The 140,915-nt window shown below is 44.1% G+C and overlaps 6 protein-coding genes across 11 annotated transcripts in view; 2 read left to right on the top strand and 4 right to left on the bottom strand.

Moving 5' to 3' along the window:
- Positions 1-85,304: 85,304 nt before the first annotated feature.
- hscb (HscB mitochondrial iron-sulfur cluster cochaperone) lies at positions 85,305-88,824 on the bottom strand. The gene is made up of 6 exons (XM_035379962.1): positions 88,208-88,824; positions 87,891-87,987; positions 86,685-86,774; positions 86,189-86,333; positions 85,833-85,880; positions 85,305-85,626 (listed from the first exon to the last, which is right to left on the bottom strand). The coding sequence occupies exons 1-6, from the start codon at positions 88,576-88,578 to the stop codon at positions 85,529-85,531; spliced, it is 849 nt and encodes a 282-aa protein (XP_035235853.1). The 5' UTR covers positions 88,579-88,824; the 3' UTR covers positions 85,305-85,528.
- Positions 88,825-88,905: 81 nt separating this feature from the next.
- On the top strand, positions 88,906-100,267 carry chek2 (checkpoint kinase 2). The gene is made up of 15 exons (XM_035379961.1): positions 88,906-89,056; positions 89,831-90,072; positions 90,872-90,996; positions 91,226-91,358; positions 91,471-91,561; positions 91,679-91,775; positions 91,879-91,932; positions 92,813-92,877; positions 93,999-94,098; positions 94,324-94,410; positions 94,700-94,863; positions 96,069-96,184; positions 96,591-96,676; positions 99,515-99,574; positions 100,047-100,267. The coding sequence occupies exons 2-15, from the start codon at positions 89,835-89,837 to the stop codon at positions 100,134-100,136; spliced, it is 1,506 nt and encodes a 501-aa protein (XP_035235852.1). The 5' UTR covers positions 88,906-89,056; positions 89,831-89,834; the 3' UTR covers positions 100,137-100,267.
- Positions 100,268-100,422: 155 nt separating this feature from the next.
- gstt2 (glutathione S-transferase theta 2) lies at positions 100,423-103,607 on the bottom strand. Its single transcript, XM_035379963.1, has 5 exons — positions 103,382-103,607; positions 102,676-102,763; positions 101,834-101,984; positions 101,146-101,322; positions 100,423-100,972 (listed from the first exon to the last, which is right to left on the bottom strand). The coding sequence occupies exons 1-5, from the start codon at positions 103,503-103,505 to the stop codon at positions 100,826-100,828; spliced, it is 687 nt and encodes a 228-aa protein (XP_035235854.1). The 5' UTR covers positions 103,506-103,607; the 3' UTR covers positions 100,423-100,825.
- A 792-nt stretch (positions 103,608-104,399) lies between these two features.
- slc2a11b (solute carrier family 2 member 11b) lies at positions 104,400-120,273 on the bottom strand. Of its 6 annotated transcripts, XM_035379822.1 has the most exons (14): positions 119,827-119,907; positions 119,091-119,093; positions 115,772-115,828; positions 113,698-113,796; positions 112,728-112,888; positions 111,041-111,165; positions 110,648-110,777; positions 109,852-110,000; positions 108,309-108,496; positions 107,641-107,751; positions 107,210-107,311; positions 106,764-106,839; positions 106,120-106,247; positions 104,400-105,827 (listed from the first exon to the last, which is right to left on the bottom strand). In XM_035379822.1, the coding sequence occupies exons 3-14, from the start codon at positions 115,817-115,819 to the stop codon at positions 105,624-105,626; spliced, it is 1,521 nt and encodes a 506-aa protein (XP_035235713.1). In that variant the 5' UTR covers positions 115,820-115,828; positions 119,091-119,093; positions 119,827-119,907; the 3' UTR covers positions 104,400-105,623. The 6 variants fall into 6 exon arrangements, with proteins under 6 accessions (XP_035235713.1, XP_035235716.1, XP_035235715.1 ...); XM_035379825.1 differs by lacking the exons at positions 119,091-119,093; positions 119,827-119,907 and adding an exon at positions 120,224-120,273; XM_035379824.1 differs by lacking the exons at positions 119,091-119,093; positions 119,827-119,907 and adding an exon at positions 120,251-120,261.
- Positions 118,353-132,448, top strand: si:dkey-98f17.5 (uncharacterized protein LOC569123 homolog). The gene is made up of 12 exons (XM_035379826.1): positions 118,353-118,525; positions 120,585-120,696; positions 121,573-121,666; positions 122,821-122,875; positions 125,912-126,052; positions 127,625-127,785; positions 128,104-128,202; positions 129,726-129,871; positions 130,336-130,507; positions 131,043-131,155; positions 131,253-131,340; positions 132,051-132,448. The coding sequence occupies exons 1-12, from the start codon at positions 118,411-118,413 to the stop codon at positions 132,102-132,104; spliced, it is 1,350 nt and encodes a 449-aa protein (XP_035235717.1). The 5' UTR covers positions 118,353-118,410; the 3' UTR covers positions 132,105-132,448.
- A 4,989-nt stretch (positions 132,449-137,437) lies between these two features.
- The window catches only part of LOC118207005 (apoptosis-inducing factor 3), a 17,798-nt gene continuing 14,320 nt past the window's right edge, over positions 137,438-140,915 (bottom strand). Inside the window, exons 17-19 of the mRNA XM_035380247.1 lie at positions 140,752-140,827; positions 139,082-139,186; positions 137,438-137,551 (exon numbers count right to left, since the gene is read on the bottom strand). Coding sequence (XP_035236138.1) covers positions 137,509-137,551; positions 139,082-139,186; positions 140,752-140,827 — 224 coding nt within the window. The 3' untranslated portion in view covers positions 137,438-137,508. The remainder of the gene's footprint in view (positions 137,552-139,081; positions 139,187-140,751; positions 140,828-140,915) is intronic.

Below are 140,915 nucleotides of genomic sequence, written 5' to 3'. Positions count from 1 at the left end.
GGTGGTTTAAGATGCGTTTTTGACACTTCTAGCTGGTCACAGCCGGTCTCCGTGAATAATGAAAGCTGGTCTCTGGCTGGACAAAACTGGTCAAAGCTGGTTGAGCTGTCAGAGTAAGCTGGCGGTCAAACTGGTGGACTGGCTGACTGTACAGGCTGGTCGGTTTGTCAACAGGCTGGTCGGCCAGCTGAAAGCGTCAAAAACACAGCTTAAACCAGCTTGGCCAGGCTTAGGCTCGTTTTTGATACAACATGTATTTGTTTTCAGTGCCACGAGCAACCAGAAGGGTGAAACAACGAAGAACACGGGCAGTACTGTATATGCCAATGGGTTAACCTATCCCCTGGCTATGGACATAATTCGTTCCATGCTTATGCCAATTCTGGTACAAAATGGAGGTATTTTTCACAAGGGTACGCTGCACCAGGAATGTAAGCACGTGTGCGTCTTGTATAAATGATTGTGAGAAATACAGCATTAAACAGTTTTTTTTTTCTGTCGCGGTTCCCAAAAATGATGGGGAGACAACCCAGCCTCCCTTTTGGTGTGACTCACTGTGTCTGCAGCGACTGTGGAACAGGTTACCCTACAGGGCTGGAGTCCTGATCTATGTGGTCACTTCTGGCACCACGATCTTTACTTCACTCTAGTGTGTTCTTCTGCACCTCTGCACCTTGAACTGTTGTACGTCGCTCTGGATAAGAGCGTCTGCTAAATGCCTGTAATGTAATGTAATGTAATGTAATGTAATGTGCTCAAAAATCAGGCAGGCTATTGGGCTATTTGAAGTCATTATAAGAGGAACGTGCAATGAGCGAAGCAGCATGCTAAGAGGACAGACTGTTCTACAGCTGAATGCAACAGAATGAAAAGGAGTACACGCTGTGTTTTGTACTCGTTCCAGGCCGATGATGGGGGTGTCACGTGATGTTGTTGTTCACGTAATGACACGTCGGTCTTTCTTGCTCTTGACAGGTGCCAGCAGCTCTACCACATCCAGAAACTGAATTAACTTAATGAAGATGGTAGGCTGTCGCCTCACAGCGAGAAAGGTCCTGGAGTTTGTGGAGTCTGCGTGTTCTCCCCGCGTCCGTGTGGGTTTCCTCCCACAGTCCAAAGACTAATTGGAGACTCTAAATTGCCCGTAGGTATGATCGTGTGAGCGAATGGTGAGTGAATGGTGTGCGTGCCCTGCGATAGACTGTCCAGGTTGTGTTTCTGCCTCTCACTCAATGCATGCTGGGATAGGACCCAGCATACCCCCTGACCAGGATAAGCAGGTATAGATAATGGATGGATGAATGAAGTTAAAAACAGTGCTTATGAACCAATCATTTAAATGGTGATAAAAGTATGTAAAAGTTTCTGGGAAGGGGGCAGATTTCAAGAGTGCAGTTTATTTATTTTTTGCATTTATTTAGAGTGGCACCAGGTAGAGCACTTACCAGCGTCTGCCAATCACAAAGATCTAACTGCCACATGACGGGCAGGAAGTTCTGCCACGCATGAGAGCACTTCCTCATTTTAGGGCTCATATATTGCGATTGCCCCCGTTTAATTCTGTTTAGCAGGCAGCCGATGCGATGGTTTTTAAAAACAGTTTTTGCGGAGATAATGAAACTCTGCCCTTGTGTGAACGGAACGGCTTCGAAAAAAGATCCGGTTCAGATCGGATCGTATTTTGTCGTGGACTTTAGAGGAAATGACTATCTCCGAGACGAGAAGTTATTGGATTTTTCAGCAACCGCTATCCAAAATACGTAATGCTCTGGGGGAAGGTATGTGCGCTCCTTGCTGCCACAGTAGTTTAAAAATAAATAAAATAAAATAAAATAAATAAAATAAAAACCGTGCACTCAAGTGCTCTTGTTTCAGCGGAGCGCATAGTTATCCCGAAACAGCCGAATGGAAGTCGGTGGAATTTTCAAGAAATCGATAGAAACATCTTCTTCGGAGAAGCAAAAGAAATAAACGCCAGGAGCACCTTTCACATTACAGTGACATATGAAATACACTTTCATTGCTTTAAAAATTGGAACAGAACTATCATATAAATATTGTAATAGTATTTATTGTTTGATTTTTTTTTACAACCAGTGTTCACAATGTTGCCCCATGTAAAATGTTCTTTAATGGGTTATTTGAAGTTGTGTATAAACCAACATGGAGTGTAATATGCTGGTTCCTCAACATGCAAGGATCCTTTCTGACAAGTTCATTCAAAAAATCTACATATTTCACTATCCATATTTTTATGGAGATGGACCAAAAGCAGTAACCGCTGGAAAACTGTGCAAAAAGTACAAAAAAGTAAAAGTTTTCTTGAATTTTTTATTTTTATTTTCTTGAAAGCAATAATCAAACCACACGTCACAGTGAAAGTGACACAACCTTAAAAGGAAGACATTCAAAGGGGTTCTTTTTTTTCTGCAGATAAAAATACTCCAAGGACATTACAAGATAATTACACGTGTTGAATTTCTCCATGATAAGCTGAAGGCTATCAAACAACAGCATAAAATCAACTAATGATCTGCCTTCACAGCCATCAGAGAGATGGAAATAATAAATGCTCAGAATCAGTACTGCTGCTACATTGTCGACGCCATTGACGGGCGTCTACGTGGTTATCAAGAACAGAACAGAAAGTCTAATCTACGCTTTGATTAGTCGGCTTCAGTGAAAATGCTATTTCACGGTGGTATTGTGATTACATTACCAAAGTTTTTTTTTTTTTTTTTTTTTTTTGAAAATGCATTTGAACATGATAAAAGTCAACATTTGCATTTAAATTGACGCGATGATCTCGGCAAATTAAATGAGATTCTGAAGAGACTGCTCAGAAGTGCGAGTAAATGGGCTTGTTATTCTCTTCACCGGATGAAAGCAGAGGCTTCATTAATGATGGCTGCACAGGCGAACTAGCGGGCAACCAGTGTATCTACTGTATACGGAGATAACAAGAATAAGAATCACTAATGACAGTAATTAATTCATTTGTTTGAAAAGCCTCAATAGTCAAAATTGTATTTGCATTTTGATGAAACATACTTTTGTTTCACATACAATGAAAGCATTATAAATCCAGAGCTCAATACTGCATTATTTTTAGATGTTACATGTTCCAGTGACTCTCAATGAAACCTCTATGTTCACAATTCGAATACCGTATGTATTGCAATGTGGTTTAAAGGCTCACTTGGGATGACAAATCACAGATAATTGACTTGTCTACATTTTGTACGACATTACAGGTACACTCTCCCAAAAAGGATATGTTAATATCCAACACACTTCTTGGTATTACTACTTTTGCGTTACAGATTCACAATGGTTTATGCCCCTTTGTTGACACCCCCCACCCCCCCTCCCCCAAATCTGGTATGACCGATCATATCATCGTATTCCTGTGACTTCTTCGATTCATGAGAGCTCAGACTACAGTAGTACCGACAGACTGAAACTCTCCATCCCTGGATGATACTGCAGATTCTGTAGACCAGAGGTATCCTGTCTGATTTCATTTGAAAAGGGCCGGCGTGGGCGTACATTTCTTGTTTTAGCCCACCACTAGCTCACCACATTCACCTAATCATGGCCTTCAGTCAACACCTCGATAAGTAGAATCGGATGCCTCATGTTATTGCGGGGCTAAAACAGAAAACCCTGCACCCACACTGGCCCCTTTTCAGATGAGATTTGACACTCCTGTTATAGAACCGCCGGTCCGCACCCTTAACTCTGAAAGTTCTAGCTATCGATCATTGAAGCTGAAACGTTTAGCGCCATGGCAACCAATGTTCTCTGCCGCAACACAAGGTAAGAAACTCCTATTATTGGAATGTCCTACCGGTAATAAGTCCGGAGAGTGGAAGGAAGTCCACAGAATCTGGTGATACAGTGGCCAGCAGCACTTTAACCATATGTATTCCCAGACACGGTCAGTACTGGTAGTCGGGTTCCAATCCCTGACTGTGGGGCACAGCACCGCATCTTGGACATTTTTTTTTTTTTTTTTTCACTTGGCTGTGCCACCCGAGGGCCCCGGAAAAGAGCCCGATTAGGGCTCTCAGTATTCACCCGGTGTCGGTTGGAAACCAGTGTCAAATTTCTGAAGAGTCGGGAGCTATCGAAATTAAATTGCTCCCGACTTGATTGTGGAATTTTTATCTGCACTTGTAATGTCACGGCCTGTCACATTTTTATATTCCGCATTATGAACTGTATAATTCTCAAAACGAGGGCACGTCGAGGAAATGTACTGTCAAACATACGGATGCCTTTTTTTTCTTTTCTTTTTTTTTCCCAGAGAGCGCCAACAACGTTTTTTCTCCGTACGGGCGGCTGCGTGGACGGAATGAAATCGCGTTTGAAGAGCGCTGAGGGTAGCGCGTTTTTTTTTTTTTTTTGCTTAGGGATCCGTGACGTGATGTAAATTACGTTAGCCGCGAATTGCGGTGATGTGGTAAGAAAAGTGCAGAGGGGTGTTTGATTTAATCAGATCAGTATACCAGTAATAGCACAGGGGCTTTTTTTATGATGGGCCTCATGAGCACATTGATAGGCTGTAAAATGTTTGCCTGAAACAATTTGTGTCTGGCCTTTTATATTTCCGCTTCAACTCATGAACACAGGAAAGAATAAGGGGGGGGGGGAGGTGGGGGGGAGGGGGCCGTGCGGGGTGTATGATTTGAAGCAGTGGCATTGACTGGCGGTTCTATGGGAGTCCGCTGCTTTTCATGTCGGAGTCACAACCATCAAAGCTACACCTCAATGGGAAGACCCACCAGGGGTCCTGTGCCCCGTTGCCCCCCCCTCGCCCCCCCCCCCCCCCCCCCCCCCCCCCCCCATTTTCTCTGGGAATGCTTTCCACTACAGGTGACAGGGTCACCCATGATCCTCCTCCCTCAGAATATCACTGAATTCTCACTGGATTTCAGTCATACTTTTGGATGTGGGGGGCGGGGTGGGGGCTGGCAGCATGGCGGGTGGGGGGGGGCGGGTGGTGGGGGCGGGGGGGGTGTGGGGGGGGACAGGTTGTGGGGGTATTGCAGGGACCTCATCATGATCAAATAGCTCACATGGTCTCTTTCAACCAGCCCGGTTGTGACAGAATTGTTGATGCCGCAGTAGAAACAGTAAACTTGTTGCCAGGCAGCTGTGTTTCAACGAAGAGCTTCAGGGAACCAGAGATACTGATGAATGAATCAGGGTAAAATGTCTAGTGTTAATTCAGCTCTAACAGTGTTAAGTCAACATTTAAAAGATAACATTTTATCTGTTACGAGCTGAATTAACACGGTTACCGGTCAATTAACACTGGATATTTTACTGTAATTAAATGAAATTTGCAGCAGCAATTGAATCCGTAAGTGCATATTAGATCCAAGACAGACAATGAGTCATGGATATGTATATTTTACCTTCGCTATTATATTTTATATTTAGACAAATTTACATAACAGGCTTCTATAAATTTAGATAAGGCAAATCGAGTAAGTCTTCAGCAAACATATGCTTGTGTAATTCAACTTGATTTAGTATCTTGATTTTCAGATGCCATGTGCAAACTTCTTTAGATTCTTTAAACACCTTTTCAAGAATCGCTATCTAAAAGAAAAATAAATAACAGCAATTGCTTTCATGGAACATTCGCAGAATGTTGAATGAAATATTTTCAATTATTTTAGTATACAGAATGCTTAGAAATGTCATTGTGTACTTCAGTGTATATAAATTGGCTACCCAACCTTGGCTTTTTGACTACGAACTGAGGGGTTAACATCATTTCCATCTCTGTATAAGTTCTGTATTTTCAGAGATAATTTTCGTTTTTTATTCCAGATCCATCCCGACTCTTTTGAGTGTCGCATACAGTATGACAGCACAGACAGTCTGACTCACGTCAAACCTTTGTTGTTGCATTCTTCGCCTCAGCCATGAGAACTCAATCACCAGCTTTAAGTCTGCGATTGTTATCTCCTTTCCCCCCCAAAGGGAATGAGCAGGCAAGAAATGAGACGGTTCTCTGATATTTCTTTCACTTCAGTCTGAGCCCGTGGTGTCAATTTGATCAAAACGATGGCGGGGAATCGCATCCGGCAGATTCCACAGCGCGTTTCCCGATGCCCTTTTCGTCTCTGCATTATCGCCGAGGTTTACACAGGCTGTGAGGTCACAGAATCTTTCGTGCGCACACATTTCTCTCTTTACTGGCGGTGATAACGCTCCTGATCACGGAAAGGCAGGGGGAGTTAACCCCACACATCCTCCGACAAGAAGCCACTTCGTAATCGCCTCAATTCATTTCAATGGGAGCTGAGGTTTATCGTCTGCAAGGCATGCTGGGATAGCTGGCGATGTGGGGCAAGTGGGCTGAACAGCCAGAAAAGAAGGGAGAACGTGGTGCGATAACCAATCAGATTAAAGATCCGACGCGTGAACTGTCTCCGATTTCAATTTTATTTCCCCATTCCGTACGTTCTGTCGAAGAGGGCTCGCTAAATATTGCTGTGTGTGGATTTCACAAATATATGATCAATGTACATTTAGGGAACACGGTTTAAAAAATATAAAACACACCCACGAGGCATGGGAGGCAAGTGCGATGTAGGGTAAATGGTAAATGGACTGCATTTATATAGTGCTTTTATCCAAAGCGCTTTACAATTGATGCCTCTCAATCACCAGAGCAGTTAGGGGTTAGGTGTCTTGCTCAGGGACACTTCGACACGCCCAGGGTGGGGATCGACCCGGCAACCCTCCAACTGCCAGACAACCGCTCTTACCTCCTGAGCTATGTCGCCCCATAGGGTGATATCGTCGGAGGATGTGTGGCTTCACCCTTGTCCAAAAAGGGCCGGTGTGGGTGCAGGTTCCTCTTGTCACCCAGCACTCTGAGACCTGATTCAACTAAATTGCTAATCAAGGTCTTCAATCAAGACCTTGATAAGTATAATCCGGTGTCTCAGTGCTGGGCTAAAACAAACCCACACCGGCCCCTTTTCTGAATAAGATTGAACGCCCCTGGGGTAAACCTATCCAGGGTGTGTTCCTGCCTCTCGCCCAATGCACGCTGGGATAGGTTCCAGCACCCCCCCCAACGACCCTGACCGGGATAAGCCGGCATAGATAATGGATGGATGAGTGGACCCCTGGGGTAAGGCCTTCAGGGTTGGGCTGTCATTGGATCACTTTGTGTCAGTCCAAACATAACCCCAGCTGGGCCAGTGCATATCAATCTGTTGCCGTTAAACACAATTTACAAGTCAGATACCCTCCGATGTACACACGTTGCACGCTTATTAGAAATTAATAATTAATCCCATTCATTGAACTCCAGTAAACTCTAGTGTTTTGTTGTGCGTGGGGTTTTTTAATTTTTTTTTTTTTACTGTTTCATGAGAGCACAAATTATCCAGCGTACTCAAATATTGATTTTACAGTTTAAAAGCAATGAAAAGGTTTTAAGTAACAACGAATCATCTAAGATTAAACTGAAGGGAGGAAAGAGAAAAGCACTGCAGGAGGGCCCGCTCTCTTCCTTGATCTATGACATGACAATACTGTACAGCTTCATATTAGCACAGCGCTGCGGAGGATTTCAAATGATATGTTCTCCCCATTCAGGAGGTCAGGGAGACGATGATGAGGGTTCAAATCAAATAGGATCTCACACGTTTGATTGATCGATATACCAATCAAATGTTTACATTTAGATTGCCTTAAGAATGCTATCTTTTGCTTGATACATTTGCTTGCTGCCAGCTTATTGGCTAACCACGATGACTATAGTTTGTTCCTGTAACTGTTACTGGGGTATGTCCTCAACAGCACAGAAAGCAGAAACATTACAGAACAATGAAGAACCGCAGTCAGGTCACCTGCCTCATACTAATCCTGGCAAGCTGGGTGCCAAAAAAATGGGCGTCCCTAATGTTCCTGTGACAACCTGAAACAGTTGGAACATCTTGTAACTGCTGTTCAATCCCATTCTCAGGGCACCGAAGTGAGAATCAAGTGTTGTGTGAGCCCTGAGGACAAGGCTTCAGAGAGTATGTACTGCAGCTACCAATGAAGCTGTAACGCCCCATTGTTTTGCTAAAATTATGTGAAGCTGTATATGCATTTGTGTGTGTGTGTGCATGTGTGTATGCGTGTGTGGGTGCATTCGTTTGTGTGTGTGTGTGTGTGTGTGTGTGTGTGTGTGTGTGTTCCTGGTAAGCACTACTCTTAGGAAAACATTTAACAGAAATCTAATCTGTATCCATTTCCGTTCCTGAATGGTGGTTCAGACGAATGAGTCATCGGCTCCTTTACAAAAGAAATGTCAATTGAAGGGGTCAATCTGGCAAGTCTCCGCTTCAGGTGCCCCATCACAGAGCTTATGGAATAAGAAGATACAGTTTCTGAGATTCGCTTTCCCGCAGCTGGATTGATTCCTGAAAGATTTATCCGGTGTCATTTTATCTTTTACAATTCAGTCATTTAGCAGATGCTTTTAGCCAAAGTTACTTGGAAAAGCAGGTACAATTTTAACGGTCAATGATCGGCCCCACCAAAAGAAAAAAAAGAGGGGGAAATATATAATTGGTAAGGAGCTGGTCCTGTAACCTAAAGGTCATTGCACGTTCGATTCCCAGTTGGGACACTATTGTTGTACCCTTGAGCGAGGTACTTAACCTGCATTGCTTCAGTATATATGTCCAGCTGTATGAATGGATGCAACGTAAATGCTATGTAAAATGTTGTGTAAGTTGCACTGGATAAGAGCGTCTGCTAAATGCCTATAATGTAATGTTAATTGGCAAAGCACATCCTTGATATTTTTCCCCACAACAGTGTCGGCCTCGTCAGGCTCATCGTATTGTACGTTTATGGGCCTGACAACTGAAGATTTGGCTAAGTTCTAGAAATTCACTATGAGTACTTACCCAGCAAGACATTAATTACTGAAAAGCCTTTCTGTGGGCATAACTTGGTGGCAGCTGGGTACTTATGTTGAGATTCTCACATTCTAAAAACAGGGATTGTTTTTTTTTTAAATCATTGGCCCTGAATATTGTGTACCCAAATATATGTGCTTTACAAATACAGTACTATGATACTTTTTTTATTCTTAACGTGGAGTTTTTAAAAGTCGTGTTTTTTTTTTTTAGCCTCCAAACTTAAAGTTAGCGGACCGCTGAGGACAAAAGTAAAGAGGGAGGAGAGTGAAAGTGCTGTCTGAAGCATCTTGCTTGAAGGAGTGTGTCAACAAGTATGAGTTACCATTACCCGCGTAATTGAAAACACTCGACAGTCTAATAAAATAACAGGTTCATAGGCAAGGTCATGTCAATATGTTAAAGTAGACGGGGCAGTGGTCTAGACAAATGGCTGTTATGGGGGGGGGGGGGGTGCATGTTTGAAAGGAAGTAGGATGATGAACTCAACCTAAGGCATCCATTTTAGAACATCACAGCACCCCCAGCATTATTTAAACATGGCGCATTCTAAATATGTGCGTTGCCTTTCTGCTCTTTTTTAGACTCCGAAAGAGAGGGCTGCAATCTGGGGGTGGGGGAAAAAAACTTTTCTGTGTTGCTGTGATGACAAGACAGTCATTAAAAGGTGTTCCACTTTCATTCTCGACTATTTTTAGGCTTTTTTTTTTTTTTTCTAAACTTCCGCTTGCCGTGGCATTCGAGAATGTGATTTAACGAGCTGAGCGTTTGCTGCTCGCGACACGAACCTGAGCCTTTTGTCAGAGCGCATCAGGAAACGCACTGCAGACAAACACACTGCGTACGGAGAGATAAAGCAGTCTTCTTGCATTAGCGAATGGGGAGCAGGTGAACGCTGTTGACCCGTTATGGGCCACGTTTCCTGTTCAAAGAGGACCCACGCGTGACAGTCCACTGTAAATACACTTAGCGGAACACACTCCGTTCATTAAACATCATAGTCAGGATCAAATACACAGTAAGTACAAAATCAACATGGCTCAAAAGGTGCAAATAGCCTATGCAGGAATAACTATTAACCCTTTGACAAGTGCATATATTGTGCCACCAGTTGTGAATTTCTCTGCATGGTGAAAGCAATAGATATACAGTATATCAGGACATGGCCTAGAAATATTTATACATTTTAAAACCAAATAAGGCCATATTGTATAAGACAACAAAAACAATAAGAGGTAAAGGACTATTCTGGTTAAAAAAGAGCATTTTTTTGTCACCTGCAATTCAACAGTGAACCTGGATTAGTTCAGGTCACCAACCTTAACTTCAAGCATTCATAAAAAAAAAAAAAATAGCCCAGTAGGGCTTTATATTTTTTATTACATTTTTTTGGGAGTCAGTCAGTGCTTTGTTCGTGAACATGCCCAGACATGTACTGCTCAGCCAAAGGTCTCTGGGGCCAGTGAACCTGAAGAGAGAGTCTTTTACCTTCGGTGGTGATTTCACCCGTGCTTGCTAGCTGCTGCTGCTCCTGCTGCTGCAGAGGGTGTCTGTTTAGATAAGGAATGCTTTACATTCTGCTCAGCGTGCGTGAGATGTAAAATGCCAAGCTGCTGTTGATGCTGCCGCCTCAAACTACCTGTGCCTCCGCCAGGCTCCTGAGGTACAAGGTCTCACTTATAGAAGAGACGCCAGGATTAGGAGGCAGACACACAGATTCTCAGTCTTTGTATTTTATTGATTGTGAAACCAGACCTTTTTTTTTTTTTTATAACTATCTACCTGTTCTATGTCTGTCTTGAAGGTAAAATTGAAGGGAAAAATGACATATAAGACAGAATTATTGTGCTTTCTCTCTTATGAGTCTAGTATTTAGCAATTGTGATGCAGGGCTGGGGGTAAACACTGTATCACATGGTGGACAGACAGAAACACAAAAAGGATTACTTGGATTGGAGCCGTTTATTTATTCCTGAAACAGAAAATAACCAAAAAGCCTTTGAAAACAAAGAAAACACAAACCTGGCAAACAAATCATCCAAACCAGGCAGGCAATAATACCAAAAGAAAAGGGGGGTTACCCCAGCAACCCCAGCATATGCAAAAAAAAGTCCCAAACACAACCACACAGTCCAAAAGCCTGACACCCCAGGCCTGACAATCAGGCCCAATCATTTGACCACAGCTATAGTGATTATGATGTCTCACAGCTATAGTCACACCTCTGCATTGGGCCAGTGTTGCCCTCTGGTGGACAGCGCTGCAATTTCCTTCCTGGCACAGACAATATAAAAGTAAGTAAAAGGCTTTTATTTATAAAGGGTAAGCCTGGACTAACAACGTAAGCAACTTGATGTACAAAGGTTGTCCCGAACCACCATCAATTTGCATATTTATATTAAATGCCTGTATTTTTATGCGCAACAAAAATTAGCATTAATTTAGCCGGTAGTGCTTCTTAGAATCTGGCCACTTCAACTATCAGTTTGGAATTTTGAGTGGAGAATTACATTGATATTAGTTCAAGCTTTAATTTATGCATGTATTTTTAGCAAAATATACAACACTGTTTGGCTAATTGGTTTCTGCTCCTCAGGTTGCATACAACACTGTAATTTGACAAACTCAGTGCCTCTCGCTCCGTATGAATATGCAATCCTGACAATTAACAGCAGCCTTGCCATGTTTCACATGTTGGCTCAAAAAAATGAATATGACCTGATAACCGTGCTCTGAAGCACCGTGTTTCTGTGCTAAAGAGGGTCTTTAGGACACCGGTGTGCAGCTGTCATGCAAAACTCAGGCTATAATGACTGCCGTAGAAACAAAATGCAAGCACACGGACATAGCCTGCACGGAAGGGAGGGATTACAATCGGCCTAAGATTCAAATCGTCTCGTATTCCTCATATCAAACTCTTCATTTAATCTCCGAGATCCTCAAATCCGAAGATGCTCTCTCGCTAACCTTTTTATCAGTGGCATCCACCACACCGCCTCACCCCCCCCCCCCCCCCATCCCCCACACCCCTCCCTCAACACAACCCCAAGAGTTATGTTATCTTTTTTTAATTCCGTTTAAGCAGGCAAAGTTGTGGGAGCAATTATTAAAGTGGCACACAAGAGGATAATCTTTGCTGCTTTACCCTTATTGTGAATTTATGTTCACTTATTGTTTTTTTTTGCTTTAGGCTTCGACATTATTTAGCCACAGATATTAAATTATATATAATCACATTAAGATTATGATTGACATTGCACGCGATAAATCCAATCAGGGAATCTTTTACAAACTTAGAGGAGGCAGAAATCAGAGGCTTTACATGTATTATAATGCTGTGTATATTTCTTATCGGTAAATACTATCTAAGTCGATTTAATGGCTAAATGGGACAAATTAAGGCTATGCTTGTACACCAAGACAGGGGGTCCCAAAATAGTTAGCAGAGTCTGAGACTTATCAGTAAGTGACGACGTCACCTGAAATTTCTCTCCCTGTGAGTTAGGTTTTTTTTTGTTTTTTTTTTGTGGTGACAATTCAGTGCTGTTCTTGCACTTGTGTTTGAATCAACAAACTTAAACTGTACTTAGTCTTTCCCCGGAAGGAAGTGGGCGAGCAGGCGTTCCTTTCTTTTCCCTCAGCAATTAACTTCTTCCCTATTAATTGTCGCGGTTAATTTTTTCGGCTGCTTTACAGCCGGCTACAGGGCAAGTACTGGGCGGAGGTAAACAGCCTGGCTCACTTCAGAGTATAAGGGGACGACACGACCCGCTCTCTCTCTCTCTCTCTCTCCCTGTCTCAAGAGATCACGCAGGACAGTCGCCCACCCGACAAGGTGTTTCCGTCGGATTCGAGGTAACCGCAGGGCCGGGGGGGGGGGGGAGGTCGAGCGGTCAGTTGAAAAATGATGGGTGTCCCGGTTCAGCAGCGCCCGGAAGACCCTCTCGTCTGCCCTCGGCTAACAGGGGACGAGGCAGAGGACGCGTCCCGTACAGAATTCAATTTCCGCCTCTGTGTGATATGAATACAGCCACGGCGCCGGGCCCTAGCAACAGCATCCCGCTTCCAGATGGCAAATTTCTCTCTTTCGCGAAAAAAGATCTCTGGAGAAATGCAACGGGCAAAGTGGGTTATCTCCTCGCTCGCTACAAAACTTTATTTTTTTGCCACGCGTGTGTGATTTCGTCAGAGACGAGGGAAAGTGTTCATTTGGACGGGGAACGCGCGCCGACGTAAAAAATTGGAAAAAGACACGCCGAAAGAAAGGCACAATGTTCCGATAAAAAAGAGAAAATCTAAAACAAAAAAGGTAATAAAATCAATTTTACAGCAGAGGGTATGAGCGTGACCCCCCGTGCCAAGAGGGAAATGTAATATTTGCTTGATAATGAAGAAGCTGACTCAGGACACCTCTATCAGTCGAAACACTGCCTCTCTTGGCGGTAAATGATGGACCATGATGCACCTGTGCTGGGAGAAGACAGGTGGGCTCACCGCGCCTGTGGAATATCACCCTGCTGATTGAAAACATAATAAATTACGCACCTTTTTTATTGGAAACAAACTTTTCGCAAACGTCGTTTTCAAAGGGACGTTTTACAGCCACCCAGAATGGGTCCTCTAAATTCAGCTCCTGTTCGGTTGGATTGGGCAGCTGATATATTGAGCAAACTGCCGTTTTTAACAATGCAACTGAACGGTACAACAAGGAAGTAAACACCACTAAACCAAATAACAAACATCAATCTGTGTAAAAGTGTAGTATTCCCATGAAGGATGTAGATAATTAAGAATAGCCTCGTGCACATGGGTGAATACTTAGTTTTCTAGATGTAACGAGTCTTCTGATTGGTTGTCCTTTTCTCCCAAATACTTACATTTTCATAACATTTTCATGACAAACAGCCCTTTTTGCACACACTGCAGCTGATTGGTGGTCCAAAGTGACATAAGACAAGCTTTTTTTACCCATTCAAACAACCTGCAATTGAGCAATATAACTGAGCAATATATCCTCCTTGAACAAATTTCTGATATGATGTCAACAAAAGAAGACTGTCTGAGAAAATAAGATCTTCAAGTGTCAAGGTCACAGCGTCTGTCGGTGTAAGACTCCATTGGCTGGCAGTGATAAAGTTTTATATGACTAAAGGTTTATGGATGTCTTTCACAAAGTGTCCCAGTCGGCGCACAAATCTAGCCCGTATGGACAGGGTGGGAAGGAAGACAAAGCGCAGACACAATCCCACAGTCATGTAGCAGAAGGTTACCATGGTCACGACCGACAGAAGAGAAATAGAACTTACTTCTGGGTTTAAATTCCAACCGTCTAAATTCCGTCCTTCTGGCACAAGTTCAACACTGCTCTATGTAATGCAGACAGTTCCCTACATCAGGGGACTCTGGAGGGTGTTTGCTCTGTCTGCAGTACAAATGAAATGAAGTGCTCTCCTAGGGGGGTCACCGGCTGAAGTCACCCGGAAATTTAAAACAGGGTAAAAAAAAAAAGTACATGTCTAGCAGATGATAGCCTATATTCGGTAAATATTTTTCTCCTTAACTTACTTCGCAAGCGGATTTGTTAGTGCATTTTGATGAAGTACGAACAAGCCACAGCGCCGCTGCCAAGGAGAAAAATGAAACATATGCGGGTCATTGCGAGAACAAATGTGATTGAATCCAAGCCAATGATTGGAATTATAAGTAAAACCCCACTGGGGTGGTTTATAAAGAAAATTAATGTCCTTAAAGTGCTCCAGAGAAAGTCTGGCCCAGAATACAGTCGACTCGTAGATCTCGGTTCATCGGTGGTCCCCGAGAAATTTGAGAGAAGTGGAGCAAATTTGCAGAGAAATGGCACAAAAAATGATGACTGTCCTGCTGTCTAAACAGGCCCTGAACAAGACTCACAGCATTCATTTCTGCTTTAAATGCTTCAATTAAGTACTGGCGTAGGGAGGCAAATGCTTTTGCAAGCAGAGTTTGTTTAGACGTTTCCTATATAAATGGCTTTTGTGACCTTTGTGACCATACTCTGTCGTATGTTAGAGTGATGTTTGATGTTAAACTAATTGAATGCAATTAAAATAAAATTGTTTAAGCATTTTGTAATCAAAAAATACATACATACATACATACATACATGACTCTATGTATGTATGCATGTATGTATGTATGTATGTGTGTATGCATGCATGTATTCATGTATGTATGCATGTCAATGGTGTGGTGTATTTCAGTAGTGTAAGCAAACTGGTTTGACTGCAGCAAATTTAGGTCAACATGTTGCTAACAACATGATTTGCATGGGATCAAGATGGGAACTACAACAACCACAAGATGATCTTGTTTCCCTTAGGAAGATTGAGGATTGCGGAGGTCTTTTGAGACTTTTGCATGCTGTGTTCTAGTTAAATCCCTGCTAATACTGCACTCGTTTAGCCACAAATATGGCACCAGTTTATTACTCAATTAGATGAGGAAGGTCTGGAGTCAGTTGACCTTTAATGTCGTTTAATTGGTGTAACATTCTGCAAACTTTATATGGGCATGTGCCTATGTGCTAGATTTTAAATGTGGCCAAAGGACAACAAATATTCATTTTAAACAGTCACAGTTGCCATTTCAATGAAAGTTTATATGTTGTCACAGTTTAAAAGGCCAACAATATTTTAAGAAAAGACTTATTCCTTAAGTTTTGGTCCTCCTCTTCCAGCTCAGTGCAGAATATCAGCATCAGACAGAAAAGAAAAAAAAAATTAATTTATTTACTGGCAGATGCTTTTATTCAGAGTGACTTTCACTGCCATTCTGGCCAGATGCAAGAAGCGAACATCGTAAGCTGGCAGAAGAAGAACGGCATTGGGTGCAGAATTAATGTATAATGTAGGCCGTACCGCAGAGATTCATAAGCCCTTTTCTCATCTTAAAATGTTGACACATAATACGGGCTGATGGGTACGGTAGGCCCAGGTCATTAGCTACTCCTGTGTGATGGACAAGTCTTTAAGCCCACCACTCAGTGCGAAACGTATTCACTCCTGATTTTAATTAAGATAAGATCTTAAGCTGTTGCGTGCAGCAGTAGGTTATCGTAAGGTTAAGAGTTAAAAATGAGCCCTTTGTGTTCGTAGCTTAATCTAGTTTTGCATAAAGTCCTAATCCCTATCCACAGTGTCACCATAAGGTCACCAAATGATTCCGTCAAATAACGTGAGTGGAAAAAGCTTACGTGAAATTACAAATGAATGCAACGTTTACAGTTACCCTTTGTGCATTTAATTGCAAAGGCATTATAAAGGGGTACGCGCCTTATCAGCACGAAAAGGAGGTTTCACCAAGTACAACTGGCCAAACTGTTTAATTCTACACAGCAAATCCACGCTTCTACAATGGGAATCCAGCGAGGAGCTGCGTGCTTCAATGATCAATTTTTTAAGCACCTTGTGGTGTTGCTGGAGCTGCAGTATTTCATCATCCGTGTCATGTTTGAGCAACACCCACGATCAATTGACATAACATCAATTTTACATCAAACGCTGCTCCAAATGTGATGTACGCCACATGGCGTCCCTCAAACCAAGGTCAATCCTCTGATCAAAATCCATCTGTAAATATTTATGAATAATTTATTACGTTGTCATGTGGTAATGAAGGCGTCATACAGTGCATGCTTCATGGAGGCTTCAAGTGAACGTGTGTGTGTGTGCGTGTGTGTCTGTGTGTGCGTGTGTGTGTGTGGGTGCGTGTGCTTGTGTGTATGTGCGTGTGCTTGTGTGTGTAATAGTTCACCTTCAGTCATACTGCGCCCGCTTATTATTTTGCAAAATGGCATCGTCAGAAAATGCCGAATCAGAAAACCGGGTTTCATTTGCCGTGGCCGTTGTAGCATTTTGTCTTTTCTCTGTGCACTCGTCTTACTGTAAAAGGAGGTTTTCGTTGCACTTTCCGCATTTAATAATCGGCTAATTAGCGTGTTTGCTAAACCACCGCTGAACTGCGCGCGGCGTAGGAGGCGTAATCACTGCTGTCGTCCGGCTCTAAATTACAGAGTTATGTGTCGCACAAAGATCACGCTGGCAAGCGGTTAAGCTCTCTGAACCGGTAAATAATGACCCTTTTTTTGCTAAAATCACTTGATTAGATAGACTCACTTTTGTTTTGTTTTTTAAATGCCAGATACACATTAGTGAATATGCACAGCAGCCTGTCCATGTTAGCTACCGGATACTGTAATTGCTATTATTCCATTATTCTTTCGAGGTCACAGTGCTAGGCCTCTTGTATAACTTCAAAGGGAACTTACACCGTCACAGGTGTCAAAAGTCTCACATATTTGCCTGTGAGGGTAGCTTGTGCTACATTATTATGTGATATTATGGGCACATTCAGCTGACACCAATCCTTTTTCAGAGAAGCTCAATGCGTGTTAACCGAGGATTGTTTTGAGGTGAATAACAGAGCAATAGACTTGCAAATTCATCATTAAACTCCCATCAAAGCGGGGGGGGGGGGGGGGGGGGACAGAATGAAAATTGCAATTCAAAGCATTAGATTTTTGAACAATAGTTATCTTTTGTTATTTACAGCATTGTGCTCAGAGCAAGCATGGGCAATGGTTTAATGCTTGCTCCATTAATGTTTCAGTTGTTTATTTTTAAATCCGCTCCTCTCGGGAGACTGTTATTGAAAATACATACTGTACTTCGTACAACCGATGACCTATTTCTTTCGATTTTGCTGATGCAGTTCCAGCCAAGCAAAGAAGCGCTCCTAGCCAATTAGAGAGCGGACTGCTAACGCCGACTGAGCAAAAGGTGGCATTACACTTGAGAACAGATGCCCATTTTCCCGCTCTCTAGAGCTGCGCAACCAATGACGGGGTTTTAATAAGTCCCTTGGCAGAACCCAGCATAGATTTGTTTTGATTAGATATATTGCACCTGGGTGAAAACAAGTCACATGATTAATAGCCTTGTATTAAAACATACTGTAAATGTTACTGTTTTCAGTTCCATAGTTATTGTTTGCTTGTGATTTCATAGTTCTTTTTGGAGTGTGTGGAGAAGTAATTTTTCCTTACTCACAGTTATGCCAAGCCAATTTATGTATGCTTGTAATTTGCATAAATCTACATGAGCCTTTAAAAAGATGCCATAATTGCCATGGTAAATATATCAGCTTGATGGCACCATTTCATTTATTTATTTATTTATTTATTTTTAAATTAATATGCAAAGTTCAGCTTGATGGCACCATTTTATTTATTAATTTATTTATTTATTTATTTATTATTTATTAATTTTTAAGAAGTAATATGCAAGATGCAGAGGTCTGGCTGGCATGATAGTTACACACCCTTCACTGGCTTCCAGTGCCTTGGAAACCTGGCATTCCAAGCTAGGAATGGTCTGGCTCCTTTCTGTCTTCTGAAATCACTTGCTCCAGCCAGACCTCTTCATTCAACAGCCTCTCGTCCAGCGGGCACCCCACATCTCCCCAAACACCCAGCAACCCCCCCCCCACAGTCCTGGTCCTTCTCCCTCCTTGTGTCCTGAAGGTGGCATGGCCTACCCCAATCAGTCACAAAGGCAGATTCAATAGCTGTGTTCTACAAAAAAAAAAACCTACAAAACCCATTTTTTGTCACACTGCACTTTAAATGTTTCCATTTATTTTGCCGGCCTTGAGGCATGCATCTGGATGCTGGCACTTCATTTTGATAATTGTGACGTTGCAATTTGCAGTTTAGTCATCTGGCTGTAAAATAATGCATTGTATTTGAGCCTGGAAATAAAGTTAAAATGGCGCAGACAGACTTTACTCCCATCATCTTACCTACAGTCAAGTCTGCATTCAGATGAAGCCAGGTTCATATGTTCACATGAAAAAAAATAACTTATCAAATTTCAGGGTCATTTAACGACAGCGCATATTTTATACAGCAGTGCTGTGGAAGGAAAATAATGAGGCATGACAGCCAGCTCACAGAAATTGATGTGTCATTTGGGTCAAATGAAACATCCTACCAGTCTCCCTCCCTTTTTTTTAATGTATTTTATGTATTAAACCATTATTTAACCGGGAGGTCAACCGACATTCCAAACAGAAGACGGACTAAAAACGAACAAAAAACATTGGATGGATCCCTTCGGCGTCCCCGAGTCATTCCGCGTGTCGGAGTCGTCTGATTTATACCACACCTGTAAAATGTTGCCCCATGCATTGAGAACCAGAGGCGTTTTTTTTATTTTTTTTGTGCAATATTTCAAAGAAGCTACAGCGTGCGGCATGTTGCCTGTCAATCACGGTGAAGTTTGCGATGACGCCTCCGAGGAGTTATTGGACCGTCTGTCTCGCAGCGAATCGACACCGGGTTAGAGAAGGAAACGGTCATTTTAACCGAGAGACTCAGACCCCGAACTCGCTATGCTGTGTTTGTGAAGAAAAATTACGTTTACGTTTATTCAAGGAGAAATATTTATTCAATCCAGGGGGTTGATGTGAAAATGTAAACCTGACCGTATGTAAGTTATGGGCAAGACAATGTTGTTTCGTAGCTATTCACTAAAAGCAAGGGTTTTCTCTTAGATTTTCATGGTAGGTTTCGGGCTGAGAAAAAAGAGACAAATAGATCCTGTAGACGAGGTAAGAAAATAGATTTTGGGTTCAGTCCTCAAAAATAAGTGCTACATTTATCTGCTATAGTGTATACATTTTTTCTTGAATACACTGTGGATTTGACTCGTTTGTTATCCTGTGGGTGAATGTGAGGGTGTTGCCAGGAAAAGGGGGGTTTGGGTGGGGGGGCATTGCCGATGTTGCTTGTGTCCTGAACGGTTTTTGAGACTTGAACTACAGTGGATATGATGTATAACTCAGGAAAAATATCTTTGGGGGCCAATGTGAGTAGCACAAAAAAGGACAACACCATTACTTTTCCATTTCCAGCTATCTCTGTCTTCAGGGGTGTGAAAAATGCCTTCTGTATAGATCTCTCTTCAAACAATTAACTACACAGCCATTAGAGAGCATCTTGAACAAAAGGAACAATATTATAGACCTGAAGCTAGCTGAAGCTGAAGGTTTATTTAAAAAAAAGGCATCTTGTCTACTCTCTTGGACATAAATTTCATTAATCTGCCTCACAAAAACAGCCAAAAACAACCTGTGTTATCGAGCTGCAACTGTCCTGATTTCTGTTAAACTACAGTTACCGAATTGGATCGCATTAATTGGTAGAGGGGCGGGGGAAAGTTACACCAAAAAAACGGCCTTCTTCGATTCCCACGGTGTTCGGCACTTTAACTGTGTAACAGGGTGGAGGTGTGAGTTCTCTGTGGCTTGGCTGTGACTTTGAATTAGAATTTGAATAATTAATTAGGGTCAATTAGTTGACTCCCTCCCAGTCTATATCCCGCGCAATCAGCTCTCAGAGTGTTTTAAAGTTAGCATCTGTAATGGCTGGAGTCGATCAAGGCAAGCCTGCACAATGGACTCTGCATAGAAATGTGAGTCAGCCAGTAAAGGCCCAAGGTCTAGTGCATCTGCATCTTCCCTTAGGGCTTCATTTGTTCTTGCCGTCAATTTTTTTTTGTTTTTGTTTTCTTTTTTAAATAAATAAGTTCGTTGACTTGGTTCTCACCTTGTGCCGTCTGAAGAAGTGACAGGTAATTGCTCTGCACCACACAGCCGGGGGGGGGGGGGGGAGAGGAAGTGTTTGTGACATCACAAAAGGCTGGGTGACATTTAAGCATTTGAGTCGCGTAAAAAAGCACAAATTATAAACTGGCCACTGGTTCCCTGATAGTCACCACCCCCTCGCTCCTCACCCCCCCCCCCCCCCCCAACTCCCCCCGCCCAACTCGCCCACCCAGGAAGAAAAAGAAGGATGAAAAGAAACAATGTTGATATGTGTAAAGGAAAGGAATCGTACTACAGTTACAGGGCTGGAAGCACAGGCCTAGCAGGGGCGAACCAATAAGAGCGTGTGAGCAGAACAGGAAAAATAAAAACTGCAAACTCTTATAATGGAGACCCCCACCCCCCCCCTCCCCTGACCATACCCCACCCCTCCACCCTCCCACCCCCCGCCAAATCAAGCAGTCAGCACAGATTACACATAAAGTACAGCGCCTCTGCCAATTTGCATACGGAAATGTAGGTTTTATGCACTGAAAAAATACATTATTTTTCGGAGATATTTTTCCCGTCTAAGCACAATAAAAAGCCTAGACTAATGCAAGCCGGGAAATTAAATATTAAATATGAATCATCCGTCGCGGCATAATCCTGGGGAAAGGTATACGCACGGCCTAATAAATTTGCGGAGTCGTTCCTTTCAGAGTCGGACGTGTGCGTAACCACCTGAGAGAGTATAAATCAAAAGATGCACTTTCAAACAGTCAGCAGCAAAGTTGCTCTGGACAGTGTGCGGTGCTGCACCAAACATGGCCACTGACCACTGTGATATTTGGCCAGATGCTCCTCCTACTTTGGTCAACATCGCATTAACATTAGAGATCACATGACTGCTCATTTACATATCCTCACTTTCTTTTTACAATTAGTGCAGTGTGTAATGCTGCAGTTTATATTGCAGCTTGGCCTTTTCTTTTTTTTTAATTAGTCCTTTTAATTTGATTGGTTCAGTTTACCAGCTGTTGGTTCACATTGACCTGCTGTTTTGGTTTTTGTTTTGTTCTTTTGTTAGTTTTTTCTTTTTTTTTTGTTTATGTCATTTTTTTTTTTAAAAACTGTGAAACAAAAGGCTATACATATTTGTTAACATGCCGCAGTAACACTCTGATATTGAACGAAGCCATTAACAGTTACCACGCACCGCGCAGAGTCCAGCCATGCAGCAATATTTACTCAGAAAAGAAATTCGGTCTGCATTCTTACAAGTGCGAGGCACACGTGTATTCTCTCCCGACATCACAGGCTTTCCATCCACGTGGCTTCCTCATTACCGGGGCTATTGATCTTCCCAGCACCCCCTTGTGCCGTCAGAGTCCTCGGGAAATGTATGGCATATGACAGTGGAACAGATTGACGCCATTTGTTTCAATTATCAGGATGATGTGCAGGTGCAAGATCCCCCCCTTAGGATCGAAACCATATCAGCGAATGCCATGATGACAAAATGGGGGGAAAAAATCAATTACATCAATACTGTTGACAGTTGCCCACGGTGACAAAAAAATAAATATTGCATCCGTCAGGTGATAAATATACAACTTTTCCCCGCTTTTCTTTTCGGTGAGACTGCTGATTTTATCATTTTCGATGCAGAAATGCATAATCCTTTTATGTTTCCACGCACAGACACGGGTGATGTGAAAATCTGGCTCAGCGCACATTCCTCTGCTCTGAGCACAAAATAATGTACCGGCAAGTCGGTGTAACTGTGACATTTTATACGTGCCTGCGTAACCAAAACAAATGGTCTGAGAGCGCTTTGTGTTCTGTCAACTGTGAACAACAGGAAGTAGCAGCTTAGGTAGAGACTCACGCCTCCGCCTTATCTAGAGACTCAACGTTCGGGGATGTGGTGTCCCCATATGTGTGTGTGTGCGTGCGTGCATGCGTGCGTGCGTGTGCGGTTTACCTGGTTGTTATTGTGGGTGTCCTGACTTGCTATGAAGGCCTGAATTTCCCTGGGGAACTTCAGCAAATCACACGAGAGCATCGGACCACCTTCTTGCCCCGCTCGGGAAACATGGCCAAGACAGTGAAGAGAGGGCCTAACCTTTCCAGTCCAGGGATGACACTATTCTTATGGGGACACAAAGTGACTTTTCCCAGCCAGCATCTGTAATGAGCCACCATTGCAGTTCAATCAAGGCTCTGTGCTACTTCTTTTTTTTCTTTATTTCTTTCTTTTTCTCTCTCTCTCTCTCTCTCTCTCTCTCTCTCTCTCTCTCTCTCTCTGCGCCGGGCTTTGTTTCACAGAAACGCTCCTCCGCTGCCGCAGTCCCCGGGGAGAGAAGAGCTCCGGCAGAAACAGAATTCTTAATTCCGAGGGCCGTTCCCGGCCGCGCTCGGCGGGCTGCAGAAAGCCTCGCCACGAGAGATCGGGCGCGAGCAGGGGCACATCGGCGGGCATTTATTAAAGCGGCACAGCATGCCCGCTAATGGAAAAGACAGGAAAATGGCTAAATGGTTAAAAAAAAAAACTATATATAAAATAAATGATGTGTGTGTGTGCGCGTGCGTGCGTGCGTGTGTGTGTGGGTGTGTGCGCGTGTGTGTGTGTGTGCGGGCATGAGTGTGTGTGTTTGAAAAAGAGCTTTATGCCACCTTTGGTGTGGGTGCATTTGGTACGTGTGCACTGAGTTACAGTATAATGGTTAAGGAACTGACCTTGTAGCTGAAAGGATCATTCCCTGGTAGGACACTGCTGTTTGGACCCTTGAACAAGGCACTTATCCTGCATTGCTTCAGTGTGTGTCGGGCAGCAGTGTAGTATAATGGGTAAGGAGCTGGTCTTGTAACCTCAAGGTCTCAGGTTTGATTCCCTGGAAGGACAGTGCCGTTGTACGCTTGAGCAAAGTACTTAACCTGCATTGATTCAGTATGTATCCAGCTGCATAAATGGATGCAAATGTAAAAAGTTGTGGAAGGATAAGAGCGTCTGCTAAATGCCTGTAATATTATGTACAAATGTAAAAAGTCACCCTGGATGAGAGCGTCAGCTAAAGGCCTGAAATGTAATGCAATGCCCCTCCAGCAGGGCGGCGGTGTGGCACACAGCGGACTCAGGCATGGAGGGGTTTATCGGCGGGGGTGTCGTCTCCGAGCGACCGTGCTCCTCAGCCTTGCGTGGGGATAGTGCTGGCCCAGCATACTGGCAGAGGAGCCCAGCAGGTGGACAGACCGAGCACAGCTGGTGGGAGGCTATACTGAGGAGACAGGCCTACTTAATCAACTGGGTATTCCAAACTAGGAATGAGAATTAAATGGTTATTTTAAAAAACCAAAAAAAAAAAAAAAACTTCCAATCTGGCAGTGACACAGATGTCCTCACCAAGCGGAGTTTAGACTATGACTCACCGTCGCTGTGTTCAGTTGTACTTTTGGCTCCGAGATGCTGTTAGTTTGTTTTTTTGTCATTTTGTACCTGTGACAATGGGACCATGGTGGAATTGTGAATAAAGACTGTTTTTGGGAGGGGGGACGGGGGGGTTTACTCTAGGGACATGATTCAAACTTTTGCTGTGATCAAAGAGAGTAATTTGTCTCTGAAGTGGTTTATAAAAGACTCACAGCAGCAGGCAGTGGGTAGAACAGAAAAGGCCTCAAGCCCACGGAAAGACTTTTTTGCTCTCTCACCATATTTCTGTGATGAAAATGGCCTGATATATGTTCCCTTGCAACATTGGAAAATCATGAGAAATGTAAAACATTTAACTGTGAAGGAGAAGCCTCGATATCTGGAGTTCTTTCAACTCCCAAAAACAGAGATCATGAAAACTCAAGGACAGGCAAGTTGTTGCGTTATTATTATTATTATTATCATTATTATTATCATTATTAGTTTTCGGAGTTGAAGAATCGCCTTTGCTTAATCCAGGGTTGACCTGAACCGTGGATGGAAATTGACATGGTTCGCATTCCAGTCGGAACCGAAAAGGGCTAAATTGTAACGGGCTGTTAATTTTTAATGCCTTTTCTTAAGGTCAGAATTATGTCAGAAATTGTTACGCACGCCATGAAGAATTAACGTCCCATTTCTTACATCCCATGACTTTTAATCAGTCGGGTCAGTCCTCAGACAAATAACGCTTTAATTTTCTCTAATACGCTGTGTGGCAAATGATTCTTTTGGACAAAGGTTACAATTTGGCATTGACTCCATTACAGACTGACATCTGCACAGCGGCGGCGGTGGCTAATTTCTCAAAGTGCCGACACCTTTTCGCAGAAATCCGAGCCGTTAATGGAAAATTAACAATTGAAAGAAGAGAAAGCCGAGCGCACGGTGAGTCTATAATGGGGGGAAGAAATTACGGAGGGATTTAAAAGACGCTTTCAAAAAACCTTAAACGATGAAAGGGTTGGCTTGCAAGATAAAGAGTTTATAAAGAGGTGGTGGGGAGGGGGCAGAACCAGGTTTTGAAAGCCTTTGGCTTAACTACAGGAAGTGTACAGGAGAGTAGTGTAACTACACGTCCTGTAGTTAAGCCAAGGCGATTCAGCCAGTAGTATTTTAGTATACAAATGATGCCTCATCACAGGCCTAAGACAGAACACGCAGAGAAGTAGTCTACGTGTGAAAAATATCATGCTCTGCGCGCAATCATGAATCTTTTAGTCTTCCGTGGGCGTGAGCGTCTTGAAAGCGGCAAGACGTTTAATTGGCTGTCTTTCGTTGCTGCGACTCGCCCGGAGACGCTCGATTCATCGCCTCGCACGCTCCGACGCACGCCGAGCGAATCGCTCGCTCTCGTCTGAAGAATCTGCTTTGTTTTTTAATGAATCCTCCGAACGGCGATAACCTGATAAACACTGCATCACCGCGACACCTCCATTTCCGTGATGTAAGGCGAGAGGGGGGAAACGAAACGTCACTCCGGAGATTCGGTCGTCACGGCGCGCTTCCAGCCGACGCACTCACACAGCGAAGAAAGCTAACGGGAGTACTTCCTGTCGATTTTTTTTATCGAGCCAGCCGTTAGCCACGTGCTCAACGCGCTCCCCGCATCAGGGGCAGGTTAATACGGCCTTTCGCATTCCCGGGTCTCTCTCCCCCTTTCTCTCTCTCCCTCTCTCTCTCTCTCTCTCTCTCTCTCTCCCTCTCTCTCCCCCTTTCTCTCTCTCCCCCTTTCTCTCTCTCCCTCTCTCTCTCTCTCTCTCTCTCTCACCCTCCCTCCTCCCGGTGCATGCCACTACGTGCGGTGGAGTACAAGCCACCCTTTAGGTGGAGCTTCGCATGAACACGCTCGGGGTGGTATTGACCGTTACAGGGGAGAGGAGAGGAGAGGAGAGGAGAAGAGAGGAGAGGAGAGGAGAGGAGAGGAGAGGAGAGGAGAGGAGGGTGGGGAAGGGAGGGGAGAGGAGGGGGGAGAGGAGAGGAGAGGAGGGGAGGGGAGGGTGGGGAAGGGAGGGGAGAGGAGGGGGGAGAGGAGAGGAGAGGAGAGGAGAGGAGAGGAGAGGAGAGGAGAGGAGGGTGGGGAAGGGAGGGGAGAGGAGGGGGGAGAGGAGAGGAGAGGAGCGGGAGAGGAGCAGGAGAGGAGAGGAGAGGAGAGGAGTGGAGAGAAGCGGAGAGAGGAGCGGAGAGGAGGGGAGAGGAGAGGAGAGGAGAGGAGGGGAGGGTGGGGAAGGGAGGGGAGAGGAGGGGGGAGAGGACTTCTTCAAAGAGGCAGAATGTTCTCAGAAACAGCAGCCTAGCCTGCTATGTGAAAGCGCGCCGTTCTGCGGACTGGAAAACCCCCCCGGCTCTCGTGCGCCCGCGAGACGGCCCAGGTGCGCTCTGGGAGATCATTTTTTTTTCCAGAGGGACTCAAGCTATCCGGATCCGGAGCTTCGCCCGCCGGCGCGGAAAACCGCTTCCTTACGTTCCGGAACCCGTTGTCCTCGCACGCAATCGGTTCGCTCCCTAGCCGTCCGTCACCCGCAGGAGAGGGAACGCACATCGCCTTTTTTTCCCGCCATTCGCACACACGGGAGGGAAGAGTGCACCTGAGCGTGTGTCTGCTCTGTGAGCAATGTGCCAGGTGGTGAATGTGGTGGGACGGCCCCGAGCAGTTTTAATATTGTAAAATATGTTCTGAGACCGCTCCCCCCCCCCCCCAAACCCTTTGTTTACTCTATGTATTATTACTATCCATCACTGAACAACATGGTGAAACTGAGAAGCTTTTTTCAGCCAGTATTTCCCTTGTATCACTCTTTGATATCATGTAAAAGAAATTCCTTTTTCTTTGTAATGGAATGCCATTGCATTAGTTGTGGGCTATAAATTCAACTGCTTAATCTGAGGCAGTCTAATAATATGTCCCAATGTATATCAAACATATTCTAGAAGCCTAAAGAGATTTGAAAAATTTGATCTTAGTGCTGGTAATATTTTCTTGATTGTTTGATAAAACAATACAATACATTATGCCGGACAAGTGTTGCAATAACGATAATTGAAGTTCCAATGGTAAACATGGATTTTCTATATTCCATTTTGCTACGGTATGGTTCAGCTGCATTTAGGTGATGCAAAGGTCAATGAATAAATATCTGTTATTTGTAAGATGCCAAAACACTTTGAAAATGGAAAGAAGTGTACTTTTAAGTCGAACACCCAGACCACCAAAATATCTTCGAATGCAGTTAACTGAAATATGTTATTAATGGGCCGAGGGTAAAGATGAATCTCAATTTGAGTGTTTTAATTGCTTTAATGATTAAGAAACCCTCTTTAAAATATATATAATGTTTGTCTTGTTTTTTGAAATGCAGTGGCCACACTTAGTAGTGAATATTATAAGTTTATCTTATTCTCCAATAAGAATTTCATTGATTTACGTGGATATTACCTTTGTACTTCCCCAACACACACTTTGCTGTAAATACAAATGAAAATATTCAATGAAATGTTCAATTCACAATTTTTCCTATTACTATTCAAGACAAGTATAAAAATAAAAGAATAAAATTACTGTGGCATTCGGCACGGCGGTGAACCAGATTGGCCTCGGCGACACCGGCTGGTGGAGAGAGCACGCGCACCTGGGTCGTGTTAACCAATCAGCCCAGGTGCTTAAAGGCGTGTTCCTCTCCACAGTTTGGGGGTCCAGATCGGGAGCACACTCTGAGAGAGCGCGTTTCAGTTTCAGTTTTGTTTCTGCAAGTTAAGCCCTGTCGTACACGTGCCGGTCCACGCGTGTTTAAAACAAACTACACGTTTGGATCTTACAGTAACTTTACTTAAAGCTGCAAGAACTTCAAACCGGGCTGCAGTAAGACACCCGTGAGGTTAATCCATAAAACGGGCGCCTGCGTCGGTTGACATTAAAAAAATGCTGTAGGAAAAAAAAAAAAAATCAGATAAGACAAATCTCGTCTTGGGGAAAGCGTTAGCGAGCGCGGGCGCGGCCTGCTTAGCCTGCGTAATTAGCGCGCCGCCGCCGCGCGCCGATCGATATCTTCATTAGAGCCGCCGCCCGCGGCTCCGTTTCCCGATTTTTCGCTCCGCGGTGATTAGCTGGAAGCGTTTCTCCTGGAACGCCTCGTCGCCGCTTGGGCACCGGGGGGGATCGGCTCGCTCGCTCGCACGCAGACGGGCGTCGTGCATCATAATAAAACCATAAGCAAGACGAGGGACGTCGCGTGATCCATCAGATGCTAATTGCGTGCGGAATCATTCTTCCGCATTCTCTGGTCGCCGGTGTCGCGGAGAGGAAAAAAAAAAAAAATGGTTGTCGCAAGCGCTAGCAATTGATAGCCGCGGGCTACAACGTGCGTTGCTTTCGCAGAAGCAAATTCGGCGATACCCCTAGTGTCGCAACCAGACAAACTTTGTTTAAAAGAGTAGTTTTAAAAGGTGTCTGCCCTAAGCAGGTACAAAGTGCTTGTGCTTGGTGGTTTGTGTCAAGATGCAAGAACATGACTAATGCGTCCTTAGCGGGGTTGCCAGATTGAGTATAACAGCAAAAATCATTACAGTGCGTACAATTACAAGTACCTTCAAGGAGAGCCATGTGTAATTACTGTGAAATTAATGATACTACCACTGCGCTCCATATGCCATCTCTGGAGGGTTTCATGCTTTTTCTACCTAGTCTCAGAAGTTAGAATATGTGGTTTGTGGGGTTGTTGGTTGGCTCATCCTGTTAAGGCACTGTTCTAGTGTGTGGATGGACACCATGGTCTTGTATTGAGTGTGCAGGCACTGAATGAGCATTGTGCATGAAATGCACAGAGCAATTTCTGATCAGGAAACTCTTGCTGCAGTCGACCGTTGAGCGGCCTCAGCACTGACACATTCCCATACTGAATCAATCACATGCACGCATCACTAATAGAGTACCTTTTTAAAACTTACAGTTCGACCTTACCAGTGCTGCTCATTGTCAGTGCTTATTGTTGCATGCTATGCTCGCTGCTGCTCACAGAAGTGCACTCACCCACCATCACCCTACCTTGCACCTGTCATTTGGATCTGCCTCTAGGTATTGGGGGTTGGTTTTGATATTTCTCCCATTCTGTAGGGGTGATGTATCATGCTCCCTCTTTGATAGGTTAGCACACACTGGTGAGTGTACAGAAACACCCAAAGCAGATCCATTCAGCGCCAAACCAAAATAATTACATTGCATATTCATTTAAATCTAAATGCGTGAGCTGTCCTGACTGAACTGTATTTTGGCAGCCCCCCAGGGTGAATTGTAATTAGTTGTAGCATCCCCGGGGAGGAATGGATCTCAGCCATCAGTCTCTTTGTGCACCAGCGCCCCCTGGTGATCGGTTGGGCATCCGCGGGCTACTTGCGCGAGCTGCACATTAACTGCCTTCCTCAGACTCCGTGCCTGTGTGAGCTTACCTGCAAGACAGCGTGGTGGAGAAGAAGAAAAAAAAAAACAAGTGGATGACATATTTTGGACAGGTTTTGGGTATGGCTCTCCGAAAAAAACTGAGAGGGTGTTGTGGCAGAGAGTATAAGCAAACAAATGCGAAATAAATAAATAAAAATATGCGGTTTGAATCTAACTGTCGCAAGATGACACCGCTAAGGCAAGGAGAAGCCTGGCTGAGACAGATCTTCGCCGAGCTCAATATTAGATTAGGTTAATTCTCCATGCAAGAACAGCGTTATTGAAGGCGTAATTGTTTTATCTCCCCTCCTGAGCCCGAGACCCTTTATAGTGACAGTTATGGTGACAGCGGAGTCCTCACCATGGCTGAAACTGGCTTCAGTCATCTTCCAGTAGGGCAGGAAAGGATGGCGGTTTATTTTTTTGCGTGCGTGTGTGTGTCTGTGTGTGTGTGTGTGTGTGTGTGTGTGTGTGTGTTGTAATATCTGCAGGGTAACTGTTGAAAACTCCCTGGGGAGATGAGGGGGGTGGGTGGGTTTCACAGTATTAAAACTGTCCATCCTTAGTAGCAGTGTCAGCCTCTCTGTATTCCTCACGGACATGGTGTTGGTTGGGGGGGGGGGGGCGGGCGTTGATATTACAGCTGTCGGCCGAGTTTGCCCGATCAGAATACCAGGGGCCCAAAATGGCAGCCCCCCAGGCAGACATCTCTGGCCTCCAGTGACCGCCACGACAGGCCTGTCAACCCGCCATGCAGAGCAGGGACGTCTGGGGGGCTGGGGGGGGCGGGGGGGGGGGGGGGTTTAAAACCCCAGATGCCACCGCCAACCGCAGCCTTCCCGACAGCCAGGCTTCCGGGAACACGCAGGGATGAGAGGACCCTCCGCGAGGGGGGGGGGGGGGGGGCGGGAAGGTAGCACGAGCGCACCCTCAAACCCGCGGAGAGGACGTGTCAAAGTCAGCTTAACACGGTCGTGCGCTACAAACGAAGGACGGCTCGCAGACCCCGTGCGAGTAATTGGGCGGAAGCGTTCGCTCTAATGAGGATGTTTTTGAAGTGATAAGGAGGAACATGGAAAAAAAAAAAAAATCACACCGACGCTCTCTCTCTCCCTCTCTCTACCTGCGAGTTGCTAGCTAACTGAAATTCAATAAGGAAAATGTCAGGGCAATGTTCTTGTCAGAGAAACGACATATTAAAAAAGGTAAGGACACCGTGACTTTATCAGACATATGATTATGTGAAAGGTTAGGTGAAAGCATTACAACTCAGGACATTTTGTCAAATCTTTTTTAAGCACGAGGCGTTATCCTGTTTGTTTTTGTTTTCTCACCCTTATCCCAGACGCACATTTATTTATTTATTTATTTATTTATTAACCTTTATTTATACGAGGTAGGTTGACCGACCATGCACCCTCTTTAACACCCCCCCCCCCTTCCCCAATTACCCTAACCTCCTCATGTCTTTGGATTGTGGACGGAAACGCATGCAGACACACCTTCTTGCCGTGAGGTGACAGTGCCATCTTATTGCACCACTTCTCGCCGGCTGTAACCACACCAGTTGCATAGCCCTTCAGATCCGGTGCAGGACACGCTGAGCCCACGTACTGCGTGTAACGCCCTGCTACAGTTGTTCTGAAAGCAGAGGCGGGTTTGGTGCAGACCTGGCCCCAGGCAACTGGTTTCTCTGCTTATATTTAATTTCTCAGAGGTTCCAGAGCTCAGCGGGGGGGGGGGGGGGGGGGGGGGGGAGGCGGGAGGCGGGAGTATCGATTTTAAACTGAGCTCCTGTTGTTGTGGTTGTGGTGTTGTTACTATTGCGTCTAATTTACTTGTCTTCCTGGACGGAGATGTGTCTTTTCCCTCCAACAAGGTTCATGAAGCTCAAAGTAAGATTTGAAGTCCAAAGCTGTTCTGAATGCAGCCAGCCTCTCTGTCCAGGAATACCTGTAAGTGGTGAATCTCACTTGATTTCAGGCTAAAATCCAGGTGTCCTGAAATTTTCCACTTTGAGATAAAGATATTGTTAAAATAATCTCGAGGAGAGCCTTCCTGAGCTCTTTGTGATCTTGCAACGTTTTAAAAGGTTAGACAAGCAGGCAGTGTTTTGTCACTGCTAGTTTTAGAAAATCCCCAAATCTCCTTCTGCATCATGTTCACAGGAAACAAGCTCTTAACCTTGTGGTGTGCCTTGAACGGGTTATTTTAGTTACAACTTGAGTGCGTGACGAATATTTTTTAGTTTGTGTATGAGTTTTTCTTTTTATCACTTATCATGTGCAGTAAACATTATTTTTTTCATTCTTAGATTGAATCTGAATAAATAACATGAACACTGCTAAGAAGGTATGGATGTAAACCATTCACTCCAAGTAGGGATTAAGCCAGCGATTTATTCTGTTCAAAGTATTGCTTCCCTCAGTGATAATACTACCACACCAATGTTGCCTCTTAAAATACCTATTAAGTGTCTGAGAAGTTGTATAACCCAGAAGTAAATTCAGTAAATAACACTCTTGTTGGCTCAGAGATTTAAAAAAAAAAAAAAAAAAAAAAGGATGTGTTTGGGGAGGGGGAGGGTGAATAATTACATTTGTTACCTGATAGCCGATCTTCTTTCCCCCCCCAATTTCCCACCACCAAATTTTGAATCGCCAATTCGGCTTGCCTCAGTCCAACCCTCTAATTTATGATACCTTCCCTTCCTCTCTCACAAAAAAGGAAGCCTTCAGTAAGGCCGGTGTATATCTCAACAACACTCGCCAAAGGGATATTTTCCACGCCGCAACACCACAGAGAAGCGCACTGCTATCGGAGGGCGAGCATTGATTGGAGAAGAAGCGAGAGAGTCTCGCCCGGGGCGACTCGGAGAAGCTGGACGTGACCGGCTGGTTGCCAGGAGGAGCCGACGCCGCGGCAACCGCAGAAGCCCTCAGATGTAAAAAAAAAAAAAACCCACCCCATCTCGGCAGGACGAATCCAATTATACCCTGCCACTGCGGACTCCTGGTCACAGTCAATGAATAACACAGGCCGGGCCTCCAGTCTAGTGATGTCCTGGGCTATATATCCTGGCCTGTGCGCAGACAGGCTAGCTCTGGAGCCTGAGTTAAGTGTTTGCCCTGTGAAAACAACCGTTAGAGGATTTTGGAGTGGATTTTTTTTATTTTCAAAGGACATATGGCAAATATATATTTCTGTGTACCAGATTCTCCCCTATGAGAAACGCGAAGCCTGTATTGACATTAGGGTGGCATGGTGGTGCGGTGGATAGCGCTGCTGCCCCACGGCAAGAAGATTCTCGTTTTCAGATCTTGGCCTGGGCCTTTCTGTGCGGAGGCTGCATGTTCTCCATGTGTCCGTGAGGGTTTTCTCTGGGTACTCCTGTTTCCTCTCACAGTCCAAAGACATGCAGGTTAGGCAAATTGGAGACTAAATTGCCCATAGGTATGAGTGCGTGAGTGAATGGCGTCCGTGCCCTGTGATGGATTGGCGTCTAGTCCAGGGTGTATCCCTGCCTCTCGCCCAGTGCATGCTGGGAGAGTCTCCAGCTCCCCGATGACCCCTGACCAGGAATAACCAGGTTAGATAATAGATGAATGGATGTGTTCTTTTTAATTACCTGTTTAAAACAAAAACAGGAAAAAAAAAATATATATATATATATATATATATATATGTTTGAAAATAAACAAGACACAAAAAAACTACATTACAAACAGTGATGCTGAGTCATAGGAAACAAGTACACAGAAAAGTGCAAAATGACAAGAGAGTGGCATAAAAACCCCTTCTGCATCAAAAGAAAAATATAGCTATAAAAATAATAGAGCAAGTTGCTGGGTACTTATTTGAGTTTACGTTTGATGTGTGTAAATGCAGGAGTGAAACTTCATGAACACGTTGCCCTTTACCGGGGCAGCCAAACGGAGTGAATGGTGCGATAACCTGAACTGAACTCCTCGCCGAGGCCTTTTTTTTTTCGCTCGACGAAAAAAGATTAAAGTCAGACGCTCAATCTTTCTTTCTTTTCCTTTTTTTTTTCCCTCTTCTTCTCGAGCAATGGGAAAAATATGCAAACAGAATGGGGAAAATATGCTAACGGAACTCAACCAGAGGTGAAGCGAAAGGTACGTTTCTATTAAATTTTTAAGGAGGCTTTAAAAGAGGCATCATCTTATAGATAGCGATCGCAATTAATTAGAGCTGCCTGAATTCCACCGCACTGTGGAATGAGGATTTAAGAATCTCTCAGCGCGTTCGCTCGCGTCACACACGGTGATCACCCCTCATTGTATGTTTGTTATAAATGGCCACTGGGCACGAGTCGGATCTATTACCGACACGTTTGGGCTTTTATCCGATGTTTTTGCCGGTTTATTGGGATTACGTGGCTGTAGGCGGTCTCCTGCAGCACAGGGAAAACGCTTTCTGTAAACCTCGCTTAGTCTTCCTGGGTTTAACTGCATTATGAGGACTTTATAGCGTGTCTTTTTGGGGGTGGTTTTTTTTTTTTTTTTTTTTTTTAAACAATTTCCGAAGAGTAATGAATATCATCTGGTCCTCATCTATAACTCTCACCGCTGCCCCAAAAATGTCATCCCGCGGCATCCGCTCTCCCCCAGGGCTAGGTCCGTCGACTCCGCTGCGGTCTCAGTGTGGATTTGCCCTTCCCCCCCCCCCCCCCCCCCCCCCCCCCCCACCCTATTTCATGCTCTTACCTTGCGCAAGGATCTGCAAGCACATTAAACACCTGTTTTCTGGAGACCACAGTGCAGTTCGTTATTCTCTATGCCATTTGCAAACGTCGTGAAATTTAATCAGGTGCCCACTTGATTCGACATTAATCTAAAAGATTAAGGAACCGCTTCATGGCCTTCCGCGCCAATGCCGTATTTACATGTGTAAGTGTGTGACGTACTGCCATGTACACTTTAAAAGCAATCTGTTATTATTAACTGGTGAAATTACGAACACATTCATTCATTCATTCATTCATTCATTTTAGTCCCGGAAAAACCGCACCGAAACCGCACTCAAAAACAAGCACCAGATGCAACGCGCCGATGATGAATTGCAGGAATTAACGTTATTAATTACACTGTGATCGTGAGATTAAGCGCTTTCCTCTCTTGTGTAACGGCTCCCCGCGTACTGAGCGCGCTCTGAAGGCGCCGAGTCAGCGGCGCGCCGCTCAGCTACTCAACACGGTGTCGTTTCCCGGTCGCTATCTCCGCGCGTGCGCCGCTCCCGCCACCGCCCTCCTCCGTCTTCTCTCTTTCCTCTTCTCTTCCTTTTCATCGGCTCTGACGGGCTGCTATCTCGTCAGCTGTCAGTCGTGAAGAGCCCTATCGCAGAGCAGACCCATTTCACTCGCCCGGCCAAAAGGAGATGATAGCGAGTTATGGGACGGAGGGGATTTTATTTATCCCCCCACCCCCACCCCCCTCCCCACCCCGCGCCTAGCAGATTAGCAGATGTTTGACTGCTATCTGGAGATTCCAGGCCTTTTTACCTCTCTCCCCTTTCCATGTTATTATTTGATCTTCTCCGTGGGAAGGCAGTCTGTTTTGACTGCTGGAGGTTGGCTGCTTGCAGCTCGCGCTGAAAATGCCTACACTTAATGTTCCCTTTCCACATAATTGGATCGATATTTGTTTAACCCGCAGAAGCAATTTCTCGCACATAAGCCCAGAGATAATTTAATCGAGGGATTAAGAAGCGATGGCTTATTAGGGTGACCAGTAGTAGTTCTCTCGTCGCCCCTTGGGGAAGAGCTTGGAGCTTGATGTTTGTTATAGATAAGTTCTGGGTAAGTTCTATAAGTGCCTGCAGGGCGTCGCTGGCTTGTGGTGATGTCACCCACTGAGAGCAGGGGTCTGTAACCCTGGTCCTGGTGAGCGAACAAATTGGTTCCATCGCAGGCAACCTTGGTCTTTCTCCCAGCAGGTTTATTATGTAATTGTGTTGCAGTGTCTGGAGGAGCCAGCCGTTTAGGGACATGACTGGGGGGGACGGACGAGGTCAGCTTCAGGTGAGCGTGTCTTTATGTGAGGCTGCTCCAGTCCACAGTCCTTGTATAAGTACAAGCGACATCAGCTAAAGAAGAAAAGCAGCCCTCTTTGCTTCCTTCAACCCCCTCCTGTAACACAATGGTGCTGAAGTTTAAAACCCATACATGCACATACATTATGCCCGTGAGATCATGCATCCCTACGTATATATATGCACATACATGTACATTTTGCCTGTGAGATCATGTGTCCCTATATGCACATACACTGTACATGTACATTATGCCTGTGAGATGATGCTTCAAATTGACCTTCTGCAGTAAAGGGTTGTTTATCAGTGGTAAAAACAAGAAAAATGACATTATCTCCATATGAACATGCAAATGTATAATTAAATACACTACAAATGTTCCGTGCATTTATATTTTTTTCTTCTCATAAAATTGATGCATGTATGGGTTTTTCAGCAGTTCAAATTCTATAATAGCCTTCAAAAACCTTGACAGCAAAGGGTTTTATAACCATTTCATTACCTAAATCAATAGAGAATGTAATCATTGTATGGCATCGACAAAGTGCATCCCTATGTTTGGTTTTTATACATGGTGAATATGGTATTTGCCGGGAGACTCACAAATGTCATGGGCAGCTCTTACATACATAATTCAGTGTCCCAATAAATGTCTCCCATATATGATAATAATGCAACCAGATCCTATTCATAAAAGTTCACACACATTGCATTGGTGCACATTAATCATGGAAGTACATGGAAATGCATTGGCCTTTTGTTTAAAATAAATGGCGCATAATTAGACAAACTCTGCAATGAAGATTGGAGAATGGTGTAAAAAGGTATTTGAATAGAACCATGAACGCACTTAACTAACTAATTAATTATCATGGGCTTACCAACAAGCACCTTTTTTATTGTTCAAATAAGTTTTGCAGTTTCGTTTTTGGCTGCATGCCTTTAGTGTAACATAACATGACTGGCCATGACTTCCAGACGAAATAAGAACATTATTCTTATATGAATTAATTGCAAATATTGATCGGCAATTTTACAATTGTATAAAGGATACTGAGGTTTTCAGCTGAGAAGGTTTTTTAATTCTCTTCCTGTCACGGGAGATTTGGCCAGTGCTTTGAATTTGAATCATTCTTTTTGTGAAAAACTTTTTTTCCCCCCTCAAATAAAACTGTATTTGGACTTTTTTTTTAACAGTGTAGAACAATGCTAGACTTTGTACTTTGCTGTGTTACCCTTGAGTGTGTTCAATAATGTTTGACAGACAAGGCATTGTTCAGACATGTAAAATTATATTATATTCTTGTCTTTTTGCAATACAGCACTGCATGGTTGACTTGAAATCTTCCAAGGAAGAAGTTTACTATACCGCATACTGCCTGCACATAAAAAAAATGACATGATTAAAATCCCAATTCAAAATTTCCAGGTCAGGTTGATATATTATTTCTTTAAAAAAAATACTCAAATCAAAGTTCAAATGCACAGGTTGAAGTCATAAAGTTATACTCTGGATTCCCGAGTGGCTCAATAGGTAAAGAAACGTCTCATGAACGTAGGCGGGGCTTCAAGTCTGAGCTAAGTCTTAGCAAAATATATTAGTTGTCCACAGTGGTAGAACACATTTTCCTCCAGAAAGCCAGAGACATCCGTCCGTTATCTATACCCACTTATCCTGGTCAGGGTCGCGGGGGGTGCTGGAGCCTATCCCAGCATGCATCGGGCGAGAGGCAGGAATGCACCCTGGACAGGTTGTCAATCTATCGCAGGGCCCACACACCATTCACTCACACTCATACCAACAAGCAATTTAGACTCTCTAATTAGCCTACCATTGGGCTGTGGGAGACAGACCAGACATAGGGAGAACATGCAAACTCCGCCGGGATTTGAACCCAAGACCTTCTTGAAGTGAGACGACTATGCCTGGGAACCCACAGGCTACCAGTTGGGGGGGTATGTATCTTCTACACACAGGGCAGGATCAGGATAAAGGGGGGGTAAATAAGTCCACAAATAAGTAAAAACGACTTAAAAAAAAAAAAAAAAAAAATGGGGACGCTTCGCATGGAAGTAAACATTGGCCCGAATCATTAAGGAAAAAAAGGAATATTTCATGTTTTTGGTGTTAGCAGTCTTTCCCTTTGTCCTGTGAAAATATGGCCTTTTTATGCGTGGAACAAAGCCAGAGTAGGGATATTTATAAGCCTCTGTACACAAAAATGAGTTAGATGACTGTTAGCTTCAAACAAAGTCATTCGGTTTTGTTTTGGTCGTTCTAATTTATATTACTATGCAAATTGAGAGATATGTTTTTCGTTGGCTTTCTTGGGGATTTTCCTTCTCTTTTTCCTTTGCACAGAAAAGAGCGTCTTTGGAATAAGAATTAAGATTCGGATCACATTTGAATTCAGACTTAGCTTTCTGAGTTGTTTATCCTATACACCGAGACATGAGAAATTTGGGAACAATGAGTCGAATTCACGAAGCAGCTCGGGACAAAATGTGGAGTGATTTACAAGATGTGTACCAAAGAATGGGAGAAAGAAGAAGTCGCTTTTTTGTTGTCTTGTCGGTGTGTGCGGATTTCTGCGCCCATTCATCTGTGATGACAGCGCGTCTTCAAACCCGCCTCCTGTAAATAAATCCAGTTATTGACCGACTTTATAATTTGTGTCAGACTTGCTGATATTATGGCACTGTGCCTCAGATGCTTCTAGATAGGAGAAACATTGGCACACACTTTGCTTGTGGTTGAAAAGAAGCATTGCATGACGTTTGTATTTCAACAGTCTAATGAGCTAATGTGATACTGCACAGAAGTTAATAACAAAACTTGATTTTTTTTTTTTAATACATGACAAGAAATATTATATATATCGTGTAATAGTATGTCAAATTTATAAGCAAGCACAACGAGCAGCTACTGTAAGCTGCTCATTGAATTTAAGTATTCAAGACAAAGTTTTAGCAATGACATCTGCCTATGTTTACTATTCTGTGTCTATGTGGCTTTTTGTTCTGACTGCAGATGAAATGCAATGTGTATCCCTAACTTGTCTTGCAAGATCTCTTAGAAAATAAAGGTACTCTACCTATATAAGATATCTCCTGGTTAAATAAATTAATACATTTTTTTTTTTAATGTAATGTGAATCCTGACCACTGGTTCCATCCCTACTCCAGGCCTAAGAGATAAGGGAGTCTCCTATTGGGCCATCAGGTTGGCCCAAAACACGCTACTGCAAACCCTGTTGCCATGGTAGCACCCAGTGCTATCCATATCAGCTATATCCCTAATACCTCACTATCACTGACTTGCTTTTTTTTCCCCTCCTCCTCCTCCTCCTCCTCTTCTTTTAGGCCTCTTGAGCGCCCTAGGGTTCATCAATCCTCCCGCTCAGAGTACCATGACCCAGATCCTCTTCCTGAAGGGGGGGGGGAATTGATGGGAAGCCACTGGTTCTGGAAACGTTGCCCCGGTAACACACGTGCACCTTTTTCACTTTTTTTTTTTTTTTCGCGACTGCACCACCCAGCATCATACTAAGTGCCGCCCGCCCCCATTCCTCTGTGATGGACAAACCGGCGTCCTTGTGAGCGAACCTCCATCCGGTTCCTGGAGCCCTCCCAAAAAAACAGTACAATCGACCTTTCCCGTCCCGTTCGCCTTAATGCGGGCTACAGCGCGACCCTGTAAGGGTGATGGGACGGGACACGGTCAGTGCTAATTAGGTGATAGACGTGTCAGGTGTGTGCTTGTGTACCGCATCAAAAGAGGACGTCTCGCCCAGCAGGTGTAACTAAAATTATGTCTCCTGCATTTTGTCTACATGTAAAGAGATCACTTCCTTTGGCTTTGTTCTCCCCCTTACAAAAATATAAAAACATTAATAATTGAGTGCGTATTTTGATGATACTTGTGATCTGTAGTGCACTATCAGGGAGAGCATGAGATGCATCAGAGTGTAGTGGCTGTGTGTGTGTGTGTGTGTGTGTGTGTGCATGCGTGTGTGTGTGTGTGTGCATGTCTGTGTGTGCACCGATTTGTGTGAACAGGCGACAACTGACCCATCGACAGTCAACAGGCAATTACTGAGATGCATTATTCAACACGCAGTGTTCAGTCACAGATGCATAATTTACCTTTGCCTCCTGTCTTCCGTGTTACAGTTTTGGATCACTAATCGCATCGTACTCTTTCCAAAGACTTCCAAAATGGCAGGCAAATTTACTGCTGCTTTATTGAGCAAGGTCAGCCATTTTGTCCCCGTTCTCAGTGTATTCACGCCTATAAATACAGAGCGTGGCTCAAAATTCAGAGCTTGAAAATATGCCTTTCCTTTTGCAAGCATTCAAACATGAATAGCATTTTGATTCTTATTGCTGTTGAGTTCAGTTTGATGGGCTACATCACAATGTCGGTGTGTTAAATTTCAGAATCTCTTGCAGAGTTTCCTTTGCATTAATTTCTATTTACTCAGCAAGCTTATAGACTTGTCCCAATGTGGAATCTTTTTTACACTGTTCCTTCAAGTACTGAATGAGCTGGGGGTGTTTAACTTATCTACACAACTATATGTACGCACGGTGAAATGTCCAGTGTTAATTCAACTCCAACGTTGTTAATTCAACTAACAGACAACAGGGACCCCCACTGTGACCAAATGTTATGTGTTAAGAGCTTAATTAACACTGGACGTTTTACTGTGCAGGTTCTGTGCAGATATTTTCACAGAATTACCCATTCCTCTTTGAGCTGCATCAGACCTCTCAAATATACACATCGTACAAAATAATTACTGCAATTTCAACACCGTGTTTTACACTATAAATTGCATTTGTGTTTACCCGTTTTAAAACTTCACCACATCAAAATGTAGGTAAGATATTAGGAAAGCATCCCTCTGGGCCACAAGCCGACAAATTTCCAGTTCCTTACTAAGATGTATTAACGCAAAATTCCGCTTATCGTCATGACCCAGATAGATGAGCTTCAAGTAGCAGAGAGGTAGTTCGTATTTAATTCGACCGACTCATTCGGGTTTTGAAAAACTTATTTCATTACAAAAGGGATACATCAATCTCAAAAACAGTCCATTTACCCTAGAGACATAATCACACAAAAAAATCTAAAAGCCCTACATTACTATTTCAGCCGAGGTTAAGAAATGAGCCTTTCGAAAACATCAATTTTTGAAGGGTGTTAAAGAGCTTGAAACTAGCGCTGTTGGGGTAGACTAATTCTAATTCATATTTTAATCATGTGCTTTTAAATCTCATCTATGATTGAAGCCATTAAAATACATGCTTCAGTCAATGACAGTAAACGCTCCTAATTCCAAAAATAAATCAATCCTGTGTAATTAATCCAGTACACCACACGTGAAAAATCGAGAAGGCTATGGCTGTCGTTGTTCTTGTTGTTGTTGTTGTCTGGTTATGGTTATGTTGTTGTTGTCTGGTTATGGTTATACACTTTGTTGTACGTCGCTCTGGATAAGAGCGTCTGCCAAATGCCTGTAATGTAATGTATGTAATGTTGTTACTATCATGTCAGGAGGAGTTGTCTGACAGGTGGCTTAACCAGTCACTCAGTCTCCGGGGTCAATTGATTTGATGGGGTTTACCGTCAGACCTGGGCACATTACAATGTCCGCTCTGTCGTTTTTCTGACATTTTTTACCATTTAAGTCCATTGATTAACAGCTCGGAGGTGACAGCGTGTCCCTGCACCGGGCCGTACATCTCCATGGCTCTCTTACGCGTTGGCGAGCATCAGCAAGGCCAGACGCACGCCGTGCGACAGACAGACCTTGGGCCCGGACCCATCAATCGTGTGACTGAGGAGAACTCGCTCTTCTCGAATGCACAAGATCCACTCCGCTGCCATTAACGACGCGCGGTCTAAATGCGGCCATTTTAATCATTTTTTTACCGCGCCGCGTGTTACGAGCTGGGATTGCAGGGGAGATTTGCTGCGGGTAAACACAGCGGTGGCCAATGATCTGGTTATATTTGCAAATGGCCTCCATGTATCTCGGCGTCCGTAAACTCTGAAGGTGCTTCCGTGACAAACCTCGGCTGCTCCTCTGACCCACATTGGCTTGTTTTTTTTTTTTTGCGGGAGTGGAAAATAGCGAGGGGAACTCGGTGGAAAATGGCGTTACTGACGAGGTCAAAAATGGGTTGGGCCCGGGTCTTGCTTCTCCATCAGAAATGGAACGCATTCCACCTGTCCCGGCAACGCAACAGGTAAAGGCACACGCAGGCGGCGCCGAGAAATTTCACACGCGCGAGAGATTACGTGCGCACGTCTCGGTCACGGACGGCCTTTCGTTCGTAGCGTCTGACGCGAATTGGCACGACACGCTTGGGAGACAGCCCAGCGTTGCCCAGAGAAATGGCGGATGATGTCACACGCTTCGGAAGCGATGACGTCAATCGGTCAGTGGCATCAATGTTCAGTGACGTATGTTTCTTGCTCTCTCTGACCATGTGAAAACCCAGAACTGACTCGATGGCATTTTTTTGTGTTGTGCCAGTTGAAATTGTTGAAAGCTCTTTTCCGTCTATCATGAGACGTGGCGGAGCACAGAAGCTCTATTTACCCGTTTGATTTTAGAAGACGCTGTGATCTCCACATGCCAGCATTTTCTAACGGTTACCGAAAAGTGAGTCAAATTGTTTTCCCCCTGTCTGTGGGGAAATCAGTTCCCCTCGCTAGTCTGTTCTGCCCCATTTATGCCCTCATATCTTGGTATTTATTGCTTATTTTTGAGAGTTTACCAGACATCTTTGAAAATTTTGATTGATGACAGACGCCTGACTGAAGCGTCCCCCCCCCATCAGCATTATTGTTTGTAACAGCCACTTAACTGCTAGGTTCCTCAAGGAGGTGAGAGAACAAGCTTCCTCTTCATTAGGATCACCTGGCTCTGTCCCGTACCCTACTCCTGGCCAGGAGGACTCGACTATAATTTAAGAAGCGCATTATTTTGTTTTAATTTAAAAAGCCCCCATTTCATTTACATTTTTTTTCTGTCTTGGGCTCCAGACATTTTCCTGCAGTATCATAACAGTTTTCTCTCTCTCCACTTCGCTCGCTCCAGCTACAGTGGCCTGTCGATTAAAGAGAGTTAGCTTCAGAAGTTCTTCCACCCCCGACTGTCTCTCTCGATAGCTGCAGTATTCACTTGGACCTCCTGTGTGCACACATAGACGAGATTGACAAAAAAAAAAGTTGTGGCCGGGACATGGACAATAGTTTGCTGGAGTACTCCAGTTTCTGACTGAACTAGGTCGACTAGACACGTTTTAACAAGTAGCTGCTAGGCTACACTCTCAGTGTAGCCTTCATTTTTTTCTGAACAGTCCATCGCCTCTTTGTTGTTCTGGTCCAGCCCAATGGACAGGCTTTCTTGGTACGGGCCAAAATCACGAGTCAGTCCCTCGAAATGAAAGAGGCTGTCAAATTTTAAGAAAAGCGTACGCTGGAGTTCAGGAGAAATTCACGACTGCGCACTTCAAAGGTAAATGAGTCACGGAGACAGCGTGATTTATTATAACCGAATCATAAGGAACATGCGCATGGCCCGGAGCCAATGTGCCCCCATTTTTAAAAAATGATATCCTGTTTCTCTCTCTCTCTGTCTGTGCGCGGGGCAAGCTTGTGCAGTTTGCCCCTTAAGCGGAGACCGTTCGTTATTTTTAGCTACGCCACGTCGCTCAGCACCGCCAAGTGATGACTGTGGAGGAGCCGGGCCGCATTCGAGTGAATTATCAGTCACCTGTGGGGGGGCAGGGGGGTACGTGACTGTCCTTTACAGTACCAATCTTCTGACAGAGAGCGAAAGGATGTGACAATGAGATGCGCGTCTGGCGGGGATGACTGATTAATTCTCCCGCCGAGGAGAAGGAAAAGCGTACGAAAAAAGGCCGGCGAACCGGTCCTTCCTGTTTCCTTCCAACGTGGGCGGCGGCGGCGGCGGCGGCGGCGGCGGGGATCGTAAAGAACAATCTCTCGCTCCTTATCAAGCGAACAGGGGGGCCTGAAAAGGTTGGCCATTATTTTTAATGACCTCGAAAATCCGGCATGATGTTGAATGTAATCTGATCTGATAAAGCCAGCCTGAGTCGGGGGGGAGGTTATTAATTTATGCCTCCCCCACCCGCCCCCCCGCAACGCACTCCCCTCTCGGTCACACGATTAATTTAAATAAACCGGCGCGCCGCGGAGTCGCATTGAACGCCGCTCGGCGAAAACACAAACACGCGCACACGCGCGGAGGAACGGGCGGGGATAATGAAACAAAAACGACTGCGTATAATTCACCCAAATTGAGGCGGATTGGTGGATCCAGTCGATAAATCTCTCTCTGTCAAATCGAATAACCCTCAGTGCGCAGCAAAGCGTTTTTCTCCATTCAGTATAACTTCATCACTACCAGTACAAATATATATATATATATATATATATATATACATATATATATGTTTTGCACATGAATGCTTAAATGGCATTGCCTTCCATGACAACCCAATTTCACCGTTTCTTTGTGCTCTAACGTACAGATAATGGAGGCCTTGATACTTTAATAGCTTTGCATTCACCGCAGGTGGGTGTTCCTCTGCTAACATGATGACATGCTAATGCATGTAGCTCTCAACTGGTTTCAGCGCCTTATTATTGAAAAGCAGTGAATGATAATTATAATGCATGTACTTATACAGCACATTTTCTTACAAGAAATTGCCACCCAACGTTCCTTCACAATAAAAATGAATACAGTTTTTTTTTTTTTTAAATAAATAAATAAATAAGGGATATAAACTTTAGATGATCAATTAAGACATAAAAATAACGCTAAGGCTTATAAAGCTAAGGCTATTTCTGAACAACCCATGGGACGTTTCGTCACAGAATATAATATAGTTTTAATAATATAATTTTAAACCAACCCTTCCCTACGCCCTCACCTACCAACCTCACCTTTAATCTACATTTAAACCAGTGCTGATGTACAAGACCGATCATTGGCTAATTGGGCTGGGCTATTTGGTGGGAACGAAAGCCTACATACACACCAGCCATCCAGGAATGGCTTTTTACATCCACTTCTGTTGAGCGACTCTTCAGATTACAAAGCAGAGGATATCCATCAATGGGTAGCAATGCATGTGGCACAGGTGCATTAATTCCATGTGGGCAATTGATTTACCGAAATCACGAGATTACTAAAAATGTACCACGTAGCAGCTGAAACTTCCTTACTGTGTGTTGTTAGTCGCTCTCTGACCTCTGAGTAACATTTGCTCGCTATAATGAATGGGATGAACAGAGCATGGTATAAATTTTTCTCATTTAATCACACTTTTATTGATATTTTTTTTACCTTTATGAGCCCGGAGAAGTCAACCCAAACATTTTTTATTTTTTAAAATTTCCCCATGAAGGTGAAACACATTTTCGAGAGGCCGTTTTTTTTTTTTTTAACACTGCTGTGCTGTTGCCCTCGGACGGCCATTAGCATGGCCTGCTAATGGGCTATGAATGTTCATCTGACCTGATGATTTATGGCTAATCTGATCTAAGGGCATTTGGGCCCCGATGCATTTCCAGCAAGCTTTTGGAAATGTACAGTGTGTACAAAGTTAAATTAGGCATGAAACGCATTTTCCCAGGCATGTTTTCACATGGTGTACATTTATGCTGTTTTATTCAATGAATGAGAGTATACAAAAGATCGATTTCAGTAATAAATTGCATTTGTGGTTTCGTTCCCACCCCTCCCCCCCCCCCCCCCCCCCCCCCCCCCGCCCGCCCAACACACACACACACACACACACACACACACATACACACACACTCCCAAGCCTTCCTGTGTACGTGAGATGTTGCTGTAAGGTCTGAAACACTGGACTCCCTGGTCTTTGTTCTTGTTTTTGTTTTGTGGTTTTTACGGTCAAGTTTTCCAGGGTGTCGGTAGCGAAAGGCGCAGTGTAAAATGATGTGAGCAGTATGGCTGGCCGTCCTGTCACACACACAGGATTCGGCTGCACAGACGCGACCCTTCTCCCCGCTGCCGGTCAACGCCCGCAGTCTCCCGCCATCCCGCTCCTGAGATGATTTCATCCGACGTTGTTTCTTCGCCGCGGTATGTAAGCGTTGTGATGTTGTCTGCGCTGACAGATCGGGTGACCTTTTTTCTGGCCAGATTGTTTGCTTCCCTGCGCATTCCAGCCCAGCGGCCATCTTGTGAAGTCCCCTCTTGATTGTACGCCCGCAAGAAGGTAGAGCGACTACATATTTTTTTTTAAAAGAGGACAGGCATGGGTGAGTTCTGGGCTATTTGTTTATATACGGCCTATGGAATGAGCAAAACCTAACCGGACATTTTTAGGAATTTAGAAATCCTGCCTTGGAGGGAAATTTTCGGGTCCCAAAAACAAAACAAAAAAAAAGAAAGAAACTTCCAGGAAAGCGAGCAGGACGCCCGGTCAGCCCACGTGTGAAGGCCTTTGATTGGGCTATCGGCGGTCCGTTGGGGGCGTTTCGTCTGGGTAATGGCGGACCGCCGGAGAACGGCACGTCCCGTCCCGGTGAGTCAGCCTGACGCTCGCCGGGAGCATTCGGGTGAACGCCGCCTGACTCTTAACGCCGCGAGCGCGGAACGTGCTCCCCCCCCCCCCCCCCCCCCACCCCCCCCTCCACCGGGGAGACCGCCGAAATATGAGGACACGTTCCTGGGAAATGTACTTTTTTCCGCTGATAATTTGCGACTCGGTGCAGGAAGAGGCCATTACAGCAGCAATTTATACCTCCTAATTACCGCGTATAGTAATCTGCTACATGTAGAAAAACAGGGATATTGTGTTTATGCCCATTAAGGTGTAGGTGCAGGGTCGCACAGGGCCACCAGATTACTCCTGAAGAGTTCATTTCCGAAGTCTTTTACCGGCCTTTTATTACACTATCATTTTCCCAGACGTAATATATGTTTTTTTTTTTTGGTTTAAAATAATGCAACACTGACGTAATTATATTAGGATAATATTGTGGTAAATGGAAAGCCAAAATGGGCTTACTGGTCTGTTCTTTTTGTTATGTATTGTTACGTTCTTATCAAAATGTGACCTCATTTTGCTCTTCATAATGATAATGTGTTTTTTAATAAATTTTTGTATGCAAGAAGGATTTGGTTTGATGTTTTTTTTTTTTTTTCTGAGCCGGGCATATGGAAAGGCATATCACCAAATTTTACGTCAACAGGTAAAATTGTTTTCAGATCTAACCAGACCATAAACCTTCTGACTAAAGAGAAAGTCACTCAAAATATGGTTAATATATTGTTATATCAATAGTAAACAAATAAAAAAAAACTTTAATGAATTGTTAAGCATTGCCCTTTAAAACAAAACAAACTCATCTACATGAATTAAATGACAAAAGCCATTTTATTGCTTCCTGGCTGTTGCCACAGTTCCAATTAATATTATTACAAAGGTTATGCATGAGGCAACAATTTCAGTCGGATGCTTCACGAGAAGTTGATATGTACTGTAAGGGTTTTCCACCAGTCAAACAAGGAGGTTTAAAATGGCCACCACACCCTTTGAGTGCATCTTAGCAAAGGGCACTAATGCAGGAGGAAAGGAGGTTCAGGCTTCAGTGGAGCATGCTGTTCACCGGAAGCCATTGCGTCTCAAAGGAGCCCTTGTGTTGACTTGTGTTTTATTGCTTGTTTTCATTTGGAGGGTGGTGTCAGTAGGGGGACATTGTGTGTGTGAACTGGGGGTGGGGGGAGAGGGGAGGGTATAGGTGGTAGGTGTCAGTGTGATTACAAACTTGGGGGGGTGGGGGTGGGGGTGGGGGAGAGATTGCTGACCGAGGGGGAGTTGAACTCCCCATGGCTCCCCCTGATTTTCTGAATGAACCGTGAGTAAAACGTGATTGTTGAAACAAATCAGAGTTGAACAAAATGATCTGGCGCTTCCCCTGAGGCTGCCCCCCCATCCCCCATCCCCCATCCCCTTCAGCTACACTGCTGAGTGCATGATACACCCCAAAACTGTCTCAAGCTTAAAACAAATCACCATTTGAACGTAGCATAACATTGTTTTTACAGCAGCATTAAAAAATTTTACTTTTGGTCTTTGACCAATACTGCCTTGAGTCACTGGCATTCATCATGTTACTAATTTTCAAAATTATGCAATAATAAATTCAGACGGAACAAAAAACCCCAGATGTTACCCAGGGGTAAAGTATTTTATTTTGTGCTAATGACAAGGAAAATGTTTTAGTTTTTTTTTTTTTTTTTCCCCAATTTCCTCTCAACAATGACGCATCTGTTGCAACAGATCTCCGAGCAGAAGGTTCCTTTCCACCCACTTTGGCTGTTCATGTCCTAAAGACAAAAACATTTTCACGTCTTTATTGAATCTCCGTCGCTAATTTCGAGGCCGCGTTCACCTAAGAGTTGTCACGGCTCGTTGCCTTCTCAGGCGGCTTCGCTGTGATTTCCCGAAAGTCTGCCATTTTGCATTTCCACGCCCCGTCGACTTTCATACACTCATCCATCACATCTGTCACTTCACGGAGACGGTTTTTTTTTCCCCCGTTTGTTTTTAGCTTCCGTTAATTTAATCACTCACGTTTTTTTTGGGCCTTCTGTCATTCCCCGGGTGATTGTTTTTATTTTATTTTTTTTTTGGTGACGTAGCTTGCCGTACGGCGCGAGCCGCTGTGGGTTTTACGGGTCAGCGTGCTGTTGTGGAAAACGTCAGTTGGTGCGCGCCGCGCCCCGTCGAGGGGTCGCGCGGCGGTCTGAGGTTAGCCTTCCTCTTAGCGGTAATGAGGCGTCCTGCGCTACCGTTCCACCCTGACCCGCCATGTCTCCTCCATTAAGCGCCGACCACACTGACGGCCGCTCTCTTGCCAAACTCTCTCTCCCTTTCTCTCGCTCTCCCTTTCTCTCTCTTTCTCTCCGTCGCTCACACACTCTCTATTTCTCTCTCGCTCTCCCTCCCCTGTTTTGCTCTCTCGTCCTCTTGTCGAAGGCTGGAAATGAAAAATGCCTTCCATTTCAAGAGAGAGGGAGAGAGAGATAGAGAGAGAGAGAGGAGGAGAGAGAGAGATGGAGAGAGAGGGAGAGAGTGAGGGGGAGAGAGAGAAAGGGAAAGACTGAGAGAGTGAGAAGAGAGAAAGAGAGAGAGAGGGGGGAGAGAGGGAGGGAGGGAGAGAGAGGGGAGGGAGGGAGGCAGAGAGAGAGTGATCAGTTATTTATTTATATTGTTTTATTTATTATTTAAAGATAATGGGCGAGGCAACCGGAGGCCGCTGGGGGCTCTTAATGGGGAGAGAAGTGCATAACAAGCCGCGTAACGTGCTAACGCTAACCGCTGAGCCGGCAGACACGATAGCGATGTGCGCCGGCGTGTCTCCATCTCTGTCTCTTAAAACACCAGCCGTTAATTACGTTTTATCCTTTGTTCTGTTTCACCCTTCGTCTTCTTCTTCTTCTTTCTTTTTTTTTTTTTTTCACCCCCACCCTCTCTTTAACATTTGACTTCACAGAGTCTGGCTGCAGCCGAATGAGAAGAGAAGACATGCCGCCACTTCTCTCCCCCCCGCCGGTTTCCGAATCCGTTTCTCTCCCTCCTCCGAATTGTTTTACGATTCAAGGCGGCCGACTGCAACCGTGGAAACCGGGGGCGTCCACATAATGAGAGCGCGGACGTCTGACTGACACGGACACGAGCCTCTTAAGCCTCTGTGTGCGCTCTAAGGTTTTCGACTGCAAAGATATTGCACCACGCGTGTGTGTGTGTGTGTGTGTGTGTGTGTGGGCAAGACTGACTGCCGAATCCCAGCCGGTGTGAGGGCACAGGCGTGACTCCGCCGCATCACCCCCCACACCATGGCATACCCCCCATTTTGTTCCCACCTGCGTGTTCGACAGTAACCGAACGAAACACTGGTTTAAAATCGGACCTGTGAGATTAGACGAAATAGGTTCTCCTTTTTAAAAAAAAAAAAAACCTCAGTTTGTTTTTGTTTTTGTTTTTTTCGGGGGGGGGGGGGGGGGAGGCATTGTTTTGAAGCCCTGAAATTTCTCTGTGCTGCAGGTGCAGCATGTCTTCCTCGCTGGCAGGCTCGGCAAGAGTCTAGAGACCCTGATCTCTTTATTATCTCTGGCGGTTACTGACATCACCAGAAAAGCCAGGTCAGGGGACTTGTTTATGAAAACACGACCTTATGAATAGGTCTCAAGGTCAAATACCTATTTTTTTATTTATTTTTGGATGGATATAACCAGTGTGGATATTGCTGCTACTTATACCTACAGCGAAATTTAAGAGTCTGAAGTCAATAGCCGAATGAAAGATATATGTCTGGATCTAAAAGGGCTGGCTACAGTTTCAAAATTCAATTCCATCACGTTGCACTGCAATGCTGAGTGGGTCACGAGGAGACTGAGCACCGCAATTAATTCAGTCTTTATAAAAGCAGCATTTTTTAAAGACTGCACTTAATATTTTATCATGGTAAAATATTTAATGCAGTATCACAGAACTCTGTGTGGGTGTGTGCGTGTGTGTGTGTGTGTGTGTGTCTGTGAGTGTTTATGCCTTCAATACATTAGAAATTCCATAAAAATCTGTGTAGAGGTTATTTATTTTAAGTGGCATCCTGTTAAGTGTATGCTGGAATATATGGATTCAATTTCCTATAGGAAAGTGGCCGTTCTTCCCCCAATTTCTCATTTATATGCTCTTCTAATCACCATTGTCTTTCCTCATAGTATCCTAAAAAGTCTGAAATTGCCTCGCGCTGTGTTCTTGTGATAGGGTTTCCGGCCGCAAATCGAGGTTTCCTTTAATGCGAAAGCGCAACGAAATGCGTGTGCGATCCGCCTGACAAGGGGGGGGGGGGGGGGCTTTGTTGGAAAACAAAAAAGATGGGACAGGGGACGGGACTGATTTAAAAGGAGAGGGCGCAAAGCAGACGGTCCCACCCACTGCCCGCTGTCTCGCTACACCCCGGTAGCCCCAGCAGGGTGCTCATTTGACGTCTTTTTGGATTAGCGGGAATCCTGACTGCGCCCGTCTCTCTGCGCTCCCGCGGTAATTTCGTCCTTTTTGCATCTTATTAAATTAATAGGGGGGGGGGGGGGGGGGGGGATAAATTAATAACCCACCACTACCAACCAATTCTGGGAATCAATCCTGGCCTTTTCTACACAAGGACAGGGAGTTTATTGGATGGCCAAGGAGACCTGCTTTGATATCTTTTAGAATAAGATTTACCCAAGTACCATGAAAGACAGTTTAGGGTTTACCGATACCTTTCATCTAACTGATAAGGTCTCTGGTTAGAGGGAAAGTGGCACAGTCCTGATGTTCTCAGCAAACTGACAAATAATTTAGCAGAAGATAGTGATCACCCTAATTCATTATTTATATTCAATTCTCTATCAGTCTGCTCTTGTCACTTTTTCTGTAGTGTTTTACAAGAGAGAAAAAAAAAAGTCAGATTCAATGACTGACAGAATATCAAATATCAGCCCACACAGAAATGAGGAATTACACACGCTTTGATTGATGGCAGGTTTCCCATAAAAGCGAAAAGCCCCTGGCAGACAAAAGTGGTTTGAAATGAGTAACTGGCAAGCGAATAGGCCTTTAGAATTTAATTATGCCTTTAATCAGCTTTGTTTCCGAGTAATTATCACTTTGTGCTTATCATATACTTCAGGACTAGAAGTTCTCCATCTAGTGTGTGTACGCACACACACGCACATATACACACACTCACAGACGCATACACACATGCACACAAGCACACACACACACATATACACACACTCACAGACGCATACACACATGCCTACAAGCACACACACACACACATATACACACGCTCACAGACGCATACACACATGCCTACAAGCACACACACACACACACATACACACACTCACAGACGCATACACACATGCACACAAGCACACACGCACACATGCGCACATTCATTCATGCTTTGGATCATTAGCATAATGGAACCAAATTTCGAGCCGTCGCTTCCCAGTAGCATATTCCAAGCTTTTTATTAAAGTAAAAAAAGTTTGAGCCATTGCCCTTTGTTTTCTTCTTTTTCCTCTTGGTTTTCCTGCGTTTTTCGCGCAGCTTTCCGAGGTCAATTTTTTTGTCCTGTAAACATTGCGACAACGTCGTTAACCTTTGACTCTGTGATTATGGCTACTACGATGAAAAATGGCAGGGTCAACTTCTCGTGAAATCTTTCACAGCAGTCACCTTTCCTGTGGAGGTCAGCACCCCTGACATTTGCAAATATCTTGTTACAATATGTGTGTGCTGATTATCTGGCCAGACTTCTCAGAACATGGGCATGAGCATCCACAAATTAAATGTGAGCACTAGCCTTGCAGGTCTGCTGCCTTGTTTATTTTTTTACATTTTTTGGTCATTGTGTTGAGAAGCATCTTGGATTTTTTGACATGTGAACCATGTGATTACAAATTTAAAATAATGGTATAGACAGGACAGAACGAGACAATGTTGAAACTATGGGGTATCTCAGTCTAGAAGAAATATCATCTCGATAAATAACTTGCAACCTGAATCTAGTAATTAGTAAACATTAGAAGAGCATATAAATGCAAGTGACTTTTAAGCAAGAAGGAATTCCTGGAAAATCCACTTTGGTATTCTACCTACAGTATCTACTGTACTGTTCAGTTGTAATTTTTGTAAGAGAGGGAACAAAGGTTGAATACAGTTTTCAGGAGCCAAATTTGAGAGTGAAATATTGCCATGGGGTAATTTTCTTTCCTGATATAGAATGTGCAGACATACAGCCATAGTTATATATAGATAGCACAGCTAATGTGATAAAAACGTAATGACTGGAAATCTAAACTTAACGACGAGACGGTCTTGCCACTCTGTGCCCAGCTTTTTTTCCCCCTCGTTTTACTAGGTCAATATTCACTCCCAGAGATACGCAGGCACAAACAGAATAAATCTACCGTGCAAGAAGCAGCAGTGGCATGTCATTATGAGAAATATTTCATCCGTTTTGCGATTCTGGACAGTTTTTTTGTTTCGCTTTGAACATTTTGTTTGTTTGCCTGCATGATGTCTGTCAAGCTATTAAATTGGAACTACGGTTAGAACAAATCAATAGAAAGTAATGTACAGAAGACCAATGAAAGTCAGATCAAGCCTGATTTTGAGGCTATATTGCCTTTGCAATATGTCAGCATATCTCTCCGTCATTAAGGTCACAAAATGGTGATTATTGTTTCAGTTTAAATATTTTTTCTCTTACAGTGCCCCTGTGATCCTTACACAGCGAGACTACATTGACTTGGTGCTCCAGTAGCCTATGAGGTGCCTTTAAATGGAATATTTGGTTGGGGTGACCAACTACAAGTCCACATGCATATAAATAATGAGTAATAAAGTCCTTTTTTAATTTAAACTGGAGGTCCCCAAACTATGGTCCTGTGAGCAATATCTGTCAACAAACATAGCTTACGGCATAAACATAGATGGCTATCTAGGTTAATTAGCTATATGTCAGTGAGTAAAAAGCATGCTCATAAAGCTGAAGGTTCCAGAGAATAATTTGATCTTCTGACCTAGGAAGATGTTTCAAATGTTTCAAAAATGCTCTTGAAAGAGACCTCTGTTTCAATGCAATATATGCTTCAATATCAAAAAGAACCCATTGCTTTTATTCTTTGTATGATACTACCAGGCTGAAGTATTATTATACTTTCAATGCATTTAAAGAACAAACTGCATTGCACCATGTTGAGAGATGGAAATATTTTTGCATTGTGAACTTGGACTCCTTTGGATTTCTTTGTTGTCCTAGCTTTTCTGTATGCCAAATGTTTTTTCCCCCCCAAAAGAAAATAGATCAAATAAAAAACACCATGAAATAGTGAAGTACGGAAAGCCGCGTGTGTCTGTTTTTAAATTTGCTTTCATGTTCAGAGGGCGAAGAAAGAGGCAGAGACTAAAAGGGATGTCTGTGTGTAACTAATGTACCCCTCAGTCTTCCTGTCTTTTGAAAAGATCAGTTCAGGACTCAGATGGCCGCAGTGATATTTCAAAAAGGTTACTTCCCATCTTTCCCAGCTTGCTTTGCGTTTGTTCTCGGGGGGGGGGGGGGGGGGGGGGGGGCTTATCAGAAACGTTTGACTTCCAGCGATAACAAATGTACAGACTAATAGCCGGGCAGGGTGCCATTTGAAATTACGTGCGGTGGAAAAATAAAACCTCCTGTGCTTTCGCAACGAGCCTGAGCAGAATCTCTGGTCTGACTGGGCCAGGTTATGAGGCATAATTGGATTTAGCTACCGTGGTTACTGTTGGCATGTACAGTAATATAATTGCGCTTTCATTCGTAATTGGTTAATGTGTTCAGAGAAATGGTGTATTTAGGTACTTTTTGTGAGGCGAAGGGATTGCGTGTGGAGCGTGCCGCTGAGATGGCATCTCTGTGCGGCACCACAAACACATCCAGGAAGAGAAGGCCCACTGCGGCTCTGGGGCGGGGGGCTGTGAAATCACCAGGGGGTGAGGGGGGGGAAGGTGGGGGCATACAAAATTCTGAACTAAGCTGACAGAGTACAAGGTGGGGGGTGCCTTTTGGTTCTTTGCAATTAAAATTTTGGTCAGGGGTAACCAGCCCTTGGCTGTGTCTCAGTTACTCTGTATTGTTTGTACAACAATATTATTATTTTTTTTTTTTTTTTGATTCACCATATACTCAACTACGGCCCTCAGGAAACAAGCCCTGGACTTTCACACCACACTCCCGACCCCTCCTCTGTCACTGGCTGTGCTCCAATAATCATCTCAGCCTGCAGTGTGTGACATGGCCGCCACTCCATTTCTCACACTACACCCCAGCCTGTTTTTAAACAATTATTGTGCCCCCGGTCCCAGTCTTCCTTCCTCTCTCTCCCCAGGTGCGCCCCCCCCCCCCCCTTCCCCTGCCCAGGGGGTACCAGGAGCTGTCAGCCGGTATCCAGCCGGGCCGGCTTGATTTCTTATTACACCTCCCGCCCCATCCTGGGCTTGTGACGCGGACGGGCCTGGAGGAACACCGCAGTTCCCGCCGTCCGTGCGCCAACGCTCCCCTGTGAGCCCCATCCTGTTGTTCTCGCCCCTCCCCAGTGCGCCGCGGTGTTGTGTATCGTCTGCCTGCAGACCCTTCCCGCTGTACGCACAGCGAAAGTTCAGCTTTTAAAAAAATCATCGTCGTCGTCTTATGGCGCCCCCTACTGGACTCCGGTAGCGGTGCGTTAGCGCTGAACGTTTCGCCGCATGCTCCCTGCCTGTGTCTTCATCTGGCTTCCCTGCCTTTCACACCTTCTCTCCTGTTTTTAACCTCAGGTTGGGCCCCTGGGGTCCACCCACACCTGTACAGGGATTGCTGTAGATTAAGCCTGTGCACCCCTCCAACGCATGCACATGCAGGCCTGAGATTACTTTATCTCCCCTTAAACCCATGTCCTTTTCGCTGTTGATCTGAGGTCAAAGGCAGCTAATGACATAGATTACGTTCAAATCTGTAACTATGGAGATAACTGCTGTTGTTGGAGATTTACTGTGCTGTAGGTGTTCACTCCAAGCCTAACAAAGCACACCTCATTCAACAGCTAGAGATCTTGTTGAGCTGCTCATTAGTAGAACCCGGTGTGCCAAATTGGGGTTGAAATGAAAACCTACGGGATGGTAGGTTTGGGCTGCCCTGCTGAAAAAATGGTAAGTTTTACTGCATTAGCTTGAGTAGGAAATGCCTGCCACAATCGTTTCATCACCACGTGCAGTTATACCCAGTCTATGCTGTTGGCTGGCTATTCTTACCAATGGCAACTTCATTTATTATTATTAGTAAGCCTGATTTCACTGGACAGAAACCTGAGATCCACGCTGCTCCTTTCTTGTCCGCCTTATTGCCGTCTATGATGATTTCCATAATTCCTCATTTTAAAAGGTCACCAGAAACCGTGGTGATGCATGCATAATGTGTGACCCCTTGTGCACTTTATTTGTATCGTACTGTAATTTTTATCTAATGCCATGTATGGGCAAATATAATCTACATTTTATGCAACTGGCCCTTAGTGTATATAAATTATTATTATTAGTAGTAGTAGCAGCAGCAGCAGCAGTAGTAGCAGCAGCAGCAGCAGCAGCAGCAGCAGCAGCAGCAGCAGCAGCAGCAGCAGCAGTAGCAGCAGCATTAGTAGTAGAAGACAACAGATAATAATGTGCACACAATTACAGGAAACAACCCAAAGTCAGGTTTGGTAAGCAGAATAAGGATTGGCACATTGGTTAAGCTTGGCAATGCAAAGCCATTTTTTGCACGACCTTTCAGCGTACAGATCATGTGCTTCAAATTTTCCCCATACCCAACCCCCTTAAAGAGGGGTGTGTTTTGAATTATGTAAAATATATATATATATATATATATATATATATATATATATATAAATGTAGATGGTAGTTGGTGCAGGAAATACAGCAAAGGTGGTGCATGTCTGAAAAAAAAAAGTATGATTAAATTTCAGTCTTCACTAATAGGTCCACTAACATGGAGATCAAAGACAAAGGCAAATCTAACAAAGGTAGGTGAAGGCTGAATCTGCTTTGAACTTTCAGCACCACCTGTACCCCTCCCTCTATAAGACCCCCCCACCCCAAAAACAAAAAAAAAAAGGTTTCCTGCTCCCTGGACTTCTGAGGCCCAAGAATGACTGCATTTGTTGTAGGGGCATCCAGGGGGCCACGGAAAACACCTTGATCACGGCCGGGTCTGCGGAATCAAAGAAAACACCGAAACAAAGCACCAGTCTCTCAAGATCACTGAATTGGCGGCTTCCTTCTCATCTAAATTTTTTCCTGTGGGGAAAGAATCTTACCTGTGCTGTACTGTAATGAATGAATCATGAACACATAATTGTTTCCAAAGTGGAGAGAGAGAGAGCTTTCTTTTTTTTAAAAAAACAACACCAATCACCTTATAACTGCATTTGCAATACGTCCAGCGCATGTCTTAATTAAGATTAACTTTCTCAATCTCTCGTGGGTTGTGCTGTGAAACAAGTCGCTGAGATCCGCACCTCATTCTGCCTTATGTTCAATACTTAAACATCCCTTTCATGCCCTTCCTTTGGACATCATAAGAACCGTTTCTCCTTTCTTTGTCATTTATTTTCCTAATTGGCCATTCTGAAGGCAAACCGTTGAGTCGTTTGTGAAATAATATGATTATGTCTTCCCTCCAACTTATTTGCCACTAAATGGATTACAGGATCAGCACTGAATGAAACTAAATATGAAATGGACATTTTGGAGGCATGGTCATTCACTGCACAAATAGTGGCAGCAAAACGTTTTTGTTTTTTTTTATTTTAATGCAAAATGCAAATGCAAATGCAAAAAAAATATAGTTAGATAAAAGCAAAGGCTATGATCTGTTCATGGCATCCTCTATATAGTGTATAGTGATTGTTTGTTGCATTGCTCATATTATGCAGAAATAGGTCAAGTCATTCTGGGTAGAGTAGGGGGGAAAATGTGGGCTGGTTGTAATGGCTGTGGGGGCCAGGATTTTTTAATGTATCAACAACATATTTTGAGACCTGTGTGGTTGCATTTTACAACAAATACATTTAAAAACATCACCTTTCTTTCACTTGCACGTATTATTATTATTATTATTATTATTATTATTATTATTATTATTATGCTGGATGAAGTAAAGAGGAGACATTTTTACCTGGTGCATAAAGAACACTGTTGGGAAATCGCAGGATCCCCTCAAACTCTATGGCACTGGCTGAGACTCCTCATTACTTGGGGAGTAACTAGTCAGCATTTCAATTGAAAACACAAGCTGTCAGCAGTCTCTCTCACACATACACACACACACACACACACACCAGCACACGCGTGCACACACACACACACAATTTAAATTGCTCAGAGAGAGCCGGGCCTAGCCTTGCTGGCCTGTCAATTAGTGAGCGTTTCCTTTTCCTGTGGAGCTCAGCCACGCTCTCTCTCTCTCCCTCCTCTCTCTCTCCATCTCTCGCTCTCCATCTCTCACTCTCTCTCTCTCTCTGTCTCTCTCTCTCCCCCCTCCTCTCTCTCCCCTCTCTCTCTCTCTCGTTTGCTCTCTCTCCCCCCCTCCTCTCTCTCTCTCTCTCTCTCTCTCTCCACGCGGGTGGCTCATTACACAGTTTACCAAGCAGCCTCCCGGGAGATCCTCCCGTGTGCCCCGTAGCTGGGAGACCATGCGGCGGAGGGGGGGCGGGGTGGTGGGGGGGCAAGGGGGGCGAGGGGGGCGAGGGGGGGGGGGGGGCGCACTTCAGCCGCCGGCCTAGTGAGCCAGAGCCATCTACACGGTCTCGCCCCTCCATCTGTTCTTCAGTGGCGGGGGGGAGAGGGGGACAAGAAGGGGGGGGGGGTTATCCTGGCGCTGGTGGTCCCAGTGGTAAATAGCTACCTAACCTCTGGGCAGGCGGCCTGCAGGTAGGGATCTGCTCCAGCAGCAATCGACAGCCACTGCGTCCCCTCGCACCCAAGGAGTCAAGAACAGCCCCTTTGGTTCTTGGCGGGGCACAGAAGATCCTTCCCCCAGCCTCCCCACCCAAGCTCCCTTTCCTCCTCACCCCCTCCAACCCCCCCACCACCCACCACCCGCCCACCCCGATGATTACAGGCACTGCAGCTCCTCCATCTGGGCCCCGCGCCGCCGCCGCCGCGCTGAAAGCGCTAGCTCGCGGCTAGCGGCGGTATTGCCCACCGATTGCGTGCCACGCCAACGCCTCGCGCGTGATTGTGCTTCTGGTGGCGTTTTTTTGAACAGACGCGCATAATGCATGACACTGCATGCGGCTTCGCCGCGTGTGTGGCGTGCTTCTCCGCAGGCACGCAACGGCAAGGGGCGTCACGTGCGATATTTACTTTAGCGTTACCACGATTTATTTACCCCCTCCCCCCATGTTGCAACAAGGGCAGCAAACTAGCAGCGAAAATGGACTCTGTAAATTCCACTGAATGGCATTGTGCACTCAAGATGATGTACCCTTAAGTCAAACAACCCAGTCATAACCAAAAAGGCATCCCCCCCCCAGCCCCAATCGCGCCCCGGATGAGATATGTGTAGGTAAACCACTTTTGGCACTATTGGAATTGCCGGGTGCAGAAATCCATTTAAATGCATTTAATAAAGTACGTGGACAAATTTCAGTCGGATAATGTTGTAGCGTTTTACCCCTTGGTCTACCCTACAGTATCCAGCCACATTGCTATGCATTGCTTTGCATTGCATGCATTAAGATGACTGATTCGATTAACATTACAGCACGTTCTTCTTATAAACATGTCGTTTTCCCATTTACCGCTGTATTTATGTAACTATAAATATTTATGTAAATCTCATAAATGCCTTTTAGCTCCTTTAATCTACTGCATTGCGTTGGTTGGATGCCTCAACTCACTTAGGTATTTGTAATGGTCATTATTATGGATATGGATATATTTATGAACAAGCAGTTTAAATTCGCCATGAAATGATGGCCATTGATATTCCTGAATACATTGGGGCCCAGTGTGTCTCAGTTGGGCCGTGTGCAAAAGACATGCGTGGACTTCCTGTTCGGAAGAGATGCTCAGTCTTGCATCATATTGTGTTGTTTTTTAACTTACATTTTCGCGGACAGCCTTTCAAACGTTGCTTTGGCATGTTTAATTCAATCCGTAAATTGCATTTCGGTCACGCCTTTTGGAACCGAGAGACAAAAATTGGTCTCCCAGTCACTCCAAAAATGAAAGCTTCTTGGCTTCACAGTGACAACAAGCACAAGCTTAGTGGAACGCATTATGACACATAATTTTGCAAAAGATAAGACATGCAGGCTTTCAGTGTGCCTGATGTATTTCCACGTAGGAGGTATATTCCAAATTAAGTGCCCATATTATTCAATATTCTGTTTGACAGGGGAATATTCCATGTTTGATACCAGTCGCTCTGGGTATGGGTAACGGTTATAGGAATAAGGTGTGTCCACGGCTTATGTTATTGTTGGAATATTTGAATAGCCCGGTTAACACTGGAATGTTTGTATTCATGTAAGCGCCTTCAGCCGTACTGTTGGGACAGTGGCGGGACAGAGGTGACTTGTGGGGGCCAAAATGGCTATTCAAAATTCTATAAATAATGCACAGGATTTATTTAAAATTCATTGCAGGTGATCCAACATCTGCTTCGGTGTGCTGCGGTGTTTCCGTGTGTGATTTTGGAGGTGTTGAAACTAATGGTTTATTGTGTAAAGCAGTCATTCAGAAAATGCCCCTCTGAAACAGCTGAATTAACTGTAAGTATTGGAACAGCTGCTCCCTGATATGTGAATAGACTGACTGAACGGTGAGTTTCACAGAAAATTGAAAATCAAAATGTGTAATTTTTTTCGTAATTGTCTAAAAGAGGGGATACGTCCGTGGTGGGTTTGGCAAGCTGTCTGCCGACCTGAAGACAATTCACTTTGAAACTCTGGGATTTCTGTTCTCCTCCATCTCCATCTCGTCTTCTCTCTCGCTCGACGCACGCGTAAGGAATGGCGAAGGGTCTCTGCCACCCTCAGACACTCGATGGGCGACATCGTCGCGGCCGTTTTTGGCGGTGATCTTTCGGTAACGCGCGGCCTCGGGCCCTCGCCATCGCGGCGTCGCCATTTTCCCCGTCGCGGTTTAAAGGCGTAAGCGGCCCGGCGCTCGCGTAAAGAAAAAAAAGAATTTTAAAAACCCACACAATCCCGTTTCCGAGTCGCGCCGTCTTTTCTTTTTTTTTTTTTTGCGACGGGGTCCATTGCCCTCACCGGCTGTGCGCCGCGTGCGAGATAACCGCTGGGGGTGGGTGGGGGGGGATGGAGGGGGGCGGGGGGGGCTCCACTTGCGCGAGGTTCGCGGTGCGAGGCGGCTTTATCTCCCTCCGAAGCCCGCTTAGTTTCGCCGGCGCGCCCGTGATCTCTCGACCGCCGCGCGCTCAGCCCCGAGCCAACGCCGTTCCGGCCGCGAGCGCCGCACCTCCTCTGTCTCTCCGCCTCGTTTTGCTTTTTTTTTTTGTTAATCGGAGTTCTGCTGGCTCCCTCTTATCGCCTGTCTCCATGTAGCAGTCCCGACCGTGACAATAAACAGTCTGCCCCCCCCCGCCCCCCCCCCCCCGTCCTCCCCTCCAACCCCCCACCCCCCCCCCCCCCCAGGCTTAGTTTGTGTCAGGTATCTGGTATGCAGCGGAGAGGCAAATCCCATATTTAAAAAAAAAAAAAAAGAAAACACCAGCGTCTAGCTCCCAGGGTTCCGTGCGAAAGGCTCGGGGGGGGGGGGGGTCAGGGCCTTCCGGTTACTGTTTCCGAGGCCGTTCTGCTATAAGCTTCCCGTGAAAGTTTTCTTTACTTATTCATTTATTTTTGCACATTTTTTCGTTTCATTCACTGAATATTTCCTGGGCGCGAAAACGCCATTTCCTAACATGGACTTAACCGCAATCCAAAACGTTCGGGTATGGCCCTCGCTTGACTGAGCGCTCTCCTGGAGGTGCAGGTCGTGGGACGTGGGCTCGCCTTCGATCTATCACTGAACGTTCTGTCATTCTCTGCGTTCAGCCGGAAAGCGTCTGATTGATAGCTGTGAGTTATCATCTGTCCCGCTGACATTTGCCATTAATTGTATGCAGTTTTTTTTCAAAGGTGCGGGGGTCTCATGCATATCCACATGTATCTTTCAACAAGATTGACGGGCTTTTTTTAATAAAAAATGAAGATGATCGTATGACTAAGGCCCATTTATTTATTTATTTCAATGGAAAAATACAAAACGCCCCCCCCCCCCCAATCCTACCCTCACCCCCCACCACGGAAAGAAACAATATTATTGCCTAATTGGCATTGAAGTTCCAGTGCAACTCAGTAATGGATTTTCTAAAGGACAGAAAATGGTGGCTGCAGCTACCTGTCTTTTCATGGCAAACGGCAGAACATGTTTCTTGTTTCTTTGCCTGTCATTTGCAAGATGGGTTCTCTTGAATGTTTTCTTAAATGAAAAACAGAAGCTCTTGATTTCTGAATGGGTTCCAGGCAGGCTATATCTGACAGTCTGTTCATGTACTCAGAGAGTTTTAAAAAAACAATGAAAGGCAAGATTATATATTTCCCTTCATTTAGCAAAGGAAAGAACAAATGCATCAGTTCTTCTGTTAGTTTTGCCTAACTGGTGACACCTTTCTAAGCAGTCTGAACTGAAAACAGTTATCACACCCACACAAATGTATGTTACTGTTACCTAACTCTCCACTATACCTTAGACTTAGACTAGACTGTGTGCACCAGAAAAATAAATAATGAATACATTTTATTTTTTTGACTAAAAGGGATGAATAATTGAATCTGAGCTCAAACAATGATTTGCGCTTCTTCTGAATCTCTGACACCATCTAGAGGCGTCGCTGGGTACTGAAACATTTTTTAAATCACTCGCCTCATTGGTTTGTGAACAGGATTTTAACGCGTTCTTAGGGGTTGCAGCCCGGCCCAGGATTGGTGGAGACTGCGCACCAGCACGCCCCGGTTTCCTCCAATGAAACGGCGGGGTGTAGCTGGCAGTGCCCGCCCCGCGGAACGGCACTGCCCAGGGCCGCCGCCAGGTTTGGCAGCTGCGGAGCCTCCAGATGGTCTCCCGAATAATCAGAGAGACAGAGAGAGAGAGAGAGAGAGCGCTCATCGCCCGCCCCGCCCCGCCCCTCCCCTCCCCTCCCGGCCCGGTCCACCCCGTCCGCACTGACAATGCGAGAAGCCGCGTGCGAGGTTTCTGCAGCCCTGGCCCGGTCCGTCCCGTCAGCCCTGACAATGCGAGAAGCCGCGCGTGAAGTTTCTGCAGCCCTGTCCACAGGGCCGCGCGATTATCCCCGTGAGGCCCGGGGAGGCCGCGCAGATTGATTTCTCCCCCCCCCCCTGTCGTACCCGCTCACACCTTCGCCCCCATCTCCTCCCGCCATTCCTGGCCTCTGACACCCTGACAGTCAGCCTCTCAGCTCCAGGAGTGGCCGTCAGTGCCTCAGTCCCCATATGCACTCACACGTGTCCTTTTCCTGCCTGAAAATTATCCTCCTGTATGGTTCTGGCTTTTTTTTTTTTTTTCTTTGGGGGGGGGGGTAGGTGGGTGGGGAGGAGGAAGGTGTTTTATTTATCTGTGAGTTTTGAACTTCTTTTTCACCCCACCCAGGGGCAGCTGACATCCCATCGTCGCCAGAGTTGGAAAAAAATGTCACCAAGCTGATTCCTGTCCACCCAAAACAAAACAAAACAAAACAAAACAAAACAAACAGTCCTTTGTTGTGTTTTCCAACCTTGTATTGTGCAGCTTTGAGCTTCTTTGATTCCGTTTATTTTGGCGGTCACAACCGTTCGGCAGGATAGCAGGAGCAGGAGCGGGGCGGGGGAATTTTTTCCCGGTAAAAGGAGGCCTCTCCGCGTCGTCGACTTACAAGTCCGGTTGCGCCCGGGACCATCCTTCGGCTGCGCTTTACTCTATTCCTTTTCCTTTCACACGCGCGCGCACCGCGGCTGAAAAGACCACCGTACTTCCAACACGCCGTACGCTCCAGCAAACATCAATACGTCGTCTCCAAATCCCAGTGTAAATCTTCCGAGGAAGGGGGAGGCGGCAGAAAGGAGGAAATTGCATCGGGGGGGAAAAAAAAAAACACGTCCTCCGGGGCGGTCGGCGCCGGCCTCCGACGCCGCCGTCGGCTCTCTGTTTGTAGCGCGCGCGCTCACAGTGCTAATGAAGCCCTTCAGAGGAGAAACCGTCGTCCCTCAGCAAGAAAGGCCTCAAAACCCGCAATATAATGTAATCCTCCACAGGCAGAGTTAATGAAAGGAAGGGCTGGACGTCACGCCACCGTAAATATATTCTTTTTCCTTTTTTTCTTTTTTTTTTTTGTGTTTTCACCCTGCCTCTCGCCTTTCCTGCAGTTTGCAGCTTTGAATAACTAAATGCTCCGAAAAAAAAAAGAGCCCTCTGAAGTCATTAGCATGCGAGCGCGGTGCTAAATGAAATGAAAAATGACAGGCCAATTAAGTTATTGCTGCGGGATCATTGCTGGATGATCTCCCGTAAAGTTTAAATATTGCATCAGGATTTTCTCGCCTCCCTTCCTGGCTCCGCTTCCCCTTTTTTTTTTTTTTTTTTTTGGCAAACACGGGAAAAGCCCGTCCCGTCCGCAAAGGCCCAATCCGTGCCGTTGCGTGCATCGTGTCACAGTCTCGGGTTTCCCCGCGTCGAACGCGCTCGGGCTGCCCAAAATGAGCCGCCGCTTGCGTTGCATTAAAGCCTCGTGAAATCAAAATGGCTGCTCCTCATGGACATTCCGCGCTCTTTTTCAAACAGGAGGGAAGGAGCGGCGATGCCCTTTTGGCTGCAAGGCACGTTTTTCGCAAATTGGAGAAGTATATTCTTTTTTTCCGAATGAGCTCAGCCGGGCTTGAGGAACAGACTTATCCAAAGACATACTGACACTAGCAATATCCGCCAAACTGCTATGGAGGAAGAAAAAAAAACAAACCACATGGGGTGTAGGACGGAAGGTTGAGAACCATCAACGGGCGAGGCAAAATGACAGACCGAACCGCAGGGCACTTTGGGCGGATTTCTTTTGCCTAAGTGGAGACGATAATGGCGCTCTTCGCCATTCGTTTCGGGGTTTTAGCTCCCCTTTGAAAGTGATACGGTCTCCTCCCTGGTCATTACGGGCTGACCACTGAAGCTTTTTTTTTTTTTTTTTTTTCGCTTGGGGCCATTTGTGGATCTCTGTGGGCTCAAAGTGCTATGAAAACAATCCAGGTGTCAGGCTTATAAATGATTGCATATCGATTATTGACTCTGCATGACAACACAGCCAAAAGTGAACCCGCTCACCTCAATAAAGGAATGTTTGTCCTTTTATTTGTGTGTGTGTGTGTGTGTGAGAGAGAGAGAGAGAGAGAGAGAGAATGAGTGAGTGTGTATGTGTGTCACTGTGTGTCAATATATATGCAGTGTTTGACTTTGTGTACGTGTGCTTGTGTATTCATGAGTGAGTAGAGAGGAATATATTTTTCTAATGCATACAATCTCTTCGGTGAAATGCGATTGTTTACAGAGGCTACATACACCACCTCACGGGTAATCCACTAAATTACAATCCAAAATCCACGCCGTTCCCCCTGCACCAAGCCTACATCTCTAAACATCCACTGGCGATGGTTTATTCAGCAGATCGTTAGAATATAGCCTACAGAAAGCACGACAGATATTTCCAACTCGATGCGTTGTTAACGTCGTGTTGAAGTCCAAGAGGATGCCCTCAGGACAGCCCCCCCCCCCCCCACCCACCCACCAGCAGATGAATTCAGTTAACAATGAGTAAGGTCACAGGGGGGTGGGGAGGGGGGGGGGGTGGCAGCTTTCACTGACGCATGGTAATCAGATGCCGACGCTGACAGACGGGCAGAATTAAAATTACAAGCGTTTTTTTTGCTGGTGAATGATTCATGCTTCGCCGATAGATTACGGAGGAACAGGAGAAGAAAATAGCGCAAAATGTTTTCGTTCGGAAAATTTACGGCGTTTAAAAAGGCGGCCTTCTGGGAACCGGTTTTCTGAGCAATTTCTCACCGGCAAAGGAGGATTCTGGTTGAAATTTGCGTCCGGGTCGGGGCCGCAGGTGTTTACGGGACCTTACTCGCCTTCCGTCTGCACGTGACAAAGGGCGCACAGGTGGAGGCGTTCATACGCACGTTCAAATGTTTACACGTAATCCTTGATCCTCAGCAGTGGATCTCCATTTTGTATCGCTGAATTGTGTGTCACGTGATTCGTCAATTCAGCCTCCGTTGGTAAATGGTAAATGGACTGCATTTATATAGCGCTTTTATCCAAAGCGCTTTACAATTGATGCCTCTCATTCGCCAGAGCAGTTAGGGGTTAGGGGTTAGGGGTTAGGTGTCTTGCTCAAGGACACTTCGACATGCCCAGGGCGAGATTTGAACCGGCAACCCTCCGACTGCCAGACAATCGGTCTTACCTCCTGAGCTACGTCGCCCCCCGTTGCTATCGCCGCGCCTCCGGTGATGTCCCGCGGTACGCGGGGACGAGACGTCTCCGACGCGGAGCTCTTGGTGCGCGTCGGCAGGTTCTGTTGGGAGGAGGGCGGGTTTTACTGACTCCGCAGCCGTGACAGGTGCGCCGTGTCTGGAAATTGCCATTCCGTGAAATGAGTGTGACAGCCTGCACGCTTGTGCTCTGCATGTAAACAGTGCGTTCCCCCCCCCGGTTGAAAGTGTTGTCATAAAAAGTTGGATTAGTCTCAAAATGTACTGTATGTGCCACCAGGCTACGCACAGATTTCAGAGACAGAATACTAATGGTCATACGTTTAAAAGGACCAACTCTAACACTAAAATGAAGACAGGGAGCACAGAAGAACTTGTAACTGAATAAGTTGCACCATTCTCTTCAAACCTGACTATAGTTTCCAGAATCCAGTCCACTAAGGGTGAGGTGGAAAAGGTTTGGCTTCAACAGCCATGAAACATGTATTTATGCCCTAACTGTTCCAGAGTTAGTCAGTGAGTGAGTGAGTGAGTGACTGAGTGACTACTCTGGCCTGGGTGCTGCTCTGTCCAAGTATTTTATGTGTACTTTACATGTACCTTTTCTCCATATATGTAGTTTTTTGTTTTGATTATATTTGTGGTTTAGCACATCAGGGGTTTCGTTTTTTTGCATACATATTTGGGTTTGCTTGTTATGTCGATATAGTCGTTCCCCAGTAATTATAACACAGGTGGATTTTGGGATGTAACAAGTGGAACTTCCTGTGATGCTGTTGCTACAGGAAAATGGATATTTAGAGGTGAAAAGAAGGGTGTACGGCCTTGTTTGGTGTTTTGTTCCAGCAACAAATCTGCAGCAAGCATGTATTTTTCCCCTCTTATCATAATCACTGTGGTTTCTGCATTAAAACTATAACCCGCTCTTGATTAATATTTAATTTTTCTATTCCCCGCCACTCCCGGACTTGATGTACGATTGTACTAAATCTCTCGCTGAGTGAAAGTCAGCCGCGTGTCCAAAAATAAGTCCTTCACTCTGTGCAGTTAGCCCAGAATTCCTTGCAGATTCATCTTGAGAAGTAGCCAAGGACGAGCAGACATCTCTCCCTGCCCCGGACAATAATTTATCCATTACTGCCGAAGGAACCCTGAAATCAGGTTGCAGTTCATGCGATAATAAGGATAGCCCGTCTCGCCACAGACTCCTCTGATCTGCTGAATTCTAATGGCAATGTAACGGCCTTAACATCTGCTTTTTAATTGCTGTACTTTTAAAATTAATTTAGTGGCATTTAAAATGTGCCAACAGTAGTCTCCTTCTGCAGGGCCCTTTAAAAAAAAAAGGGGGGGGGGGGGGTGTCTGGTTTGAGTTCTATTCCAAATTTCCACTTTCACACACACAAAAAAAAAAGAAAAGAAAATGGCTGCCTTGTGGGGCGCGACGGCAAATATTGACCGCGGTCACTCTGTGCCGCGCACACGACCCACTGAACCGTGTCTCCAACCGTGTTTGAGCGCAGGAGAGAGAGAGAGCAGCCCATTGGCTTAACTTGGAAACCAGCAATAGCTGTAATCTCCGTGTGCGGTACATCAGTTACGTCAACTCGTTTGTGACGAGTCAAAGTGGTACTGTGTTAACTTGCATTGTCCCTACCGAATAAACTAGAAGAAGAAGAAGAAGAAGAAGAAGAAGAAGAAGAAGAAGAAGAAGAAGAAGAAGAAGAAGAAGAAGAAGAAGAAGAAGAAGAAGAAGAAGAAGAAGAAGAAGAAGAAGAAGAAGAAGAAGAAGAAGAAGAAGAAGAAGAAGAAGAAGAAGAAGAAGAAGAAGAAGAAGAAGAAGAAGAAGAGGAAGTGCCGAACGCCACTTTCCGCACAGCCGCGCATCTTCGACGACGGGCTCGGGAGAGGCACCGCGCGGGAAATGCGCTTGTCGCCAGGCCGCGCCTTTTCGGGCAGTTCTGCCCCTTAACTCGTCCCCGCGGAGTTAATGTAGCTTTTCTACAATCTTACGCCTCCAGTCGGGAGCGCGAGCGCTTCCCTTTATCGGCCGTGCGGCGAGGGGGGCGGGACGGGCGGACAGCCCGGTCCTCGGCCGAACCGGCCATTCCCAAATCCTCCCTAAATCCAGCCAGGGGAGAGAGATGGGACCGGCGAGCAGGAACGCGTTTTTGTTTTTTTTTGCACCGGCGGCTGCGTCGAGGTACCGACGATGCCGCGTTCAGTGGAACTGACGGGTGTTCATCGGGAGAGCTGCTAAACGCCTGTGTAAATGGACTGCATTTATATAGCGCTTTTATCCAAAGCGCTTTACAATTGATGCCTCTCATTCGCCAGGGCAGTTAGGGGTTAGGTGTCTTGCTCGACGCGCCCAGGGAGGGGATCGAACCGGCAACCCTCCGACCGCCAGACAACCGCCCTTACCTCCTGAGCTACGTCGCCCCAGTGTGACAAACAACCCGGGGAGGTCTGCGTGAATGCAGCACGCCACACGCCACTCGATGGGGTCGCCTTTTTCTCCGGCTGCACTTGGAGCCCGGGCCTCCGTGCTTCTGCTCGCGCATCGAAACGCCTCGTAGCATCGCCTCCTGGAAAACGTCAGCGCCAGGCCGGGGGCTAAAACGACCGCCATCTTCCTGAAGACCGAAGACTTTCCAAAATTCAATAATCCCCTTGATGGAGAAACAAGGCAGACACAAAAACGGAGCATGCGGCAGAGGATGAGTGGCACAAAGCATTATGAACATAGGAATGGGCGACCATAGTTGCCTTCGGAGGGAACCAAGGACTTTCAGGGCTGTTTGTGAAGCAGGTACTGTAGATTAGATACTTCTAGCCTCAGGATATCTGATATTCCTCTGTTGGTACCACTGCTAAAGGCCCAGCTGATGGCCAACTTGTAGACGTTTGGTAAATGGTGTCATTTCAGCAAATTTTTTATTTTATTTAGTACATTTTAATTATTATTATTATCTTTTTAGGGAATGCGAGGGTTGGTTGTTGGGGTGTCTCACGTGAACGGGTGGGGCGTTTAGGCAAGCCGTAATGAAAACAGTAGACTGAGATGTTTTTGACTCTTTGAGTGGAACAAAATCAACAAAAAGTCCGCAACAGTGCTCGTTCTCCCCCTGAGGATCGAGGCGGAGGCGGAGGAGGAGGATCATCGGGACGCCCCTCACGTCCCGCCACAGATGAGAGGGAACCTCAAAGACACACAGGCCAATCCCCACCTAAACTGCTGAGTCAACTGCCAAAAACCCCTCCTTTTGCTTTGGCTGTGACTCACGTCCTCCAGACACACATAAATCGCCCCCCCTGGCCTGAGAGGTGGTGTGCGGTTGTTTTCTTTCTTTTTTTTAAATTTTTTTTCTTGGGGGCGGGCTGGAGGGAGCAGGGAGGGGGGAGGGGGTGTTGGTCAAACTGATTTCTGAAGAGAGCTTCCCAGGCTGCAGAGCATCGTGAGGGCGAGCGGTAGTTCTGTCGTAGCATCTCACGCGTTTCCTCGGTCCCTAAACGTTTCCCCCCTGGCACCAGGCGGGGGCGGGGCTGTTTGCGTTTCTTACAAACAACACGCTTGCACACCCTGCCTTTCAGGGAGTTGGGACCGAGCGAGAGGGCAGAGTGTCTCTTCCCAGAGATAGGAAATCCAGGTTCAGAAAATGAAAGTCCTCTCCCCAGCATTTTGTCCCAATCACCTGGATTCGCTAATTATCACAATTCTTCAGCCAGGAGGTGGTGAACGAAGTGGTGAAATCAGCTGGCGTGCGTTCATGGGTGGAAGAAACACAGGGCAGGACTTTTACCTTCTGACCCCTGGTCACCTTCCCCTTTGACGCCATGTTGGACGGAGTAGCAGAAGGCCTTCGAAGGCACAGCACTCGGAGCAGATTAAGAGTGGTGCTCACGTAGGTCTGAGTGGGGGGAGATGCTGTCACGCTCCACCTGCAACACAGCTAATCACGGCTGATCGTCCTCTCATCAGATTTGTATCAGTCGTTGGGGGGGACGGTGGGAGGCGGGGGGGGTCTGATTATAAACACAATTGCAATTTCACGAGTTCATGGGAGTGTGACAGAGCAACATGCGGAACATTGGTGGGGGTGTGGGTGGGGGTGGGGGTGGGGGTGGGGGGGGGCGGTGTCACAGAGGCATTGTGGGAAAAGCTTCACAGAATCACCGATTGTGTGACGCGTGATTCGTTCAAACCACATTGGACAAAGGCTTTTTTATTTTTTTTGCTTCAATGCCGTGATCATGTTCAAATCTCTCTGCGTATCTAGTGCACTTTAGTCCCGTAATATGCTGCAGATGGAAAGCATTAAACATTACTTTAGAGTTAAATCCTGATGCAGCTGTCTGTCAGTCAGCAACAAAATGCAAACTGATTTCGCTGTAAAAGAGACCAGGCAAGTGTAAAAATTAAATGGGGAGGGGTGGAGGTGGTGAGGGGCTTTCCTGATAAAAGTTGCCAAGTATCATGTTTAAGGTGAATGTTATAGGTGAACTTTAAACTGTAGTTTTCACCTTCAGCTAGATATGTGGTTTTCAGTGCTATAACGTAAACTGTGAAAAAACGCATTTCTAGCTGAAGCTTGCAAACGATGTTCATTTTTCTCAAAAAGAAAATTCAGCGGGTACTTCAAGGCAAGCTCCCAGGGAGAAGGTTTAGTATGACAGGAGGCTATGTGGAAATATGGCCTTGCAAGGGACTGTTAGCTTTATGTGCTCAATAGCCTTCACAAGGCTATATACATCTGTTAGAAGGTAAATTTGTGTTTTGCCTTGTTAATTTCAACCTCTTATAGTAGATCATAAGTACACATTAGGATGCGCTGTATGGTACATTTAGCATACCGTATCCCCCACCCCCCTCCCCTTACCACAAACATTAGCAGTGGGTAATGTAGCAGTCCATACCACCCAAGCAGTTAGCATGGACAGCACTGTTTCGAAACAAAGGAGGCGCATATTAATGCTCAGCACTGCTAAGGGAAGCAATTTAACACACCGCAACCCTTTCATGGTGCGCATGCATGGACGTGCTGAATGGTCACTTCGTGGGCGTCCCTCGTCAACCAATCAAAATGGCGGCAATTTCTCATCGACCAATCAAACGGCAGCAATTTTACTTATGACTTGGACAGGGAAAGAGAAGCAGCGGGAGATGGAGTAGCCATAAATCTAGCCAAAACGAGTCCGGACCGCGAAGCGGCCTCATATCGAGCAATCGGCGAGCAAATCCTCGGGGTGCCGGCAATAATGATCTCCGTCTAATCCACGCTCGAGCCCGTGATGGAGCATTACAGTCTTCCAACCTGCAGGCGGACCGTGATAACTGATGCAACGCTCCTCACAGAGCTGTTTGTTTTAATGGCCCAGAATTAGTGAGCACTTGCACAAAGGCATAACAACAGCAATATAAGCAGCGTGTGATGAAAGCACAGTAATTTACCTCACTAAACTTAACTTGCTGTTATAGCTTACACCGCTGATATACCTTAACTCACTGATACACCTTAACTCATTGATATACCTTAACCCGCATATATAATAGTCATGTTAAATTACAGTGTTGTGCAAACATTGATTTTTCATTTGCATACTGCCTTGTGACATTATTTTATGGAATATTACCAAAGTAGAGCGCAGACCCACCTTGCAGCAAAGCCACAGTATTGTGGTATTTGAGGAAACATATATCATGACTTGGAAAATGGAACAGCATTTGCATTTAATGAATTTTCTTGATCTAAACGGGCTGTTTGCGGTTCAGTTCTTGCACTGTGACTGAGTATGAGCTTAAGGATTAATTCATCATGACCTATGGTGTTGTATACCACTAAATTAATCAAATAAACAGTTCTTGCCAAACAACAAAATCTCCAGTCAAAAGACGGATGGTTCCTCCCTGACATTAACCCACAGTGGTGGGAGTATTTCATTTTGTACTTTATGATTGGCAGAAAACTAAAGCTAAGGACCATACTGTCTGACATTTCTTCATCGTTCAACTTAACGCTCAACTTAACGCTGAACTTACGACATCAAAATGCAAAGGTGCGTAACGCACGTTTGAAGATAATATTGTTCTATAAGCTGCGGGGCCTAGAAAACTCCGGGTCAATGGCAAAATGCTTCTTTCGAGGGGGAGTTCAATTTGAGTGTTGACAGGATTGAGTTATGTGGTCACCGTCCTGTCAAATGCAATAACCACAGTCAGGCAGACAAAAAGCTTTTACCCCACTCTCTCTCTCTCTCTCTGTCTCTGTCTCTCTCTCACTCTCTCTCTCTCTTTCTCACTCTCTCTCTCTCTCTCTGTCTCTGGCACTCTCTCTCTCACCCTCTCTTTCTCTCTCGCTCTCTCTCTCTCTCTCCCACTCATGCTCTCTCTCGTTTGCTCTCTCTCTCTCTTTGTCTCTCTCAGTTTCCTTTCCTTTTTCCTGTAGTCGAGGAAGTCATGCTTTCTGTGCAGCCTGTTAAAACACATTGCTGGAAACTGCGTTATTACAGTATTAGCATAGACAACAAAATGTGTGTGTCTATGCGATGAAATATCTACCCACCTGTGAAATGAGTAGGATCAAAGCAGCATGAGCAGTTTGTGGTTCCTCATTTGCAAACAAAAACAGGTTATGATCAGAATTACCTTCCCGTGTGCTGCGGGAGAGTTAGATAATGGCCCATGGAAAAGCACGGCGAATCAACACTGCAGGTGCAATTATGTATTTATTATTTATTTCTCTGAAAACTCGAAAAAAAAAAAAAATGTTAAGGTCGCTTTCGGATTTGTTATGCATTCAGAACCAGCAGGCGTAGTTTGTCCGGCGAACGGGAAGATCAATGCCGTGCATATGAAAATCCATAATCGGCCTCTTGTGTCTGTTGTGCGCTGTAACGTTACCGGGGGGTTGGGGGGGGAGGGAGGTCTAGCGTTGCCATGGCAACTGCGAATGTTGTCGGGAAAAAAAAGGAAGGTTGCTGCCCCTGTTGAACCCTGTTGTGAGAGGCGCACGCGAAAATTATGAACGTCGTTACCCCTGGAGTCATCGTCCGAAGGATGGCGAAGGGCACGTGCTGTTTGTTTATTCGGGAATGGAAGTGGCCGAAGAACGTGGTCCGTGGGGAATTTTAAGCAGAACGATTTGTTCCCGCCGAAATTAAGCTGGTAGAGGGAGCCGTTGGTAAAAAAAATAAAATAACAGATTCATAATTCCTTCCTGCGAGGCATGGAGGCTGTTGCATTGGATTTATATCGTAGCCAATCATTTGCTTTAACATCAGTGACATTAATAATAATAATAATAATATGAATGTTCTTCGTGTAAAACTTCTTCAGTGATATGATGGAAAGACATACGCCTAGACACAGATATTTAAATATATTGACTTTGTTTTCGATCTGCCGTTCATCTAATGAAATTAATGTTCAAATTAGTGTCTGTGCAAAATAATGTGCTTCATAGTACTTTCACCCGCAATACACCCCCGCGTCCACCCCCCCCCCACCCCCCACCCCTCCCGCTGGGGCCATTCACAATTTTATTAAATCAATAATGAGGAGAGGAGATAGCGTATAACAATGCTTGGGGAAATTTCACCAGCTCTCTCGGTATAACAGTAATTCTCTATCTTTTAAAGAACCCTGTTGCATGCTGTCTCATCCAGATATTAATTCTAGGGGAACAATTTAAACAGCGATTAAAAAAAAAAAAAAAAAAGTTATGGTCATTCTCCCGGAAATTGGTGAGCGTTTAACTTGCGAGGTTATACAATTTGCAGATAATGCATTCCATTAGACCATCACGGGCCCAACGTGTCAAACAGCACTAGGTGTCAAACTTTATGGGCCACGATCACAACCCTAAAGCCACAAAATGAAACTGAATATCGCCTTGATAGGTAGGATTCTCTCTGAATTGCAGCTTTAAATGGAGCTTCAGTGGGTCCAGAAATTGGTCTCTCAGGTCAACAAGCAACGAAGAGAGCACCTACCTCTGGGAGACTCTCAGCTGATAATCTGGTGCCTGTGAAAAATAACAACAGTGCATCGATGCGCTGAAGTGGAGAAAAAAAAAAAACAAATCTTTCCCTAAATCCAATTTCTATAAACAGAAACTGGCATTTCATATGAGACCTGACGTGAAGCAAGAAAAACGTTTTTTTTATTTATTTTTTTTTATTTTTTATTTATTTTAACCAAGGCACCCTAAGGGATCGAGCCAACGGCTGACAGCAGTGGCCCCTGTGATTGGTGGAAATCAGCCAGGAGCCAGCTGTATCGTGAAGGCTTAATTAAGGTCTGAGAAACGGTTCCCACCAGGGAGCGAATCCTACGGAGAATCATTTATATAATACATTCAGCTGTTTAGTTCTGCAATTTTTATTTTTTTTTAAACTGCATTCACTAACAGTCTTATTTGCGATCCATTTTTTTGTTATTTTACCCACTTATTTTTGAATTGCATCTGGGGCTTTGTATTGATTTGGCTTTAATTTAAGGTTTGCTCAGGGTTGGCGATTTCTGTGTTGATAATATCCAATAAAACGAACCAGGTAACAAGGAAATGAATTAGTGAAAAAAAGCCTGTGAAATTGTAAGGAGGGAATTAGTCATAGTGTTTTTTTCTTTTTCTTTTTTTTCTGATCCAGAAGGAAGATAATATTATTGATACACGCAATCATACTTTGTGTGTGTGTGTCTTTGTGTGTCTGAGTGTGTGTTTGTGTGTGTGTGTGTGCCTGTGCCTGTGTGTGTGTGTGTGTGTCATTGTATCACCCTCCAAAAGATGCTTTTTTTTTGAGTAGGATGGGGCTGGAGATCTTTCCAAAAAATTGTTTTCTGGCTTTCCTGAGGTGATAAATAACATGAATGCCTTTTTTTTTCACTTTTTTTTAACAACTTGGTTGCAAGGTCTCCAGAAGACTACAAATCATCACGCTGGCAAGGCAGGGGTAAATAAGTTTGGGTGCCTGCCTTTACAAGAGCGGGGATGGATTTATGCTGTCTGGCCACACGGGGGATTAGTGATGTGTCAATTAGTCTGAGCCACAGAGCGTGGTGCCCCACGCCTAGGGAACACCATGCGTGATGACCAATCATTTATGTAAGATGTGATGATGTCATTCGGGTGGAGGGATGGTTCTCCAGAGCCTGGGGTGCTATTCCTTCAGCTCAAATTTTGCCCCCTCTGAAATCGCTCATTTTGGGCGTTTATTCAAAACAGGGAAATGTATTTCACGCGACTGTATGTGTTTGTCACCTCCGGGCGAAGGAGTTATCAGTTTGAAAAATGCTTAATTCTCATGTGTTTGTACGTACAGTTGCCTGATAAACATATTTTTCTGATTTCAAAAAGCGTCGTCAGGCTTCAGCTGGCCATAGTCAATGCAGTCACAGGATTACAGGTGAGAGTGTGAAAAATCGGTACATTGTTCAGCAGAATATTTGCTCTCGTGTAATATTCAGAAGCAAGGCGAGAAATTGATTCAAACATGGACTTGAAATGGAGAGAGGGAGGAAAAAATGCCCCGCTCACACGATTAAGCCTAAATCACTAACTTGACCTTCAGAAGCTGTTAAGGAGGGATGAGAAAGTGAATTTCAGACAGCATAATCAATTTTTTATTTTTTTTCATTAAAAACACAATGTCACACTATGGCAGATTAATTTTAGCCGTATAGCCTGGTTCACAAGCGGGGGCCGTGAAATGAACAGCTGTAACAAGAGATTTCAGCCGCTGCAACAATAACTGGAGCCCCAGGGGTTTTACAAAGACAGAGTTTAAAATGTGATGTGCTATCCAGCTCTTTTAAGTTCTGTTATAAGAAGGGGTGGGGGGGGGGGGGCAAGTTGGGGCTCTAAGTGCTGCCAGTTGAGGCGTGACTGGTCGTTATGAATGCCGAATCAGGCCTCTGCCATCGCTGTGGTCCGATCCCCCACTCAAAGACTCCTTTTGTGGGATTCGTTTTTGAGCGAGGTTCATAGTGATATTCTGCGCACGCCGCCCCTTAAATCCGGCCGCGGCGAGGAGGATGGCGAGACTGGTGGGATTCGGCTGAGCCGAGACCAGCGGACGTGCCAGGATTCGGGATTCGCCGCGTATACGGAATGTGCCGGAAGGTGTTGGAAGGGGGATTTAAGGAAACCGTTGTATCGCAGCTGCAGCAGTTGAGATGACCTAATGCTGGCACAGCTTTAGCCTTTCAGCTGAGGGGGGGGGGGGGGACAGGGGGAGGGATCTGGGGGCGTGGGGGTGGGTGAATGGTGATTGCGGGGGAGAGCAGTTGGGCCATTGAGGGTGGCTGCCGACTATGATGGACACAACACATACATTTCTATGCCCCCCGCCCCCCGCCACCCCCCAGACAGATGCCAGCCTACGCAACTCCCCTGGTCACCTATGCGTAGAACCAGGCCAGACCAGACAGCTCAGATGCCATTTCAACCAATGCAAAGACTTAATCAAATTCAAAAGTTATGAATCATTGAATTTATATTGATATTGAAGGTTTTGACAGCATTTAGCTGACAGTGTTCTCATCTGTGTGAATATTCACTGACCGTATCTTCAATTCAAACTTTGCAACCTACAGTAAGATTGATCAGTAAATTCCATTTCTGGTCAGGAAACCCTTCAAGCAGAAGACAATGCACTACCTTCCATTTTAATTAGATCTTCACACCCGTTGTAAGGCATTCACAAATCTGTCAGCTTTCATTAGATTCTAAACATAGTTCTTTTTTCCCACAGTGCCACTCAAACCCCTCGCTTGCTTACTCAAACAACTGTGTAGCCATGGCTGCCTCAAATGCACATCAGGTGAAGATTTTAATAGAGAAGAAGAGGGCCTATATAAAAAGTCATTTTTAACTACATCAATAAAAAAAACGAACCTGCACGTGCTTCGCCAGCTTTGGTTTTCTGACAGGTAATTAATGGTCCTTCTCCCTGGGCACATACAGTAACCGATTATTAACGGCAGGGCGTACATCGCCTTCTACCCATTTTGACACATTCATCTTCAGCCAGTACAATGTTCTAGAACATCTATCGAATTTAATCTTGACTCAGGCAACAGACCTGCACAAATCACAGGCAGCATGACAATGCGTTGAAATGCAAACAGTGAGATGACTGTCTCCACCAACACGAAAGAAAAAAAAGATCCCAAGGTGTGCAGGATGTTAAGATGGCAGGGGGGGAGACATTGAATATTCATTTGGATAAATTTGGATAGTCTTAAATGAATGCAATTGTTGTCACACTGGCTGTACACTGTCAGCCAGAACCTACAAAATATGTACTTCTCTCCTCAACAGGGGTAATCTTCAACCTGCAAGCAAGCCTGGTGTTTATTGATAACATTCTAATAAAATATATTTGTAAGATAAACATACATAAATTTCATGTACCATGCAGTGCCTGGCCATAATTTCTTTTTTGATTTTGGACGAGCCAAAAATTTTGTATATACTAGTATAGGTACCTATGACCATAACAAGAAATGGAATATATACATATTTTTTCAGGGAAAACATTTTTTTTTTTAAGGCCTCAAATATATTTTTTAGCATTTGTACTATGGAACTCACAGTCTTGACTTAGTTTTTCCACAATTTTAAATGAGTAATCACATGTTTTCAAAAGTTCCTATGGCTTCAATTACATTTTAGGGCTCAACTTAGGGTTAGGGTTATGAAAACGATAAGTCTGAGGGTCGAGGCAAGTTTACGGCTGTGTTCAGCAGGTTAAAGAAAGGTTAGGACATTGGTTCTTTTTTGATTTTGGACGAGCCAAAAATTTTGTATATACTAGTAAAGGTACCTATGACCATAACAAGAAATGGAATATATACAGATTTTTTCAGGGAAAACATTTTTTTTTTTAAGGCCTCAAGTATATTTTTTAGCATTTGTACTATGGAATTCACAGTCTTGACTTAGTTTTTCCACAATTTTAAAAGAGTAATCACATGTTTTCAAAAGTTCCTATGGCTTCAATTACGTTTTAGGGCTCAACTTAGGGTTAGGGTTATGAAAACGATAAGTCTGAGGGTCGAGGCAAGTTTACGGCTGTGTTCAGCAGGTTAAAGAAAGGTTAGGACATTGGTTCTTTTTTGATTTTGGACGAGCCAAAAATTTTGTATATACTAGTATAGGTACCTATGACCATAACAAGATATGGAATATATACATATTTTTTCAGGGAAAACATTTTTTTTTTAAGGCCTCAAGTATATTTTTTAGCATTTGTACTATGGAATTCACAGTCTTGACTTAGTTTTTCCACAATTTTAAATGAGTAATCACATGTTTTCAAAAGTTCCTATGGCTTCAATTACGTTTTAGGGCTCAACTTAGGGTTAGGGTTATGAAAACGATAAGTCTGAGGGTCGAGGCAAGTTTACGGCTGTGTTCAGCAGGTTAAAGAAAGGTTAGGACATTGGTTCTTTTTTGATTTTGGACGAGCCAAAAATTTTGTATATACTAGTATAGGTACCTATGACCATAACAAGATATGGAATATATACATATTTTTTCAGGGAAAACATTTTTTTTTTTAAGGCCTCAAGTATATTTTTTAGCATTTGTACTATGGAACTCACAGTCTTGACTTAGTTTTTCCACAATTTTAAATGAGTAATCACATGTTTTCAAAAGTTCCTATGGCTTCAATTACGTTTTAGGGCTCAACTTAGGGTTAGGGTTATGAAAACGATAAGTCTGAGGGTCGAGGCAAGTTTATGGCTGTGTTCAGCAGGTTAAAGAAAGGTTAGGGCATTGGTTCTTTTTTGATTTTGGACGAGCCAAAAATTTTGTATATACTAGTATAGGTACCTATGACCATAACAAGATATGGAATATATACATATTTTTTCAGGGAAAACATTTTTTTTTTAAGGCCTCAAGTATATCTTTTAGCATTTGTACTATGGAACTCACAGTCTTGACTTAGTTTTTCCACAATTTTAAATGAGTAATCACATGTTTTCAAAAGTTCCTATGGCTTCAATTACATTTTAGGGCTCAACTTAGGGTTAGGGTTATGAAAACGATAAGTCTGAGGGTCGAGGCAAGTTTACGGCTGTGTTCAGCAGGTTAAAGAAAGGTTAGGACATTGGTTCTTTTTTGATTTTGGACGAGCCAAAAATTTTGTATATACTAGTATAGGTACCTATGACCATAACAAGAAATGGAATATATACATATTTTTTCAGGGAAAACATTTTTTTTTTTAAGGCCTCAAATATATTTTTTAGCATTTGTACTATGGAACTCACAGTCTTGACTTAGTTTTTCCACAATTTTAAATGAGTAATCACATGTTTTCAAAAGTTCCTATGGCTTCAATTACGTTTTAGGGCTCAACTTAGGGTTAGGGTTATGAAAACGATAAGTCTGAGGGTCGAGGCAAGTTTACGGCTGTGTTCAGCAGGTTAAAGAAAGGTTAGGACATTGGTTCTTTTTTGATTTTGGACGAGCCAAAAATTTTGTATATACTAGTATAGGTACCTATGACCATAACAAGATATGGAATATATACATATTTTTTCAGGGAAAACATTTTTTTTTTTAAGGCCTCAAGTATATTTTTTAGCATTTGTACTATGGAACTCACAGTCTTGACTTAGTTTTTCCACAATTTTAAATGAGTAATCACATGTTTTCAAAAGTTCCTATGGCTTCAATTACGTTTTAGGGCTCAACTTAGGGTTAGGGTTATGAAAACGATAAGTCTGAGGGTCGAGGCAAGTTTATGGCTGTGTTCAGCAGGTTAAAGAAAGGTTAGGGCATTGGTTCTTTTTTGATTTTGGACGAGCCAAAAATTTTGTATATACTAGTATAGGTACCTATGACCATAACAAGATATGGAATATATACATATTTTTTCAGGGAAAACATTTTTTTTTTTAAGGCCTCAAGTATATTTTTTAGCATTTGTACTATGGAACTCACAGTCTTGACTTAGTTTTTCCACAATTTTAAATGAGTAATCACATGTTTTCAAAAGTTCCTATGGCTTCAATTACGTTTTAGGGCTCAACTTAGGGTTAGGGTTATGAAAACGATAAGTCTGAGGGTCGAGGCAAGTTTACGGCTGTGTTCAGCAGGTTAAAGAAAGGTTAGGACATTGGTTCTTTTTTGATTTTGGACGAGCCAAAAATTTTGTATATACTAGTATAGGTACCTATGACCATAACAAGAAATGGAATATATACATATTTTTTCAGGGAAAACATTTTTTTTTTAAGGCCTCAAATATATTTTTTAGCATTTGTACTATGGAACTCATAGTCTTGACTTAGTTTTTCCACAATTTTAAATGAGTAATCACATGTTTTCAAAAGTTCCTATGGCTTCAATTACGTTTTAGGGCTCAACTTAGGGTTAGGGTTATGAAAACGGTAAGTCTGAGGGTCGAGGCAAGTTTACGGCTGTGTTCAGCAGGTTAAAGAAAGGTTAGGACATTGGTTCTTTTTTGATTTTGGACGAGCCAAAAATTTTGTATGATCATTCCACTAACAGAAGCTGTCGACCTCGTAAAATAACATTTCAGTCAGAAGAATGTAAAGATCTTATCAAGCGGCAAATAAATTTGCCAGCGTTTTACTCGAGAAGGAGGGTCTAATGCTCAGAACCGCCCGGGCCCCTGAATAAGTCCATTACATTACATTCCATTACATTTATTTCGCAGACGCTTTTATCCAAAGCAACGTACAAAAGTGCATTTCATGGTCATGGACAACTACAACATACAGGTTCAAGATACAATACTTATTTCGTACAGCTATTTCTAGCCAAGAACGCAGTTTAGTTCACACAGTGAACACTATTCTGACCTAACCTCTGCCAAGCCAACTAGGCAGAAGAACAAGCTACAATATTAGGACAAATACAAATTACCAAAAAGTGCTGGAATGTGGGTACATGTAATGAGTGTCATGAAATGATATACAGATATACAGCCTCTCCAGTCCAGGTCTGTTTGCCCCGCTGATGTGAATTTTCTCAATTCAACTTTTCAAAGAGCCTTTGGAGCTGGCCAATCTCTTTTTTTTTAGCTACGACCGGCAGCTCTGTCTGTCAGTCGGTCGGTTGGTTGGTCGGTTGGTCCACAAAAGTGTCCCGCCCCGTAGCGGCTACAGTTTTCGCCCCAGGAGGCTGAAATTTGGCATGGACGTTGGCCATGACCGCAAGGTACAGCTGAGTAACTTTCAGGCCGACTGACCAAGAGGGGGCATGGCGATGGGCGTGGCCTATCACAAAAAGGTGCATAACTCCCGAATGGATTCACAGATTTGCACAAGATTTTTGCGGTGTTTTTAGTGTGAGGGTATGTGCGTGGATGCATGCACACATGGACGCATGCGCGTGTGCGGTCGCAGCTATTGCGGATTCACGCTTGTTTTTTCTTTCTTTTTTTCTCGCTCTCATTAATTTTGAAATGCCACAGAAAGATCCTCTGATGAAAGTCTTCTGATTATGCGCTGAATGATAAATTAGGCTGCAGTCCTACCTGCAGCAGCTGGGCTCTGTTAAATTCATTGTCCGTCTGCGTGTGTTGGGGAAATGGCTTCCGGGCAGCGGACCCTGCTTTCTCGACATTGTTATTCCAAGAGTGGCGCCCGGCCAATCACCGCCGTTAATGCATGACTGAAGAGGATCACCTTTATACTATGCCCAGAGCGGTCCCTCCCGCCAGGCAGATCAGGCACGGCGCCTGGGGCCCTGTCTTCTCGCCTATGGCCCCGACTTCTTGCCCAGGGCCCCGCCTTCTCAGCCAGGGCCCCGTCTTCTCGTCCAGGGCCTCGCCCTCTCACCCACGGCCTTGCCTTCTCACTTAGGACCCCACCTTTTCGCCTAGACCCTTGCGTTCTTGCCTGGGGCCCCACCTTCTCGCCCAGGGCCCCACTTCCAGCCCCACCTTTTCACCTAGGGCCCCGCCTTCTTGCCTAGGACCTTGTCATCTCACCTAGGGCCCCACCTTTTGACTTAGGCCCTGCCTTCTTGCCTAGGGCCCCGCCTTCTCACATTGGTTTCGAACCAGAAGAATCAGAAGGTACCAATGTGTTGGAGGGGCCGCCAAGTGATTTGTTTGTCTAGGGCTCCCAAAAGTCTAGGGATAGTTCTGACTATGCATTACAATGAATCTTAATTACAATATACCATCGCCCCCGGTTTTGTTTTTGTTTTGTTTTTTTGTTTTTTTAATTTTCCCTGAACTTACTTCACCTGGTCATATTTATCCATTCCTTTCCCCTCACGTCACCCTCTTGAATTTCACAAAAGAAAACCTCGCACGAGAGAATGAGAATGTCCTCACGCTCTCTGAACGTGTTTAAAGTGCAGCCCTTTCAAATTAGTATGAGATGCGAGCCCCGAGCTGATTAAGCCTGGCGTGAGACGAGGGAACAGAGATTCCTGACGCATTCTATATTTAAACCCTGTAAAAACCAGCGCACGCAACCGTGCTGAAGCAACACGAGACGTTCATTCCACCTTCACTTCAGAAGATAAAAAATCTATTGTATTGCAAACCCATCCCTCCCGGTAGTTACAGAGACAGGGAGCACGGGTTGTTTTTCTCTGAGTCTCGACTTCTCTTTACTTTTTTGCTATTTGAACCCCGCGTCCTTCAGGCTTGCCGCAGTGCCAAGCATTTTGATTGATCAAACAGATTGAGGGCTTCTCCTTAATCTCCATCTAAATAGACCGCGCTTGATTACCAAGTCAATTACACGCTGCGAAAATAATCACCGAATGAATAATTTCATAAACCTATTTCCAACTCCGCATTTTAAACAAATAAATAAATAATCACCCCAAAGACATACTTTACCTTCGCTTTTCCCGTCCGTGCAGAACTTCCGAGGTAATATAGTTCCCTCTGCAGTCTAGCCCTGGTACGGCTCCGGCATTCATGTGAAAGGGACCTAGCAGAACATAATAAGCTCTGAAATCCTGCTTAGATAAGAGGCATAAGCGCGTAATTGAATTTTTAACCTCATTCCCAGGGGCACCTCCATCAGAAGCGACGGCTGACAATTTTTCAGTCTTAGTCACGTTTAATTACTTGGTTCCACTGCAGATCTTCGGTCGTATTTTAAGTTGTTACAATATGTGTGGAGCGGTGTGTTCTGTAATGAGGCAATCACACTCATCTCATTAGTCAGAAATGGATGATCTTCTTATTAGTTTGGCTTCTCTCGTTCCAACACCATGAGAACATACACTGAAACTAGTGAATTAAGAAATTAAGATGACTATTACAAATGGGACTTCATGCCGTCTGGGTCACACCATAAGAACAGTTGATACTTGGGTTAAGAAGAGAGAAAGTTATTAAGTCAGACAGATCTGTGCATCATCTATTCACTGAATGAAATCACAGGCCTACAGTAGAACACTGCATTGTTCTGAATTACAGCTAGTTTTTCCTCCCACCCATTGCGTTCGTATCACTTTTTTCATTTTGAATACTATGAATGGCAAAAAAAAATAACTATATCTTTATCATTCAATTTGATAAAGCTACATAAAAGCTTTGTCAAACCCAGTTAGAGGTTTTTCATATTTATATAATTCTATACTAGTCTCACAGGCAGTGTGCAGGCATAATTCTTAGAGAAACTAGCCTTGCAACTCCAAGGTTTCAGGCTCAGTTCTCAAGTGAAGCACTGCTGTAAAATAAGGTATTTAACCCAAATTGCTTCAGTGACTATCCAGCTGTATAAATGGCTGGCATAAAATAATAATTTAATTTAAGCCGTTAGTCACTCCAGATAAGACTGTCCTCTAAAATGTAATGCGAAATACATTTTTCCTCTGCCACGAAGAGATAAGCTTTGTGAAAGTGAGGGGAACTATTCTCTGATTATAGTATTAGGTTGACTTACCATAACCATTATAGGAAGCAAGATGCTTAACTCAAAATCGATTTTTTTTTTTTTTTTTTTTTTTTTTTTTTTACCAAAAAGGAAAAAACTTCAACATGGTGATTGTTTTGCCACTTCATAGATTTCAAAAGATCAAATATATTTAGTTGATATTTTGTTTTTTTGCTTTTTTTCCACTGGAGTATCAGCTAAAATGCTTCCAATTTATAAATAGTGTCAAAGTAAGCTTGGAGTGGTCCCGAACATTGAATATTGGCACCGGAAATATTTGCAAAGATATCAATGCTCTTTGATATTTTACTACACGTCTCTCTGTTCGACTGCCCATTGTGCCAGCTAGTTCACTTACCTCGGACTGTAAACGGCCAAATCTATTTTACGGTTTGCTCTGTTAGACCCTCCATTGCATTTCTGTTATCATTCATTCTGTCTTTATTATTACACCAGGCTGGCCAGCAGAGGATGGGCTCCCCCTCTATAGATGGGTTCCTCCTGAGAATTCTTGCCAGTTTGAGTTGAGTTTTTCTCACTGCTCTCTGAGTGCTTTCATCCCTCTGGGGAGTTTTTAATTTTTTTTTTTTTTTTTTTTTTTTTGGTTTTTAACCACAATTGCTTGTTTTTTGTGGGCAGAAGCCTAGTTTTTTTTGCCAAATTTCCACAGTAAAGCATTTTTTTAAATTTATGAACTGTTGTCTTTCCTGTACATCTTTAAGATCTCATTTTTATATCCTTCCCTTCAGGGGGACGTATTAGCCAAAAGCTGGAGCAGCCCAAGAAAGAATTAAGATGCTCCACCTGCTGTCGCCCCAACCGGTGTTTTTATGATCGATACTACATCTTGCATTCATAAGGAAGACCGAAGAGAAGGCTCATTACCAGCACACACAAAAAGCACACCACAACCGAGCGGACGATCAGTAATTGCACCATTCTCTGACATCAAATAGTGGAGATAATGGAGAAAAGCAAAAATAAGGAAACAGTGATTTTTTTTGTGTGCTATATGATCACCCATTTGTATATAGATCAGGTTTCTGCCATCTCTTGTTAGAATGGACTTCCTCATTGGCAGTTTCCCATATCCCCATCCACCCACATCGATTCAGTGGTAACTAAAATATTCAGTGGCCAGCTTTGTAAAATACATTGGGAGCCCAGTCGTCTCCAACAAGCACGTTATTTTTTTACTCATATTATGATCTAGACAATAACAAAGTAAAATGCAGCAACTGACTTCACACAACCCAGAAGGAAGACTCGGAGGGGACGAAGGTGCCATCGCATAAATATATTAAGCTTTGAGGGGAAAAATGCCCATTAATGCGGGAAAGGAGGCTTTCATTAAAAAGCAGACAGCTATAGGACAGCTATTGCCACAAAGGAGGGGACCACAGCAGGAGGTGTTGGGTTGGCAGAATGTGAAGGCGCATTGCTACACGGAACGAAAACTGAAAAAGGAAATAAATAACTGTTTTTCTTTTTTTTTTTTGGGGGGTGGGGGGGGGGTGTAATACACTTCTTTCCGCACCAGAGACTTTGCTCAATTCTGTGCACAGACAACATGCAGGTTGTCGTATTTGACAAGATGGACTACAAGAGATTTGGAACTGTAAAACAAATGCGTGAGACGCCATAAAGCAGTTTATAACCAGCATACAAGCACAGAAACACAAGGTCTTGTTGAATTGTCATTTAATAAAGAATTTTAACAACGCAGGACTTTAAAAATCCAGTGTTTCATTCTGAAGGTCACATTGTTTTTTTTGCTTTAAGTTAAATAAGTTATTGCACTGGTTGTGTAAACATGGATTATTAAATATATACTGTCTAAAAATGTACATGAAAAGTGTGAAGGTTTGTGAACAGGGACAGCGTGGCAGGAGGCACCGGAGCAGATCCTCAGACCAACATGGCCGACAGCTTCTCCTTCACCTTCTCCTGAATATTCGCAAAGTACTTCATTTGAGCAATCAGCACTTTCGCTGACTGAATATCCCCTGAAAATAAAGAACAGTTATGTAATGAAGTGTTATTATAAACAGTAATGCCACACAACCCCCCGCCCTTTCCCAGAATAATTGCTGAAGCTGATTTCTAACACGTCTTTGTACCCATACAAGCCTCCTGACCCCACAAATATGTTACACTATAACCACCAGGAAAAGGATGGAGAAAAATACACTACAGAGCCTGAGAAATATACCTTGATGGAAGGATACATCTATTTTCTCCGTGAGGTCCTGCAGTCGACCTGAAGAAAAAAAGTGATTGTTTTTTTTAGCTTTTTTTCCTGTTATTACGTTTTCAAACGGCAGTCATTCTGTCACAGAAATGAAAGCGAAGGCAATGCATCTTCGGATTCTGCAGTGGTATGGAAAGAACAGCATTCCACAATAAGAGAGTACAGTTATTTTAATGTCAATAATAACATGTTGTTTTTTTTTAGTACCTATATTTACGATTCATGTAAATAACGAGGAATCAAACTTTTTTGTAAAAATTCCCACGTTACAAAGTGGTAAATCTGGTAGTACTATTGGGGGGTTGAAGCCTTTTTACCTTCAATGAAAACCCCAATGCTGTCAGTCTCCTCTTTGATCTGCGTCTCTTGCAACCTTTCATTGATCTCCAATATTTCCCGGAGAAGCTGTTGATCGGCCCCAATGTCAGTCCCTTCCTCCACAGGGACCCCCCCGAGTTCCAGCTGAAGCAGATGAACGAAGTTTAACCAACGGACTCGAATCTTAAGACCTCCATTTTAGAACACCGAACAAGCAGGGATAGAGAAGAAGAAAGAACTTTGTTTATTTCAGTTCAACAGGTTCAATGCAGCCCAGGTGAACCTGGAACGAGTGCGGTGTATTTTAAATCCAGCTCACTAAGCAGAACAAAGAGGTATGAACTACCTGCCAGGTGCTAATGAAAGTCTAAATGCTTGGCTTGACCAGTAGAAAATGAAAAGGACACTAAATTATTTTGATACCCCGCGCAGCATGAATTCACAGCTATTTTAAGCAAAAGCAAATTAAAGGTGTATATACGGGGCAGAGCTTACCATATAAAGACCACGGCTCAAAGGCTTTAGCAGAGTCCTGTAGGCCTTGTTCACCAGCGCTGAATGGGTTTCCGAATACTCCTGTTCTTTCTGTAAAATTGCAAATGGAAAATTGCTGTTTCATAAAGGTCACCCTCCTTGTTTTGCTTACTTTGCGCGAGTGTTCCCATGCTAATAAGTTCATGCGACGCACACCAAAACAGCATAATCATGAATGGGGAAAAAAGCAATGTCGATACGTAAGGTATAAAATAATTACTTCTTGAATGCTGAACGCTGGGGGGGGAAACAACGTAATTCCGTTCTTTCAAATCTACAATGACACAGTCACGTGCCGCCTTGCCAGTCCGCTACTCTTGTGTTTTGATTACGCCGGAAGGGACTCGTTTCACAAGTGGCGAAACCTGCCTTACACAGGTGATTGGATTTTTTTTTCTCTCACCACTCTTTAATGGTGGGATGGCTCAAATCCATCAGGGGACACAGATGTGTGTGTGAAATACATAAAATTGGATAAGCGGGGGGGGGGGGGTTATGGTTTGGAGATGGCTTACGGGCAGATAATTCCCATTTCTCAGACCTACACAGTCAGATGGGACCTATAAACCACAGCGGAGGCCAAATGGGATTTTCTGAGGGAAATTACTTTGTATTCAGTCCCTGAATCAAACTACCCCTTTCATAGGTAAAGTTCTTGGCCCAGTTTAATTATTTAGGAGATGGTCCCCCTACACCCTTCCCTAAAAGCTAATTGAAGCTCCGGAGATCGGAATGTCCAAAGGCACCAATTAATAGTATGTTTCTCAGGTTATTACGCCTAAACGTTCATGATCTTTTAACTGTAGGCCTACTTGTTTGAAGAGTAAATTGAGATTCGTACAACAATTTACTGTGTAATAAGCTGTGGTAGTGAAGGAGACGGCTACAGTCGTAGATCGTTCTACTCCTTCTTTCGTCGTGCCATTTTCATGGATTACACAATGTCTTTATTATTGGATTACACAATCTCTTTATTATTATTATATAGCTGTCATTGAACTTGTACTCCTAATTCACGATTACTGCACCTAACGGCACTGATTTGATTGCGATACTGCGTATAGATTTAAGCAAACTATACGCATGTTGAATGCGTCTTTTCAATTCGCTTGGGCTAAAAGCATCTGCCACGTTTAAACTGTAAACTTTAATATAAATCTCAGTTACCTGAGTTTTCTGACTGAAGTTGTCAGGGTGAAGAGAGCGTTGAAGGTGCAGGTACCTGCGTTGTAACTTCTGGGTATCCAAAGTAAACGTCTTGTCACTGAAAAGATGCGAAGACAAATTCTTAACATCAGCAGTTGACCTAAGCCATCGGTCACTGGGTGCCAACTTGCTGAAGTGGCACATTTGGATGACGCATATACATTTTCTTTTCCGATTTAAGTCTTGTTGCGCGAGATGACAATCTGGACTAGTTTTATTCTGAAACTTTAAGGATTGTTGGCAAGATGGCATATAATATGACGACCTTAAACTCTCACCAGTCCATTATATCGAAGTAGTTCGCATGTTCGTCCGGAGCTTGTATAACTTTGCAGGCAGGGCAAAAGAATGCAAGAGCTGCTTGAATGGCAGACTTGCACTTCCAGCACCTTTTTGAAACCGTACAGAAAGTCCTCAGTTGATTTGGATAAACAGCCGCCTGGTTAACGTTGAAACGTCCCAAAAGTTTTGATGTCCTGTTGCACAATCCTCTGATGCCCGTTACGTGTGTATTGTTTAAGGTGAAATCAGAATTAAGCACTGCATTTGAGGAAGTGGGCAGAGTCTTCACAATGCACTTTCTAAATACGTTTGCATTCTGATAACTGCGATAAGTGCAACACCACCGGAACGTGTTCAGCGTCTGCATAATGTACAGTATCAGGCTCTTCCTGGACAATTAAAAACTCGATAAATACGATACTTCCTAGTGCGTTGCTGGAAGAGGTTGGCTTATGACGATATCAAAGAAACAGGAAGTTTTGCTAACATTACCGGGTTGTTCCACTGGCTCGTTAAAAAGTGCTTGTATAAACACCACTTACACTAGTCTTTTAAAGTATCCTTCACAGCTAGCTACGTTGCTCGGTATTTTCAGCGTTGCATATCAACGTTACATTTAAAACTATGAAATAAATGGTAGCCCGAGGTAGCGTCAACCCGCACACAAACTACATTTCCCAGAAGGCAAGTTGAGCGGCTTTCATTCTGGGGATTGCGATTGGCCGAATTTGTAATACGTTTTGTGATGTTGTTTATATGCGTGGTGCCAGTCCGTAGGCTACTGTGATAGGGAGGAAAATCTGTGTTTTGGCACGTGTGTTTGAAAGCGGCTTCCCAAATTCCAGGTGAGTTTCGAAACAGCAACATGAAATATGTATCTAAACGTGACCGTGCCGTGCATTCCCAGTGTTTCGAGAAAGGTGGCTGGAAATCGAGCGAAATCTTGAATGGCCAAAGAGGCTCATCTTGTGCACACCGGATCAGTTTAGACCAGTCGCGGGTTTTCTAAGGTAGCTCGCTAACTGGGAAGCTAGCCAACCAGCTACCTCCGGCTTCTTGCTTGCTTTCGATTGCACAGAACGCGATTTATGTTTCTGACCTGATGCATTTCTAAATTTAATATCGTAAGATTGATTAAAATATTGATTGATCTGTTATTGCATTGCATAGCCCTCCCGATCTATATAATATACCTTTTGTTTGTTGGTTTTGTTTATACATAATGATCAGTTGATTAACATTTGCCTAGCTACGCTGGCTGAAATACAGCAAGACAACATGCACATGGTCTGGATTTGAATGAGAGCACCCCTACTGGTATTTGCGGCAAGCTTCCTGCTTGTCCTTCAAATCGATTTACTGATGTGTCGCTTTGAAGTGCAAAAGTGACGCATACAGGAAATGCCATCGCTTGTAAAATCAAATAACATTTGATTAAGTGTGTAAGCAAGATAAGGTGAAGCCAGCCTACTTCACTTGTGTGCAGGCACGTGTTTCCTGGTGTGGCACCATTAGTAATTTGGCGAAAGATAAAGAGGTTAGGGAGCAAACGATGGTCCAGTTGGCCCCCAAACCTAATACGAGTTCGGCCACCCGTTGTGTGTTGTGCCCCTTCTCAGCACCATGTCCGAAGACGCGGGCTCCAGCCAGTCCCAGACGCAGTCCCAGCCTCAGACGCAGTCCCAGAGCGGCTCCAGCTCTTCCTCAGGCCCGGCGTCCGCCAGCCAGTCCTCGTCATCCTCGGGCACGCTGAGCTCGGTGGACACCGCGCCGGTGAAGGACCTGCCGTCCATTCCGGAGGAACCGGAGCCCCAGCCCTGGGGTCGTCTGCTCCCCATGGAGAGAGGTTTTAAAGTGCACAGTGAGTGCTGCCCCCCACCCCCCCCCCCCCCACCCAAGAGGACTACTGGAAGAGTGGGGATTGGACTGTGGTTGAGTCAGCAGTGTGTGAAGGTTGAGGGTGTTTGCGTGGAGGTAGGCCAGAATCGCTGGGCCGTGCAAGGGAGGAGAGTGTAGGGCTATGGGTTCTCAAATCTAAATCCGGCCCTGGTTTTCTTTTCACCCAGGTTATTAACTGAACAGTTAGTGCTACTGATTGGCCGGACTGTCTTCACACCTGACTCCCAGGTAAAAGGGAGGGTGGAAAATCAACAGTCCTTGGCCTTCGAGGATCGGGGTTTGAGAAATGGGTGTAGAGCATGCTGGGGGAGTAGATTGCTTTTGTAGCTCTGGTTTAGCCAGAAGAAATGGACTGGGTTTATTTTTCGGTGGTGAGGTTTAACCAGGGACCAGCGTAACTGAGCAGGACAGGCAGGAATCTTCAGCCTTTAAACCAGGGGTGCACAACAAAGGCTGATACATTTTAGGATTTTGTTCCAAGTTCTGCTCTTAATTGTATAATTAGCTCAATCATATCTCGCTCCGGCATTTGTATAAGCACCAGCTGCAGCACACTGCATGTGCATCCTAAAGATTTTACTGTGCTGAAGAACAGGATTGAACTAGCGTACTTTAGAGACCTGTCAGAAAATTAAATCTAAGGTAATCGGTTGGAATAAAAACCACTACGCAGGCTGACCCTCCAGGATCTCAGTTGTGCACCCATGTTTTAAACAGTGCGAGAATCGCAGTGATTTATTTTTTCATTTTTATTTTTCCAGATTGCGTAGAGGATCAGTACTGGTTTGGACGCGACAGGGGCTGCCACTACTGCTTCGATGACCCAGTTTTAAAAATGACTGAGAAGTATACAACTTACAGTAAGAAACACTTCAGGATTTTCAGGGTACGTGGCATTGTACGTCTTTGCATTTCAATGTATGTCAATATCACAGATCCTGAAGAAGCAATTATGATACATATGACATTTATGGAGGATTTTACCGAATCTGCAAAACATTCAATTCCAGCTGATGATTAATTGCAGGGGACAAGGTGGGGAGGGAGAGATAATTTGTCCAAGCATTGCATAAAGTTGAAGATGGGACACTGAGGCATTGCCCCTCTCTTCATAGGAGGATGATATTGTCTACATTGAGGACACTAGCGGGAACGGGACCTTTGTGGATGGAATACTCGTTGGGAAGGGAAAGCGGCTTCCCCTCGCCAACAACGCCGAGCTGGCACTTAGTCAGCCCCGCCACAAAGGTCGTGACCTCTCTTTACGTTCACTAGCGCCTCATAGTCTCGGTTACTTTGCAGTATGTACGTCCACAGACATTAGTCACATACTGATTTTTCTTTTTCTTCTGTCTTGCAGTGTTTGTGTTTATCGACCTCATGGTGGACGAACAGTCGAACCTCCCTAAAGAGTTCACGGAAAAGTACTTGCTTTCTAGAAAGATTGGAGTGTGAGTACACTAGGGCCACGACGTGCTGTTTTTTTTTATTGAGGCCTTCCTGCATTTTGAGCCATGTTCTCTGCGCATGATTCAGTGTCCGTCTTTAGTTATTGTGTGTCATTGCAGAGGAGTGTGCGGAGAAGTGAAGCTAGCATTTGAAAGGGCTACGTGCAAGAAAGTGGCGGTCAAGACGATTAGCAAAAAGGATTTTCCGTCCGTCGGAGTAAGTATGAGGGGTGTTAATGTGGATTATTTATTAACCAGGTTTCCTCGGTAACGATGTGATGGCCGTAAGTAATCATAATTTGTTTTACTTTCCAAACAAGACTGCCTCGCGAAATGCGGAGAGGGAGATCGAAATCCTGAAAAAAATAGACCATGTACGTAAGTATGTATTTTTTTGAATTGCACAAGTAAAACGGTAGAAGTCACAGCCGGCCTCGCGACTAGGCTCATGGGTGCTGTATATAGCTAAAGCGCTAGCTTTCAGTGCAGTGATGTGCCCACAGCCTAGAATCAAATCCTGATCTTTACCTGTGGCCAGGAGTTTTTAAGGCATATTTGTTTATTTACGGAAAGCCAACATTATTTATGAGCATTTTGGGGGGGGGGGGGGTTTGTGTATTAAAATAAGCTGTGACTGTCTGACCACATTAATAATAATAATAATATTAAATAAATAAATAATGGATTGCGTTTATATAGTGCTTTTATTACACTCAGAGCGCTTTACTGTGGTTAGGGGGGAAACTCCTCCACCACCACGTTACTCGTGTGCTAGTATTCTCTCCTGCAGATTGATTATGGAATGCAGCACCAGTGGCTCAGACCTACAGTAGTGAATAGGTATTTCTCGTGGTTGTATTCAGTGTAATATATGGGCACAGTAGCATGGGCCAATTGGACTGAAGTTTTGCATGTCTTGTCTGTATCCAGACGTGTGTTGTGTTGATATAAAGCCATGCTTTTTTTTGAAAACAGTACACTTGCTTGAGGGCTGTTTTTGATTTTTTTTTTTTTCACTTTAACTTTTTGGCATTGAAAACTCCTACTTGATATATTTTTTCTGGAAATATACATTTCAGTCCTCTCTTCTTTGTTTTTATGGTGACACACACACACACACACACAGTCATGCAATTCAGCTGTTGGTAATTTGTCTTAGTTAAGTGTGGTTATTTGTCATGGTTAAGTGTGTTTTTTAGATTTTTACAAATCTGCCTTACGTCTTTCTTCCTCTCTCTCCCTCCCATTCTGAAGCCTTGTTTAATAAAGACAGAGGACTTCTTCCAAACAGATGAATCATACTACATTGTATTAGAGCTGTAAGTACATCATGTTAACGTTCCTTGTTCTTGAGTGAAGGCTCTTGCTTAGACATGTTCCTCACGTGTGAGCAAGCCAAGAAATCGCTAAATGTATCATCAGTATTCAGAACTACTCTTGGTCAAAACAGAAGCACACAATCAGTGTTGGTTTAAATAAATAAAATAATAATAATAATAATTGAATTGTAAAAAGGACTGAGGCAATGAAAACAATAATTAAAGTTGGTCTTATAGCAGCCATTCTTGTTGCCTGTCTCTGTATTCCTTTGCACGTTGAAACGTTTTGTGCAAAAATGCAAACGAGGTACTCAAAAAGATGGCAGACGGATTCTATACCCATGGTGCATTGCCACAGGTGAAGCAAAACAAGCTTTGCAAAGAGCCGAACTCAAACGGATAATGAAATTATTACAAATGCGAGCCTCTGGCACCTGAAGTGCTTCCCAGGGAACGCTCTGGAACGCAGAGGGATTAGGTATTCATCTGTGCACCTCCCGATTTCCTCAGTCTCTTTTGTGAAGAGATAAGGGCCATGTTCCTTTTTTTATCTGTCTGGTAACTTTTGCGGTAACAAGGTCACTGAGTTGATGCTTTGTTACTGCGTGGTAAATTTACACAATTCCGACAGACGCTTCCGAACGGTCAATTTAAGCTTGGGCATCCTTAGAATGGTCGCCACCCTTTGATCTGAAATGAAATCATTTTCTTCTAGAAATGGACAAACCAATTCTGCAAATACCCATCTAAAGCGCAATCTTGCCTGGAGCAATTTGGTGACCGCAGTCTGTGAACCAGACCAAGGGAATACTGGTTGATTTTAGCAAGGGTGGAAAGTCCGCAAACTCAAAGTGAAAGTCCTGCCTTGTGTTCCTTCCGTCCGCCCCTTAACTCATCAAGTTGATTTGACTCATTTTACTACCACCAGGCTGACACATTGTGCTAATTAGCAAATCCAGGTGTTTGGAACAAAATACTAGGAGGGCGGACTTTCTGAACCCGTGTTCTTCACCTCTGGATTTTAGTTCTGTAAAAAAAAAATATGCGTGTACGCTTTCTTAACTGTCCAAAACTGCTTCCTTGCAGCACATTTTACTTTTTGTTGATGTTTTTTCTTTCAGCATGGAAGGCGGAGAGCTCTTTGACAGAGTGAAAGCTAAAAAACAGCTCCCCGAGCCCATTGCCAAGATGTATTTTTATCAGATGCTGCTGGCAGTCGAAGTGAGTGGATCAATATTGTGTTCTGAAACGCAGTTAATGTACCAAACCGTGATTTTTCCCCATTTTCAGCTAAATTGTTTCATTCTGGATTTTTTTTATACATCTCTGCAGTGTATACGTTGCCATCTTAATTTGCGTGACTGAATTCGAAGTGTTGATATCAATCCTTTTTAATACTGAAGAATAACTGTTTTTAACAATCCTGCACTGTCTCTCATTTCACAGTACCTCCACAGTCAGGGAATCATTCACAGAGACCTGAAACCTGAGAATGTCCTCCTCGCCTCAAACAATGATGTCTGTCTCATCAAGGTGTGCTGCAGCGCTGTTTTTCCCTATCATTCCTGTTTTTGTTGTTCTCTTCCTCTTCCTTCGTTATTTATAGTTCGCCAGTTGGCGGTAAATGACTTCAGCAAAACCCTTTTACGCGAGCAGTGTTTGCCAGGCAGTATTCGCCTATTCGCACTTTTGCTTGTCGGTCATTAGAATAGCAGATCCCAACAGAAAAAGCCGGTGACCTTCAGAACGTCCAGGAAGTGAACTGCGTGACATCACCGTGACATCACTGTGACATCACCGCCCGCTCTGTCCCGCTTCCCAGATCACGGACTTCAATCAGTCCAAGATCCTGGAGGAGACGGCGCTGATGAGGACCCTGTGCGGCACGCCCACCTACCTGGCGCCGGAGGTGTTCACCGACGCCGTGACGGTGGGCTACGGCCGGGCGGTGGACTGCTGGAGCCTGGGGGTCCTCCTGTTCGTTTGGTGAGGTTCACGGCGTGAATTTCTCCTCATTTAATCAGGAAATGCTCATTTATCTTCACACCCAAAGCATCTCGTCCAGAGGGGCGGAGATCTTGGGGTTGTCATAATGTTTCAGCAGTAAAGCCAGACGGTAAAACCACAGATATATTAGAAAAATCACATCCTGACAGCCTGGCCAGGGGCCCTCTGGGGCCCCAACCTACGCTATACACCCACTCCACCCCCACCCCCCTACTAGAAACAACACTTATTAATGACTCCTCCAATTACGTCCATGAAGTAATCAATATCAAAATAAAAGTTTCTGTTCGTTTTTTAAAAAAATCTGTACTAATTTATTTTTTATAGGCCTTTAGCAGAAGCTTTTACCCAGACCAGCTTACACAGGTTTTGAATTTATACACAGACTGTTTGTTTATACATGCTGGATAGTACTGAAGCAATTCAAGTTAATTGGCATGGGCACAACGGCAGTGCTCCACACGGGATTTGAAACTGCAACCTGTAGGTTACCCGACCATTATACTACACTGCCACCTCTACTAAGGAAAAAAAAAAAATCTTCATACGCTTCTCAAATATTTTGCATGCAGTGTGAATACATGTCCTTTGCACATTATGCACTTATTGATGTTCTTCTGAGCTGAAATAAACATGAGCCAGAATAAGCGTTCTCACAGAGTCCCTTCTCAAATGCACCTTCGAACTTGCTGCAGTTCTGCTAAGCCTTGCTTGCACAAACAAATCATTATAAATATGGAATTCATCTATGCAGCTTCACTGTAAAAAAATTTCAGTCTGACATTTTCAGTCTGATTTTAGTTAGTATATCCTTGCATTTATATAGCACCTTTCCGAGTGCTCAAAGTGCTTTACAGTCAGGGGGAACTCACCTCACCCACCACCAACGTGTGGCACCCACCTGGGTGATGCACGGCAGCCATTTTGCGCCAGATAGCTCACCGCACATTAGCGAAGGTGGAGAGGGAGAGAACATGTTTTAGCCAATTAAATCCGGGGATGGTTTTGGTGGCAGTTCGCGAGAGCCAGATCTGGGATTTAGCCGGGTTGTAAGTGGTACCCTCTTAATGGGATTGTTTGGGTGCCATAACCTGAATTAGGCATCCTTGGCTGGAGTGTGTAGACCCTTACCCCCGGGCCTTCGGTCTGCTCATTTTTTGGTCACCTTTGACCCGTTTACACAGTTTATCCGGGTATCCCCCATTCCACACGGAAGAGATCGGAATGTCCGTGCGGGACCAGATCACACAGGGATGCTACAGGTTTATCCCATCGATTTGGGCCAAGGTGTCCGAGGAAGGTAAGGTCAATGCGTTCGCTCTGCAATCAGCTGCATGTGTGATTATTTATTCATATACTTTTCAAATTGTTTTTTTAGAGATTGCCTAGTTCCAATGGGAACACCTTAATTAGGATGGGGTTGCGCCTTCCCTGTGTGTTATAGTACCACCCTACACGGCTGAAATGGTTAAGCAGATGTCAGAATTTCCATGTTGCACTCATTATGAGAGGTTTTTTTTTGTTGCGAAGACGGGGGGGGGGGGTTTCCACACAAAATTTTGCAGTTCACACCTGCAAAGCATTTACTGAATTACTTTGAGGCTCTGTGGCTAGCCACTCAGACACATGTTTCTGCTTGAAACATGAATTTGGAGATCCACAGAAAATCCCTGGTATTCTTACTTTTTTTTTTTTTTTTTTTAAAGCCAAGGATCTTGTCAAGAAGCTCCTGGTGGTCGACCCCAAAAAGCGACTGACCATTGAGGAGGCACTCCAGCACCCGTGGATGCAGGCAAGTGTCTTGCGCTCCGGAGCCCAGGCAGAACTGTGCGTTTCACACGGACATGCGCAAATACAGTGCTCCTTGAAACAGAGTGGATCTGCTGCATTTCCAAAGGATACGTTTTTCAAAGAGTTCTTATCGTAACTCCTTTTGACTGTATAATTTTTACACTGTACAAACACTTGCAGCATGCTTTGTTGCTGGGGTTAAATTATCTTTCTTCAGCAACCAGTTTGGTAAAGAAAAATCCTGCAAGCTCACAGACAGTCAAATAATTGGTCACAACTAGCAGATCTCCATCATCAAGCAATAAAAAAAGTTAATTTGCCATTTAGCCCTTTATCTTAAATATTGTCATCCCATTATCAAATGGACTGAAGAAATATCTTTATTGTATCTGCAATCTGCACCCTGAAATGCCCTAAACGAGTAAAAATGGTGTGCATTAATGCCTGTGTACCAGTGCCAGTGATTAGTTGTTTAAGCTACAGTACATGTTGTACTGAGTCACAAATACCCATTTTGTGCTATTAATGGGAGCTAAAACCTCCTTCTTTCACTCTTATCTGGACTGCCAGGCCCCACTACCCAATAACGCGCATCGTGGCAGTGAGTCTGGATTTTAATTACACTCAGTAGATTCCTGCATGAACCGCCATGAGATATGGTTGTTTATAAAAATGTGTGTAAATGACTATAGACCACCGGCTCATTTGTGTCCAAAGAACAGCAGAAATGTAATGCTTGGTCTGAAGGAGAGATTTGGGATAAGCTGGATTGCATTGAGTTGAAACTTCTGTTATCTGAAGATTTTTGTTCAAGCTACTATCCAAGATAATGACAGTTCAGGAAGACCATGAAAACCTTGATGTGTTTATAGGGTCTTGATATTCCCTAACAAATCATTGAATTTTCTGGCTGCTCAAGTTTTTTTTTTTTTTTCTTTTGTTGTATCAGAAGAATATTCTACAAACCATGATTGTTTTGCACAACAAATGGTGAAAGCTCAAGACCTGGATTCAACCAAATATTTACACTTAACTTCAGAAAGAAATGGATTTTCAAAGCAAGCATGTTTTCTTTTCTTTCTTTTTTTTTTTTACTTTGGAGATGGCTGAACTTGTCAAGCTCCGTTGGTGATCTGGAAAAAAAACACGCGAGTCATTGTGAGTGAAATGTTAAGCACAAATGCTGATTGGATCCAGGTCCAAAACCTCAGAGGTCATGTTGATGGTAAACACAATTTAACACCAGAAAATGCAGTTTGACCTCAAAGTTTTAAAAACATGGTTCCAAGGAGAAGGCAGTTTCAGAAAAGTCCTTCAGTCTATAGATTCCTAAACAGCCTTTACAGAACACATTCAAAATGTCTGTATGCGGTGGTATTAGGTTACTGAATAGTGTTCACCTAATAGCCAATGTTAAATTGCTTCCTGTAACCTGTTTTGCTAGGGATGTGTCTTGCATGTTAATAGATCACATACCATATGTAGCTCTATAAAAATATGAACTGGGCCCATATTATCCCTTGGATCATTTCAGACTCTTAACTCTACCTGCAAACTCTAGGAATCGCTTGGAGTCTCTATGCTGTATTATGTGTAGCATTTCTGCTAAAGAAACATGATTATTACAGGTGCAATATAAAGATTAGTTTCACGTAACCTAATTTATTTTTATTAAACCATAACTCTTTTGTCTGGTTTATTTGGTTAGCATCGGTCTCGTAATGAATTGGCTGACAATAAACGGCGTTTTGAAATGCTTAAAATGGTGTGGGGGACCAGATCTGAATTCTAAACGGTGTGATGAAGCTTCCCTTGTGGCTGTTACATATTAACTATTACAGAAAAGTGGATTTTGGCAACAGTTTAACAGTAATAAAAATGCACTGAACAGACCGAGTCCATCTGTTCTGTGTATGTGGGTGCTTGATAGTATAACCTGTTAGTGTCACGGCTGCTTTGAAGAGAAGTGCAGACGCATTCATTAAAGCACATTCATTGAAATGAAATAAACATTAAATAGAAGAAGCGTATTGGGAAAAAGTCTTACTGTGAGTGCAGCCATTTTTCTGCACAGAAACACTTTTTGAAAAACTACTGTAGGATATTATATTCTGTAGGCTTAAGTAATTGTTTTAGTACACGTCTTCAGCTGATTTTTATTTGCGAGTTTAACGCATTTTATTTTGTTGCTGTCACCTTTACCAGGTTTTCCATGGTAATGGATTTAATATTATTCTTATGTTATTATTACAAGGGACCTGAGTAAATAATAGGAAGAAATTACATTACTGGCATTTAGCAGATGTTCTTTTCCAGAGCAACTTACAGAGTTGAATTATGTTAGCATCCGTTTATACAGCTGCACCTCTGCCGAAGCAATTGAGGTTAAAGTCACAGTGAAATCGAAATAGCCGATTCTCATTAACCACACAAACATGTCTAAAAGTACACATAACAAAAAAATATATTAAATTCTAATACTTGTATATTTTCACTCAACAGCTCCACCCCCCCCCCCACTTCCTGGAAAACTTAATTTAGATTTTAAGTCATCGAGTACCAGGGGGCGTGAATTTTGTTTATGAAATGTCATTCCTCCCCCTCCTCATTTCAAGTCAATCTCCCCACCCTTCAGAAATTCCCCCCCGAAAGATTTGCTTAGCATAGCGCAGAAGCTAGTGCTGCTCTAACTTCCATTTCACTGCGACCAGGTAACTTGCTTACGAGTACATTGGCAGTGCTCTCTCTGGGATTTGAACCAGCAACCCTCAGGTTACGAACCCAGTTCCTGCTGACCGGACACCAGTAACATGCTTTTATATCGGCTTTGTCTCCACAGGATGAGCAGATGAAGGCCACTGCCTTTGAGGTGATGTACCCGGATGGAGGAGGTCCAAGGGTAAAATGCTTCTTTACTAAATGCTGCCGTCCCCTTGCATGTAATGTTTCTGCTGTTCAGTGTAAATCAATCAATCAATCAAATTTTATTTATATAGCGTATTTTATAACAGTTGTCACAATACGCTTTACAGACAACCCTAGCCTAAACCCCCACAGGAGCAAGCCTAAGGCAACAGTGGCAAGGAAAGACTCCCTGTGGCAGATGGGGAGAAACCTTGGAAGGAACCAGGCTCAAGGAGGAAATGCCTGTATATTTTCTTAGCTGACCTGCATTTCTGTTGGTTCTAGTTCTTCTGGAATATTTTTTTTCTTCTCAAAATTCTAGGCCAGTGTGTTCTAGAACTCTATTCTTTTCAGTTACCAGTAGTGATTGTTACATCAGCATTAGAATGTTCGGTTGAGAACATTCTAATTGCATGTTTGTGATCTTGCACCTTAAAAGGCTAATTGCAGATTACCTGTATTCATAGCCCTCCACCAGTCGCAAAAGGCCTCTGGAAGACCAGGAAGAACAGCCAGGGAAGAGAAGGCCAGGTCCACCTTCAGCCGCAGCTGAATGAGAACACTACCTCCGACCATTTAACCTTTTTTAAATAGTTTTTTTTTTTTCATCCTTTGTCTGCCGAATCATTCACAAATTACTGTCCCTTATATTTCGGTTTGATTTGTTTAATAAATTATACCTTTTGTATAAAGTTTGCTGTTTTTTTATAAAACTACAGTATAAATATATATTCATTCAGTGGTTACAAATGTATTAGGATGTACATCCACGCATCTTGTTCTCTGCTTACATTCCAGTATTACAGCTTGGTGCCAATTGGATAACTGAAAGTGTGATTTTGCTCAATTTAAAATGTGGTGTTTATTTTATGCCATTTTATCAAACAAGGTTAAATAACCAGCTTGGCAGAGTTTGGAATTGCGTGACACTGAAATTCCTCATAGACACTGATGCTCAGTAGATAAAATTCCATAATTAGAACTGTCACAACCAGAGTATTCCCAAGTGCACACACACTCCAGTTCTGCATTTATCTCACACATTGCAGGCATTTAGCAGACGCTCTTATCCAGAGCGACGTACAACAAGTGCATTAGTTCAAGGTGCAGAGGTGAAAAAGAAACACCCTAGAGTCAAGTAAAGATTGTAGTGCCAGAAGTGACCACATAGATCACACAACTGCCAGTCAACAAAAAAAAAAACAACCGGAAGTAAATTCCGGTTCTCGCTTAGGCCCGGTTTCTCTCAGAGCTTCGCTCTGGATTTGTCCCGGAGACGGTAAAGCACCCCGTGCGCCTCGTCAAACGAATCCTTCAGCGCCGACTGCACCCTGCTCCTCCAAGCGACGAGCTTGGGCCGCTCTGTCAGGATGTCTCTGCCGCCACCTAGGGGCTGATAGACGAGTTGCAGTTAAGTGTGGCAGCCAGGAGCAGTGGGCGGGTGCAACCTCTCCTTGTGCAAATCACACACACAAGTTCAGACATGAAAGGTGACTGAATGTTATGAATAAGGAGCAGCTTCTGCGGCGGGTCCGCGGAGCGGAGGGCACAGGTGTCGCCTTTTACCTGCATGAGCTCGCATACGGCCAGGAGATCGGCCAGGGTGATGTCATCGCCGCAGAGGAAGGGCTGTCTCTTCAGGAACATGTCCTCCAGCTTGTCCAGGGTCTGGCTGAGCTGCGCCAGAGCTTTCCTCAGCCTTACGGGGTCTGGGGGCTCCCCGGTCATCCGGGCCAGCAACACCTGAGCAGCAGAAGCCACCCCGTCAGCTCACCTGCGCGTCTGTCACCAGCTGTTCCTACTGCCGTCTGCCACGTGGACAGGTACAGTCTTTAACATCTCCCATGCTGTCACAATTCTCTAAATCTGAATGGGCGAGCTGGTATGAGTTAGACTGGGTGTCCTTAGCAAAGACTACTCTAATGTAGAATCAGTAGCGTTACTGCTTGGTTGGAGCGAAAGCCTGCACCCACACCAGCCCTTTCTGGATGAGAATGAGGACCCCTGCTCTAGAGGCACAGATGGCACAGATAGGGGCGACATAGCTCAGGAGGTAAGACCGATTGTCTGGCAGTCGGAGGGTTGCCGGTTCAAACCCCGCCCTGGGCATTTCGAAGTGTCCTTGAGCAAGACACCTAACCCCTAACTGCTCTGGCGATTGAGAGGCATCAATTGTAAAGCACTTTGGATAAAAGCGCTATATAAATGCAGTCTATGTACCAGATGGTGCCAGGTGAGGTGTGAGTATCCCTACCTCCATAATGAAGACCTTGGCAGCGTGCGGCCGCGTGTTGGTGTGGTGCCAGGCAGTGTACTCGTCGACTCGCGCCCTTTTCTCGGGTTGCCGTGGGTACCAGTGCTCAGGGACGTCGTAGTTGGTGGCCAGATACTTCAGTATGGCATCGCTGTAACCATAGGGTTGAGGTCAAAGTGCATACGAATGTGCAATAGCAACCAATCCATGACGGGAGAAGCACACTGGGTGCTGCATGGAGCAGATCACATTCAGTGTTTATACAACCGGGCTTTTAACTAGACTGGGTAACGGCAGGTAATCACTTGGACAAAGTGTTTAACATAACATGTAAGTGTGTATTTGTAACAGGTATATTGACATCATGGTACATGGACACCTTGTGTGAATTGTAAATCGTATTTTAATTTAATAATTTTAACCATTTCTGTATCAAAGGAACACTGTTAAAAACATGAAAACAATTAAAATCACTAAGAGCTAAATATATTGAAATGATAATGCAAACAAATAGAAATAAGTTGTAAATAATATTCCTACAAATTATGAATATCTTCTTAAAATTTAAAACAGCCTGCTGAAATATATTCATTACAGCCGTCAAATTAAGTATGCACACGTTAAGACGAATCACTGAAGTGAAAAATGAGTTTGATTTGATGAATCAATTAAGTCTAATATTCAAGAGCAAATCATTAATTCATAGGCTACTCTTCACGTAATATATTTCAATCACGTTTTTTTATTACAAAGAAAAATATACGTGATATTTCTATTTAAAACAAAGAGCTAGCCATTTATGTATCTGGTAGCCCATATGAAATGTGTGTTCAGGCGCTTACCTTTCTGTCAGAACAAAGCCCTTGTCAACCATTACAGGTACCTTCTGCATAGGATTCAGCCTGGTAAACTCTGGCGTTTTATGCTCACCTAAATGGGGCACAGTCGCACTGTAACTAGTATCTGTCATTATATTCAATTGAGGTAAAGCACGTTTACAGGAGGTGACCATTTCATTGCGTGTCCAGATTACTTTTTTGCCACAAGATTGTGATATGAGGTTACCAAAATGGACAATTTCTATTCGCAAATCAATATTTTTGTTTATTAATGCAAGCATCAACTACTGGTGTCAACGGCATTTCTGAAACAGTATGCTAACTCAGTCTAAATCAGGCACATTTTGGTCAGAGGAGACACAGCTCTAGGGCTAAGCAATCTCTAATATGGGATATGGATCTATATCTACACCAGGCAATAAGTGGAACGCAACAATCGTGACTAACTAAGAGTTGCGGTCAAAGTAGGGCAAGGTTCAATGTGTTTAAGTTCATGGCAGGACCCGCACGAATTTGCTCTGGAAGGCCTACCTAAACAATATAGTTTTTTTCCTTTTAGACGTAACGAGTAAGCGACGGAAACTGTAAAGTAAGCCTTCTATTTATTCATTGCATTCACAACTTTGAATCAAAATATTTGATAGCTTTTAGCAACCTTTAGCCTACATAGCTATGACTCAACAATTCACCTTGTAGGAAGTTTGCATACCTTTTCGTAAGGCTACCAGTTTCACCGTATGTGGTATTTTATTGTGATTCAGAAAAATATGCACTGCTCTGCACGGCTGTGATAGCAAATCCAAATAAACTTCCAGCGCCGTTCTGTCGGCCATGTCTGCTTACGGTTGTTTTTGGTGATAGACACGATTGGGTATCTGTGCTGAACCTTAGAGCTGAGCTCTATGATATGGGTATCTAAAGTGAAAGAGAGCGTTTGCTAGTACGTTTAATCACACTCAGAAATCAAGATGGAACGATGTCTCTTGCAGCCCTTGCTATTAAAAGGATAAGCCGTAACCAGAGACTGTAAAAAAGAACACGAGTGCATCTGCTTTCCAGGATTTTGTCACTCGGGAGAGACAAAGCCGGAGATGTATCTTTTTATTTTGCCTACGTAACATCTTGGGCTTGTCTTCTTCAAAGGAGCAGCATATTTTGCTCCGATGTTGGCCCTGCTCTGTTATTATTCCAAAGTAATAACTGAAAACACTGTATTCCTACAGTGCCACACACGTCTCTTTTTTTCTTACCATGAATGGCCCCTTTGTGCCGTATATACTCTTAGATCACATGCCTGGGTCATGGCTTGGATGCAATGAAGGAGAATCCTATTCCTTTTTTCTTTTTTCTTTTTTTTTTTCAAAACCCCAGCAACAATCATCCTTTGAGAAACTTCAACCAGATATTGCAGAATACTTCTGAACTGGATAAAGCAGTGAAAATAGAAGTAGAAAATAGAAATAATAGCTCGAGGAGGATGATAATGATCTGATGACGGTTTACAGTTGGTCTACCACTTTTTTTCCATGTAAACTTATCCAATTTTAATGCGAAAGATGGTTTTGTTTTTAGCTTTTCATGACACCAGTTTGGTAAAATAAATTCAGAAATGAGTGGTCAAACCACACAAATAGTTTTGTCATCCCCCAAAACCATGTGACTGATACATTTTCATAACTTAATTGTAAATGCCTTGAGTACACTTCATAAATGACCAAAAATCTATCTGATATTATGATATTCATCTTTATTGCCATTTTCCACAGAATACTTCTCCCTTTAAAAATGTACTGATTATTCTGTATACAGTACCTATTAAGGCAGATTATTTTGTAATGCACGTGGTCACAAAAAAATTCAAATTGAAATAATAAAAAAGGAAAAAAAATTTTTTTTAAGTGTTATACTATTGCCTAGTAAATATTACTTATGTGAAGGTTCCCCTTCTATTCTGTTATAATTTGTATGTTAAATAACTGAAGCCTGGTACACAACAAGTACGTGGAGGACATCTTTTCACATTTCACCAGTCATAGCAATTAAATAATAAATTACAGTTGTTCTAGACACCAGTAGGCTACTCATGAGTTCATGCCTTGATATTACTATTGATGCTACACGGTCATCAAGTTGATTCCAATTTATCCGCCCAACACCAATTTTCAATTACAGTTTACAATTTAGCATTTAGCAGATGCTCTTATCCAGAGCGACAAACAAAGTAGTACAATATCAGGAGTGAACATTCAACACTGGCAGGGTCAATTAACCTCCAAGTGCCATAAAAACAATAAGTGCATTGATAGTCCAGAGTAGACCACAGAACATACATCTATACTTAGTACAAAGAAAAAGGTGAAGTCTACATCCAACTAATACAAAGCAAGCGGTAGTAGTGCATCATAGTATCATGACACTAGGGCCCAAGTGTAAGTATATAGTGGGCAAGCGATCAGTGTGTAGGTTAGGATGGACTATGTCAGGTGCTCTGGCTTAAGAACCGTTAAGTATTTCAGTTTAACAATTAAACTTCTGTAATATCTTCTAGTAACTTAAAGTATTGCTTGAAGAGATGAGTTTTCAGTTCAACAACAAAACCCAAACCAGACATAGCTAGTCAACCTTTGTAAATTTCATGTTGTCTTTTTGTTATACCTTAGGTTCCCACTAATTGGGTGCGCCATATCGAGGGAGGGGAGTGGGCAGCTTAGGATCATTACAAGGGTCGAGACTGACAGGGGCCCTCAAAAAATTGTGCCTGTGATGGTGCAGGGATGGAGTGGCCTGAGGTGGTGGGGCCCAACATGAAATCTTTTCACGGGGGCCCAAAATCCCTGGTGGGTCCCCTGCCTGCTATCGTGATGCAGCCACAAAATATAACCTTGTTCTGTGCAGTAAGATGGCACGTAGCCAAATAAAGCGTAACACGAAGGAACAGACACACGCGACGTTCACAGAGGCATCGACAGCAAGTTCACCCCGTGGCCGTTGCTGCCCTCAGACTTGCGCTTCTTGATCAAGTCCCTGGACAGGAACTCCTCTTGGATTTCCAGGAAGGTTTTGTTCTTCGTCTCCGGGACGATGAAGAATATGTATATCACCACCAGGCTGCAGATGGCCAGGAAGACGAGGAAGCAGTACTGCTGCAGCCCATTCTGTTGAAGAGAGGATGACACACACACATACACATACACACACACACACACACACGTACACACACACACACACACACACACACACACACACACACAGGTCAAGGTGCTGACCGCAAGGTTATGCGCCGATCATTACAATCGTAACGGTCTAAGTGCGACTCCAGGTTGGCACAACAGACGTCGATGAACTGAGTAACAACATTAATCACCCAGTTTGTGTTCTGCTGATTTGCACATTTATTACGCCACACCGCACTGGACAACGGAAGAGCGACATACTGTACGTGCTCACCACAATGAACGGGAACACCATGCCGATGAAGAAGAAGCTCAGCCAGTTGACCGATCCTCCTATCATGAAGGCGGCGGGCCGTGTCGCCTGCGTGAACAGCTCTATGGTCAGGATGTTGGTCACTCCACCTGCGGACGACACGGCACGTGAGCTGACGTCCGTCATAGGCCTCGGGGTCTGTTGGCTCCTTCCTGGTGAGCTGGGTGGAAATCAGGCTTCTCTGGCAAGGCGTCTGTAAACTCCTAAGGAGTTCTATTTGCTTTGTGGAACCTTGTGCTGCTAATATTTATATATACATACTTTTAATGCCTGTTTATTTCCTTGGTGACATCAGCAATCTTCTATTTATCTATTTTTCTAAAGACTAAAAATTCAGGGAGGAAAAAGGAAAAAAAGGACTGAGTTAATAAAAAGCAACACTGGTTAAAGATGGAATCCAAGGAGAAAGCTCACAACTTTGTAAAAAGAACACTAAATGATTCCATTCGTGAATTAAAATTTTTTTTTTTTTTTTTTTTTTTTTTTAAAGAGGTTAGTTCACAAAATTCTACACTGCTTAAAAGGTGGAGATAGAGGGGGTTGCAACCACAGGTAACTATTAACTACAATAATAGTTACTTGCTTGATTATTTATGCATATTTACCTGGTCCCAGGCCAAAGCTCAAAATGAAGGCAAACACACAGGCCATGCTGATATATGGAACCCATGGACTCAGTTCCTGTAGTAAAGAAAGAATACAAGAATGGTTTACTACAGTTTTAATTTACGCAGGTAATATGCAAAAATATTCACCATTTTTTTTTAAATTTAAATAAAACAAAATCACTCCAGTGAATTTTTATATTAAAAAAAAAAAGTTTATTTTTAAGGAAAAGATGGCATACAGTAGTTGAATTCCTTTGAATATTCCCACAGGAGACTTACATTAAAATGACCACTCTACACCACGAACTGTATCCATTCTTGAGTGAAATCGTAGAACTAACAGGGCACAGTTTCTACTCACTAGGTCACTAAAATTTGACTCTTCAAAAGAATGTTGACTTCTTCCTAAGGCCAAAATGAATAGCGGGGAAAAGAAACGTTACCTGTAAGGTGACAGTTATCGTGACACAAATGCACCAGACTGCCATGAGAGTGTATCCCCCGATGATCAGTGCTCTTCGTCCGAGAGAATCGATTAGCATGCCCTGGAGGACACAGAGTCTCACATGACAGTCTGCTAGACCAGCTGTGGAGACCAGCTCATGAGCATGCCCAATCCCATTAGCATACGAGCCCATCGATTTTCTACCGTTAATCAGTAGTTTTAAAACAAATGTAAATGCCACAGGAAAAATGTTTTTTAATCAGTTACCAAAAAAAAAAAAAAATGTTATCTTTGGCGTTTTGAGAGAAATGGGCGACAAATATGTCACAGAAGCACAGGAAGATGTATGGAGATAAGGGGTGGGGCTAAGAGTCTAACGGAGACCAATGAGAAAAACCAAAAAGAGAAACCAAGAAGTGGGTAATTTACGCATGTGAGGGCGGTAAGACATTCACAAGCTCCCGTTCCCACTGTAACGTAGAGAATCTTATCTTCCGGGATCCCCGCTTGCCTAAAGATGTAGCTGGCATAGAAGTAAATCTGCAAAGGGGGGGGGGGGGGGGGGGGAGAGAGAGAAGAAGAATTCATCCGTCCATACTCCCACGGCACTAACAGTACAGTAAAGAATGTGTGCAGTTCTGCTTTGAGCACTCAGGAATTGCCCTCACGACAGAAATGTTTCCGACTTAAACGAATACGTACTGCAGCCCCTTCAATCTGAAGTCTGTCTCTTTATAAGTGAGGCACAACTCACATTGGTTTCAAAAATATACACTTCAGCGTTAACACTATATTAGGATATCGGCATGGCAGGTATGCCATCCTACCAAATGAAAAAACATGCGGCCAAGTTACATGAAATAATTTAGGAAACATTGGGTAGCACTGCCTTGGAATAGAGCTTCTTCAATTTGTGTTCGCTACGATAGCCAATATTGTTTGTTGTATCTTGGCCTCGTTGTGATGTCAATACATTTAACGGCAGGCCTAGATTTCACGAGTTTTGATTAACGGCTTACGAACAGTGCTGCATGCGTGAGTAGCTTGGCGTTGATTTTTGAACACTGAAAACGTGTTTTTGTTGAGATCACACATACGGCGTTGATGCCGTTCAGCTGCTGGGCGCTGTTGATGAGAATCACGGTAATGAGCTGCCAGCGGATGCTGCGGTCGCTGAAAACCTCCCAGGGCTTCTTGGCCTTGACCCCCAGGGAGCTGATCCTCTCCTTCTCCATGTCCTCCATCTCCCTGCGGTAGCCGTCCCCACCGTGCAGCTGTTTCAGAGCTGTGTTAAGGCAGGACACATTTTACATCACATTTTATTTCAGGCGTTTAGCAGAGTAGCTGTTATCCAGAGCGACTCAGACAGCTTTCATATTACACAGTGTCCATTTATGCAGCTAAATATACTGTATGCTGAACATTAAGTACCTTGGTCAAGGGCACGGCGGCAGCGGGTATCAAATGGGAATGGAACCTGCAACCCTTTGGTCGAACCCCCCGCCTCCGCTTGGCTTGTTAATCGCTGCTCGCGATCACTCCCTAAGCTGGGTTCACGGAGGGACCGGATGTATAAACTCACGGCAACCAATTAGCTGCTGTTCTGTTCTTCCAGAGACCCCCCCCCCCCCATGGCCTAACTGATGCTGGTGAGTGCTGTCGAGCATTGGGGGGGGGGACTGCACTCAGGCATGAAATGGCTTTTTTAGGCCAGAGCGTAGAGAATCACTGCTACTGCGCTAATTGCTCGCGAACGTCGACCACCCAGCCGTGGATACATTATGACCCAATGCTCAACCGTGCCCATCGAGTCGAGAACCATTTTGAGGCACCTGTGCTTTATAACTTCCCCGAGCCATGAGCACTGGGAAGAAAACGAATGGTAGGGTGCACTGTACTGTATGGAACAGAAGCTTGAGTGATTTTTTGTGGGATTATGCGGAAATTAAACGGCTGAGTTTTTCGGTTAGTAAACACGGGCCTCGATATCACGACCTCTCCCTCTTTTAACAACATTTCATTGCCCTTTTCCACCCCATTCAAAATGTCAAGTTGTAAGTGAAAACCTGTTCCGCTGCGATAACATCCTACATCAATTCAATTTGTGAATTGAAATTGGATTTTTTTTTTTTAAAAGCCTCCAGCATAAAGAATGTAAATTGGAATCAAAGGAAACAGAACTGAATTTAAACAACTCCTTTTCTACTCACTCATTCCAAAATATGCCTCCACCGTCTTCCAAAACCATCTACCAATTATCACAGCAACAACTCTTACATAGGAGTACAGTTCCTCTTCCACTGGGGAAGTACTTCATGGAAAGCAATTCCTCTGAACAGAGATTGAAATGGGAATGGTCCTTCCTGCTAATCCGCAGCACAGGCACTGATAGGCCACTGAGGAGTGGACGCCGCTTTTGGGAAACGTACCCAACATAGCTCAGGAGGGGCGACATAGCTCAGGAGGTAAGAGCGGTTGTCTGGCAGTCGGAGGTTTGCTGGTTCGATCCCCGCCTTGGGCATGTCGAAGTGTTCCAGAGCAAGACACCTAACCCCTAACTGCTCTGGTGAATGAGAGGCATCAATTGTAAAGCGCTTTGGATAAAAGCGCTATATAAATGCAGTCCATTAGTCCATTTACCCTTGGTGCACGCCGCCTCGTCCCCCCTGTCCAGGAGCAGGAACCGCGGGCTCTCGGGGAACCAGGGCAGAATGAGGAGCTGCAGGACGGCGGGGATGCAGGTGGTGGACAGCAGGATGGGCCAGTGCTCCGCTTTGCCGAGCAGCTCGCTGGAACGGAAAAGCACCGTGTCAGACCTCCCCCGCTGCCACGGCGCACGCAGGTCACCACCCACCGGCCCAATTAGCAAAACCGCCAACCCCCCCCCCCCCCCCCGCTGCTCAGAACCTGCAGTCTCCAGTTCCGAGGGGAACACTGTGTTCCTGTACATTTCATTCTTCTACATACTCTCTTTTTTTTTTTTTGCACCGCTTTAAACTTTTGCTTTGATGTAGTTTTTTTTATTTTTATCCACGTGTTCACTCTTCTGATTATCTTAATTTTACAGCGCGCTCGCACTCGCAATGAAGTAAATTCTGATTTACTTCATTTCACGGTGCACTCGCTTATTAACGTGTGCACAAAATGTGTTCGTGTGAGAAAAATTCTCTAGAATATTCGCTGGCAGCCGCTAATTAACTTCACCGTTCGCCAGCTGAACTGCACAGTCATTGCAGGAAGGTATTTCCTGTTCAGGTTGATACAGATGTGCAGTCTGTAAATTTTGTGTGATGTCATGTAAACATGCTTCCCTCACTGGGCGATGCTGTAGCCAACTGTCCATCCCCCTATAGGCCCGACAGTCACAGTCACTCACTCCACTGTTGTTGGAGAAACTGTGACCTTGAGCATTGTGGGTAATGTAGTCATTACTTACTGCAGCCCAATCACCTGTCCTATCAAGAGTCCGCCGGTGAGGAAGATGGACGTTCCCATGGACATCCCCCCACGCAGTGCCCTGGGGGCGATTTCCCCCAGGTAGAGTGGCTGAACACACATACCCACACCTTTAAGTCCAAAATCAAAACAGATCATTATCATTCCATAATACCCAGAAGTCACTCGGGTGACTGTCTAATGCTAAAGAGGGCAAATGATCCCTCAAAACATGAAAAGTGTGCTTGTGAAAAATTAACAGTTTATTCAAATTCTGGGATTGCAGCTGTGGTTGCAACAAAACCCAGCATAAACCGGGGTCCCCAAGACCAAGTTTGAAAACCGCTAGTTTAATATTACTCAATACTCGTGCGTTATTTCACACCGGACTTACCTGCATTTACACCGGACAAAAACCTCCCAATGACCAGCAGCTCATAGTAGCCGGTCAGATGGCTAATGCCCATCATCAGGGCAGCCAGCAGAGCAAATGTGTTGTTTAATAGCAGTGCCCCTTTTCTGAAATACAGACAAAATGTTTGGTTTTTTTTTTGTTTGTTTTTTTTTTTTATAAATATACCAATTATTTTTCCCAGCTTCTGCATGCTTATAAAAATGCATGGTCAAAAGCTGCCAATCAGTCTCACAAACCTCGCAGATTCACAGGGAATGCGGCCGTCGTTTACATAACTGAGGGAAAAAACACGGCTTGGAAAGAGTAGGCATGCGACTCACATTCTTTAAAGGCCATTGAATAAGGCCACTGAATAAATAATTATTGCACAGAACTGTGGGATGAATGCGCTGGAGAATGGCATACGGCAGATTTATAAACTACGTGCAGGATCGCTTCATGCAGATCGTCAATCATTTTTTAATCTCAGCATTAAATTAAAATGCTTAACAAAATTAATTTAAATATAAATATAACCAAGGTACTTTTGGTCTAATGTTAAAGTCAATGAAAGGTGTACCCCTGGTGATTGTATTAGAAAACTCTGGAAACAGTTTCTTGTGTAAATGATAACTTTAAAGAAAGTTACTGCTGACTTATTTCAAAAAACAAGCAATTGTCTAAAATTATAAGATTAAACAAATCAGCAGTAGCTTCTCTTAATCTTAGAATTTCACACATGGTTGTTTTATGGGAAAAAATCAGCATTACCTTAAAGCGATCATTTTGTATATTAGGCTGTTCTATAAAATAAATAATCGTATACTTTCCAACCCTGACCTTTATAAATATTCTTGTAAAAATCATCACAGTGTGAGGGATCACAAGCGAGAATCATGTGATTGAAGTTTGTGTTTCTCCTTTCATGAGATGAGGCTCACATGGTCTCCATGTAGCCCTGGAGCATTAGACTTGGCCAGACGTTTGCAGTCTGCTGTTCTTGGTACAGTAATACTGTACTGTATTGCGATTATTTTGCTTGTTTTTTGCAGACAAGCTGATCTGATAACATTGACCTTTTGGCATGAGCACGTACTGAGTAAGCACTGACTGGCTGGCAAGTTGTCGCTGAAATGGATTTTTCAGACATGGTATGTACTTCCCCATGTGTTACAGGGTGCGTAGAGTGCCTGAGACCCCATTATATTTATTTATGTGATATTCATGCATTAATATTTTTTATATTAATGAAATCATGGAAACTAAATAGTGACTACATCTTCTTTCTCAATGTATATTTATGTATCACTGAAGGGGCTTACAACATTTGTGACCTGCTGTCCTTTTGCTTCTCCTTGTAAATCACTCTGCTAGATATCCTCCATAACCAGGAACAGGGTTGCCGCCCCCCCCCAACCCCACCTCAAATATTTGGAATTTTGGAACATCGATTTTCAAAGCAAACCAATAATAGAAAGGTGGTGGGGGATTTTAAACTGAGATATGGGGTAGAGTCTTCAAAATTGCATGGGAGTCAATTGAAGATGTGCGACAATTCACCTAGCACATAGCAATGATGACCTGAAAACCTTTTCCTGTATAATAATAATAATAATAATAATGCCATGTTGTTAAAAATCATTCCCACACTTTTTCAAAATGACATAAATCACATTAAACCGCATACCTCCCAAACCTCATAGCCAGCGTTCCTCCAACTAAAGATCCAACAAGCCCGCCAATGGTGAAGATGGACACGATTGTGGACCAAAGCAAGGTGAGCAGTTCCTCTGTGATCTGAGCGTCATATCGATAGATCCAGGTTTGGTTGATGAAGTTCTGCACGGACTGCATCACCAGAGAAAGACTTTACACAGGTGAAATGTGATTGGGGCACATCAGATGATACAAAACAAGCTGAATAATTTAGGCTAATTAATATATTGCAGCATCAGAACATACCGTGGGACACATTCTTGCCAAGCTGCGACCATACAGCAATGTCAAGCTGCCAGATTGATTTTGTACAGTGCAGGGTTACAGTATCTCAAGTAGAAATCATTCATGCTTTTCACGTGCAACAGAGCCAAACTCCATGATGTCCGCAGAATAATTTACTTCCTTGACCAAGTGTATCATGTGACAGCTACATGCTGCAGCTGATAATAGTAATGACCAGTAATAGTATTAGTATTTACTAGCGCTAGTATGTAACCTCGCTATACAGTAAGTCTGCTTGAACATACCAGGCCTGTGTCTCTTCTCAAGCTTGAGTTGAGATAAATAAATCCAATTAGGGGGCTGCCAGCGACAGAAGCAACCAATCATCAACTGTTTTGTATTCTTTAAGCAACTAGAACACCCCCTTCCCCCCAGCTAGGGGACCACAGTGGTGCCGATTCGCAAACACTAGCAGGCCGACAGCTGCCCCGACTGTGCACCACTGGAGGGCAGCTATTGGGCACCGAAGGTCTTCTGGCTGGGCAGCAAGCACATAGCATTCCTAGGGTTTGCTGTACCGTGCTAATGCAGCAGCATTCCAAAGACATTCCAGAAACTCTGCAAGATACTGCGATGTCATTTTTCCCTGTTTTCAACACGGACCAACCTCTGCTTGTAACACACACACACACACACACGCACACTTCATACAGTACCTGGGTGGGAGCATTGATGATGGACACATTGTAGCCATACTGAAAAGTTCCTCCAATGCATGCAGCACAGACAGCCAGGAGAAGCGACTTGTTGGGGAACTGCAAGCAATGATAACATCTTTTATTAACCCTTTAAGGTCTGATATGTGATTAGAATGTTCCTAACTGAATATTCTAATGCTGATGTAACAATCACCACCGGCAATTGAAAGCAATGGAGTTCTAGAACACTAACTTACATTTTTGAAAGTAAAAACATTCTTCAAAGGGTTAAACCAATTCCAAGTATGTTTGGAAATCTTGTTTAAAATGCTGACTTGGCACATTAAAATTATGTTTAAAAAAACCTATATTAAAAGCATGTTAAAAACACCAATGATATTATCAATGGTTAAATATATTCAGGTGCAAGACAACAATGACAGGCACAGTGGTCACTTTGATGGAACCAACAGTTATCATATCAGACATCTTGAATTGAATCAAATGAATTGAATTTTATGCTATAATTCCATAAATCTGTTGAGTTACGACAACCATTTGTCCTTTCAGTTTAAATAGGATTTATGTTAGGGTTTTCTCTCTATCTCTCTCTCTCTCTCTCTCTCTTTAATTAAAAAGGAAATTCAAATATCTAGAAGTGCATGTGATGAAAAAGGTATGTTATTTTCTGACATGGGAAGCATGTAGAACAAGGTATTAGACCTTTTGAAGGAATTTTACAATACATGTAGAAATTATTCTGCAGACATTTGAAAATTACATTCCAGGTGTAAACATATACCTAAATGTCAATTTGTTATTGATTATAGTTATGTTTTATTATTATTATTATTATTATTATTATTATTATTAAAAAGCCTAAAAGGGCCACAGATTAAGGAGGATTGCTGGGACACTTTGTGGGGGAGGCAAGATGCGAGTGTCTCTTTGTAAAAAAAAATATATATATATATATATATATATATATATATATATATATTTGGGGGTCCTCGCAATATATTTTCCCAGTCCCAGGCCTGAGAATTCTTAGCTCGGCCCCATTAATGACTATCTTCTATGTTTTTCTCCTGATTTCAGGTGTTCCTTCCACCTGGTTATAAAAAGTGACAGATATTCAGCAAACTGATTAAATGGTTCTTGGGTTAGGGCCAGATATATGTTTGAATGCTTTATTATTATTATCAAGAAGGAAACCAATACTGATATTCCAATACTCCTATCAACATGATATATTGATACGCCCCCTACCAGCAACAATCATGTGAGCAATGTTAAACAAAAAAACGCGCGAGAGCTGACATAAGTCGTCTGTAAGTGCAGTATGTGTGAAAATGCTGCTGGGCCTGCCCTGATTTCGTTAATAGTCCGCCATGGACATAAATGCAAAACTTGAATTACAGTTTAGCCGCGTAGGACGGAAGAAGCCCTGTGAAGTATACAGCTTTGTAGAAGTTTTTTGTCAAAAAAAGCGTAACAAAAACGACCTTCCATTTCAAATGATTATTATTATTATTATTATTATTATTATTATTATTATTATTATTATTATTATTATACTTACCCGACTGGGCCGGTCGATATCTTTAAAGTCTTTGAGCAGCGGTTGGTATTCCGTCATGTCCCCTTTTTCTTTGGGCATTCTGACTGCAAATATTATTGTTTTCAATTTGTTTTTTATTTTGCCTCAGAATGATCCAAGTTCCATCTGTTTCATAACCAAAGTGCGCACGAAAATTACTATTAGCACCCAGAATTGGCGAATAATGTCTCTATCCGCGCTCTGTTCATCCTCAACCGTCCTGTCGCTCGACCAAGAACTGGGATGTGCAAAAGCTTCATATACCGTGGAGGAACACAATCAGTGAGTTGTGTAAGAGATGACCCGACCGCGTGGTAATGCATAAAATCTCATTAGAAACCGTTACTTTTCCAGAGCAAATCTTTTATCATCAGATACGCGGACAAGTAAGGACTAGGCAACCACCCGGCTTGAAACGGGTGGGGTAGTCACTCCTCGTGCAACAAATGTAAGTGATTTCAAGGAAAATTCAAACGGAAAAGGATGCATTACCTGTTTATTTAACTGCACAGATTCGTCAGCTCTTGAAGGACTGTCCATTTTCCAGGTCTGTAAATGCATAAAATATAGTGAAGTATTTAACATACTTGGTTTCAGATTAGGTTCGAATTTTAGAATTTCCGTTCTTGCAGGTCCTACTTGACAGATCTGTTGCATGTGAAAGGTATGATTATAGTTTGATATGTCTCATACAAGGGCTGTGTGTGTGCATGGTAAAATGTCCTGTGTTAGTTCAACTCTAACAGTGTTAATTCCCAATGGGGAAAAAATGTTATCTGTTAGTGTTGAATTAACACTGTGTGTGTTAGGTTGTGCATGCATTAAAGGTAGATGATAAATATCAATCTAAATTCCAGCACCAATTGAAAGTACCCTGCTGTCTGCTGCAGTTGCAAGTGAAAGCCTGTACTAACTATTGCAAATCATTGGAGTTTAAACACACAAATAGTTGATGTACTTTTTGTTTGCTTAAATACAAGAGATTGTTGCAAAAAATGACAGATTTCATCAATATGCTTCACTGAAATTCAAGATGAAAAAGCATGCCATGTATGGTTTTAAGGAACCTGGAGTAAATCTTAATTTGTTTCATTTCATCTTTATTTAACCACATTAATCTAATTAAGAATCAAATATGTTTTTCAAGAGAACCCTATGAGGTAGTGTAGTTTGTACAGCACAAAACATACAGTAAATGCAATACAGACACTAAAATATTACATTTATGGTGAGAAACATCTCAGAAACATGTGCAATCTTTCACAAAATACTGTCTACATGTGTTTGAACTTACTGAGAGAAATCAGTTTATGTAGTTTAAAATGTTCTCTGTAAATTGTCGATCAAGGTACTAAGTGATTTCTTTAATTGCTCTTTCTCAGTCCTTTCTGACAGTACTGTAAATAAAACAAAAGATTGTGAACACACTTACCACAGTCCAAATCTGAAAGGAATGTTGCTTAAATTGATTCTTTTATTGTGAGGTAAAAAATATTGCTTGTTTCTAAAGAAATCCAAACATGAATATTTATTTTTAGCTGGTTTATTGATGTACTTATTAAAATATATATTTTTTTAAATTCATCCAACCAATTTTTTTAGTATTTCTGAACAAAAAAATTAGAGGTTTAATTAATTCTGCCTGTTAAAATATGGTTGTGGACAAGAAGCAATTAAATAGTATTTCTGACCTTCATCACTTTTGGTACTTGCCTTGGAGATTAAATTTTTTTCACAGAGTCAAATGACCAGTCTTGGTCTATAAGCCTCTTTTGTTTGACAGTCCAATAGGCATGCTTGCTTTAAAGGCAAAGTGCAGTTTTTTACTTGTTCAAACTTTAGATAAGATATTAACTTGCATTACATCTATGAAGTATGTACTTCTGTTGTTCAGTGTAAGACTACAAAATTATGTCCACTGTTCCAGTTTACTTTTTTCCTGGATAATATTCTTGAACCTTACAGCAGATTTTAATTTTCACCTTAATGCAGTGAACTGCATTGCTGGTAGGCATTTCAAGAGTCAACATTGGTTTAAGGGATATCACTGGGAAAAATGTGTGGAAATTTCTAATTGGTGCTACCCTGCACGTCCGCCAAAGTACCTGGTCAAAAACTATTAAACAGCTTTTAGAAATTAGATAGAGACCTTTATTTAACCAGGGAAGGGCCAGGTGAGAGCAAAGCTCTCTTTGTCAAAGGTAATCTGAGAATGCAACAATGTACACAAACAACAGACAATCAATTAGAATAACACAAAAATTGAGTAATAACGATGAAAACATACAAATAAAACTTACAAACACATTATGAAAAGCAAGTACAATTTTCCTGAAAAACATCATTTGAAAGAAGCCTGAAACCCTCAAAGCATTTCAGACCATCCAATTTGAGGGTAACCTGTAGCTAGATCATTCCATTTAAAAGGTGCAATGAAGGTAAATGCTTCCCTAGTTCAGTATTTATACGAACAGACAGTAAAATATTCCTGAGAGCAAGTATCTCTGGAAAAAGTTCAATAAATCTAAACTGAAAAGGGGAACGGATAGAAGATGGCAGCTTATCTAACACTGCTTTGTAAATGAACATGAGGCAGTCGTATTCTCTTTGAGTACTAAGTGAGGTCAAACTGACTTTCTCATACAGTGTGCAGTGTTGTGTCTGAAAGCTATCACCAGTAATAAACCTGGGTGCACTATGATACACTGCATCAGGTGGTTTGAGGCTACTGGCATTTGAATGTGTATAAATTACATTAGCGTAATCCAAATGTTGCTTGTACAATTTCTAATCTGGAGGCCCTTTGCAACAGCTTTTGTTCCTGTAGACAAAAACCCAATTTATACATACATTTAATATAATATCTCAACATTGGAATAAGGGACATTCAAAGCAATCGTTCCAGTTTAACAATATATAGGCAATATATGGCTATAGCTAATATATAGGTAAACACGTGGTTGCCCGTTTTGAGAAAAGGACTGTTGTATTAAAAATGTCGTTTCGTAGTCTTGCCCATAAGCGGCGCTCCAACTCAGAAAAAAAATGGGTTGTTTGGTGTAACATCATAACCAGTCCCCCTAGCTCGTGAGTTTGTGTGTGGTTCTTCTTTAACGGGAGTTACTTTCATAATGTCTGGCAGTAGGAAGCCCAGGTCGGTGGCAAACCCTTTGGATTCGGCTATCACTACACCAAGCGAACGAATATTGAGAGAATGCCACAATCTGTATATCGACAGCGACAACGGTAACATAAAAATGTTGTGTGGGATATTTTGGACGCTCGACAAATATAAACCGTTGCTAGCTGCAGTAGCTGACGTTACATGTACTGGTTATGAAAGGTGATATCGTTATCCGACGTTAGTGAAGACAGCCTCCTCCTAGTTGTCGCCAGGAATACACTATCTCACGTCAGAGGAAACTTTGGAGCTAGCTTCCAAAGCTGTTAGCATGCTAACTATCTCGTCGTGTTATAATTTGCTACTTGGCTGTTCAGCGTGCGGGGTCAGAAATCATTAACGATTATAGATTTGCTAACCGGATCGACTATATGGTATCTTCTGGAGTACCAGCGCCATATATGTACTTGGGTACTCTTGCTACGCGAACTAAATTTGCTTAATTTCATACTGTATTTTAACTTCCAATGAACAGCCATGTCGCATGAACCCTGGCTTATAATAACTAAGTCTGTTCGAAGTAGGCTGTTTGTTGGTAGCTAGATGCGTAGCTAACTTCCCCATACAAGTATAACGTTTTGATTTGTGTTAAAACTACCCGTAGCTATAAGGTTTGCAGACATGCAAAACTTTCTCTGATGTTGTTGATTTGACTTTTCGCTAGTAGCAAAATGACATGCCAAAACTTCTTTGAACGGGAGCACCAGCTGTTATGCAATTCGTTAGCTAGATCAATGCTAACTTTCATTCATTCTTAATATTTCATTCATAATGACTGCAGTGAACTTCTCCTAATGTGATGGAGTTCCACTCACTGCCAGCTAGCTAGCTGTATTTAAAAAGTTCCGTTCAGTTCTTGAAAACGATTATTTTTTTAAAGTTAACTAACGTTAAATACGTGTAAAGATAAACTTGCTCAGAAATAGAATCATTAGAGCGATGTTTTTCCACACTGGAACTTGTGGGCCCGTGGAACATAACTCAGTCGCCTTAGTGTTGTCCCAAAGCATGTTCTGTACATAATTTAATTTCTGTATGAAGGCACTCCCCGCCCCGCCCCCATCTTCCAGTATAAACACAGCAATCGTAAAATAGCTTTCTTGGTCTGATTGAAATGAATGCTAACTACCATTCTGCAATAGAAAATTTGACTTGCTCTTTGCAATTAACAGTGCAGTTGCATTAGTTTAGCTGGCTTTTGCAGGTTGCAAGTTCAGCTTATTGTTACTTTGTGTTAAGTAACGGTACATACCACTGAACACGTAAAAAATAAAAAAGGCTCTTTTTTCTTTATGCCTGCTTAGTTGACTAAAAACTCAAATGGACAAAGAAAGTGTTGAAATAATGTGGCATTTAACCGGATTACTTTATTTGTAGTTCATTGCATCACCTGGTCTTCAGTTGAATCCAAATTCGCCTAGGTTGGTGTGTCCTTTCTCTTCTCTTGCAACTCAAAGGTCTTCTGCACATGACTGTTCCCCAACATAAGTTACTTGCAAAATTCCAATAAGTAAATTTTTACAATTTTCCTCCTGCAGCTCGGGTTCAAAGATTCTCTAGGTCGTATGCATCAGTGAACAAAGAGGCCACAGTCTTTCCTTAGTTACAGATTCTTAGACATAACACAGAACACCTGCTGTTTTTCATCAACCTTCACATACATTTAATTATATTCTTGATCAATACAATCTTTAATTAGAAGAAATTTAAGAACATTAAAAGCCTATAAGAGAAGCATACTTCCACACATTCACCTGGATTACTTTGTTATTTGTAGTTCATTGCATCACCTGGTCTTCAGTTGAATCCAAATTTGCCTAAAGCCAGTTGATTCCCCCTCTGGGAGTCCTGGCTGTCTCCATGCTATGTATAGTCCCGTAATGAGATACTTTAGTTGTAAGCTAGGCGGAAACACTTAGCTGGAATTCAGGTGCTGTGTTTGGACTGGCACTTTCGGGCGGTAGTTGGCACTTGTTAGGGACACGGCTAATCTCAGATAAATTAAGATTAGAGATACCGAAAGTGTCTTTTCTCTCTCTCTCTCTCTCTCTCTCTCTCTCTGTGCTTCCTCTATGTCTCTCTCCCTATCCCTGAGTCATGCGTGCTGTCATTGCTTGGTTTCAGGCCTGGTGAAGATAGCCAGCAGCCTGGGCCTCCGGCTCCTTCCTCCTCGGAAGAAAATCATTGTGATGATAATGGGGAACCACTCTGCAGGGAAGAGCTCCTTCATTAACTGGTAATATCACCCCCCCCCCCCCCCCCCCCCATCCACATGCACAATAACTGGTGATCTAGTAATCACACACACCCACCCCCCACCCCCATGCACAATAACTGGTAATCCCACCCACCCCAACCCCATACAGAACGAGTAAGTCTTTAAGTCTGTGGGAGTTTTCAAACAATGTGCCTCCCCCTGCGTTGGTCTGAAGTGTGACCTGCTGTAAATGTGTGGACTTCTTCAAGAATTTTTCACAAATATGTATTTCAACACTTGTGGGTGTCAGAAATTTACTACAAACAATAAAAATAACTTTCAGGATGAAAAAATGGCAAATGTTTAATATCAGTGTTTTTTTGGGGGGGTTTTTTTTTTGGGGGGGGGGGGTCTTTATTTATAATAGGACTATTAAAATGTGATTATTTTGATTGTGCGTGGTGTGAATGTGTTTTATTTCAGTATATTTTTAATATATTCAGTTTCTGTAGGCGCTGGAAGGTGCCCTGGTCTCTGGTTGCCTTCAGTTCATTTCGAGCAGTTTTATTTTAAAGTTATAAAATTTGAGGGCAGCTAAGTTCAGTAGATTTCCGGCCAGCTGGCTAAGCCAAGGAGAAACACGAAGAAAAAAATCACCTGTAATGACAGGTGGCTTGGCAGCTGATTACAAATGCGGATTACAGAGTCGGTCCGAAGGCATTTTAAATAAAGAGCGGCCCAGTCGATGCGCGTATCCTTGGGCTTCCTCAACGGCAACCGAGGTGCGAGCGGTTGTACCCCCGGGGGGTTGAGTTCTCTCATTTCTGCGGGCGAAGGGTTCAGACGTAGCGCCCCGGCTGTGACCGTAACAGCCCCAGATCCAGGTGTTTCAGGGGTCGGGATGCTTCGTTTCAGGTACGTGGAAGAGCACATTCAGAAAACGGGAGTGGCCATCGAGACGCAAGGCTTCACCTTCGTGACCAGCGGGAGAAAAAGGGAGTCGTTGACGGTAAGGGCTCATTTTTCGCGAGCGATTTGCTCTTTTGTACTAATTCGTGTTTTAAAATTGAACCTTACATTTGGCCAGTAACAAACTTTAACGAAACCTCTGTCTGTTAATTTAGCTTTTACCGTCATGCAAAGCAAACTTTACCAGTAATATATTCAACAGTATTAGATGCAAATGGTATTGTGTCACTAGTGATAATAGTCTTTGTTGAGATTATTGCATTGTTTGTGATGTCGTTCCTTTTGATTAGTATTATGACTGTGCTAGATCAGTCTGTTAAACGACAGCATCCAGGGACAGCAGTTTCGAAGCAGCAAATAAAAAATACATTTGAAAAAAGTACATAATTTCTGCTCATGAACCAGAACCGACAGCCCAGACTGTGATGCAGCGGTAGTCACTCAGAACCGTTTCCCCGGTCCGATCGGCAGCCGGCCTCTGCCACCTCCACTCTTTTTTTCCTTTTTTTTTTTCTTTTTTTTTATGGCTGGTAGAGGCAACACAGCCCAACTATTCTAATGGCAGCGCCTGTGAGTGGCTGTTGCTAAGCTTGCATCACGTAGGGCCGCTTTATAGCCGGGGAGCGAGGCGTTGGCCGCTGTGTGTGTCTGCAGCGGAGCCCAGGCTGCTAGCCCGCCGCCGCCGCCGCCGCACACAGCACACAGCACAGCACGCGCGGAGGGAGCAAGATGAGTAATGTCATTACCGCCAGGCGCTCGGCGGGGGTGGGGGGGGGGGGGGGATTAGGAAGGCTCGAGCAGACGCGCTGCAGAACGTGGCAGAACACGGGGGGGGGACGGGACCAAGCAGGACGGGACAGGACTGCACGGGACGGGACGGCGCCATTGAGCCCGGGGGCTACGGAGAGGAGGGGCGGCTCGGTCCCGACGTCGGCCTGCTTCATCTCTCTCAACTCGTCTTTTTTTTTTTTTTCTTCTCCCTACTCCATCTTTTTCTGCCTTTGCTATCTCTCTCTCTCTTGCCATGTCTTTCTCTCTTTCCCCTTATCTCTCTGTCTCTCTCTCTCTATGTCCCTTTCTCTCCCTCTCCTCTTATCTCTGTCCCTCTCTCTGTCTCTTTCATCTCTCTCTATATCTCTCTCTGTCTCTCTTATCGCTCTCTCCCCCCTCATCTCTCTCTGTCTCTTTCTCCAGGGCAATGCGACGCTGCACCTGTACCCCCATTTCCGTCCCCTTTTGGAGTTTAAAGGTAGGGGCGAGCCGGCTGCTCCGTGTCACTCAGTTTGCAGGATGTGTTCTCCGTCGTCTCCGTCCGTCTCTCTCTCTCTCTCTCTCTCTCTCTCTCTCTCTCTCTCTCTCTCTCTCTCTCTCTCTCTTTCTCTTTTCCTCACTCTACTAATGTTCAGCAACAGATGGAAAATAATTCAGCGCGATTGTGCAGGCATGCTTGCGCTGTGCGCGTTAAGGCTATTGTTACGTCTGTCTTTCACACGCATTTATAAATGTGTTAATTTGTGTTTGTCGTGTTCCAGTATTTCATTTGTAGGTCCTTCGCAGCTTGCCGTGCTGTTCGTTTGGTTCAGTTTGTGTTTCAAAGGCGTTAGCACGTCGTACAGCTGCAGTAAACAGCTGACAGTTTAAGATGCCGAAAAAGGTAAATCTTGGTAGAAGAGTGTAAATTGTGCTCTACATCTTGGCAATGTGCACAATCTTTACAGCGGGCCTTATCGGTAATGTGATTGTAAATTTGAAGCGTGTTCTGGATGTACTGCGTGTATTGAGTCGGCTGTGGCGTTCCCTTCTTCTGCTCGTCCGTCTGATTTATTTTAGAGCTCAGATGGTTCGGTCCTGTGACTAATGCGCGTCTCTGACTCATAGGTAGCTGAATATATCAGGGTTATCGTTTCATTGTAGGGCCACTAGCAGCGGTTGCTAACCAAATTCCCCCCCCCCCCCCCCCCCCCCCCCCCGCCACACACACACACACACACACACACACACGCGTAATGAATTATATGCCAGGTGTACTGGTTATAGCATCAGCTAGTACACGGACGTGGATAAAGATTCGGTGCGCTCTTTTTCGGTTTTTCGGACGGCTGCCACCCGCGGCTCATTCACGCCCGGTTCTGACGGGACGGAGAGACGGGTAAAATGTCATCGTTCGTCCGCGGGCCGCGAGTGACAAAGCACTGAAATATTCAAATGTCGTCCTGTGACCGGGAGGCGTAATTCTCCTTCGGTACGAGCACCGTCCTCCCCCCACATATCCCCCACGGGGGTGTTTTGTAGCAGAAGAGAGATTTGCGGCAGAATTATTCACTTGACGAAGCAGATTTCCGAGATCTGCGAGATCAAAAAGTGAATTGAAGATCGCGTCGTGGATGTTCTGCTGGGGAGGGTAAGACCCGCTGATTGCAGTACGGTTGAGTCACATGGAGCAGCCTCGACATGGTCTGGATAATGTCACATATTTCATAACGGCTCTATTATATCGTGGTGGGGGGGGGGCGGGGGGCTCAACGTTTCGAGCGTAGCCTACGTCTTTTTAACAGGCTATGGTGATGACCCACCACACGGCATATAAAACAACTGAATGATTTGCTGCGCTGCTCTACCTCTGTTTCAGTGAGTTAGTCGCTGATGTGAGCGGTGAGTTTATCATGCGGTGAATGGCTGGGCTTTGTTTACTCGTTACCTGCTTGCTGTCATTGAAACGTCACTCAGGATGGAGGCGTGCATTAGCAGGACCTCTCTCCCAGAGACACACCGGATGAGCCGCCTTGCATCGCTCAAAGGATTATTGGGCACCGGGGTCGAGCGGGTCCAAATGCCTGCTTCCCGGAAAATTCTGGGAGCCTCTAGAACTCACTGGCATTTTCTTGGCATCGTTTTCGGAAAAAAAGAAAGGGTGTCTTCGTCTCGAGCGTGTGTCGGCATAAACCTGCGCAGGAGCGTGGTGCATGATGATCTGAAGTGAGGCAGAACAGCTGTTGGAGCCCCCCACGCCCACGTAGCCCCACCCCCCCTGATGCACCGGGCACACCTTGCGTGTCTGTGCCCCGTCTGGAGGGCCCGGTGCCAACAACAGGAAGAGAAAGCCGCTCGTCGCCTCTCTCCGACTTTCCGGAGGATTATTTGACCCGTCGGCGATTAGGGAGCGCATTACCCCAGAAAGGGCACGTCTCAGATTAATCCCTGCCGTCGGACCTTTTCGTGGTTTCCGTATTGGCGCGGCGTAGAACCCTGCGTGCGTGCGTGCTCTCCTTCTGGGTTCCCGGCGCCGAACCTCGCCCCTACCCCCGCGTGGGCGCCCCGTGTGACTTTTCCTGCTTTGTAAATTCGGCGAGCCGCAGGACGCTAACCGGCCCAGACTGACAGCCGACGGAGACGGGCCCAGACTGTAAATCTGAGAGAGAGAGAGAGACGCCGGGCAGGAAATTACATTTCGTAAGCCGACCTTGCTGGTGCGGGGGAGACGACCAAGTTACCTCCCCCCGCCCCGTAGACTCCGAGATTGCCCGTAGAAACCGAAGACGGAAGCTCCTGTTGCAAAGGGGTTGGAGGCGGGCGGGCGGGCGGGCGGGGGGGGGGGGGGATATTGATGGCTTTAGCAGGGCTTCCGTCTTGACACAGCACTACCTGTAGCGAATGCTAATGCTCGGGAGGAGCGACGCGGAGGTTCTCGATCAAGGAGCCTGTCGCACGCGCACGGCGTAGGAGAAGGCACCCCGCTCCTCGCGAATAATATTTTTCGGCCGTCGATGAGACGGGCATCGCGCGGCGTTAGTCTACGGCGGTCTAGCGGTCGCGGCGCGTGACGGAGAGTTACTTCACAGTCGTTCTTCACTGGCTAGCTTTATGTCTCCCCCCTCCTACTGTAAAGCTGCCAGTTGAAGAGCTGTTGTGGGTGACCATGACAACCAAACTCCCGGCTTCCTGCGAGGCGGTTGGGCGGCCGCGTCTCTGGTGGCGGGCGTCAGGCGTAGGGGAATTCTGGGAGTTTGTCGTGTCGGGTGGGGACAGCAGGGACCAGTGCGGTCAGGACAACCCGACCGCTGTGACCGTTCGGGGCCAAAATTTGTCGAAATCGCGGCGGGCGTGGAAGTCGAGGATTGATCCCCGTGGCCTCCTACCCCCAAAGATTGATCGCACTGCGGCAGAGTTTTCGAAACTAATTTAATGAACATTGACGCCGGCAGGCTTGACACCTCATTTCGCGACACAGTGAGTGGACCCCGGCCAATCGGATTTATGTACGCACACAGTTTGTGTATTTCCGTAGGCGTCACCGACTACGTCTCCGCTGAGATCTCCACCTCCAAGCAGAAGAAGTTCAGCCTGGTGACGTTCGTGGACACCCCGGGCCTGGTCGACGGTGACATGGTCTACCCCTTCGATGTGAACAGCGCCATCACCTGGTTCGGTAAGGTCGCACAACTCCCGTTAATCCTGTTCATGAGTGCTTTTGTGCATAGATTCTATGTGGTGGTGCTGGTTGGTCAGGGCAGCCAGATTCTGTGCGGTGGTGCTTGGCAGGTGCTTGGTGCTTGGCAGGAGCTGGTTTTGTGAGCTAAAGGTCGCCGGTTTGATTCCCGGGTAGGACACTCATTGTACCCTTGAGCAAGGTAGTTAACCTGCATTGCTTCAGTACATATATCCAGCCGTACAGATGGATGCAATGTAGCTGCTGTGTAAAAGTTGTGCAAGTCGCTCTGGATGAGAGCGTCTGCTAAACGCCTGTAATGTTACGTGATGTGATGGCATCACAGCAGCCGGATGCTACGCGGTGGTGCTTGGTATCATACCGTCGCAGCCGGGTTCTACGCGATGGCGCTTGGCGTCATTCCCGAGCAGGCGGATGACACTGATGCACTCTCACCCCTCCTGCATGGCTTACTGTATCACCCATGGCTCTCCGCCGGTCTGTACTGTATGTAAATACTCCAGAACTGGTGTGGTGAGCAAAGCAGGGCTGTGGCTTTTTCTGGATTTCGTGGCGGGCCGCGCTCTTCGCGATTCAACTTGATTGGTTGGCGGGGCGACGCCATGTCACGTCCTCCGCCCCGTGGATCACGCCGCGTAGTCGCGGGAGCGATCGTGGTATATATATTTATCGTCTTCGGAATCACAGACGACACAACCGTGTCCCTGTGTGAAGCACCTCTACTGCGGTCTGATCTGTGTGTGTCCTGCCTTTGGTGCCTGGTGCCAATTAGCCAACCGAGCCAGTGCAGTTGGTGGAAACTGTAGCTTGCCTCCATTTTGGCTCCCCGGATGGAATGGAGCTGCCTGCTCCTGTTCTCGAATACGTTCGGTTTGAATTTTTTAGTGCAGCACTAATAGTAAAAGAGAATTTTATGAGCCGGTCAGCACCTGCAGGATTTCATCTCTGGTACATTGGCTACAGTTAACAGTTAATTTCCTCCTTATGCTCAGTGTGAATTTACACTAGCAGCCTATCTGCAGGGCTCTACAGTGCTCCCATTTTAAGAGCATTTGCTTATGAAAATTGATGTGTGATAACTGTAAAAATCATTTAGGAGCACATCTACTAATTGGGATGAATTAGTGTGAATCCTAAATTTGTCAGCTGTAATAATGGCAGTAATATGTTGGATATCTTTAAAGGTAAATTGTGTGTGTTTCGGCAGTTTTTCAACTACAGTATAATCTCTACAAAAATTTTAAATATGTGCTAATGGACAGGATGGTTTAAAGTACTAATGTGTTAGCCCCACTGTTTCTTATTAGTGTAAAGCAGGGGCGATGGCATAGTCCAAAGGGCAGCCAACTCAACCCATACAGTACCCCCCCGAGGGTTGGACCCCACCCCCCCCCCACCCCCATGCAGCCGAGAGATCAATTCTCCCCCCTACTGCACTTTCTGTGCTGTGATCCTTCCTCTATCCGTAATCCTCTCTGTCTGAATTCCGTGTGAAACTGTAAATGGAGGGAGGGACTGCCCTGTGTGTAATACCCTGTGCCGGGCCTCCAGGTGAGCAGGCGGACCTGATCTTCGTCTTCTTCGACCCCATGGGCCAGGCCCTGTGCAAGCGCACGCTCAACATCGTGGAGAAGCTGAGCGAGAAGTGCGGGGACAAGCTCTTCTTCTACCTCAGCAAGGCGGACGAGGCCGGCCGGGAGACGGACAGGCAGGTGCGGCCAGGCCCCGCCCCCCTCCTCAGGCCCCACCCCCCCTCCCCCTTTAGGCCCTGCCCTCGCAGAGCCTGTTATTCTGCCAGTGGTTTTAAATGGCAGTGGAGCCAGAGTTAAGACGTAGCCTCGCTACGTGTGTATGTTTGCTCATTATTAAACACATTGGCTTTCGGTGAGAGATCGCTCACCAGGCCTACAGCCACAATGAGGAGGCCCTGGCTCCTGCTAACTGGATTATTATTATTATTATTATTATTACTATTATTATTAGTATCATCATCATCATCATTATTATTATTGTTGTCTTCCCCTCAACAGAGAGTGATGATGCAGATTGTTCAAGAGCTGTGTCGGAGGCCAGGCCTGAACAAATGTGGCTTTGAGATGCCCACCATATACATCCCTAACCCACAAAAGGTGAGGTGTTTTGTTATGTGTGCGTGCATGTGCGTGGATGAGTGTGAGTGTATGTCTGAGTGAGTGAGTGCGATATTTAGCAGGTATTGTATATATTCTGTACACTGAGCATTCGCTATCTGTAGGCACCTCTGAGTTGACCTTTTTCTCAGGATGAATTGCTGTGACATGGAGCTCTCAACAGTAGCTCCTTTCAGAATCCCTTCCTTCCTGGCCTCTCTGCACACACTGCATCACTTATAGCCCATGGCCGTTTTCATTGCAGCTCACTGGCTGTCAGTGTGACAGCTACACTACAACCCAGTCTCCTTGCCTGGCAGGGATTTTAAACCCAAACCGGCAGGGCAGATAATTCTTCCTTAGTTCCTCCTTCCTGTGCGTAATGTCCTTTTAGCTTTTTTGTGTGTCCTTTATCACTTCTTTGCGATCCCAAGAGACCCTGAAGGTTCAGCATAAGAGGTTCTCGTGCCCGTATGTTAGAATTAGGGCTTGAGCGGCACCACAAAACCGTAGGAAACATCACCGCCTCTGCCGCAGCCAACCAGAGCCCAGCTGTCCTAGCCGCCTCGCCCAGACCAAACTAATCGCACCCTCATCCCGTGATGGATGGTGCGGTGAGGCGGCGGCTCGATTTACAGGCCTCCCGGGGGGGCAGTTAATTTTCCCAGAGCGAGCGCCGGACCCCCTCCCAGCGGAGTGGAGAGACGTGCAGTTAAACCCCCCCCCCCCCCCCCCCCGCTAAATAACCAGCATCACGGGAATACAGCCTTCCCGCTAAAGCACTCCCTCTCCAGCTCTAGCGGGAAAATCCGCACGCCGGGCGGCGTCGAAACCTCAGCGGGAAACGGCGTGCGGTTCGATGCGTTTCCTGCCGTGGGGCTTCTGTGTTTCGCTGTTTGTTTACTCGTTTATTTTAATCTTTACTTAACCGGGGCGGGTTATTGAGAGCGTGTCGTCTTCATCGATAACCGCCTGGTCGATACGGCTAACGGAACACAAAGCATATGCTGGCGTTCGGCGAAATGGATATGAGAAATGCCCACTGCAACGCAAAATTCATACGCAGGAGGTAGATTCGAGCAGCTCTGAAGTCGTTCTGAATGTGGACGATTGGTCATATTTGAGAATGGAAGTTGAAAGAACTAAAAAAAAAAAAAAATAATAATAGCGTCCGTCGATGCAGCTTTTTTAGCCAGCTGCCACTCACATTGCAGAGAAAAATCTCGATAGCATTATTGACGTGTGAAATTGAACACGTGATGAATTTAATCGAGGAAAGGGCTGCTTTGCTTTGCGGCACTCCGAGCATGAGGTCACGTGATGCGCCCCGGGCTGGCGGCAGACCGTTTGACCTGCCAACGCGCGCGCTCGAGTAATACATCAACCGGGTACGTCCCGCACTTTCTTTCGCTTAATCGCGTATCGCGCGGGGGGCGAAACGCGACGCGCGCGTGCGCACCGCTGGCGGCCTGTTGCCGTGGCAGCCGGGTGACGCGCGCCGTCGTTCTTGTGCCCCGGAGCAGCCCAGCCGGTGCGAGAACCAGATCGAGGGAGTCTGTCAGACCATCGAGAAGACCATCAACCAGGCCGTCCAGAAAACCCTGGACCAGCTGGAGAAGGACTGCGACCTCATCTGCTCCACCGTCAGCAGCAAACTGGCCCAGGACAGGTGGGATGGCGTGGGGCGGGGTGGAGCAGGGCGGGTTGGGGTGGGATGGGGCAGGACAGGGCGGGGTGGGTTGGGGTCGAATGGGGCAGGACAGGGCGGGGCAGGTTGGGGTGGGGCGGGGCTATTGTCTCTCTCGCTCTCTCTCTCTCTGTCCCTCCTCTCTCTCACACACACTCTCTCTCTCTTTCTCTCTCTCTCACACACACTCTCCTCTCTCTCTCTCACACACACCCACTCCCCTCTCTCTCTCTCTCCTCTCTCTCTCTCACACACCCACTCCCCTCTCTCTCTCTCTCTCTCACACACACCCACTCCCCTCTCTCCATCTCTCTCTCTCTCACACACACCCACTCCCCTCTCTCTCTCTCTCTCTCTCTCTCTCTCTCTCTCACACACACACCCATCCCCTCTCTCTCTCTCTCTCTCTCTCACACACACTCTCGTTCTCTCGCTCGTCCCGGCAGGGTGGACGTGAGCTACAATAGGACGGCCCGCATGCGCTCCTTCCTCTTCGGCACGCTGGGCGTCCTGCTGCCCACCCTCATCATCCTCAGCTTCGTGGTGAACGCCCTCGCTCAGGAGGAGCTGGAGGGGCTGGTGGGGGAGGGGCTGGCCCGGGCCTTCTCTCTGTCTGCGGTACGTTCCGGAGAAAACGACTCACCTCCATTCGGCGTGTTTGGAAGTGCGACTAGCCTCACACCTGGTGCCCTCGCTGCCCGGATCAGTCAAATGTGTTCTGCTGGCTGTACTGCAGTAAAGAAAGCACATGCAAATGAGATGAGAGAACTGGCTTGTCTGTTTAATTAGGCCTCTTGGATCAGAATTAAAGGGATACTCACTTGGGTATATTTTAAAAAGAATGAGGTGAGCTGAAGGACGCCAAGATCCGCGCGTTTAATGAACGGGACAAAAATTCTACGACCACGCTGTTAAATGAGGTCGTGACCTCAAAGGCTCGGAGCTCTATGCTCTTCCTGTCATCGGTTGCTGAAGCGCATCTTGTGCCACTTTTTTTGAGTAATATGACTGAGATCTCAAAGGTTGAGTTGGACTCTTATGCTGTGTCCATTGAGTGCAGCACGATTAATTGCTCTTTTCACGAATGACTTCTGGGTCGTGCCGTGCTATGCATGTTGGGTACTCTCTAAACGGTGTTCTTGTGTCCCAGCAGGCAGCGGTGGTGATCGTCTGGGAGTGGGTACCGGAAGACAGCCAAATTTTGTTCGTGATCTTTTTCGGAGCCTTCTGCTACCTCTTGGTATTTCTCGCCAAATATTTCGCAAGGTACGCTGGGTTGTGTTCGCGTGCGCTGGAGGTTTTCGCCTGATCAGTAATGTCTTTTGAAAACTGATCGGTCTGGCTGGTCTGGTTCCTTCCTCAGCCGGGGCAACAGAACCCTCACCAAGAAGGAGAAGAGGAGCCTGGCGAAGTTCAACGACTACATCCAGGACGTGGTCAGACCCAGAAAGGTAAGGCTGACCGCCCAGGCTGTTAGCAGACCGGCCTCGACTCATCAATTGGAGAATCTGTAGCCCTCCAGACCCGGGTTAGGCAACCCTGTGGTCCTAGAGTGCCAGAGATGTCCTGGTTTTTCCTCCATCGTTAGACTTAATGAACCAAGGCGCCTATCTGCTGGAGGTTCTAAGTGGTTTTCATTTCAGACTCTTAGGCTTCAGATCAAACTTTTGATCCAGAAACCTTGGATGTGTAGCGTGTGCGACCCTCCAGGACCTTACGTATGCTGTAGCCACCAGAGAATCTCCCTCAGAAATACTGACCATTTTTAAAGAAACATCTATTTTCACCATTATTCAGTGCAACATTTTTTCATATACATTTTGCAGTTGTGTAGTAACAGGTTTGATTATAAATGCTTTCAAGTCATACCCACATCCAAAGAGTATTATAAATGTGTTGTTGACGCAGGTCTGGTTATTATGGCTCTGTTCCTGCCTCCAGAGCTCCTCAGTAGGCCCTGGTTCTCACTGAGGAACAGGAGTGTACAGTGCATTATACCGACGGCCACTGTGATCACGTGTAATGATGATGATTACAGTGATTCAGTCTGCTGCAGGTTTAGAGCACATCTGTGCAGTGCCTCCTGATGTGTTTCTGTTTTTCATTCGTGGGTCTTTTCTTTTTCCCCTCCCATCTCTCTCGCTCTCTCTCACTTCCGCAGGGGGAACTGTACGAAGAATACCTCCAACAGTGCGCGGCTGAGTACGACTTCTGAGAGCTGACCGGCCAATCACACGGAGGAGTCTCTCGCGTCCGAACTGACCACTGCCTGCCTCTGTTTATGGGTTAGGAAACTTGACCTGTTCGCTGGTATGTGCTGGTACACTGTATGGCCAAATACAGATGCTTTTGGTCATACAGTGTATGTGGTCATACGGTCAGAGGGCATTCTTTGGAAAGCTTCTGCTCTACTGGACTCTACTGGATTGATTGTAAAGACAACCGCCATATTTTTGTGACTTAACTCCTGATGGTATGTCTCGATTCTCCTTTTTACTTTTGTTTTCTTACAAAGATCACAGTTTCCCTGGGATTGTTTCACAGCAGTGGGGGGGGGGGGGGGGGGGGGGGGGGGAACACCTAAGTGCCTTCTATACGTCAGTGAAATATGGAGATGAAAGTCTTTGTGGTGGGTCATCAATGATGATAAATCAGCAGCTAACTTTTTTCTGTTTTTTTTTTTTTTTTTTAAATCATGAAACACAGTAAGGAGCTGTTAAAATGTCTTTAAACCACTTTACAATTTACAGTACATTTCATTTTGTGGATGCTTTCATCAAAGCAACATACAAAAGTCCATTTCACATGGCAAGCAAATTTCACTTGGTAAGCCACCAGCGACTGGCAAAAAGTAAAGTCATTTCACTGCCATCATCACACTGTTTGACTCAAGAGGAGGAGAGACGAGGGTTATATTTTATTTATATTTTAATTAAAACATTGAGATGTAGCGTAAACTGGTGGCTTTTTAGATGTTCCTCAAATATTTCTTCCAGCGACTCCATGATCTCCTGCCATCGCCGCCCATTGTTCCAGTAATGTGTGCTCGCCATCCAGGTGCATCCGTAACTCTTTGACTGTGTTCTGCGTTTGTGAAGTCCTTTCATGATTCGTATTTAAGCCGGTGCTATTTTAGTGGCGAAGGGGTCTGCAGCACAGAAGTTCGGGGTTCGGGGTTCAGGGGCGGGGTACACGTCGCGCGCGGTATTCGTTCAGGCCCAGGACGCCATTTCCTCGGCAGAAAGAACATTCCGGGCCCAGGCTTTGGGCCCAGGGGAGTTATTTCTGCCCCGCAGGCTCCAGAATCAGTGGGGCTGCAATGCGTGATGTATACTCAGGACATTTTCAATATTTCCCTTTTACCATCAATATTGCAGTATTGATTTTATTTAATTTCTTTTTTTTTTTACTGGTTTATTTGTTGTTTAGCAGCTATCTAACGGACTGGTCTGAATGAGTCAGCACTTCACGACTGCCTGGATAGATATAATATTACATAAGCAGTTGTGCTAATATGACCTTATGTTGTCTAGCTAGCAATCACATACCTAGGTAGCTAATGGCATTTAGTCTTAAAAAGGTTGTTTGTGCTTCAGTGTTTTACTTCTAGAAATCCATCTACCTGTTTCTGACATGAGTATATTTAGTAACGGTCTGTTTTGTGGCAGGCTAGTGTTAGCCAGTGTGGCAGAATGAAAGAGAATAGCGCTCTAGAATGGTGCTTGCTGTGTCAGGTGCCCTGACCACAAATGGAAGTAGACACACTGCCATAGGCTTAAGGGAGATTTTATTAATAGGACAGAGTAATGTTGCAGAGTAAGTTAGTGTCGTATATTAAAATGACCTCGTATGTTTGAGAGGCGCTTTAATTTCATTTAATCGCAGTTATTGTAAATTTAGTAGCGTGTGCAGTGGTTAACATATTGCCTATGTTGAGTCTGGCCGTGAGAATCACATCATCACATGATCCGTCGGCGCATTGTGATTGGATAGCAGCTGCCAGGCCCTCGATGCATGCTTTGTGGGTTGCAGACCTACACACTGGTGAAATGGGCACTACATAGCACTTGATATATATCCTGTTTAAAATGATTGTAACTGACACGGGTCCCGTCGGTACTCCTCATGTACGTCCAAAAATGTTGTGGCGTCCAGTTCTCTGGCTGTTCTCTTGAACGATAGTCTAGCCCTCGGCTCCAGTCTCGTAGGTTTTGAGTACGGGAGGGAGCTACAGTGACATTTTGTAGAATGAAGATGGGTCTCGCATTGCTGAAAAGCATCATCCTTGTACTGCCGCAAGATGGAAATAGGCCCCACACAGTGAGTGCCCTCTCAATAGTCAGTGTTTTTTTCATCCTGATAAAAATGTGTAGTGTACGTATATATTGTGTTTGATGTGTTGACTTATATGCTGTGAAAAATGGAAATGAGGTTTATATTTCTAATGTACTGTGACGTCGTGCACTCCTACATTATGGACTGTGTATCCTGCATAGTGTTTAGGGTTCTCTTTGATACACCATGAAGCTGGTTGTAAAACGTGGATGGTGCCTTCAGTTAAGTAATTTTTGGGGTTGATCTGCCATAGCAAAACAGCCTCCAGAAGCTTGTTTTGTTCTCCTTTATGAAGAAAACTCCTGCCAAGGAAGACTTTTAATACAGTTAATGGCTGTAATACTCTTAGCTTAACTAATTGCTACTCTGGACACAGACTCAGTGAAAATAATCCGTGTAGCTGTGCATGGAGTGGTATTTTACACCAATCTCTGTGTTTTTAACCATCTCTGACTGCAAGATTATGCAGGTATTTTTGCAGATATGATGCCTGTTCTGACTCTGTCAAACTGTTTTTAAGCTTTTCATTTTTGACAAAGAAATTGTGCAAATCTATTTTTCTCATCAGAAGTATAATTCCTTTTTTTATTTAAAGAAAAAGCACTTTATACTTTGTTCTATGTAACCTCTTCTTAAGCTGTAAAGTCTTCCTACAGAACCTGGCTGAACAGAGCGCTTCAGGTGTTTGTACTCCTTGTCAAAGCAATGTCATTTGGTGTTCCTCGTGAACTTTCAGGCTCTTAATAAAAATTTTATGATAACTCCTCCTGGCACAGTTTTTAATGTTGTACACGCTGTTTCTTTCACCTTGTTGTCATGTATCGTGTAGCACAATATTTACACGTTTTAACAAGGATATTTAATCACCGTCAACATTTCCATAGCAGTCGGGATTTTAAAGTGAGTTGTTAGACACCTGTACCAATGCTGGATTTATATTAATTTTCCTATTCATATATATTGGCTACTGGGTTGTTAACCACCTGTTATACCATTAACTACCTCCCTTTTGCATTTTAATGTAACCGCTGTGATTCATAAAATTGAAACCGGATGGTAATAATGTTACCCGCTCCTCCGGGGGCGTAACGCAGAAGGGATATGGCCGTTATTTTATGATTCATCGTGAAATCATGCACTTTCCCGCAGGTAGATTGAAGTGCGGTCGTGTGGCAGCAGTAGCCTACGCTACCCAATTTCAAATTTCATTGCTCTCCAGTACCTTCTTTTTTCCGGTGAGCCGTAATTACGCCGCGCACTCAAATTCTAGTTTACTTTCAGTTGCTATGTAACACGTGTTTAAAAATAGCGGCTGCTCCATCGTATTTTATTCGCGAATAATTTGACTTTCCTGCCAGCTGCACCGGCAGAACGTATTAACAAGCTCCGGCGGTAGATAATTTAGATTTCTTTGTGACTCAATTGTTTGATGGAGTGAAATTGTACTAACCCTGTCGGTGGATCACATGTATTCTGACCCTGAAAAAAAAATCCCCTTTTACTTACAAAATCCGTCTGTAATAACTGTCGATTATGTAATAATGCGTCCAATTTCATTGGTTGTTGATCACAGCTTATAAATCATAAGGAGCCGTTGACACCACTGCCGCAAGCATTTGCACACCACATTTCTGGACCTGAAATCAACTGATGCGCATATTTTATTAGGCGCAAAGATTCTCCCAGTGGCAGTTATGAATATGAATATAAAGAATTAAAGCCAGTAATTTTCTTCTTGTTTTTATGCATTTTATTGAAATGTATCACAACATTGCATCTAATATTTAACTCTGGTAGTTTTCATTCCAGGAAACGGCTTTTTGCCAGTCATTTATTACGTCCAAATATTTTCGTTATTAAATAGTTTTCATGTAACCATGTCAGGCAGCAGCAATAAGACAAAAACGGGCATTTTTTTGTTTATAAAAACACAACAAAATCTAGCTACGGTGCAACTTTTGGTACAACGTATGCACTCTGCAGTGATGTTTTTGTTATCCATTTGAGCAAAAATATGAATATCCTTACATGATTAGTTCACTGTTCTAATGAAAGAATTCTTCATAAAGACAGACCATTACAATGCACGGTGAACAGATTTCTGGTAGGAACGTTAAATGCAGTAAAATTTTATTTTTTGCAACAGGACCAAATCCTGATTCCCCCCCCCCCTCCCCACTCGCCACTCCCCACCCCAAAAAGCTCAGCTCCCTGAGTTAGTAACAAAGACTGTCTATTAGAAGCCGTACCAAGCAAAAAAATAAAATAATAATAAATGGCATTCAGCAATTATTGCATGCCATCTAGAAAATAATTTCAATGATTGTTAGAAAACACAAGCCTACATTATTCTGCTTGTTGCATTCATTCAGAAAGAGGATTTTTTTTTATTTATTTGTGCAATCTACGAGCAGGTCTGCCAAAGTTACTCATAGCAAGAGGTACTCTGTATTCCTTTTAATTAAAGAGGCAATATGCTTGCATCTCAGAGCATACAAATCAGTTGAGGTGGAGCATTAAGTAGCAACTATAACTGCCGTTTACTTGCATTTGTTTTTAAGGGTTATCGCAGTAACATCTTGCATGGCTTTTGAAGAAATGTTGCGAATCTCCTGTACTTTTCTTGTACTTTTGCTAAGCCAAAGCTTCATTTTAGTATGGCTTCTACAACTTTGCTTCTTCCAGTTTCGGATCTAGAAAAATGTCAGTGGCAATACACGTTTGAACAAAAGCCTCAATACAAGTCCAGTTTCCATTTGTCCCTGGATGTAACCAAGCAATGTGTCATTTTGAAGATCTGCATTAAACTGTACAGACCTGTATAGCGACAGTGTTCGTCATAGCTATTTACAAAGTTACATGTACAAAAATGGCAATACCCCTATACACCCCTATAGACAATGTGTACAGGTAGATGCTTCATGCACTGCATATTGACTGGACCGTATTGCTTTTCTTTTTTAGTTGAGTCTGAAATAGTCAGGAGCAGTAGTCCACTACGTCTGCTCTACCGTTGTTTGAGCTGGTTGTTAAAACTGTTATGGCTCATGTACACGTAAATTTTATTACAATATGTACAATTCTGTCACGGCGAGCACTCTCTGCATAACTTGACATAGGCCTAAGGGTCCCAAACAGATCCAGGCATGGCCTCTTTCCAAACTTCCCCGCGCTCCCAAAGTTGGTTGTCATGACAGCACCACAAGTTCCTCATTTAGTCTTTTTTTTTTTTTTTTTTTTTTCTCCCAGCATGCTTTTGGAGCTCAGGAAGTAGGCCGAGATGCTCACTGTGTGCCTTTTTCAATCAGCCACGACATGTCCCCAGTCCTACCAGTACAAGAGAAACAAAATTATAACAGGAACAAAAATAGAAACAAAATCCTGCTTAAAAATACTTTTTTAAAACTGAAAACACGTAATAAGGAGTGTAGCAGTACACAGAATATTACATCACTGCAAATTAAAAAGATGAATTTAATTATGCAATATTTTAAAACAAAAAAAAAGATTAGGATAAGGATTTGAAAAATCGACCAGGAGTGATTGTTCAATACAAAGCCATCGGTAGTTTTTATTCATTTCTTTCTTTTTTTGAAAAGATCATGATTCAACAACTTTTACTTTTTAAATTACTTTAGTATTGGAACAATTTCAGCAACACTCCTAGGACCCTAGGGCGTCTCTATGAGAAGATTTTGAATTTTTTTGATGGACATATCAATCATTGATATAATTGGCTTCCAAAAAAATGAGGTTCATTTTCAAACACTTGCTGACTTCCTGAAAAAAAAAAATCAATTTCAATCTCCTATTAGAAAATGCGAAATGACATTTATAAGAAAAAGAGGCCATTTCCCAGAGACTGGTCTTATGGTCTGAATGGCAAAATGACAATAGCATTTTTTTTTTAAGTAATTGCGTTCATTTTTACGTAAGATGTTGACTTCTGGTGTTCTAGAAGATGAGGGCTGAGACAGTTTCCTCTCTCTCTCTCTCTCTCTCTCTCTCTCTCTCTCTGTCTCTCTGTCTCTCTCTCCACCCAACAGCGCTGAGTCTGTCAGAGAGAGGCTGTTGCTAACGGCCTGTTGCTAACAGCCGTGAGTCAGAACCGTAGCCGGGAGAACAGGACCATTATGGAAGGCTGCTGTTCTTCTGACACAAAGCTTCGGCACAGGGCCAGCGAGAAGATGCACTCTGAATCTCCACTGCCACAAAGAAGCCATTATACGACAAGCGCGGCTTCGATATTTTGTACAGGGAAGCTCTGGCGTTGTTGTACTTGCCAAGCCCTGTTAGCAGCCTTCTTTTTGTGTGTGTACAATAGAGAATAAGCACAGTTGTCGGTACTAAGAAAAAGCATCACTTTACACGTGTAATAAAAAGGGCTGTAATTCCTACACGTCTCACCAAATGTGGACACAAATACCCTCAAATTAAAGCTGATGGTCTACGTCAACCTCATACTTTTAACCTCATCGTCTTTCCTTTCAAATCCCATGTGCTGGAGTACAGGGCCAAAACAACAAAAATTGGGTCACTGTCCAAATGCTTAGGGACTGTGTCTGTATATATACAGATGGGGCATTACAAATTGTGGAGAAAAGTGGAAAGAGCATTAAAAAACATTTATAAAATACCCCTGGAGGAAACTTGGATTGACTGAAATTTTCACAGAAGCTTTCCTTGTTTCTGCTACGTCACAAATCTCCTGCCTGCATTTCCCAATACATTTTTGCATCACACGTTGGAACTGACGGCACAAACTTAAAAAAAATAAATAAATAAACATTCATAACGCCTGCATTGTTACTGCTAGTTTGAGGGTCAGCTTTACTGAGAACTAGGAAACGCACTTACTCCACGTCACGCTTCTTAATCAACTTTCCGGACCCAAAGACCTCCGCCACTCGAGACACAATGGGGTCATAGTTCATGCTCGCCACAGCGATCACCTCCTCGCTCCTGTAGTTTAAAGAGATTGAAGCAAAACTAATGAGAGAGTGCACAGTTTTTACAAGTCCTGGCAGTCTTGAAAACAATAGGCACATGCTTATCCTTTCAATTAACAAGTGTGTCAGCTTAACTTTATATTTTCATCAGGATACACCAAAACATTTATTTGTTTTGCATACAATAAGCTGACATAGCTTAGAGCACGGGATATTCACTGACACCTAATTATAATATACAAATAGAAAAATAGATCATTGAAACAGCAATTTTGAAAATGCGGTATGTACACCTAATCAGCCTAATTATGCCAATTGTTCCCAGGTTGTCGGTGAGTGTCACATGGTATATGGCTGGTCTATTTTAGTGATGAATGTGGGGTCAGATCTTCTCATTATTTTAATCATTTTCTTGGCACATTCAGCACATTCACTAAAGAAGGTTTATGCCGAAGCATTATGCATATCGTGTCTTCATACATTAACGTAATAAAGCGATAGTTTATAGCATTCTCATTAGTGCTGTCCATTTTTCTCTCCCTTGCATTTAATAAGGAACTGGAGCAAAGAAAGAAAGAACACAGGCAGGAATGCATCCGCTGTACTGGTACAGTATCTAGTTCCTCCCCCTGCAAAGCAGGAGATCAGGGGAGAGCAGTGATTGAGGACAATGACTCAGCTGAAATCCCTCATAAATGACTATCTCTGCGTGTCTCTCTCTCTTCCTGCAAGCCCCAACGACGCACGACTCGGAGTGCGGAAGACGTGCGGAACTATCGAGGGATTAGTGCTTCTGTACGAGAGGACAGGCATGATACAAATCTCTAACTACCTAAATTATGAATGCAGACATCCGTTAAGCTGCCCCCCCCCCCACCCCCCTTATCGTGTATGAACTAAGTAGGAGGCGACGTGTCTGTCTCCTTTACATTTAAGTGATGCGCTTTGTCTTGGTTCGGTGCATCCGTTCCCTGTGTGTGTTCTTATCACACAGGATGGGGCTCTGTTTTGTGAGGCATTGTGGGGGTGAAACTGTATCCTAACAGTCAAGTGTGAGCACGCACTCCCTCGGTTTCTTCGTTCCCTTAGTGGCAAGGACCTCGCGGGAGAAGGTCAAAAGTCAGGCTCTTCTTATCTCCTCGGACGTTTGCCGGAAACTCTCTCCATATGCCCCACCTAAAGATCAGCCCACTGTTTCCTCTCTGAAATCGTTAAAAGAACGAGCGGCCATTTTCATAGCTGGGTGAGTACGATGAAAGGTTCCCCTGGCAGTGATTACAAAGGGAAATGTATTCTCCTAATGTCCTTGAGAGACATTGCCAGACAGTCGTTCAGCTTGCTGGATATCTGTAATATAGTGCTCCTCGTAATCACTGCAAACAGTTCACAATATGGTAAGGAGTGGTATAAGTATGCTACCTGGTTTTTTGTTCTTTGTTTGATGGAAAAATTAATATAGCTACCAAGTGCGGTTGCCAGATTCTGTCCATTGAGTGGTGATTTCTTTAGGCTTAAGCAGCATGATGGTATCTGTTTGAAGGAATGGGTCGTGTGGCAGACCCATGATTTTAAACTCACTTGGTGTAAAAGGCCACAAACTTCAGCTCGTCCAGATCCCCTTGGATAATCACGTCATCGAATCCCTCTCCATGACCTGGCAAAGGGAGATCAAACCACTTTTGATAAGGTATGTCAATGCTATATATACTACCATACCCATATACACTTTCAGATGAAATCTC

Source organism: Anguilla anguilla, chromosome 10 (assembly GCF_013347855.1).
Source record: "Anguilla anguilla isolate fAngAng1 chromosome 10, fAngAng1.pri, whole genome shotgun sequence".
Classification (NCBI taxonomy): Eukaryota; Metazoa; Chordata; class Actinopteri; order Anguilliformes; family Anguillidae; genus Anguilla; species Anguilla anguilla.
The sequence above is the reverse complement of the archived record's forward strand: the minus strand, read 5'-3'. Positions and strand labels throughout refer to the sequence as shown.

Bases quoted from the DNA above. Each gene is read 5' to 3' on its own strand.
- hscb (XM_035379962.1), bottom strand. From the start codon at position 88,578: ATGCAGACGCTGAACACGTTCCGGTGGTGTTGCACTTATCGCAGTTAT. The intron at 86,775-87,890 runs GTAACTGAGATT...GCAATTTTACAG, and splicing joins ACTTCAGTCAGAAAACTCAG to AAAGAACAGGAGTATTCGGA. The intron at 85,627-85,832 runs GTATATTTCTCA...CTTTATTTTCAG, and splicing joins AGATGTATCCTTCCATCAAG to GGGATATTCAGTCAGCGAAA.
- chek2 (XM_035379961.1), top strand. From the start codon at position 89,835: ATGTCCGAAGACGCGGGCTCCAGCCAGTCCCAGACGCAGTCCCAGCCT. The intron at 94,864-96,068 runs GTGAGGTTCACG...CCGTTTACACAG, and splicing joins GGGGTCCTCCTGTTCGTTTG to TTTATCCGGGTATCCCCCAT. The intron at 99,575-100,046 runs GTAAAATGCTTC...CTGTATTCATAG, and splicing joins CGGATGGAGGAGGTCCAAGG to CCCTCCACCAGTCGCAAAAG.
- gstt2 (XM_035379963.1), bottom strand. From the start codon at position 103,505: ATGGCCGACAGAACGGCGCTGGAAGTTTATTTGGATTTGCTATCACAG. The intron at 102,764-103,381 runs GTATGCAAACTT...TGCCCCATTTAG, and splicing joins ACTGGTAGCCTTACGAAAAG to GTGAGCATAAAACGCCAGAG. The intron at 100,973-101,145 runs GTAAAAGGCGAC...CTCGTCTATCAG, and splicing joins CCGTATGCGAGCTCATGCAG to CCCCTAGGTGGCGGCAGAGA.
- slc2a11b (XM_035379819.1), bottom strand. From the start codon at position 115,339: ATGCCCAAAGAAAAAGGGGACATGACGGAATACCAACCGCTGCTCAAA. The intron at 111,166-112,727 runs GTATGCGGTTTA...TCTGTATTTCAG, and splicing joins CTGGCTATGAGGTTTGGGAG to AAAAGGGGCACTGCTATTAA. The intron at 108,497-109,851 runs GTAAATGGACTA...GCCTTAACACAG, and splicing joins CGAGGCGGCGTGCACCAAGG to CTCTGAAACAGCTGCACGGT.
- si:dkey-98f17.5 (XM_035379826.1), top strand. From the start codon at position 118,411: ATGTCTGGCAGTAGGAAGCCCAGGTCGGTGGCAAACCCTTTGGATTCG. The intron at 118,526-120,584 runs GTAACATAAAAA...GCTTGGTTTCAG, and splicing joins GTATATCGACAGCGACAACG to GCCTGGTGAAGATAGCCAGC. The intron at 129,872-130,335 runs GTGGGATGGCGT...TCGTCCCGGCAG, and splicing joins AGCAAACTGGCCCAGGACAG to GGTGGACGTGAGCTACAATA.